The following is a 144,179-nucleotide window of genomic DNA, read 5'->3' as shown; positions in this document are numbered from 1 at the left end:
GTCATGGGAGACTCAAAAAGGTGTCTACGTTGTCCTAACAAAAAAATGGGGGTTCACGCTTTCGTTAGCGGTGTGTCCATGAAATTTTATCTAGTTTTTTTTCATTGGCCAACTTTGCTTTTTTACACCCACTTACAGCACAATAAATTAATTAATGCAGAAATTGGAACCTGGTCGCAACGCAAAGGAGAGGTCTAAAATTGTATGGAGCCCAGGATAAGTCATTGTACCCTGGCGGAAATAAAAGAAATATTTTTTTTTAACTATTTTCGATTATACAAATCTACGAATTTACTTTAAATCTTTCGAAATAATATTCATTTTCTCCAAAGAAATGAAACACTATGAGTAACAATGGCGGATTGATGACGTTTTCAATGCAGTGGTCGTTTTGACGTTTGCTGTCAATTGTCATGTCATAGTTGCTTTAAGGGAGCCATCTTGATACATCTCAAAACTTGGGTTTTAATTTTATTTATTTCTTTTTATTTAGTAAGAATTATTCACTTATTTAAATTTTAACAAATACCCTGTATTTTTAAAATTTTAATGATGTGGGGTACAAGAGTGGATCTGAAATGGACCATCTCCTTTCCATATCGTCGTCGTCGTCATCAACCCATATTCGGCTCACTGCTGAGCTCGAGTCTCCTCTCAGAATGAGAGGGGTTAGGCCAATAGTCCACCACGCTGGCCCAATGCGGATTGGCAGACTTCACACACGCAGAGAATTAAGATAATTCTCTGGTATGCAGGTTTCCTCACGATGTTTTCCTTCACCGATTGAGACGCGTGATATTTAATTTCTTAAAATGCACACAATTGAAAAGTTGGAGGTGCATGCTCCGGACCGGATTCGAACCCACACCCTCCGGAATCGGAGGCAGAGTTCATATCCACTGGGCTATCACGGCTGGGCTATCACGGCCTTTCCATATACCTACATATTTTTTCCTTAAACATATTTTATCGAAATTTAGGAAATGGTAGAAATGTAGATGCAGGGGGTTCACCGGAACCAGCTAGATTTCGAAAGTGGTCTATGAGAAAAAATAGTTTGGGAACCTCTGCTCTAGAAAAAGAAGAAGAAGAAGAATTACAAATTAATTTGCCTCAACACACGTGATGTGCTGTACCCGGTACGTGTATGGTCATGTCAGGAGGACTCAAGTCTAATGTAGTAATTACAATCAATACCGTTGTCCGTCCGCTATAGAGCGACGTTTATGAGAGTTTTGTATTACATGAGTGGCTATCAGATACCGCGTCGAGTGGGCCACAGAATTACGACTCTACGCGATATGTCATTTTTTATTCTTTCTACGTCACCAAGATAATAATCGATGCATAAACAGTACAACATTATCAGCCCTTACATTTCCATTATTGTTAAAGCAATACCCACAGATAAAAGAATAATAGGCAGACAGAGCGCACGGAACACAACGATGTCGTAGCCGTTCCAAATACAAAATTCAAACACGAATACATTCTCGAGTTAGCACAACACGAAGCGTCGCATTAGTAATTTTCAATATTATTCAAGAAAAATGGCGTCTTATGTTTTTAAATTACCTACTTATTAATTATTATATTAATTTACGTAATTATTGTTAGTGTTAAATTTTGAAATACAAATTATGGAAAAAGTTTGTATACTTATATTTCAAGTTTGTATTTAAGTCAAGGAGACGCGTGACGTTTTTTTCGGGTTTCACTGTCTTGTAAATACTCATTCTGGATCATCTTTATTATGTGGCAAATACCATATTGTTTAAATTGTAATAAAAGCTGTAAAGGAAAAAGTATCAAAATACTTGGACCTTGCTCACGTCGAATTAATACCATGTGGCAAAAAGCTTCGACCAACACCTTATGAAGCTTTCGTTAAACTGCTGGATCAAGGGTCGGATACAGAAGGCAGTTATTCTTGAGACGGCGCGTGTCGGTTTCAAAACACAGTTAGGTAAAAAATATTGATGTAATAAAAACTACATAACTACACAACTGAATAACTCTACCTGAAAAATTTTATTAAGCGACAAGTTAGAGGTTAGATTGACTGTTGCCGTGGCGTTGCAATAGATTAAGGGTACCTACGGACCCGAGAGTTTCCAATAAAAAGCGAGGGATATAGGTACCTACTTTCCTACCCCGGTCAACCCATTCTATCTTCTTTATCTCTTTCGGGGCTGAAGCTTGCATATGAAATTAGTAATTTATATTCGACTAGTGAGAATACGAGGATAAAACATTACCTATGTTTCTCGCTGATAATGTTGCTTTCCATTGGTGAAAGATTTTTTTTAAATATTTTGCCTATTCGTAATAAATAATCGAATCTTATCTCTTTTTAACAATAATTCAAACACCAAAATACTTAGATAGTAAAAAAATAGTAGAAAATCTACCGTGTCTGTACATTCCAAAGTCTGCGTCCCACCTAAGTGGTATCCGGAGTGGGCGTAAGTGGCGTGTTTGCGGCGTTTGTTCCGATCTGCGTCGTATCGATATCAATACTATTGATTATCGATTTATATCTCGAGTGATGCCTAACACGCACATCCCTATTAAGTATTTATGGTATATACGTGTATATGGAACCTAGTCTGTGATCTACTTAATTTTGATATTATAATCCTAATAATATTAAGTATAACATAACAACTAAACTTTCATAATACTATTTTTTTTTTAGTCTCTTATTATTCCTGCAATCTGTGAGACATTCAGCGGGATTTTAAGTATTTGAATTATGGCGTGTTTGGTGCGAAATCCAGTGATTTGCCCAAATTTAATAATGTAGTGTCTATTACATCTTGTGGTGCTCGTCTCTTGAGCCTTTTGAAAGTTGTACCAGGTTCCTTCATCATTAGGTTCCTTGCAAGTTGATTTGGATGTGTACGAATACGCTTTTGGTATGTTTTCATTGAGTGTGCTACTTCTGTCTTTATAGTTTTAATTTTTAGTTCACGATGCAGGCGATCAATTTTGATGTATCAAGGAGCATTGGTAATCATGCGCAGCATTTTTGACTGGAACCGTTAGCGGAACCACCGTGAGCTGTGCCATCTGGGTGCATTGTATGGTGAGATAATACTTATTGATTATATTGATTTGACCTCTGTCTTCGATTCGGAGGGTGTAAGTTCGAATCCGGTCCGGCGCATACACCTCCAACTTTTCAGTTGTATGTGCATTTTAAGAAATTAATTATCACGTATCTCCAACGATGAAGAAAAAAATCGTGAGGTCTAACCCCTTTCATTCTGAGATGAGACTCGAGCTCAGCAGTGAGACGTATACGGGTTGATAACGAAACACCACTGAACCACCTGAACCGATTTTAACGAATGAGGTGTCAAAAGATTCGTAATAAGAGCCCAGGTGACCTAGGTTATATAAATTTTATATGACGGAATTAAATAAAAAGTCTTGGCAAGCACATTACTAATATTCAACATTACATACCTATAGTTCCTCCCCCCCCATTCTGAGAGGAGACTCGAGCTCAGCAGTGAGCCGAATATGGGTTGATGACATATAGTTACTACTACATTACTAAAATATTTAATCTAGGTACCTATAGGTGTTTGGAGATAAATCGTAGGAATTAAGTACATATGTTTTCGTTTTATTTTAATTCAAAATAACAATCAATACCTACCTACCTATCAATAAAAGGCCAGGCCTAACAAATTCTTACAAGCAAATAGTAGGAAATTTACATCACACTTATCGTGCTTAAATTACGCATTCGTGATTTAAACAATTGGTAAATATCTTGAAAAAAGAACACTGATGAACATAATAGGCACCTACTTACAAATAGCTATAAAATTATCAACAATAAAAATCCATAGGAAACTAAACGATTCCTTCTAATAAAAACATCCCACTCGCAAAACCAGGAATCCGTTCCAAATTCAAGACATTAAAAAAAGAAAATTAATGTTGACATTTCCATTCACCCACTTTTTTATTGGCCGACCGCAATCTCTCAGGTCGCCTGATTGGTCTATTTAAATAGGGAAATAATGGTAGAAAGGGACGCCTTGCTAAGGGAGAAGGTCGTTACAAGCAAGTGAGAAAGGGACGGATAGACACTTCTCGGATACTTACAGCTGAAGCGACGTGTTAACGGTGAACGCCCGAGCAAGTTGGATGGCTTGTACGTGGTCATTAAAGTAGGTGTGTCTTATATTGGCCCCTAAATATCATAGAATATTTTATGTTTTTTTTCTGAGCGCGTTCAATCAAACAAACAAACAAACTTTTCAGATTTATAATATTAGTATAGAAGTATAGATACGGCCCCCCAGAGTGCAGGGGTCGCTTACGTGTAAAAGCAAAAAATAGTAAAATGTACCTAATTCACAATCTCACTTAATTCCAATGTTACAGTGACTTAACGTCTTAACTTATCTTGTCTCTTCAAAGATTAGGTACCTACTCGTAACTACGCATTATTGGTTTAAAAACAATCAGTTCGTAATATTTTAAAAAATAATAGGTAAGGAAAGAATTAGAAACCTTGTTATATTTCGATTTTGGACATTACTACCTATCTTATTTCTCGCTCTCTTCTCTCTCTCTCTTCTCGCTACTCCGTTCGCGTATATACCAAATTTCATCCAAATCGGTTCAGTGGTTTAGCCGTGAATATATTTGTAACAGGTAGACACAGAGACAGACAGACTTACTTTCATATTTATAATATTTCTAGTGTGGTAGTAGACGAGGTCTTAGACTTCCATGAGTTCACCGTGCGGGTAAAAATCATGTTTATTAATTACATCAGAAAATATACTTACTTCTCATCAAAAACATCGAAACGGTCCCCCTGAACAGTGCGTAGGTAGGTACTTGCAGACTGATTCGATTTTTATTATGAGAAGTAGGTAGGTATATATTTAACATTAGTATACGTTGTCTAATAATAATAATTAATGATTAAGGAAAATAAAGGTCTTAATTGTAGACTTTCAGAAAATTATTTTTGGATAATATTTAACCAACTACCTATAAGCACAGAATACAATATATTGCAGCTATGAGTATCTAAATTACGCTTTAATTCTTATTTTCATAAAATAAACATTTTACATGATTCTAATGATCAACATTGAAAAAAATCACGTAAAGTCTAAAAATAGATGTTTTTAAATGATACCTGCATTATTGTACGCAACATGAAAAATCATAGAAATTTAGTTTCTCTTAAAAATCAGTTGCAACGGCCAATACAAAATAGCAGCACAATTCGCTTAACATCGAAGCGATCAAATTGAATTCACGTAAACATCTTCAAGAAAAACTCAACGATCCCCACTACTTACGCTACTTTGCGAGCTTTTTAAAAAACGTCCGCCCTAAAACATCGCGATCCCTGTTACTCCTGTTTAAACCAAGCGGAAAGTGGACTCATGCTGTCTCTATCGGAGGCTTACGGCCCAAGCAGGCGGGCAATCTATCACTCAAACTTTATTCGTTTGAGGAACGCTTTGTGGTGAAGTCAGCGTTCGCGTTTGTCAAAAATTAATGCGTTCGATTTGAAAATGGAATCTAAAGTTAAAAGTTTTATGGACATAAAAACAATGCAGGACTGTGAAAAGACCAATTTAAGTTTGTCGACACCATTTTCAATAAATGACATTCTGACCAAAGAGAATGAGTCGAAGTGCGAATTTGAAAATCGAATGTTTTCGGGCGCGTTCGGCGGGAAGATTAACTTTTTAAATAAACAAGGAGGATTCAGCAAAGAGGATAGTTATGCGAACAAGGAGGTTCTGGAAAAGAGTATGAAGTATTACGACGATTGCAGTTATCGTGATTATGCCGACGATGGTGCTTTGGACATGTCGAGGAAAAACAGTTTTCCAGTCACGGAATTGTCAGGTGAGCGATTTTTATATTTATTTAATCTACGTGTCACTAAAATTCCTACGTCACTTTCATCTCGCAATATATTTCTGTCTTATTTGTTTTTCTCATGTTGTGGTGTACCACGGAATAAAGATGATCCAGAATGTGTCATTACAAGCAGCGCGTAGAATCCGGTGAAAAAAAAGTTCCTGTAGGAATACGGGGATAATATATAGCCTCAGACCAACTATTGTATAGGACCTGCCTCGCTAGATGTTACTTTTCTGTCAAAGTATATGATCAACGATCTAATAAGATTATAAAAGCTGTCTCTATAGAATCGATGTTAAATAGTCGTAATCGTGTTCGTCGGTTAAAGAGCTCCGTAAAAATACATTTTTGAGTAATGAATGGTGTAAAAAACGGACAAAAACTTCTAGTTTAGTATAAGATATATACCAAATTTAAGCTCGTTTTCTTCAGAAAATGACAGACAATTTTGTTTGCGACTGTGAGTGCGATACAGGTCCTTCTATAATTGGTCTGAGTATATAGCCTATAGCCTTCTTCGATAAATGAGCAATCTAACACTAAAAGAATTTTTCAAATCGGACCAGTAGTTCCTGAGATTAGCGCGATCAATTAAACAAACAAACAAACTCTTCAGCTTTATAATATTAGTAGATGTATGTATTTAATATTCTTTATTACCTCATATCTTCGAAACCGCTGAACGAATTTTCGTAATTTAAAATATTTTCAAATTGCTTTAAATACTTCTGGTTACAACTTGTTTTTATTTCTTTTCAGTTTTTATATTTTATGCAGTCGGGTTTTTTTATTTTTTTTACTATGCGATTAAATGAAATTAAGACAATTAGCCACCTTGTGTGTTTCGACGCGATAATGACATATCTATCTAATTTATCACACTTCACACTAATACCTACTATAAAGGCGAAAGTTTGTGTGTGTAAGTATGTTTGTTCCTCTTTTACGCTGCGGCTACTGAAGCGATTTGGCTGAAATTTAGAATTAAAATAGATTTTACTCTGGATTAACATATAGGCTACTTTTCATCCCTGAAAAATCTATGGTTCCCGCGGGATTTGTGAAAAACTGAATTCCACGCGGACGAAGTCGCGTGCGTAGACCCCAAGTACCTATAAAATCTTTGGGGTCAGCCCTATTAAATATTTCATGGTTTTTGTCAATTTAACTTCTTCGGAAGTAGGCCCTTGCTACGGGGGGCATGTTAGTTTGTCAGTCCCGGTTTATAGCTTTTATGTTATCTGATTAGCAGACAACATTCAACGACGATGGATGGACGAGGATTATAAGTTTTGGCTGGTGGGAGGCTTTGGCCGTGGCTAGTTACCACCCTACTGACAAAGACAAGCGTTTTGGCGCTCTGGTACGATGTCGTGTAGAAACCGAAAGGAACACTCCTTTCGGTTTCATTTTATTTCATTTCATTTCTCGGATTTCATCCTATTCCTAACAAGTTATCCAGCTTCCATCTTAAATTGCATCATAACTTACCATCAGGTGAGATTGTAGTCAATTGCTAAGTTGTAGAGAATTAAAAAAAAAAGAAAAAAACGAAAATTAATTTCCCTGTAGGTAGTCTACAATTTGACCAACTTCATAAATTGTACTTAATACGTTATAATAATTAATTTATTTGCTTTAATCATGGGTTATTGTTATGGTTAATATTTAAACATACATTTAATAATTAAACATACATTTCGATCCAAACATGTTTGCCGTTAAAGGCGTGCAAAATATTTATAATATGTTGTGTTAATAGAGCAATAAGATTATCTATACTAATATTATAAAGCTGAAGAGTTTGTTTGTTTGTTTATTTATTTGTTTGTTTGTTTGTTTGATTGAACGCGCTAATCTCAGGTACTACTGGTCCGATTTGAAAAATTCTTTCAGTGTTAGATAACCCATTAATCGAGGAAGGCTATAGGCTATATATTATCCCGGTATTCCTACGGGAGCGGGAACCACGCGGGTGAAACCGCGCGGCGTCAGCTAGTTATATATGTATATAAATTCTAAAATAAGATTATTATACTATCTTATGCTACAAAAGAGAAACAGAATAAAATAAAAAAAAACCAAAAAAAAAAATGTCATGTCATAATTTTTAAAATGTCAATGATTACAATTATTAGTCAACTTTTTAGTTAAAAATAGTCTTTACAATTAATAGATATTTGCATCTATTAATTTATTAAAAATATAATTTCTGAATTCAATAAATTTCTTATCTTTGACCTTTTCGGGTAAATGATTAAAAATTTTTACATAAGATAAGACATTGTTTTTATAAACACTCATTTTTTGTAACGGCACTTCTAATGGCGTTGTTGAATTTAACTCTACCATCGGTTCGGAAAGTATACTCTACCAAGAAGACCTAGTGGTCTAAGATTTATTTAATATATAGGTACCCTCATCTATTATTTATTGGTGTTACATAATACACATTAAACACCCTATTTTTCATACAAAATCCAAGATACCGTGACCTATAACTAACCCCTATGTCATTGACATCCACAATACTTGTACGAAGCGATTTGCTTCTTCGTTTCTTATTCGCATGGCTAGGGTATGGAACTCTCTCCCGAAGTCAGTATTTCCTAATTCCTAACCTGGGCATCTTTAAAAAGAGAGTGAATAGGCATCTTCTAGGCAAGCGCGTTCCACCTTAGACCACATCTGCGATTACATTGAGATCGTGGTCAAGAAGCGTGAGCTTATTTAATATATAAAAAAAAAAACTAGATCAAAGGAAACCTACTCGTAATACAGTTAAATTAAACATAAAAAAGCTTTCATTTGACATATTAGACGACTAAATAACTAATCTATACTAATATTATAAAGCTGAAGAGTTTGTTTGTTTGATTGAACGCGCTAATCTCGGGAACTACTGGTCCAATTTGAAAAATTCTTTCTGTGTTAGATAGCCCATTTATCGAGGAAGGCTATAGGCTATATATTATCCCTGTATTTCTACGGGAACGGGAACCACGCGGGTAATACTGCGCGGCGTCAGCTACTTAGGGTATATAAATAACATAAGTCAATTGTTTATATCTGGCACCCCACAGTTGTAGTGTGAAAGCAGGCAACCTATACTTTTTTAATTCTTTTAGGTACATTCTATTAACCTATACTAGGTAAAGCCTTTCTTGATGAATACTGTTTACCAACAAATAAATTAGACATGAAGGTAGAAAACGCATGTCATTTCATAACTCATTTATTTTAAATTAGGTATGGTTTGTTTATAAAGTTTTATATAAAATATATGGCCCATACCTAATTGTTCTAAGCTTATTAATTATTTTCATTAATTTAAGAACAAGTTAATTATAATTATTATTAGTTGTGAAATGACTAGTGATTTATACTGTCATTTCTAATTTGTTTGTTGGTAAACAGTACTCATCAAGAAAGGCTGTAGTATAGTGTGCGATTTTTTAAATTAACCAATGAGGGAAGGATATTAAATAAATTAAAAAAAATGTAATACGATCCGGCTGCAATTTATCTAGGCAACAGTATTGCACCGTTGCCTAGATAAATATATGTATATATGTATATATAATATATGTACCTATATTTTGTATCATTTATTTCTTACCCTAATTAAATAACTGAGGAGGGTATAAATTTCTTATGACGGATCTCGTACTTTAACAAGAAACTATATTAGTTTATACCTATTATTTATGCAAAGACCAAAACAGAAGGCATACAAATTTCTTCTTCATAACTGACTCTTACGACAGTTCCGAAGTAGATCCAACAAGAGCTGGCAAGAAAGATGTATTAGTTATTCCAAGGTCAAAAAAAGAATGCATTCCAAATTCAAATCACCGCAATTAGGCCACAATGGCGGTAATGCCGCGTTCACACTGGTGTCACCCCGCGCCATCGCACTTAATCACTTATTATGCCGCCTACCCCCTCATTATTATAAGTGATGACGCTTAAAAGCACTACCGAAGGCATTCAATCAAGTAATTGCTGGCTCGCCACGTGTCTATGAAATTACCTTGAGGGGTTAGTGTCTAAATTCTCTATTCAAATTTAAAATAGTGTTGGCTAATGGTAACACTGATTCAGTGTAATTAAATTGAATGTTCATTTTGATTAAAGACACCTACTATAACATTAAATTATACCCTAGTAATTTGTAATACTTTTCTCTTTTGGATTTTTATGAAGTAAAGTGTAAATCCAAATATCAGGTTTATTTTGATTTACAATAAGTAAATCTAGTTTTTAAAATGGCTATTCATGTAAAAATGATATTGTTAGACAATTGGTTTTTATGTGGTTTTTATTGACTTCTTAAATCAAAGCTAAAACTTGTTTTTTTTTTTAATTCTTATATATGTAGGTAATCTTTTAATTTTTTTTTTAATTTAGGTAAAATTTATTTTTAATTTGATTTTTTTCAATCTAAAATCTCCGGTATTACTTCAAAGATTTTCATGCGGTTTTGGAAACCTTATAGCTTACAGCTATATTAGACGCAGACTGGTACAGCAAATATAAGTCATCCACGATATCTGATGAAAAAAATGTATATTAAATAAAAGTGGATAGAATAAAGGGCATGCACTAGTTTCTAATAACAACAGGCATTATATGAAAACCATATAAAAGCGTTTCCAAGAAATTACTGAAATTGAGTAACACGAAACTTATAACAAAAGCTTGTGGCATCGCACGCAAAAATACTGTTAAATAAAATACAAGTTTCATATTCAAAGACGATGCCTAATGGGTGGCGACAATTTGCGTAATGGCGCCATTGTGAAGGCGGCTTTATACATCGATGGCGTGATACGATCATATTAATTGATGCCCGTCAATGTGAACTCGGCCTAATGAGTTTTGAATTTGGAATAGATTTTTCACCTTATGAATTTGATTTTTTTTTACATTTAAATTAAGAATAGTTTTTATTTTCAAATATCTTTTTTCCGACTTTTGAATTTGGAATATTATAGAATTAGAATTAGGCGCTCTGAGGTATTGAGTAAGCACAATTCGAGGAGTGATCCCCGCCACATTAAGGACTTGTTGAGGAACCATTTATTTTATAAGCCTGTTTTAGACTTCATTAGTAACACAATAGAAAAATTGTAAAATACAGTAGTAAATTTATATTTAGACGACGACTAAGGACTTTTATCCAAGGCCGTAAAATAAATAAAAAAAAGCAAAAGCGAGGAACGCATTCTTTTTACAGTTTTGAACTCGGAAAAGCATGCAGTTTACGATTCTGCATGATGCCAGGAGATCCATTGGTCCATTCTTTTGTTATACTCTTTGGTGTCGAGGATATGTACGAACAAATGTTTTGTAAATAAATAATTTTATAAAAAAATACAAGAAAGTAAAATACAAGCACTTAAAAAAAACTGTATCTATTTAACGAATGAAAAGCGTATTAACTTTTATATCAAACTAGCGGTCACCCGCATATTTGACGTGCATATAGGTAGATAACTATAAGTTTAATAAGCCCTATATGTATAAATATATGTTTAATATACTGTTAATAGGGATGATGACTAGGTTTGAATATATTGATTTTTATGATACATTCGGGTAAAGGTCAATGTTAACTAATTTATACACAAAAAACAAAGATTATCTGGATATTTGCAAAATAAATAAGATTATAAAATTTCAAAATCTATTAATTTTTTTTTATCGTAATTAGATGAAAATTCATACAGTTTTAGCTTCCTTACATTAAATGTGACATTTTTCAATAAATACACTATAAACATAAACGCACAAATAACAAAGATATTAGTAATTTTGTTTGAATGCCCATACAAACCTAACGATCAGCGAGCCAACGACGTCACTAAATCGTGCCATTTTGTATGGGGCGTTTTTAAGGGAAACGCAGCAGCGCCGCAAATCTGACCCTTTAAATCCCTGTAGCTCCGAAAGTAATGATCGCAGATACCCTGTTCCTTTTACAAAATTGCTTTACTATTAGTATACTCTTAATTTATACACAATTTAAAAAACTGTCATCATCCCTATTACTTATTATACTAAACTTAGTTTTAATTTAGTAAGCCTTGTATCGTTGTTACAGATGACTACGACTCCCGTTCCTCAACCACCGGCTCCCCAGTCAGAAGGAGTTCCCCCCACTCAGACCAGCCGTACAAGCCGTTCATCAGCTACGACAAATGCCCCACGCCTCCCCTCACAGACCAGACCAGACTGATGACGTCATACCCCCCGATAGAGTACGCGCAGAGCAATGGCAGGAAGAAACGGTCTAGAGCAGCTTTCTCTCACGCGCAAGTCTACGAATTGGAACGGCGATTTAGTCAACAGAGGTAAGTTTTTGTGATAAGTGTGCCCCGCGGTTTTCCTCGCGTAAATACGTATAGCCCATGTATAGATTTCTTCAATTAAAAGGCTAAATTCTTGTCATCAATTAATTCTTCCAGTAATGGACTGGAAGAATTTTTCAATTCGTCAATACAGGACCTCAGAATAATTAGGTACATAAGGACGTGCCTCGCGTGATAGCCCAGTGGATATGACCTCTGCCTCCGATTCCGGAGGGCGTAGGATCGATTCCGGTCCGGGGCACCCACCTCCGACTTTTCAGTTATGTGCATTTTAAGAAATTAAATATCACGTGTCCCAAACGGTGAAGGAAATACATCACGAGGAAACCTGAATACCTGAGAATTTTCTTAATTCTCTACGTGCAAGTCTGCCAATCAGCATTGGGCCAGCGTGGTAGACAATTGGCCTAACTTCTCTCAATCTGAGAAGAGACTTGTGCTCAGCAGTGAGCCGAATATGGGTTGATAATGATACTGCCTCGCTAGACGTTACCCCTCTGTCATATAAGATCAACGCGATATAAAGTCTTTAGTAGGGACTTCCAAACGTCACGATCCTGAGCCGCCGGCATCCAGCGAATCCCTGCGCCTCGCTTGCTATCGTCAGACCGCAGTGGCGTGCACCTCATAGATGCATTAACGCAATGCATACCCTGAGGATTCGTTACGTAGGTACCTGTTTTGGAGGAGGAATCTTCCATTTTGTGCAATTTGTACCTACAGTGCATACCCTAGTTAAGAGCCTTGTGCACGCCACTGTCAGACCGTCAGTCAGATGTCGATAAAAACCCGAAATCTAGGAAATAGCGGGTTTTTTTAAATTATTATAATTGTAACCTTTGAAGAAATAAGTGTTATGTAAGATGATAAGGTACCAAATACCACAAAAAACATATGTACCTACCAATACACCATAATATAGGGTCAAAAATACACATTATTATTATTCTAAACATTAACAAAAAAAAAGTTTCGTGACGCATTTTTTTTTTAACTCTTAGTGTTAATTTACATGTGCGGCAGCTGCTACCAACGCCAACAACTGCAGTCAACTGCCATTGGCTGTCGCCGAGACGTCGCTGACTGCAGTCGGCGATCGCCGTCAACTGCCGCCGAGAACGCCGACTGCAGTTGACTGCGGTCGTCGGTAGCAGTTGCCACTCGTGTAAATAGACCTTTAAACTTTTTACTTATTAAAAAAGAATATTTTGTTAACAGGTACTTATCAGGACCCGAAAGAGCCGACTTAGCAGCTAGCCTAAAGCTAACAGAGACCCAAGTGAAGATATGGTTCCAGAACAGACGGTACAAGACGAAACGGAAACAACTGCAAATGCAAGAGAGCGGCTTGCTAGCTGCCGCTGCCGCCGTCAACCACGCGAGAAAAGTCGCAGTCAAAGTACTAGTCAATAACAATGGACAACCCAACTTGGCAGATCTAAAACCTTACCAATCACCCATGTTAGGGAAACCTGTTAACCCAGCGTTATTTGCCCCACCAAACCTTCTAGAAGGTTCCCCAATTTTGAAACACTTTGCAGGTGTTTATGGTGTGGATTTTGGAAAAAATCCTGAATACAAAGCGTTATTGCAAGAGTCGTATAATCAGGCTGTTTTGCAGTCTTTGTATGGTCCCCATTTAGGGGTGAATTATCCCAATCTACCCCTACCCTATATGTACTATCCCGGTCATCCAGCGTTAGGAATACCTTTATCTTGTGAAGTTGATAACAGGATGCAGGATAATGATAGTTCGAAAGATTTTGAAGTCAAAAATGAGAAAATGGTTGACAAAAGCAAAAAACTGGTTGACTTAAATGAAAATAGTAGTGAAAGTATGGCGAGCAATATTGAAGTAGAGAATTAGTTTATTTATGATAATTTTGTTAAAGTAGTGAAATTTAGAGACATTTTATTAAAAAAAAGTATTGTAAAAATAAATTAGGGCAGTTCCACATTTGCACGGAATAATTAAAAAAGTGTAATTTAATTTATTCTAATTAGGTATACTGTCTGTTGACTTTGCAATTAAATAATATCATGTACAGAAAACCAAATATTTTACAGCTTATACCAAAGACTCCAAAGATAATTTTAGTTAGTTATAAATTTTCCAACTGAAACCAAAGTTAGGTTAAGTGTTAATACCTTATTTAAATTTTAGTTAACTATATAGTTAAATAAAAAGAAGAAGAAACAAAGATGTCTATATATTTGTAATTTGCTTTTACTTAACTGGGCGAGTACGAAAAACTACGCTTTAGCCTATTTTAATGAACACTGAATCTGTCAATTTTTGTCAGTGTATGACCCTGAATATGAATAGAAAAATGATCTGTAAGTAACTGAAACTCGAAATTTAATTAAAGCTACAAAAGGTCAATTTGTGTTTATAAAAGAAATTAAAAGTCATATGCAGGTAAAACATGTTTATCATCTAAGAATAGCTCTACACATAAATCTGTATGTTCTGTGATCTGGTGAAGTAATAGTCTTTTCGTTTTCACCAACATTTCCTAAATTAACTGACAATTTCGTTTTCACCAACCTTTAGGAAACACCTAACCGCTTATGAGACTCCTTAAGATTAGGAGCTATCGGAAAAATATCGATAAAAGTTCGATTTTGTGCAATCACTAAAACATACGTCATTCCTTGTAGGGAACCACTTAGCTTGGTGAAAACTTGAGATATGAGTCACATTCAGGGATTACCTACGCTAAGTGAGCCCTACATAGGGCATGATTTAATTATGGTAAGTAAGAACAGGCATGAAACTCTAGAGAACTTACAATATATCATAGATTTCCTATACTTTTCCTACCTACTGTATCTCCTGTTAAATATGAACATCGTCCATAAATAAAACGCTTACACGATTTTGATTTTGATTATTATGATTTTGATATTGATTTTGATTATTGGTTGATTTGATTATCATGATAAAGTGTGGATCGACCTTTCAATTATTTGATTATAGACAAATGTTTACTATAAATTTTGTACTTCAACTTTCTAAACTCCAAACTGACAGTTTCAGAAAATTTGAGTTTCAAAAAAAATGAAATTTTCAAAAAAGTTATAATTTTACAATATGTAAAACATTTATACACCTGTCAAATGTGTGTACAGCAATGTTCAATTGAAATGTTAATTAATATTTACATTGTAAATAATGTTTTGTTGTTTAATTAATTGTTAATGTAGTTTACAGCACTTTTGTAAATAAAGCAATATGTGGGTAGTTTACGACAGTTTAATAAAGGTGCAATACCGTTGATAATGCCTTGTTTTATTTTCCTACCTTTTAAATAGATACAAATATTCGCCAACCCACATTTAAGCAACGTGATGGGCATAATAGTAGCGGAGCCGAAGAGAGGATTTTTGCAGTTACTCGAGCGCGGCAGATGAACATAAGGGAATAAACCTTGCATTTTGTCCAGTATCTCCACCTAGTATATCACCAAGGCAACCAAAAAAAAAAATAACTTCAGAAATACTCAACCAGTATGTCTGATTAAGATAAGGTGAGTTGATAGCTAAAAGGTGAGCATTTCGAAAATCTGACGATTTGAGCCTAACGTAATGGAATGGGAGGGGGTACCAAAATTGGAAAATGAAAACCCTTATATTTCTGTTATTCAGTTACGAGCGCGGTTAATATTTTACTTACGTCATCAACCCATATTCGGCTCACTGCTGAGCTCGAGTCTCCTCTCAGAATGAGAGGGGTTAGGCCAATAGTCCACCACGCTGGCCCAATGCGGATTGGCAGACTTCACACACGCAGAGAATTAAGATAATTCTCTGGTATGCAGGTTTCCTCACGATGTTTTCCTTCACCGATTGAGACACGTGATATTTAATTTCTTAAAAATGCACACAACTGAAAAGTTGGAGGTGCATGCCCCGACCGGATTCGAACCCACACCCTCCGGAATCAGAGGCAGAGGTCATATCCACTGGGCTATCACGGCTCATATTTACTTATTTTGAATGAAATAATCTCCTGAATAATCGCTCATGTGTTCTAATGATTTCCGTAAACCAAAGTACCTAATAAAAACTGTCTTTAAAGTCTGTAGATTTTTTCCCCACCACTGAAAGTGAAAAAGTATATAACCATTTATTCTTTCTATCATCTAATCGATTCCAATAACGCTGTAGTAACTGCAAATTTAGCATCCCGGGCTCTCCTACTAAAAGCTCCATGTCCCCCTAAGAAGCCCCAGTCCTGTAATGGTACTGTTAAAATGGTGCCATTATCACCATCACCATCATCATCATCATTATCAACCCATATTCGGCTCACTGCTGAGCACGAGTCTCCTTCAGAATGAGAGGGGTTTAGCCACCACGTTGGCCCAAAATCGATTGGCCTTGGTGTCATCGAGAGCTTATTACAAGTTAGATACGAATAGTTCTACTAATATCTTACGTGATATTAGTTCCACTCAGTGGCGGATTTTTATTAAAATGTGCCTAATGTGTTCTATTAAAACCTCGGAAAATATCACAAAATCTATTGATTTTAATAGTAGGTAGGTAGAGAGGGCGGCTGGTAATTTAGGGCCAAGGGCGGCCAAGACTACAAATTCGGCACTGGTTACACTGAAACTAAATCTCTTGATTACATTAACATTATCACCGCCCGCATTCGAACAGCGATGTGGGAGTGACATTTGCTATCGATAGGTCACGTGATCAAGATCTGTCAATCCCATACATTTTTCTAGTTTTCGAAGCGTTTTCGATCGTAGAAAGAGAATCGACGTGCCACATTGGCTACAGGGGTTGTATTGGGGCCTGTAGTAGTTAAAATAGTCTAATAAACATTCTTTAGGTTGTATAGTGACTCACTTCTGTAAACGAAGTTAGTACTGAATGGGGCAATCATAAACAGAAAATTGTCAGCTTTATAGTCGAAGAGTCAAAGAGCAATTTTCGAGTTGACGCGAGCAAAGTGCGGGGGCACCTCGCGCCGACGGTCTTGGGAAATTCTTCAACCGGAAGTCGAAGCTTGGAATTTTCATAATGTCGCCCGTACGGGTGTATTCATATGATAATCTGTTATACGACGGTAATGTGGAAATGGAGTTTATTTTTTTCTTTTTTTAGGGTTCCTAACGTACGTAGTACAAAAACGGAACCCTTATAAACTAATGATTTTAAACTTATTTCGTGGTTGTTCATTATGAATATTATTTAAACGGGTACATACCACGATAAAAAGACGAGATTTTTAATGTTTGCCTAAACAGCCAAAAACGCGAGGTTGTTGAAAAAAGAAAAAGAACAAGAAAGAAGGTAGATCGATTCTGCCCCTAACAGCTGATTTCACTTCACATCTCGCAACTTCAGTCCCGTCGTGACCACGATCCATGCAACTGGGGCGAAATATCGACATTAAAAATCTTGTCTTTTTATCGTGGTATGTACCCGTTTAAATAATATTCATACGGAACCCTTATAAACCCCCTCGCGCACATTTTAAGGTCTGTCTGTTTTCTCCTAATGCACTGGACCAATCCAATTGAAATTTGGTACACATATCAATTCTTATGACCCATATACAGAGATGTATTGTGAATAGATAAAATTTTAATATGGGGGACACTTATGGGGTAAGTTGAAAAAAAAAACTTTTACTAAGATCATCGTGTGTTACATCAAATGAAAGGTCTTGATAAGAGGATTTCAAAAATATTTTTTTTGTAATTTTTATTCATTACAAGTTAGCCCTTGACTACAATCTCACCTGATGGTGAGTGATAATGTAATCTAATGATGGACGCGGGTTAAGTTGATAGGAGTTGGATGCAAAATCCACACTCTACACGACATCGTACTGGAACGTTAAATCGCTTGGCGGTACATCTTTGTCGGTAGGGCGGTAACTAGCCACGGCCGAAGTCACTCACTAGCTACTTTTGTTGGTATAGTGCCAGATTTTTCATTTGCATGCTAATATAGTAAATTTATTAGTTAGAAATATCACGTATCCTAAACGGTGAAGGAAAAACATCGTGAGGAAATCTGCATACCTGAGAATGTTCTTAATTATCTGCGTATGTGAAGTCTGTCAATCCGCATTTAGCCAGCGCGGTGGATATGTACGCATTGAATTAATGGATCACTGACTTGGCACCTCCTTCAAAGTGATCAATAGGTTGAAAATATTATAATGTTATTTTTCGCTTTTTAGTTTCTTGGGTAATGTTTTGAAGTTGGTTGTTTCTATAAAAAAAATATGATAATATTAAATTATATAGGATTAATATTAAATGCACCTCCAACTTTTCAGTTGTGTGCATTTTAAGAAATTAAATATCACGTGTCTCAAAAGGTGAAGGAAAAACATCGTGAGGAAACCTGCATTCCAGAGAATTTTCTTAATTCTCTGCGTGTGTGAAGTATGCCAATCCGCATTGGGCCAGCGTGGTGGACTATTGGCCCTCTCATTATGAGAGGAGACTAGAGCTCAGCAGTGAACCGAATATGGGTTGATAATGATGAAATGATATAGGTAGGTAAATTTAGAATATGATCATGTTTGTGACATAAGGATAAATGCATTTTCTTTCTGTAGATATATAATAAATAAAAAGAAGCTCTCTCCACATATACGAGCCGTTCTCAGCGCAGTCTAAGGCGGTGATTTTCCAACATTCTTCATTTCCCCGCCCAAGCGCCCAATTACCGACCAGGAGACTCCCTCAACTGCACACTTGCATCATTCAGTTGATAAGTTTTCTTCTAAAGAGACACTTCTATTGATAGGTTCTTAACGACTTAAATAAAGCAAATCAAAGCAATTCGATGTTCTTTATTGCTAGCAAATGTTGATAGACATAATACAGGGTGTCCCGTAAATATTACGATATACTTAATCACTCCCGTGACGTCATCGTTAGTACAAAAATCCAAATGGTCGGATAAAAAAACATATTAGCCATGTCATATTATGTGCAATATTCCCCTTTCCCTTCCAAAGGGAAAGACTATGTTAGTAGTTAACTACGGAGATATTGAGGCTATACCTATTCATGGTTGAGGGTTTATTTTATACATATAAACAACGGTGTCTAGATAAATACAAGTCCGTGGTCCTTCAATAAGTTGAGTCCCATCGTGTTGAGAAGGAATTAGTCGGTAATTGTAATTATCTCGGCCCGCGGTAAACAGTTCACTGTCCATTACCGGGCTCTTCCTCCGCCGCCCTAAGGCTGCCCTTTTCCGCGAACCGATTATCGATAAATTACAAATATTCAACAGAACTATTTTGCGAAAGCATTTATGCTACATAGGATTATGTTTCATGTAAATAGTAAAGCAATGAAAAATCAGTTTGATCGATAAACATATAGACAGCAATAATTTTTATAGGCTGCGTTTGTTAGGGTCTTGTAATTTTTGTGATCGTGCGTTTAAGGTTCAATTTTGGCGACTAGCTAATGCGTGTGATTGTGAGTCTAAAACGTATCAATTGACGTGGATAATGTATTTACTTGTAGTGTGATTTTTTATCTTATACGACGATTAGCTGACACCGCGCGGTTTTACCCGCGTCGTACTAGCTGACACCGCGCGGTTTTACCCGCGTGATTCCCGTTCCCCTAAAAATACGGGGATAATTTATAGCATATAGCCTTCCTCGATAAATGGGCTATCTAACACTGAAATCATTTTTTAAACTGGACCAATATTTCCTGAGATTAACGCGTTCAACCAAGCAAACAAACTCTTCAGCTTTATAGTATTAGTATTTACATTTCAGATAATGTCGATCATAATACACAATGTATTTAGTTAATGGTTATTTAAAGTTTAAACGTTTTTAAAATAATTTTAGTAGTGTTGACTGTATTAAAATTCACGCAAATAGTCCATTTATTATATTATAACCAGCGGAACCAATTATGCTTTACTTTGACATTTAGGTACGCAAGAAACCAAAGTTTTTATCCGCTTATAATAAGATTATTATTAGTAGGTATTCAATATTTTCATTTTATAAGAAATATCTATTCCACAGACACATCTCTATTACAGTTTTAAAAATATCGATAATACATGTTATACATGCGAGCCCATCCCTAGCCGCGCACTGCATTAGCATTTAGTGCATCGTATTACTCGCACGTGCGGCGGAAATGTCGTCAGGTAAACAAACACTCGTCACTGCACTACCGCTACCCGCTACCTACTTCAGTGGCAGTCTTAATATAGATACTTGCGGCTACATTACTATCTGGATATCTGCTTCTGTGATTGTATTGACCTACTTGATCGCTCGTACAGTCATCGACATAATACGTTAATGAATCGTGAAAATGAATAGGTAATCTTCATTATCAACCCATATTCGGCTAACTGCTGAGCTCGAGTTTCCTCTCAGTATGAGAGGGGTTCGGCTATAATAAAATAAAAAAAAGCCTTTTATTTCCAGTACAAACATACATATACAATTTTGTGAGAAATACCTACTTTTAAAAATTAATATGTAACTATTCTATGGTATTTATTTAAAAAAACTATATTTTGCTGGAACCCTAGGTTAGGCTATAATATAATAATAATAGTCCACCACGCTGGTCTAATGCGGATTGGCAGACTCCACACACGCAGAGAACTAAGAAAATTCTCTGGTATGCAGGTTTCCTTACGATGTTTTTCCTTCACCGTTTAAGACACGTGATGTTTAATTTTCTAAATTGCACACAACTGAAAAGTTGGAGCTGCATGCTTCTGACCGGATTCGAATCCAAACCCTCCGGAATCGGAGGCAGAGGTCATATCCACTGGGCTATCACGGCTCTCTATATCCACTGGGGCTAATAGTTCTAATTCTAAGAGCCGATCGAGGTACTAGAACTCGATCGATCCCCTACATCTCCATAAATGATCCATGATCAGCTCATGTGATAATATGATAATGATAATAGATCTAATAATAATAATAACTTTAATCTAAATATAATATTGTTTTTTGTACATTAGAATTCTGTATTAATTATAAATTATTTTATATTATTATACCTAGTTTGGACTACTTTATTGTTTTAGTCGGTTGCCAACGATTTTTGGTTTTGCCGCCCAAAAATCGTTTGTACTCGACTGGATTACTGGAGTAGTGCGAAGTAGTGGGTCTGCAATATGTTATCGCCGTTTAGTGTTGGAAATAGTAGTCTGTGACGAATATGACGTCGCTCGATCTCGTGTTGGCTTCAGTGTGCTCGTGGCGTTCGTCGTTCGAGCTGTCCACATCTCTTGTTGTGTTATTCTTTATGGGTTACTTGGGATAGTCGGGGAGAGTGACTTGAGTGGAAAAGGGGAGTGTTTGATATCAGTCAAAGGATCCTTTAACCCTACACACATCGTTCGCAAGTACGTGTCTCCACTCAAGGTCATTCTCTGCCATTCTAGGGTCTTATTTTGGTTACAGTTTGATTTGTTAATTAAGTTGTCCTGACAAGTGTTGTGAATCATAACCTTTGTTTGACATTAGTTTTCTTATATTAGTAATCACTTTTGAGTCCTATAACAATTAATTGCCGTAACTTATATATTTCTTTATATTTTATTATAAGATTTTATTGTAACCTGTGGTGTCCTGTTCTAAATAAATAAATAGATTGAGATGGCATTGCAGCATATAATCTTGGCGAAAAAGTGAAGTCTTTTTGGTGGCTTCATTATTATCATTTCTCCATTACATACCTTATTTAACCTACATACTCGTTTCTATACGAAAGGAGTTTTTAATGTACTCGTAAGTCTTAGCATCAAGTCTTGAGTGCTTTAGATAAGTGTAACTGACGTAGACCGAAGTCTTCGATGGCCCCTGTCACCAAACGTCCCCGACCCCGCAATCAGACCACCAACAGCCTCTCACGACCCGGCGCTTCATGTGAAGTGACCGCCGGCGAGGGGTCGGCAGAACACCCCCTACTATTTGCGCGACTCGACTCGACATAACTCGACATAACTCGACCTAGCACACGCGACCTGGCGACTGAGACCGAGCCTTAATAGCTCAAGCGTAAAGCGGACTCATCACCGAGGGATGGTGGTTCGATCCCCGCCCCGTTGGACTATTGTCGTAACCACTTCTAATACAGGCTTTCCCGACGAGTTTGATATAATGGAAATATTGGTTATACTTAAAAAATTATATGTAGAATAGAACAGAATACATTTTTACACACAAGTAATAAAAGAAACAAACAGAATATATAAAAAAGGTATCCACCTCAGCACGATACCACAGCTCCTATGGCGCTGGTTTTCAGGTGAAACCTTGTGTGCTCACGGACGTGTCTACGACTATGGTTAACTTGAAACAATATTTATTCAACTAAAGTTGTAACTATAAACTAACTGACTATACACATTTATGTATATTCTTTCGTCCCAACGCAATGAACAAGAAAGCAGTATTTCCGGTTAGCGCCACTATTGGTAGAAATTCTTTTATTCTCTTTACAAACTGTTGGTCGCATTCTAGGCATGCGGAGTCGTTTCATAATTTTTTTTTATTCTTTACAATCTCACCTGTGATGATGCAATCTAAGATGGAAGCGGGCTAACTTGTTAGCAGGAGGATGAAAATCCACATTCCTTTCGGTGTCTACACATCATCGTACCGGATCGCTAAATCTTTTCAGTACGTCTTTGCCGGTAGGGTAACTAGCCACGGCCAAAGCAAAAAAAAATGCAAGTACTCGTAAGTTTTCGCATCAAGTCTTGAGTGCGTTAGATAAGTGTAACTCACGTAGTTCTCGATGGCCCCTGTCGCCAAACGTCCCCGACACCGAAATCAGACCACCAACACAGGCGGCGCTCCACGTGAAGTGACCGCCGGGCGAGGGGTCCAAAGAACACCCCCTACTGTTTGCGCGCTTTGTTTTGTGTGACAATGTGGTGAGAATTTATATATCCGTACTATCGTTACTAATATTAAAAAGTAGTAAAGTTTGAGGATATCAATAAAACAATTTATTTATTTTGATAACACACTGATCATCATTATCAACCCATATTCGGCTCACTGCTGAGCTCGAGTCTCCTCTCAGAATGTGAAGAGTTAGGCCAATTGTCCACAATGCGGATTGGCAGATTTCACATACGCAGAGAATTAAGAAAATTCTCTGGTATGCAGGTTACCTCACGATGTTTTTCCTTCACCGTTTGAGACACGTGATATTTAATTTCTTAAAATGCACACAACTGAAAAGTTGGAGGTGCATGCCCCGGACCGGATTCGAAACCACACTCTCCAGAATCGGAGGCAGAGGTCACTGCTCAAATTTATTATTATTAATATTACTATTTATATTTTTATATAATATGTATCAAACTTACTTGTCAATATTTATTTTTATAAAAGTATAGTTACACATTTTTCTGCTTTTTTTAATTCCTTTTCTGTTTTGTTTAGCTGTGACGGCACTTGGGTCTCAGCTTAAAATCAGCGCCTTTCAGTATGCCTGTATATGTATGTATAGTGAATATAATGCTCGGCATATTATGCTGAGCTGTACATCCTTTGTTTTTGAGGTTACCGACATCTGTAACACTTAAGTCTTTCTTTCTTGTTCCCTCAATAGCTCATCTTTCTTTTTCCATATCTTAGCTTATTAAAGAATATAGTTTATGCAAACAAAATTTTCGTAAATCTAGGAAATCAATTTCATATATTGTAAAGAATAAACAGATAATATGAACATATATAAAAAGTTTTCGTTCTCAGAATTAAGTCGACAAAGACTCGAATCTAAAATCTTCTCCACTAGTAGGGGCGGATACTTACGTAAATATGGTATGATTTTTTCACCGTCGCGACTCCTTTTAAGCTGTTTTGGCTATTAGTTAAGTGGCGAAGCAAATCCGGCGCTAATTTGCTTTTTTTTGGCTTTTTTTGCCTTTTTTCTGGCGACCCTTTTTTTTAAAAACGGGTTAAAAGCTTCGCCGATGTGAAAGTTCACTTTATTAATAAAATCTAATATTTTAAACGATTTATGTTCGTGATGTTTGCTTCTGCCAAGTTCCTCCTTAGAGATGGGATATCGAGCTCAGGCCCACCAAGCTGCTCAAGCGTGTTGGTGGGTTCATTTCATGGTGATAATTGTTTAACTCATTACACTTTTCTAATGTTAATGATAATGATCGGGACCTTTGGCTTATTTTTGCTGAAAAATTTTTAGAATAAAAAAGCCCAATAATTCAAAGGATCCACCACCATGGATTCTGTAAGCTTCGTAAAATGAAAGCCTATGTTGCTGATAATCTAAGCGTTCCTTCCGTGACAGATTTATTAAAATCGGTTTAGTGATTTTGTGTTAAAAGTGAAACTAAATCACAGTTGCATAGAGATGAAGCTTTCAATGGCTCCACCTCGCGGGTGTCAGGTCTATCTTCTTTTTTTTTTACTATATAAAAATAAGTCGGGTTTTCCTTCCTAACGCTATAACTCCAGAACGCACGAACCGATTTCCACGGTTTTGCATTCGTTGGAAAGGTCTCAGGCTCCGTGAGGTTTATAGCAAAGAAAATTCAGGAAAAATTTCAACGTAAGGTAGAGGTAGGGTAGGGTACGGGTAGGGTAGGGGTAGGGTAGGGGTAGGGTAGGGGTAGGGTAGGGGTAGGGTAGGGGTAGGGTAGGGTAGGGGTAGGGTAGGGGTAGGGTAGGGTAGGGTAGGGGTAGGGTAGGGGTAGGGTAGGGGTAGGGTAGGGGTAGGGTAGGGGTAGGGTAGGGTAGGGGTAGGGTAGGGGTAGGGTAGGGGTAGGGTAGGGGTAGAGTAGGCTACGGGTACGGGTAGGGTAGGGGTAGGGTAGGGTAGGGTAGGGTAGGGTAGGGTAGGGGTAGGGTGGGGGTAGGGTAGGGTAGAGGTATTTGAAAGTTTACATCGAGCTTCACGCGAACGAAGTCGCGGGCATCCGCTAGTTAGTATATAAGTAAATAACCTCAATGATCCGATCGGATCGGATCGGTTTGGATCGAGAGGTGGGGAATCGATCCCCGTCTACTAGACTATTATCGTATCCACTCCTAACACAGTCTTTTCCGACTAATTAGTAGGAGAGGAATGGAAATATTGCTCACATTAAAAAAATATATTGAAGAGAGAAAATTCCCCTATCAGAGCCTGGTACTTATAACGTTAACGTGTTAAGGGTTAAGAAATAACCCAGCAACCGTAATAATAAGTTTGGATTAGTGATATCTGAACAACATGACGTACCTCCGGCGTCTAATCCTTCCAATAAGTGAGTCTGACACATGTCAATCATTAATCGTGATCATTAAACAATCATTGTAATCACTAGAATGAATCACAAGAACAAGCGCCTGTCATAGTCAGATCTACCTCATTTTATAAAAGCTTTAAGTTTGTAAGCTCATTCTCATACGCAAATACGAGAAGCATGATAGGCAACTATGGAGTTTTTATTTTGGACCAGCTGTCTTGTTCACTAATATGGTTTATAATAAGTAACTGTTAAATTAAACATCGTGAATCAGCTGAGAAATGTCATCTATTTACTGTATGATATCCACGATGAGCTGTCAGTAGGCACTGGTTGTCATTTGTTACATTGTATCTCAATTAAAATCAAAAGTAAAGGTATATGAACTGCCTCATTGGTCCTGTGGTTAGCTGGTTCAGATACGGACAATGAGGTTGAGGGTGTGAATCCCGGGTCAGGCCAACAAAAAATATACGTTATTGGGATTTTTCTTACAAGAAAAATATTAATAGCAGCCTGGAGTTAGGAAGTTGGTGGTATTAGTACACCCCCGTGCCTCGCAGAGCACGTAAAGCCGTCGGTTCTGCTCCTGACCTCTCACCGGTCGTGTCGGTCTGCCGTCCCATCGGACTATGAGAGAGAAGGAAAATAGAGTGCACCAGTGCTTGCACACACTTGTACATTATAATATCTCCTGCGTACATGGTTAATCTCGAAATGGGATTGGCCGTAGCCGAAAAAAAAAATTATAGGTAAGTATATGACGATAACATACTTAGTACGTCAAAGTTTGTGAATTAGCTTACTGACTTTAGCAGGTAGCAGGTTTTCAGTCGAGGAGCCTGTAGTCAAGTCGATTCTCTTTCTACTTTTCTTCTCTTTTTCTCTTTATTCCAAAATAAGGTAGATCTGACCATCACAGGTCTTTAGTCCACAATCACACGCAATAACAATCGCAACAGGATTGCCGCTGCACTCGCTTCCCATCAGCATCGTTTACGATCGCACATTTGGTACAGAGCATAGAATAACAAACCAATAGAAGTGGCACTATTGTAAACTATAGAACAACCGCTTGCCTGAATACATAAAAAAAATAGCTGTAAATAAATTTATGAAGACATTATTTGATTTATTAATGAAAAAGTTGTACTATAGCGTCAATGATTACATGAGTGAAAAATTGAAATAGGGACATTGACCATAAAAGTGACATTTATATTGACATTTATATTAACATTAATTAATTCGAACTTTGTTTTATTCGTAAATTTGTAATTTGTAAATTAATTTGTAAGATCTGTTAACTTTTGCACGCCAACTATGGCAGTATATGTTTTTAAATATAATATATATATATAAATGTACCATATTCTGGCGAATTAAAAATTAATTGATTGATTGATTGAACCTACTTAACTCCAGAGTATGAACACTATACAGTGTTAGACACACAATTACTTTATATAATACATACTCCAGTCGGTGAATTAAAAAAAAAATTTACGTATGTTAGGTACCAAATGACAAACACATTTTACGTATTCCATAAAGCTCATTGTTAACAATCATAATGTCAACTGGGCAATGTGACATTAGATTGATAATGGTGAGTTATCAGTCACGGGATAACATTTTTTACCTATAATTTCAATTTTGATAAGTTATCATAAAATTAATAGTGAATATGAAATCACGTGACAAAGAAATTACTAACAATAGCTGGTTCGTAAATAGTAGGTATGTCTTCACGTCAAAGTTAGTGAATAGTCCGGCTGATGTATTCGAACATAGATCAAATGTAATTAAAAATTACAATACCTACTCGTACATTGTAAATTTTGTACAGGCCATTTCTATTGTGTTGTTATTAATTTGCTATGGTACTGTTACGTGTGGTTCACATCCAAATGCAATACTTTTTGATCGACGTCGTAATTGAGTAATCAGTAAACAATATACCTACTTACTACATTTTTTTTTGCTTTGTATTCTTTGTCAGGCAAAGATCGGTGATCGTACAGCCTTTTCGATTTAATTGAATTCCTAATACCCACCTACTTTTTAGTTTTTATTATTATTATTTTTCTTTTTTAATTTCTTCAAATGTACATAGCTAGAAAGAGTCGCATGCCCTAATATATGTATAGGGTTAAGAATTTATATAAGTATTTATATGTAGTAGGTATATACCTATAAAGGTATAGGTATATAAATTTATACTAATATTATAAAGCTGAAGAGTTTGTTTGATTGAACGCGCTAATCTCAGGAACTACTGGTCCGATTTGAAAAATTCTTTCAGTGTTGTTGTGTTGTTTCAGGCTATATATTGGGAACGGGAACCACGCGGTTGAAACCGCGCGGCATCAGCTAGTCTTTAATAATTTACATCGTCTTGAAATTCTATAAGTTATATGCACGTACTGTTCTAAGGAAAAAGGTTAATTTTGTGGCAAAAACTTGCCAATTCAAATCTCTTTACTTTAATGTAATCTAAGTTCTATATTCTATATAATTTGGCATCCTCCTAAATGTCATGTCTTTTGTCGGCAAAGTCGATAACGACACACATTTGTAATATTGAGTTTGGCTCCCATTTTCACCATGTATGTTTTAACAGGATAGATTATTACCTAAATTCACTTTAGTAATATAGTACTTAGAAGAAGTTTGGAGCTTTCATGATATAAAAACATATATGTTTATAAAGAATACATGAAAACAATACGCCCTTTTTTGTCGGTAGTGAAATAATAAAACAATACTTCCTATACTCCTCATATTAAGAACGTGCATAAATAGATTATTACCTATTAAATGAATTTGAAACACGGCTAAAACTCACGTGATATTACGTCGGAGTATGCCCGACTAGTTTCGAACCCATACGGGGCCTAATGTCATCTTCATTAGACTCGTCTTCTTTCAAGAAGACGAGTCTAATGAAGATGACATTAATGAACCGTCGGAGAGTGTAACGGAACCTTCACTCCCCACCACTCAACCCCTCTCCGCGCGCGCAATGCGTGCAGCAGCGCGTCGCGCAGCCGCTTCGCAGTTTGAATCGTACCGCGATGCAAGAACTAGCTCATGACTAAGGGCCCCGTATGGGTTCGAAACTAGTCGGGCATACTCCGACGTAATATCACGTGAGTTTTAGCCGTGTTTCATAATCATTTAATATGAATAACACTCACAATAGTTTAAATTCTAAAATAGATTATTACCTAATGTAGGAAATAGTAGTCAGGGACGGATATGACGTCGCTCGATCTCGTGTTGGCTCGTGCCGACGCTAGGTGGCGCGACTTGTTTCGTAAAGAGGAGGGATTTAGAGAGGGGTAGCGATCTGTTGGCGGAAACGACTTGCGATATAAAGCTCTCGTCATCCAGTCGGCTTCAGTGTGCTCGTGGCGTTTGAGCCGTTCACATTAGTTGTTGTGTAATTCTTTATGGGTTACTTGGGATAGGCGGGGAGAGTGACTTGAGTGGAAAAGGGGAGTGTTGGGTAACCGTATAGGACGTCTTTAACCCTACACACAACATTCACAAGTGCGTGACTCCACTCAAGGTCCTTGAATTGTTAATTATGTTTTAATTATTAATTAAGTTGTCCTGACAAATGTTGTGAATCATACCTTAACCTTGACCTTTGTCCGACATTGGTTTTCTTATTTTTGTAATTCACTTCTGACTCGACTAAAACTAAATTGACTTTAGTAAATTAATAATAGCAGCTTGGAGCTTTCATGTATCAAAACATTTATGTTTTTAGAGAATACACGAAAACAATACACCTTTTTTTGACTGTTGTGCAATAATAAAACAACACTTCCTATGCTGCTATTAAGAAACGCCCGAGAGCAGAAAAACACGTAATTATAGATATAAAACCTCTTTCGTCGTAAAAGCACCAGATAAAAAGGTTTGAAGGCACTTCCTCCGTGTAATACCTCATAAAATGGTTCCGTATGGCCATTAACACTATTTTTACTCTATTTTCTCAATTTCATTGAGCTCGTCGTCCTCAATGGGTATCCATTTATAATTTAAAACCCGAAAATCTACGAAAATAACGTCCATTTTGTTTACATTACTTTTTTTAGTGTAACACGTAAACTGTGTGCCGATTTTTCTAATACTATAACCATTTATGTGGGTGATAAAGATCAAAATGGCGTGACACGGTGAATGTAATAGCTAGGAAGCTGTATGATGGATACGATTTATAGACAAGCGATTGACGTCTTTAACGCGGTTCTAATTAATTTATTGGCGCTTATAAGGCGGAAGTAGAAAGGTATGGAGTCGCGGACATTTTAAATTTAATATATATTACTATATTATATTGATTTAGTATTTTGTATTGATTCTTTATGTACTAGCTTTTGTATAAAAAGAAAGAAAGAAAATTTGTTGATTTGACTCACACACGCACGCACAAACACACACTCACACGCAAACACACACACACACACACACACACACACACACACACACACTCACAATACCACAATATTGTCTCTCTCTACTTTATCTCTTTATAATTTTATACTATTTTTAGCAGACTCAGGATTGGTTTACAAAAATAAGAAAACCAACGTTGAACAAAGGTTATGATTTACAACATTTGTCAGGACAACTTAATTAACAAATCAAACTGTAAGCGATAAACCCTAGAATGGTAGAGAATGGCCTTGAGTGGAGTCACGAACTTGTGATCGTTGTATGCAGGATTAAAGACGTCTTTGACAGTTAACTAACACTCTACTTATCCACTCAAGTCACTCTTCCTTTTTTTTCCCCACCTATCCCAAGTAACCCATAAAGAATTACTCAACAAGAAATGTGGACAGCTCGAACGCCATGAGCCATGAGCTCCCCCCACCTTCTTTTTCATTTACAGGCGCCATTTTGAAAATTTATATAGCCTATGTCACTATCACAGTTCTAACGAACTAAATGACACTTCATAAGTCAAAATCCGTCTAGCCGTTTAGACTGTACGCCGTGAAATGGACATACATATATACCTACAAACATACACACATACGTACGCTCGAAAAACGTAACCCTTCTTCTTACGCAGTCGGGTAAATATTGTCTACAATGTGTTCAAAGTGTAAGAAGTCGGTTAAAAACTATAAATTTTACTCGTACATGTGTGCGCTGAGTGGAGTAGCTAAATTCGAATCAAATTTTGTAGGCACGTAACATACCTATCCAACAGTAGAAAATCTTTGATTAATATAGATTAGACAGCTCCACAGTTGCCCATGTCCCGTGGCGCGGCACTATTTACAAGGCGCATCCGGCGAACGACTATTACTTAATAGCGCAACGCGCATTAGCTTATACACCGCTTCTCAAAGTGTACAATTGTTATTCTATTACAGTGTACCATTGATGAGTTCCTTAATGGTAGGTACTTGGAGGGCTTTGGATCAGCTTCCACCTTCACACAGGAAGTAAAACTATAAGAAATTGTAATGTTGTAATCATACTTTTTTTAAAAGAGCAACTGTTGAGTTTCTTGCTCGTTCTTCTCAGCAGAACCTGCCTTCCGAACCGGTGGTAGAATAGTCAACTGACGTTTCAAAAGTGCTTGTAAGCTGAGCCTACTTGAAATAAATGAATTTTAAATTTCAAGTAAATGCAAGTATAGCTAACTTTTCTCACTGATTTTCTTAGTGGAAAGATGAGCCTGTAATAAGTAAACCGTCGTCATTTTATGGAAGCTGATTAGTCAGCACATCCTCCAGCATAGCATACTAGACAGCTATGGAATTTGGACCGTACGAGATCCAGAGTCCCAATTGTGTTTAATTATACAATGTAAAGCATTGAAGATTTGCTTTTATTATATTATTATTATTGAATATTATAATATTGGAATGTACCTACTACAAAATTGAGACGGTGTAAATTTTAAATAGTATCTAAATTATTATTCAAATTAATTACATTACAAGTACCTAGTGAATAACTTACATGCCAAATATGCAAGATACATTAACCATTTGCATCACCTGTTTATATCTACACAAGTATCTAAATAACCCTTCTTGCAGTTAGGTAAAAATAACAAAAAATAACAGATCACAATGCTACTGAAAACATACACATAAATATTGGATAGAAGCAGGCGTTACTTTGCGGAAGTTCATCATGATTATATAATGATTTATTTATTTTGCTATCATCCGCGAAAAGTCGACGAACCCATGCGACGACGTCACCCACGTTGCACGTTGTAGAGTCAACATCTCCTGAGGATGCTCCGGTTTCGGAGTGAAACGTACGTAGAGAGTATTTTGTCGGGCCTGGGTGACGTTGTCGCATGGGTTCGTCGACTTTTCGCAGATGATAGCAAAATAAATAAATCATTATATAATACCTCAGACCAATTATAGAAGGACCTGTATCGCACTCATAGTCACGTACAAAATTGTCTGTCATTTTCTGAGGAAAACGAGCTTAGATTTGGTATATATCTTATACTAAACTAGAAGATTTTGCCCGTTTTTTAGACAATTCAATTACACAAAAAGGTATTTTACGAAGCTCTTTAACCGACGAACACGATTACAACTATTTAACATCGACACTATAGAGACAGTTTTATAATCGCATTAGATCGTTGATCATATACTTTGACAGAAAAGTAACGTCAAGCGAGGCAGGTCCTATACAATAATTTGTCTGAGATATAATACACATAAATGTAGGTCTTCAATTTAAAGATGACATCTAGTAATAATTTTATTACTATATTCTTACCACAAAGTTTGGGAACCGCTGGCACATGAGTCGCGCCGATTTTTTCCTCAGCCCTGTAACACGACACTAGAATTGAGTTTAAATAAACACAAGCGCGGTGACACCGGGCTGAAAGAGTTTATCACATTTGCCATTAGCCATCCGCCATTAACCATTAACTTTAATCATTAGTCCATCATCCTTTAGATGTAAAGCGAAATAAAAAAATTATTGTTGTGCAATGAAAAGAGCCGTGATAGCCCAGTGGATATGACCTCTACCGATTCCGGAGGGTGTGGGTTCGAATCCGGTCCGGGGCATGCAGCTCCAACCTTTCAGTTGTGTGCATTTTAAGAAATAATTTGGCTGGTGGGAGGCTTCGGCCGTGGCTAGTTACCACCCTACCGGCAAAGACGTACCGCCAAGCGATTTAGCGTTCCGGTACGATGCCGTGTAGAAACCGAGAGGGGATTTTCATCCTCCTCCTAACAAGTTAGCCCGCTTCCATCTTAGACTGCATCATCACTTACCATCAGGTGAGATTGTAGTCAAGGGCTAACTTGTAAAGAATAAAAAAAATATATATATCATTCTAGTGGTTCTGCTATTCATTTTATAAAAGACCGGAGTCACGCGCTAACTTAGGTAGTATACCTACCTACTCGTATGTTTAACGTAGGATTATGAATAAAAAAACATAGTCTAGACGGGGCAATAAAGATCAGCAAATACAAACAACATTTAAACAGATAAACTGCGAGTAAGCGCATTAAAGTGTTGTATTGCAAAATAAAGTGGGACCCAAATCAACAAACTTGATAGAAATATAGTCTGAGAGGCAGCGCTTTTTTCAAATTGGCTGTAGTATTTTTTAATTGGTTACTGTTGGCCGATTCACTATTTTCGTCTTTATTATTAACCTATTAAAATGAACATCAAAACAATAATTATACAAAATGTCATTTACCTACTGTGTGATATCCACCACCAGTAATTTTTACAGATTACAGATTGTATGTAAAATGTTTTGCAGTTCGTATATTTTTTTTTATTTTTTATTCTATACAAGTTAGCCCTTGAGTACAATCTCACATGATGGTAAGTGATGATGCAATCTAAGATGGAAACGGGCTAACTTGTAAGGAGTAGGATGAAAATGTTAGCCCTTGAGTACAATCTCACATGATGGTAAGTGATGATGCAGTCTAAGAAGAAAACGGGATGAAAATGTTAGCCCTTGAGTACAATCTCATATGATGGTAAGTGATAATGCAGTCTAAGAAGAAAACGGGCTTGTAAGGAGTAGGATGAAAATCCACACCCCTTTTGGTTTCTACCCGACATCGTACTGGAACGCTAAATCGCTTGGCGGTGCGTCTTTCTCGGTAGGGTGGTAACTAGCCACGGCCGAAGACCAGCCAGATCTGCTACGAAACCTACAAACCAACTAAGAAAATCTCAATCGGTCCAGCCGAGGATCGAACCCAGGACCCAGGAGGATCCGTCTTATAAAGCTTTTTTATATGTCTAGTAATTTAGCAAGATATGTTTATATAAATAATAATCAACGATCAATGTTCATCTGCTCAACCTACACCGGCGGTAAGCTCCTAGACTATAACGGGTGATGGATGGTGCACACAGATTTGCCTCCCCCGAACAATCACTTGACTCCGCGGCTATTAAGGGCTGAGGCATGTCACTCGTGAAATTCTGCCTCCCCGCAGATTAGTTACATCATTTGATTTTAGCGTAGCGTAGAAAATCTCCAGGGTTTGAATATTCAACCAAATCTATCTATACTATAATACTCCATGGTTTGAATATTCAACCAAATCTATATAAATCTGTAGAGAGGTCAATTCTGTACATGAAATATATTTCCAAAATAACTATCAGGGGGTGATTAGTAATCAATACTGATGCCACAAACGCAGTCAGTAAAATTTTCGTCTGTCTGTATGTTCGTTATAGAAACAAAAACTACTCGACGGATTTTAATGAAACTTGGTACAATTGTTCTTCATACTCCTTGGCAGGTTATAGTATACTTTATCACGCACGATCAATAGGAGCATCGGCCTTATTATGTATCTCAGTGTACCATTCAAACAATGAGTCACTACTTCGATATTCGTTGTATTTTCGTTTTTGTGATCATCTTATACAGTTATTTCTACGAAATTACCTTGACTAAGCCATTTATCAATCGTCTAACATGAATATTTCAACAAAATAGCGTAAATTTCAGTTTTCTGTTAAAATAACGTTACTACTTGCTAATACCACTACTAGACTAGTATTACTTTACGTAAAATGACGATTATTGTGTCATTTCGTTGAAAACACAATATTAGATGATTGCAAAAACAAAGTACGTTGTACCTAAAACGATGTAGTGACTGATTACTTGAATGGTACACCGAGTTACATAATAACCCTGCAGAGCAGTGAAAGGAAATGTTGGGAAAACGGGAGAAGATACTCCATTTTTACAGAGATACATAAGATAAGATAGATAGTAAGGGCTGGATTAAGAGTGTGCAATATGTAATTTGGGTTACAAATGGTTCTGGATCTCAGATTCTGGAAAAGTTAGGCGCCTGATATTTGGGTCAATGATATTTCAAAGTGTTAGCTTCGTTATGACTATACAAAATACACAATTTGTAAAACTTTTCTCGATAGTTTATTTTTTGAAAAATACATGTTTTGCTCACATTTTGCGTTCAATCTCAGGAAAAGCAAACTTATTTTCTTGAATTTTTGTTTTGTATAGAAAATTAGGTATATATCTTGAACATGGCCATTTTGTTTTTCGTTATGTTGTTTAATTTACTTGCAATTAGGTAAAAATGGTTTTGGCGCTCACGTCATAAAATTTGCGTCGCGCGTCAATCGCTCCGTGCTTTTCACTCACGTGAAAGTCATAATTCGGCGTCTCGCTTGCGCTCCGAATTTTATTCATATCGTACGGACGCGCTGCGCGCTCTTAAAGAGGTCTAAGGGGGGACGAAGTCGCAGGCGTCTGCTAGTGTTGTAATAAAAATGTATTGATGATCATCCATACCCACGCCTGGGTGACGTTAAATATCGGGCACCTCGACTTCTACGACTCGGACGCTAGTTTAGTAAACTAAAAGATAACATAATGATTTACATAAGTACCTTAACTGAAGAGTCGAAAGCTTCTGTGCTTTATCACTGACCGTTAAAAGTGTCGTAATTGATTGTGAGAACTTGCGGGGTGGAACTTTGAATTGCTTGGTTAATGAATTTAATGAGTATAGTTTGAAGACTTCTCAGGCACAGTAGGTAGGAGGGCGTAGGTTCGAATCCGATCCGGGGCACGCACCTCCAACTTTTCAGTTATGTGCATTTTTAGAAATTAAATATCGCGTGTCTCAAACGGTGAAGGAAAATCATTGTGAGGAAAACCTGTATTCCTGAGAATTTTCTTAATTCTTATTTTCTACGAGTGTAAAATCTGTCAATAACAATTGAGCCAGCTCGGTGAACTATTGGCCTAACCCCTCTCATTCTGAGAGGAGACTCGTGTCCAGCAATGAGCCGAATAGGTATGGGTTGTTAATGGTGATGCATTACTACAACATCGTGAGGTAACCTGCATACCTGAGAATTTTCTTATTTCTCTAAAATTGTGAAGTCTGCCAATTTGCATTGCGCCAGCGTGGTGGACTATTGGCCTAACCCCTCTCATTCTAAGAGGAGACTCATGCTCAGCAGTGAGCCGAATATAGGTTGGTAATGATGATGAATTACTACTTATTGCCTCGTTGGTGCATTGGTTAACGTGACTTCGAATTACGAAGTCCTGTCTTCACAACCTGAATCAGACAATAACACAGCTGACTTCACTTCTCATCTCGCAACTTCAGTCCCGTCGTGACCACGATCCATGCAACTGGGTCGAAATATCGACAATAAAAATCTCGTCGTTTTATCGTGGTATGTACCCGTTTAAATAACATTTATAAACAACCACGAAATAAGTTTAAAATCATTGTAAGAATTTGTCAGCAAATCTCAACTCAGAGTTAAGAAGGTGGTGTTACATCCTCTTGCCTCAGTAAGTAGCTATACGTTAACTTCCTATTTAAATATTTTTAGAAAAAAATAACACAACTCATGCCCCAGGAATCGAACCTTGGTCCATGCAATCTAATCAATAGACTGGTCCATTAAGAGCCATCAATATCACTCAGTGGCTAATGATTATGCTTTACTGTTCTTCAAGTAGCGTACAAAGTGTCTTTGACAGAGTCTCCCACGACATTAGAGTTGCTTCAAGTGGCGTAACCCACACGCATTAATTATACCTACATTTACAAGACGGAGGTCCTGGGTTCGATCCCCGGCTAGGCCGATTGAGGTTTTCTTAATTGGTTCAGGTCTGGCTGGTGGAAGGCTTTTTTTATTAATATTTAATAACCTCAATCTAACTAATTTTAATAAGTCTAATCAAGTTAGCCCTTAACTACAATCACACCTGATTGTAAGTGATGATGCAATCTAAGATGGAAGCGGGTTAACTTGTTAGGAGGAGGATGAAAATCCTACCCCTTTCGGTTTTTACACGACATCGTACCGGAACGCTAAACCACTTGGCGGTCTTTGTAGGGTTACTAGGCTTGGCCGAAGCCCAGCCAAACCTGGACCAATTAAGAAAACCCAGCCCAGACAGGGATCGAACCCAGGACCTCCGTCTTGTATATCCACCGCGCATACCACTGCGTCACAGAGGCCGTCAAAACGTACCTATACTTAAGCTTCGACCAACACCTTAAGAAACTTTCGCTTAACTGTTGGATCAAGAGTCGGATACAAAAGGCAGTGATTCTTGAGACGGCGCGTATTGTGAGGAGGTTCCTCACTCTGGAGCCCTGACCACCGGTTGTTTGGGCACTCAAATGTCCCGCAGCGGGAGGGTGAATTTTTTTTATAAATTTTTATAATGTTTTGTATTTTATACTTGTATTGTTAAAAATTAAAAAAAAGAAGTAATAAATAAATGATAAATAGGTGTGAAATGACTAGTGATTTATACCCTCATTTTTAATTTGTAAGTTGGTAAACAGTACTCATCAAGAAAGGCTGTAGTATAGGTAAATGGCTCATAGGCAGTGCATTTTTGCATCTATGTAGCGATGGGGATTAAAGAATAGAAAGGGTGTGGCCCAATTCCAGCCGTTAGTGAAGACTTTGTTGCACAAAGCAATCGAAGAGATTTGCTAAGCTCTATTAATAAAACAATAACACAATACGATAAATTATAACCCAGTTACGTCGTTTCGCACGCAAACATATAGACACTCGGCTCTTATTGTCCATCTCTAATTTGCTTCCATTAACAAGAGCGATCGGCCAATTTTCCATTTCCTATCAATAAACGATTTGAGTCTAGAATTATGGTGTCTACACACTCGCTTGCGTAACGCAGTGGTTTTAATACAAGCGGCAAAGTATTAGGACATAAAGTCTGAAACTTCTTTGGTATTACATTTTTGTTTCAGTAATAGGTACATATTTTCTTAAAATGCACATAACTGAAAAGTTAGAGGTGCATGTCCCGGACCGGATTCAAACCCACACCCTCCGGAACGTGTCCCCTCCCATGTGTCTCAAACGATGAAGGAAAACATCGTGAGGAAACCTGCATACCAGAGAGTTTTCTTAATTCTCTCGGTGTGTGAAGTCTGCCAATCCTCAGCGCGGTGGTGGGTTGGATGTGGTGGTGGTGGCCTAACCCCTCTCATTTTAAGAGAAAACTCGTGTTCAGCAGTGAGCCGAATAATTGATAATGAGATAAAGAGTAAAACATTATCAGAAAAAAGGCAGGAGTACCCAAGCAAGATGTTTCTCCGGACGAAGTCTGTCACAGATAGCCCAACTATAGCTTGGCAATTCGTTCGTAACACTCACGATGGTCTGCGGAGGCCGGGAGGCGGGTAGCAATGACAGATTAACCCACAACTGTTGCACCCAACTTTCAGCCCCGCGCGCATGACTTCACAACCGCGCAGTCCTTCTCTCCCCGTCATCCGCATATCATGAGAGCGTCATCAACGAAATTGCCAAGCTATAAAGAAAGTATAACGCAGAACGCAGCGGTGGCACGTCAGTGTGAAAGGCCAGTAGACCCAAAGCACTCCAACATCTCGAGTCCCGGTGCGTTTTGGCATTACCCGTGTTACGCAAATAGGTAAGAGCTATAAAATCGGCCTCTCTAATAGCAATGAACCGATTCCGACCACTTGTGCTCGCGAGATAAAACCGATTCTAATGTTATTGGTTCGCTGGTGTAGCGATCTTAATTGTCGTTATTTATTTATTTATATTTAATTTGTTTTGCTTTTAAAGCCGTATAAAATTCAAGGGTTGGTAGCTTCTCGGTCAAAACACTGGACTCATCACGAAGAGACGATGGGTTTGAGCTCCACCCGCTAGAATATTGTCATAATCGCTCCTAACCCCTTATGAGGCGAAGGCAAATCACACTATCACTTCACACTAATATTATAAAGGCGAGGGTCTGTGTGTGGGTGTAAGTATGTTTGTTCCTCCTTTACGCTGCGGCTACTGAAGTAATTTGGCTGAAATTTGGAAAAGAAATAGATTTTACTCGGGATGAACACATAGGCTACTTTTCATTCCAGAATAATCTGGATTTGTGAAAAACTGAACTGACGAAGTCGCGGGCGTCCGCTGGTATTTGCTACGTATTTTAAGTATGGCGGGAATTTATACTCAGCTAATAAATTACAATGATATAGATAAAAAAAACTGAATGTTCACGTAAAATACGCATTCGGTAAGTGTGTCGGTGCGTCGCTCTTGAGATGTAAACAGACAAGAACAAGCAGTAGCTGATAGCCGGGAATGGGTTACTGCCACTTGTGGGTTGCGGGTTACTGCTGTAGTGAGGGGCTTGTTTGTATTCCAACGATATTATCGATATCGAGCTTCAATAGCTTCATGGTAAAGGGGCCGGATTAAGGGCGTTATACCCGCTGAATGTTTTTTTATTCTCTGCAAGTTAGCCCTTGACTACAAGATGATATTTAAGATAGATGCGAGCTAACATGTTTGGAGTAAGATGAAATCCACACTCCTTTCGGTTTTTATACGACATCGTATCGGAACGCTAAATCGCTTGGCGGTACGTCTTTATCGGTAGAGTGGTAACTAGCCACGGCCGAAGTCTCCCACCAGCCAGACCTGTACCAATTAAGAAAACCTCAATCGGCCCAGCCGGGTATCGCACCCAGGAACTCTGTCTTGTAAATCCACCGCACATACCACTGCGCCACGAAGGCTGTCTAAAATATATCATATTCTAAAATATAGTGAAAAGCAAAGCAATCAAAGTTTTAAAGCCATTTAATCGATTTGCTTACAACAACGACATTATATGCGACAACGACATTATATTGTACCTATTGATTTTCAACAAATAAATGAATAAATGAAATGAACACATATCTATCTATCGACACACAGCCCATCACTACGCGCTGTCAAACAGTACACACTCTCAATCCTAAGTATCGTGAAGAGCACTTCACCTGTTATTTATGTGCTCCTGGTATCTGCGTGACGAGGCGCAGGCTCCGGTGGCGAAATAGATGCTCCGGTTATCGATAACGACCCACTTGTGGGTACATCACTGATTTGTTTATGACAAGTTTGGTTGCATGTTTTTTCGCGTGTCATCATGATCCTTATAACGTAATATTTTATTTAGGATAAAATTCTCAGGAGGCACATATTTTATCATCAGAATAAATATGATCGAATCAGAAATCAGGATATCCGCAGACGAACCAAAGTCACTGACATATAGCTCAGCGAGTCGCGAAGCTGAAATGGCATTGAACAGGCCACATAGTTCGATGAACGTTGGGGTCCCAAGGTGCAAGGTGCTCGAGACCGTTGTGCTTGGAGGTCCATGCAAGAGGTCTATGTCCAGAAGTGGACGTACATCGGCTGATAATGATGACTTTCTATCGGTCGTACCATAAGTAAGAAAAAAAAATCAATAATTAAACGACTAACAAACAAATCTTTCCTCTTTATAATATTAGTTTAGATAAAACCTTAACCTTTTTAATTGAACAACAATGTATTCCGTCTACACGCGAGGTACCTACGTGGAACCATTAACCCGAATGCAGACTCTAAATATGCCTCTAAAAGACCACTCGAGATTCGCTTGCCCAATTCAGTGGTACTTCTCTCTGGTACAGCCGTCCACAGAAGGCATTCGCTTTAAAAAACGGAGTATTTTTAATATGACCAATATTTTCATTCCTCTCCAATTACAAGGAAAACAAGGGTAGGAGTGGTTACGACAATAATTCAGCGGGCAGGAATCAAAATCGAAATTAATTTATTTAGTAGACTTACTTTACAAGTACTTTCGAAACGTCAAGTTCCACCATTTTAAAGACTTTTTTCGAAGAAGTCTTTTCTGCTAAGAAGAGCCGATTAAAACTTCTTTTATTTTTACTTCCTGTGTGAATAAATGAGCCTAGTCTGTTTACCGAGGAACTATTTATTTAGTAGAGAACTTCGACTGCCTAGATAATAATGTCTTTTTACCGGACTACAATGTAATGCATTTTGTACCGATGCATTTCTCGATTTACATTTGAACTAGCTGACGCCGCGCGGTTTTACCCGCATGGTTCCCGTTCACGTAGGAATACGGGGCAAATATATAGCCTATAGCCTTCCTCGATAAATGGGCTATCTAACACTAAAAGTATTTTTCAAATCGGACCAGAATTTCCTGAGATTAGCGCTTTCAATCAAACAAACAAACTCTTCAGCTTAATAATATTGGTATAGATTATTTTCTTGTTTCGTCTCTTTTAAACCCCTTCTACATAGAGTTATCGTTATTTTTTTTAATATGGATTCGAAGAGCTTTAGTCGGCGATAGTCCTCCGATTCTTTTGGCAAGGAACGATGGGCGCTCGTTTTTCCTGCGCACTTGCATTGTCGTTATCGTAAATCATGCGCTCTCGGCTTCGTTACGACCATCTTGTTGTGGTTAAATGCTGAGAGCTTGCTCCCAGTCGATATTGAATAGTCTATTAGGTAAATAGTTCAGTTAAAATCTGTTTGCATTAAATAAAAATGAATCGCCAAACGTGTTGCTATGCGCAAAACTCAAAAATGATTCGACCATTTTGACTGCTTCTTGCTTTGCCTTGCTTGTGTTGTGCGAAACAGCTCTGTAAGGGCGTCTTCTCTGAGAGTCGGACCTCAGCTTAGGGGGCCGTATTCGAAGAGTGTTTTGACCTGAGTGTATCAGGCGACCCCGTAAGACTAAGACTCCGCTGTGATAACAAAAAATATTCAAAAACGCGGAATAAAATAAATATTTAAGGGACTCCCATACAACAAAAAGGAATTTATTGCTCGTTTTGTAGATAATAGTGTTACGGGACCCTTAGTTCTAAGCCACAGCCATTTTTAGTTACATTGAACAACAGACAACCTCCCGCCATCTTTGAAGTCGGTCAATAAAATAAACCACCAAAGGGTAACCGCAAACATAAATATAAACTCACCAAAAAAAAAAAGAAAACGCCTTTCACAAAGGAGCCAGTGAAATTGCCTTTTATAAAAGCAGTGGAAATGGCTCACATAAAGACTCTCGGACGTGACGGAGTGAATCAATTTAGAGTCAAACGGGAAAGATGGCTAATCAAAAGAGATTCAATAGGCGGAAACCGAGGAATTACGAGGAAAAGAGGGGTCGGGAGGGGAGGGACGGAAAAAAGTGGAAATAATTCCTTAATCCCGTAATTGGAGCGCGCTACCGAACCGGAAAACAAATTTCCCATTATTGGAAGATAGGGATGTGCACCCGTTTATATTCGATTTTAAGTTAATGATTTAATGTTGGTAGAGGTACTAAAAGTTTTCTAATTTTATATATTAAGTACGTATATACATAAATTTTAATTTTTTATTTTTTTTTTATTCTTTACAAGTTAGCCCTTGACTACAATCTCACCTGGCGGTACGTCTTTGCCGGTAGGGTGGTAACTAGCCACGGCCGAAGCCTCCCACCAGCCAGACCTGGACAAATTAAGAAAATCTCAATCTGCCCAGCCGGGGATCGAACCCAGGACCTCCGTCTTGTAAATCCACCGCGCATACCACTGCGCCACGGAGGCCGTCAAATTGGTTTATTTTATCTCTCATTTATTTAATAGTCCTTTTTTTAATTTTTAACAATGTTAATATAAATTAAGAGTACAAAACGCTACTTATTAAAAATTTATAAAAAAATCAAACCTCCCTTTTGCGGGACATTTGAATGCCCAAGCAACCGGTGGTCAGGGCTCCAGATTGAGGAACCTCCTCACAATACGCGCCGTCTTAAGAATCACTGCCTTCTGTATCCGATCCTTGTTCCAACAGTTAAGTGAAAGCTTCTCGAGATGTTGGTCGAAGCTTTTCGCTATAAGAATTATTATCGGTTTATTAATTATTATTATTAAAAATATGTTGACTAATATTTTGAATTAATTGTCAAATATTTTCAAATATTGTAATTGTTTAAACTTAAAATAATAAATTTATAATAAACTATCTCTGTCTCGCGGTTCCTGTGTAATATTATCAGAATACAGTATATGTCATTATAATAATACATCTCAGTACGTAAGAAAAAAAATAATAAAATTCAAAGAATGTCATAAATATTTATCTTTTAATTAGATACCACCAGATCATTATAATTTTCAAGTTCCTACCAAAGTTTTAAAAAGGGTTTAATTTTTTATTTGAATGCGAGTTTCAATTTGAAATGACTTTAAGTATTACTTAAATAAATTAATGTCTATGATCTTTCTTTGAACATCGATTTATTAAAACACACAGTCACAACCCTAGACAAGAATCGCTTGCGAACAGAAAGTGTAGGTAGATAATTATGATTAGAACGGAGTCATTAGAGGTCGATTGTGCCTCACCCCCCGTCGCCCGCACCCCGCTCACACCTGACCGACGATTATTGCCTATCGGGTGGCGCTTTCTGTGTACAGGCCGATTTTTTTAATGACACCAAAAAATGATGCAATGACTCCAGTCGTTCAGGATTTTCGTTTAAATAGGAAAAAAAACATAACTAGTACTGAAATAGGCCCCGACACATTTTAAAAATAGCTAGGAAATCTATACTAATATAAAGCTGAAAAGTTTGTTTGTTTGTTTAATTGAACGCGCTAAGCTCAGCTCAAAAATTTTTTTCAATGTTAGATAGCCCATTTATCGAGAAAGGCTATATATTATCCCCGTATTCAGCTAGTATCTTATAGCTATAAAAATATAATAGAAAAGCTGCATTGTCACGGAGTATTTTTTATTTGATTGCATCATCACTTACCATCAGGTGAGACGGTAAGTGATGATGGTAAGTCAAGGGTTTATTTATAATTAATAAAAAAAGTAATATAGACTTGCTCCGTCGCCCGCTCTAAGACTTCTTATAAGATCCATATCGCGTCCAAGTACGTACCACATCCAAGGCGCGTTTGGAACCCTCGTATCTTTAGTTTTAAGTTTTCGACTATTATTACCACCATTAAATTAAATTAAATTATGACATAATCTTGACCTTTCAAAAGTGTTTGTAAACTATGCCTAATTGAAATAAATTAATTTTGACTTTGACATAGTCTGATTTACTGAAGAAAAATAGTCGCTTGTGTTTTTATTAATTAAAAAATAATTAATTAATAAAAAAACAATTACAACTGGTTTGAGTCCTTTACTCATAGGGTCATAATAATTCAAATTCACAAATACCTACGAGGTAGTTTATTACGTTGTGAATCGGAGCATCCTGTACATGACTCGGTGAGAGTCGGACAGTTTCTAGCTCAGCTTTTTATTGGTCGGTGCTCTGCGGGCGCTTCGACGTGACCGCAAGGATAAGGGTGCCTTTGGACATGAAATATACAACCCATACTAATAATATGATTATTGAAATGACGGCCTCCGTGTGCGCGGTGAATTTTCAAGATGGAGGTCCTGGGTTCGATCCCCAGCTGGGCCGATTGAGGTTTTTTTAATTGTTCCACGTCTGGCTGGTGGGAGGCTTCGGCTCAGTGGCGCGCACTTCATAGATGCAAAAAGGATCTACCTACCATAGAATACATAGTTGGACAAGGATTTTTTTACTTATATATACCCTTGTTATAAACTTTATGCACGCCATTGCTACGGCTGTGGCTAATTACAACCCTACCGACAAAGACGTACCGCCAAGCGATTTAGCGCTCCGGTACTATGCCGTGCAGAAACCGAAAGGGGTGTGGATTTTCATCCTCCTCCTAACAAGTTATCCCGCTTCTTAGATTGCATCATCACATACCATCAGGTGAGACTGTAGTCAAGGGCTAATTTGTAATGAATAAAAGAAATATCGGTGGAGATCAAATTATAATTTTATTTGATCTCGACCTACTTGTTTGGGTAATCTTATGTTGAGATTAATCAATCCGGCAGGAGATATTATAGTGTACAAGTGTGTGCGCAAGCACAGGTGCACTCTCTATTTCCAACTCCAGGCTGCTATTAAGATTTTTCTTGTAAAATACATGTGGTAGTATTTATAATAATAAGGGTTCGTTTTTGTACTACGTACGTTCTGAACCCTGTCGAATGCACCCTTAAAAGAATTAGTATTGTTCTGTAACCTTGTGCATCAACTGCGTGCATCAATTTTATTTTTATTTCTGACATTAATATTATTACAACTACACCTTTTTTTTCAATTGCTTACTGTTTTACGAGTATGAACAACTCTTTCCTCTTTATAATATTACTAGCGGACGCCCGCGACTTCGTCCGCGTAAATTTCGATGTCAACTTTACTACTACCCCTACCCTACCCTACCCCTACCCTACCACTACATCTACCCTACCCCTACCCCCCACCCTACCCCTACCCTACCCCAAACCTACTCCTACCCTACCCCTAACTTACCTACACCCTACCCCCATCCTACCCCTACCCTCCCCGTACCCTATCCTTTCCTACCCCTATCACACCCGTACCCCTATCTCACGCCTATCCTACCCCTACCCTACCACTTCCCTATCCTACCCGTACCTCTACCCTACCACTACCCTACCTCTACCCCTACCCTAAACCCGGCCCTAAACCTACCCTACCCCTACGCTTCCCTACCCGTACCCTACCCTACCCTGTAACTTCTCTATCTTACTCCTACCCTTAGCAAAATCGGTCCAGTCCTTCGAGAGTAGTGGTATGACCAAGAGAAATAGAGACTTCTATGCTAATAATATAAAGAGGTAAAGTTCGTGTGGACTACTGGACCGATTTGGAAAATTGTTTTACCAATAGAAAGCTACGTTATTTGCGAGTGTCATAGGCTATGTTTGATCCCCATATTCACATAGGAACGGGAACTACGTAAATGAAAGCGCCGGGCGTCATATTGCGGAATTTCTGCGTCTTTTAGAAATTTTGTTTATCTCCGAAACTATTTAAGTAATTAACATACTGTAAAGGGCAAATCTTATCTCCATAATATCCTTGTGATTATTAAATAATTTATTTTAATAAGGATTAAAGTTTAGTTGTATAAATAATGACGTAAACCTAAGTATATGAAATTAATAATTTTTAAAACACAAAAGGTACTATATCTGCTAATATATAGAAGATAGATATATGGTGTCGCGGACTTTTTTGTAGAACTTTTAAAGATACATAAAGTCATACATTAATTTCAATTTTACACAATAGTTAAGGCAGCGCATGCGAATAAGTCTATTTAAGAGGATTTTCAGTCCGACCTGTATGACAAAAACTGTGATAACTCGGCTAATATATATGATACCAATATAAAATATAGCCTATAGCACTCCCCGATAATGTAGCATTCTACTGGTGAAAGAATTTTTGAAATCGGACCAGTAGTTCCGAAGATTACCCCATTTAAAAAATGTGACAAACTTACAAACTTACAAACTTTACCTCTTTATAATATTATATAGTAAATATAGTAATAGTAAAATAGTATAGATAATAAATTAATCAAATTTCTCCCCGTTATAATATTAGTACAGAAGAAAGAGCCGTGATAGCCCAGTGGATATGACCTCTGCCTCCGATTCCGAAGTGTGTGGGTTTGAATCCGGTCGAGGGCATGCACCTCCAACTTTTCAGTTGTGTGCATTTTAAGAAATAAAATATCACGTGTCACAAACGGTGAAGGAAAAACATTGTGAAAACCTGCAAACCAGAGAATTTTCTTAATTCTCTGCGTATGTGAAATCTGCCATTCCACATTGGGCCAGCTTGGTGGACTATTTGCTTAACCCCTCTCATTCTGAGAGGAGACTCGAGCTCAGCAGTGAGCCGAATATCGGTTGATAATGATGATGATAAAAGAAAGAAAAGCTCAGTACTTGATAGCCCGACACAGGACTCGAACCCAGGTTTTCTAATGACCCGAAACCGACGAGGCATTCTAATCCACTAATTCTGTCAAATATTTTCAAATAAAATCGACAGTTACACATTTTGTTTGTACAACTATAGCGGCGCAGTGTCCGCGTCTGTCAATCAATCAATCAATCATCGGGACCACACAATAGCGGGTAGCAATAATAAACAAACTTTTAATAACTGTTCAAGATGATCAAGCTAATTGGTTTTGTAGACATATAGTCTGTAGTAACTGCCACGTTGTTCTATATTTAAACTATACTCGATGTACATTGTTTACCAACAAACAAATTAAAAACTAGGGTAGGTGCCTATAAAATTAACCGCTCGATTCACACCAAAAAAACTTGTTCTTATATTAATGAAAGTTTTGATTAATAAGCTTAGAACAATAAATTACAGTTAATATATATTAAATAACATTTTTATAACACATTTGCTCGTAAACGGACTCTTGTTTCACCAATTTCAATATCGTAATGTATCATTACGCACTTGTGTGTAAAACGCGCCGCTTATCAAAACTCTACGTCTAAAAACGAACGGTACTTTTTTAAATCAGCAAAGAGTTTTTATGTCAGAAAAGTAAAATTAATTTTGAGACATAAAATATAATAAATAAACATTTGATTCCTTAATTTAAGGCAATAAGTTACAACCATTTATATCTGCTTATATAATCTAATAACTCTACAACGTTGTAGAGTCAACATCTCCTGAGGATGCTCCGGTTTCGGGGTGAAACGTACGTAGAGAGTATTTTGTCGGACCTGGGTGACGTTGTCGCATGGGTTCGTCGACTTTTCGCGGATGTTAGCAAAATAAATAAATCATTATATAATCATGATGAACTTCTGCAAAGTAACGCCTGCTTCTATCCAATTTATATCTGCAACAAAAACACAAAAATATTAATTTACTAAGTATATTAGTAATACTGGTAGTTATATTTTGTGCCTTTGCCAAAAAAAAAAGTTTGTGATAAAGTAAAATTTATCCCGCGCACTTTTTCTTTTCGTCGTATTGTTTTTGTTTGAAAATGTCAAGTACTGATGGATTTGTTAATTCGACACCGCCAGAAGTCCCAAAGCCAAATTCATTTTCTGAAAGGATATGTTTCACGTGTGCGCTTTTACAGGTAAGCCTTTGCTTACCTGATACCCTCGCCTACGGCTCGGTCTAGCAATGTCTCCTCAGCTGTAATTTTCAACTTACCGCACTATACTTATATAATGTACTATTATAATATTACTATGCTACTAGGAAATATTTGATTGTTTGTTTGTATGCATTGAATAGGCTCTGAAACTGCTGAACCGATTTAAAATAGGTATGTGTTTATCTCTCATACGTAGTGATCAAAATGATCTGAATCACACACAGAATGTACTCGGTAGCGTGTATGTTTACAGTGAGCCGAGTTTTGAAAGTGAAATATTATTTGTTTTGTTTTTCATCCGTTTTATATTCCCCCATCCGACATCACCACATTGTTCTCAGAGGTTGTTAGCGCGCGTTGACACGACGCCAGTATACTAGCGCCTTAGAAAAATTTTATCACGAGTAGAATTCGCTGAAACATCCCAATCCACTGACCTCCGGGCTAAGAACTGTGGAAAGAGTCAAGCAGTTAAAGCGACAATGGTCTTCCTGTCCGGTAAAGTCAAATTGATCATACCAAATTTGCTTATAGTGGGTAAGTCGACTATAAGCAGATTGGTGAAATTTGGAAAAAAAACAAGAATAATTAAATTAAGGGGAATCCTCAAATCAAACCAAATTCGTTCATTTCAAGTAGTTTGCAAGGTTTAAAAGTTATCCACGGAGGAAAGTCGGCACGAACCACTTTTAGAAATAATATTGAATGGATATAAGTATGTGAATTAGTAAAATTATTGTATAGAAATAGCGATTACTGATTATGTTCGTGATATGTGTACTATAATATATTTTGCAATAAAACAAATTTGTTTTGCTACTGTGACGTCGAAGTCGTCGCATTAAATTGACAACATTCAATTATTTACAGGTATAAGTCAAAATTACCAGTAATTAATTAATTAATTAACTAACATACGCCGATATGCGTAATGACTTGACCGCTAGCTAAAGGTGTCCTTTGTTCATGGCGGCGTCTATGCGTGTTTGAATCAAAAATGAGATCCGCAGAAGTACTAAAGTCACCAAAATACACATCAATACAGTCACATTAACAGAACGAGTTAAGCAGGAGTGATAATGATATGTACATAATTTGAAGAACCGGTAAACGGGGTCCCAAGGTCCTGAAATGGCGAGCCAACACCGGCCCTAATTGTCACGTGTATTGTCATTATTGTAACACCAAACCAGCAACTCTCTCCGTGTAAACGCGTCTCGAAACATCAGCTATTAAATATCATTGCGCATGCGCGGGACTATAGTGTAAACGCGTCAGACGTTGATATGCAGATGTTTGCTTTGGACAATTAAAAGTTCGGAATTTGAATTTGGAACGCATCGGTGTAATGTTGGCGGTGGGAATAATTTATTGTTTGCGTAGGAAGACTATTGTGGTTTGCTCATTTACTTCAGCTAATTAATTTGATGCAATTATGCATAGGTACTTACTCACAATTTTAAATAATTTATACATATAGCATTTGAACATTCAAATGGTAACAATTCTGTCCCGTTTTATTTTAGTCCAAAAATTTTATTATAGGAATATGACACTAGCGCCTCAAAAATAAAGAGAGAATTGTCATAATTTAATTGAGTCGCATAGTAAACAAAAAGTAAAGTAAAGTAAGCCTTTAGCCTTAAGTGAAAAGTAGCCTATGTGTTAATCCAATGTAAAATCTATTTCCATTCTAAATTTCAGCCAAATCGCTTCAGTAGGCGCAGCGTAAAAAAGGAACAAACATACTTACACACTTAGTGTGACTAGCTGAAGCCACGCGGTTTCACCCGCGTGTCTACCGTTTCTTTAGGAATACGGGGATAATATATATCATATAGCCTTCCTCGTTAAATGGGCTATCTAACAATAAAAGAATTTTTCAAATCGGACCAGTAGTTGATGAGATCAGCGCGTTCAATCAAACAAACAAACTCTTCAGCTTTATAATATTAGTATATACCTATATTTCAGACATTTTAGTACGGAATCCTAAAAATGGATATTCGTCTATTAAAGATAACTACGACCCACCAACGTTTAATAAATCGTAAATAACTGTAAAAAATACTCTTTGTTATCTTAAACAGTAATTTGAAGACCATTCACAGCACAATTTATTTTTTCAAGTCCACACGTGGGTGTGTTTATTTGTGCTGAGTTGTGTTCGTGTCACTAAACAGGTTTTATTGGTTTACAACCAGCGCATTAGTGTTGCCAGATTATGTGTCTTGGGGTTATAAAGTAAACTAGCAAACGCCGGCGACTGCGCCTGCGTGGAAACTCCGTTTGAAGTCGTATATTGAAGATCACATTTTCATAATAAAGATTTTATACTATAGACATGTAATATATTATGGTCTAGACCAGACCTGGCTGCAACCACGACCACTCTGCCAAGAGTGCACGATTATGAAGAAGACCAGACCAATTTTTACTCATAGACCACTTTCTAATTTAACTGGTTCCAGTAAACTTCCTGCTAAATTTCTATCTAAAACTCGACAAATAAGTTGATTAGATTCACTTATGGAAATTTTCGTTGCAGCTAAATCAACAGCAATATAACAGTTAAAAAAAAATGAGAAATGATTACCTACCTACTTAGTTAATTAATTAATTGATTATGGTGTGTAAAAAGTAAAATTGTCCAGGGAAAAACTTATTTCGGCTAAATTTAATTTTTATATTCACAGCACAAGCAATCAATTCACAAATTATTTTATTCAGAAAACTCCCCATTCACTATAAAACGAGATAAATCTCGTGGACCCCCATTTTTATGTCACGTTAGTCACGTAAACGTAGACCCCCGCCGAATCTTCCGTAGACCCCTGGGGGTCCACCTGGTTCATCTGGACCACTTTGGGAATCGATGGTCTAAACTAAAAAAAATGCTACCGTTACCGTTATTTATGGTAGAAGCATGGGAAACTTCGAACTTCAGACAACGTTAACTTAACTACATATTTGGACTTTTTATTTTGTGGAATCTGTATGAAACAAATATTTTTCACTATTAGATGTTACGTGCCTACAAAATCACCGCAATCCGAATTTAGCTACTTATTTAGCCATTATACAGGGTGATTCGGTCTTTAGTGCGGATATTTTTTTTCGTGGTTCTGTATCATTAATAGAATATAAATCTACAAACAGTTCGATACATTTAATGTAATTTTTTTTTTAATTTATGTCTCTAAAATAACAAAATAATGTACATATTATTACTAAACAAGATATATTCAGCTTAAAAGTGATCTGGTGACGTCCTTTAGGTATCAAACGAAAATAAAATAAACGCACAATAGGGTGACCCTAAAATTCTGTTCAAAAGTAAATAACTTTAGCTAACGATAATTTTGTTATTTTTGAGTTAAAAAAAAAAAGAAAAAATACGTGATCATTAAATTTTGTTTATGTACAAAATATAAAAATATCCGCACTAAAAAAATTTTCTTCCTGTATATTTGTGTATATACAGTTTTTGAACACAACTATATACGATGTTTAGTTAATATTTATTTAAATACCTTTAGTTTGTTTGCTATGCCACTCAATGAAATGAAGACAATTAGCCGCTTTTATTCGCCTCAGTTTTGACGCGCTAATGGCATATCTCTATTAAAAAATCATTGGTGCTTACACTTAAAGGACACCCTAGATTTTTACTGTGACCCTAGTGTACGGAGTTTTCAAAACTAAAAATGCCAGAAGCGAGTTTCATGTATTTAATAATCCGTGTTTGCGTTTAATATTTATAAAAAATAAATAAACAAACTTGCGTTTGCGTATTCATTTGTAGGGACTCAACGCAATAACTTGCAAATGGTACAGATAATTACCGAAGCATACTACCAGACAAAACCTGATGCCAGACCAGATCTATAAAAAATGGTATATTTCAAGAAAATGAGGACACTTGGCAACACTATACATTCATTTCGTTAATTCAGTTCGTTCGTTGCGGCAGATAATAATTGCTCGGGTGTAATAAAAACTTTTTGTAAACATAATCTGTACTGCGGAATACACTCTTTTTTTATTTTGAGTTTCCACGAGCTTTTAGGCAGTGGCGTATTTACGAATTTGCCTCCAGTAGGCTTTAATAATTAGACACATAGTACCTACATGTAAAGTAGGTATATTTATATATATCTATACGTTTATAATAAATCTGTAGAGAGGTCAATTCTTTACATGAAATATATTTCCAGAATAACTATCAGGGGATGATTAGTGATCGATACTGATGCCAAAACTGCAATCAGTAAAATTTTCGTTTGTCTGTATGTTTGTTATAGAAACAAAAACTACTCAACTGATTTTAACGAAACTTGGTACAATTATTCTTCATACTTCTGGGCAGGTTGTAGTATAATTTTCATCACGCTACGATCAATAGGATCAGAACAGTGAAGGGAAATGTTGGGAAGTAACTCCAGTTTTACAGCGAATACTTACGGTAAAAAAATTTTTTTTTTTTTTAAATTAATTATCACGTCTCAAACGGTGAAGGAAAACATCGTGAGGAAACCTGCATACCAGAGAATTTTCTTAATTCTCTGCGTGTGTGAAGTCTGCCAATCCGCATTGGGCCAGCGTGGTGGACTATTGGCCTAACCCTTCTCATTCGGAGAGGAGACTCGAGCTCAGCAGTGAGCCGAAATGGGTTGATAACGTACTTACGGTAAGGGATGGATTAAAGAATTCTAAGGGCGAACAAAGTCGCGGGCGTCTGCTAGTACATATCTAGTATTTATATACAAAGGGTTTAGTAATTTTTTTTTTCATCCATAAATTTCATCCAAAACAGTTCAGTGGTAGGGTACAGACTGACGGACTTTTACATTTATAATATTAGTATGGATTAGATTTGTTAGTAATTAGTAAAAGTTTGTAAGGTAATTCTTCACCACACTTCGTGAAATCATTTGAAAAATTATGAATCAAAAACTAGGCCGTCGTAAAACAACACACAGGAAGCATAGACAAGAAAGAAACAAGAGGCGCGTCTAATTTTACAACAACGACTCAATCTAGCCGATGGCAATTAGAAACACAATCGCGCATTACTCATAAGCCGTTTAGAAATCAATTAGACGGAGCTCAGAGGAACCGCGGGAACACGTGCGGTGCAGAATAAAAATAAATCTGTCCATAGACACGACGGGCTTCTTGAAACGGGGAGTGCGTTTGCACTATAACTTTTACTTGCCTGACTTTCGGAACGAAATTCTCCGCCTTACAGTAGAGTGAACTGGCAGAATTCGTCACGTAACGCAAAATCTTCAAACAAATTACCAGGATAACAGAGAGTATTGAGAAGTTGATTTAAACACTCACTGCAATGTTTTTTTAATTTTTACGAACAAACGTTAAACACCTAAAATTTCAAAGTACTAGGATAAAAGAAACTCCTAGGAGGTGTAATTTTTAAGGTATATGTTGAATAAATTTATGTAGGTATTTTCAAGTAAGCCTGGCTCGCATCATATAGGTACCTGCTGTTGATCGTCATTCATCACTTAACATCAGCGGTTCATCATTATCATCATAATCAGTCATTATGCATGCACTGCTGAACATAGGCCACTTTTTTGACGTTTGCACCCAATCGATGCCAGTCACCTTCCGAAGTTCGTTGCTCCACCTAGTCGGGGGCGGTTATCGCAATCAAACTTTAAAAAAACATGATACATTTTTAAAATACGAATGAAGTTATTTGTCTGTTTACTTCTCATAAACGCACTTCAAAGATTATTGAATAATAAATAGTAGAGTCCAGTAACTCGCCCGTTCAAACGCAACCTGCGTACTTCCGAAGCTTGTAAACAGGTAAGGGAAGCAAGTAAGCAACGGGTTCACGCTACTGGAATTTAAATGCGCCCTGCAATGAATGGATTCACTATTAGAATAATCTTTGAGACTTATAAATTTATAATTTAGGTAAATTTTCACTATACTTAAACAACTTGTATGGAAGCTAGTATATTTAGTATTTTCAGTAGTGTGTAGTAGTAGTAGTAGTAGTAGTAGTATATTTAGTAATTTCAGATTCAGCGGAAACTCTTTGTGGAAATCGTATGCTGAAAGTATTTACACTACAGAAAAAAATATTTAAAAGATAATTATCTATAGTTAATTTTGTAATACAAGTATTTATCGTAAAATGAATGAAAATGAATGAAAAGAGATTTCGTCTAAAAAGTGGTTTTAAGCGCCAGCAAAAATTCGAAGCTCCTTCTTCGAATTTTTGAAGTAAATTTGAAAAGAGCACATCAAAATGTACAGGTAAGTATTATCAAAACTCGCTGAAAGTAAATTATACTTTATACTAGCATTATAAAGCTGAAGATTTGTTTGTTTGTTTGATTGAATGCGCTAATCTCAAGAACTACTGGTCCGATTTGCAAAATTCTTTAAGTATTAGATAGCCCATTTATCGAGGAAGGCTAAAGGCTATTTACTATCCCCATATTCCTACGGAAACGGGAACCTCGTGAGTGAAACCGCGCGGCGTCAGATAGTTTGACGGTCTCCGTGGCGCAGTGGTATGTGCGGTGGATTTACAAAACGGAGGTCCTGGGTTCGATCCCCGGCTGGGCAGATTGAGATTTTCTTAATTGGTCCAGGTTTGGCTGGTGGAAGGCTTCGGCCGTGGCTAGTTACCACCACCAGTAAAGACGTACCGCCAATCGATTTAGCGTTCCGGTACAATGCCGTGTACAAACCGAAAGGGGTGTGGATTTTCATCCTCCACCTAACAAGTTAGCCCGTTTCCATCTTAGACTGCATCATCACTTACCATCAAGTGAGATTGTAGTCAAGGGCTAACTTGTAAAGAATAAAAAAAAGTCTAAATAAAAACTGAATTACTAACTAAATATTTCCATACCCACTTAAACCCATCCCACCCTTTCAACCTCTGACCGAGTTTAACAATTCTGTAAACTACCCGCGTATTAACCGTCCCCGCGTAGTGTTACGTTTTATTAGTTTACAACACATAATTAACAAGTTTCCGAGAACGCGCGTCACATAGCTATTAATTTTATTTTAAAACTTTTTTGTCGTTACGGCTAAGACAATGTTTATATTACTCGCATACACGTGTAGTGTGGGCGCCGCGGGATGTAGCACTGGGACACTAAACGAAGGAAAGAGACGAAGATAGAGAAGAGAGAAGGATATCACATATTTTTATGGACTTATTCTTTTTAAATTCGCACACTAGTCTTGATTGCTGTGATGCGTATTCAGGATGCCTTCAGGAAAAGCGTCGCCAAGATGGTAGCCCGTCCACGACCATCGAGCAACAAAAACTAGAAAAACGCGAGCTGTCAATGTCATAGTCAATCAATGAATGAGAGATGTCATTCTCAATTATTATTATTAAAATTTAGTAATTAGCTTAGTTTGAATTTAACTTCAAATCCTTATCAAAACTGTCGCCTGCGCCTGTCAGTTAGACACAGATAATGCAATGAATTTTATGTCAAAAGGATACGAATACGAATATTACCCATCTGCAACAAAATAATTTAACTGGTTAGGCAAATTTAGATTTCTTTGAAAATTTACCTCATACACTTTAATTGTCCTAATTTATATCAGCTGAAAATTGACCTTATATTAGGATAATGTATCATTGGAGATTAGGAAAATGTATCATTCGTATAATATGAGCTTGAGTGTGTATGGTGACCATAGACAATGCAATGACTTGTCTAAATGCATGACGTAATTACTTAGACCATTAATGGTCTAAGCGTAATTAAGATGTTAGAATCTGTGCATCATCCAGATATGACTTATTTAAAAAGAAATGTATATGACAGTCGTTTTTTATATTTTTATACGATGTATCTCGCGCAAACCGTGTTACATGGCCACGGTTTAATATTGGTGTCTGGTTTAGAAAGAGGCGGGTTCGTGTAATAGGTGTTTAAGATTTTTCTGAGCTCCGGTGTCTGGGTAATTTTCAAAACTAATAAAAACATGAATCTTTATTATATTTGTTATACATACTACTATTATAAAACTTTAATGTTAGTGATATTTTTGAAAGTCATAATTTTAATAAAGTTACCTAGCTAGCTAGCTAGATCGTTTAGTTAGTATTATAATAAATAGTACTCAGGTGTGCTTTTTGAGAGCCGTAATAGCCCAGTGGACATGACTTCTGCCTCCAATTACGGAGGGCGTAGGTCATAATCCGGTCCGAAGGAGGAGACCGGTGGACTCCACCACACTTGGCCAATTCAAATTGGAAGACTTCACTCACGTGCAGAATTAAGTTAATTCTTCCACAGTTTCCTCCACAGTTTAGACAGTTAGACACGGGTCGTGACGTGATATTTAATTTCATAAAATGCACACAACTGAAAAGTTGGAAGTGCATGCCCCGGACCGGATTCGAAGGCAGAGGTAATATCCACTGGGCTATCAAAGCTAGTTATAGGTACATTAATTAATAATAATTAATCACTAAATGCAGTTGTTTCCATTCAACCTGGATACGAGCCAAATCTTTGATTCTTACGAACAGAGTAGAGCAATACAGAGACAATTTCCATTGTTACATTCATTCATTTATTATTTAGGACTAGCTGACGCCACGCGCTTTCACCCGCGTGGTTCCCGTTCCCGTAGGAATATTATGATATAATATATAGCCTATAACCTTCCTTGATAAATGGGCTATTTAACACTGAAAGAATTTTTCAAATGGGACCAGTAGTTTCTGTGATTAGCGCATTCAATCAAACAAACAAACTCTTCAGCTTTATAATATTAGTATAGATACATGGTAATGTCATCATTACCAGCGTTATCAGCCGATGGACGTCCACTGCTGGACATGGCACTCTTGTAAGGACTTTCAAACACCGCGGTCTTAAGCCGCCTGCAACCATCATCCATCATCGATCTTGCAGTGGACGTCCATCGGTTAATATAAGGATGACTATGATGAATATAAGACGAAGGTCAATACTGGGTTGTAAACGCAGGCGTGTCTGTTAGACACCTAGTTGTCAGTTATCACCATTTGTGACAACTCTTTAGGAAGCTAGGCCGCGCTATAAGAAGCGTAACGTAGTGTCCTTAGTATTGGAGCGATATAAATGGTCAGTAAGTAAAATATGGGAGAGGAAGCGTGTCTGTCAGTTGCCTCTAGTATTGTTACAGTCATCACTGCGGGTTCTGTACACACCTAGCCTGCGGTATTGAAAGCGTAACGTAGTGTTCTTAGTAGTGGAGCGGTATAAATGGTCAGTAAGTAAAATACGGGAGAGGAAGCGTGTCTGTCAGACACCTAGTTGCAACTAGTATTGTTCCAGTTATCACTGCGGGTTCTGTACACACCTAGCCTGCGCTTTATGAAGCATAACGTAGTGTTCTTAGTAGTGGAGCGGTATAAATGGCCGGTAAGGTAAACACGGGAGCGGAAACGTGTCTGTCAGACACCTAGTTGCCACTAGTATTGTTCCAGTTATCACTGCGGGCTCTGTACACACCTAGCCTGCGGTATTGGAAGCGTAACGTAGTGTTCTTAGTAGTGGAGCGGTATAAATGGTCGTTAAGGTAAACACGGGAGCGGAAGGGTGTCTGTCAGACACCTAGTATTGTTCCAGTTATTACTGAGGGCTCTGTACACACCTAGCCTGCGGTATTGGAAGCGTAACGTAGTGTTCTTAGTAGTGGAGCGGTATAAATGGTCGGTAAGGTAAACACGGGAGCAGAAGCGTGTCTGTCAGACACCTAGTATTGTTCCAGTTATTACTGAGGGCTCTGTACACACCTAGCCTGCGCTTTATGAAGCGTAACGCAGTGTCCTTGATATTGGAGCGGTATAAATGGTCGTTAAGGTAAACACGGGAGCGGAAGGGTGTCTGTCAGACACCTAGTTGCCCCTAGTATTGTTCCAATTGTCGCTGCGGGCTCTGTACACACCTAGCCTGCGGTATTGGAAGCGTAACGTAGTGTTCTTAGTAGTGGAGCGGTATAAATGGTCGGTAAGGTAAACACGGGAGCGGAAACGCCCGCGTGTCTGTCAGACACCTAGTTGCCACTAGTATTGTTTTAGTTATTATTGCGAAATGTCCGTCTTATGTTTTATTAGAGCCGTAATATCCCAGTGGAGTATGACCTACGCCTTCGATTCGGAGGGTGTAGGATCGAATCTGGTCCGGGGCATGCACCTCCAACTTGTGTGCATTTTTAGAAATGAAAAACATCGTGAGGAAACCTATATACTTGAGAATTTTCTTAATTCTCTACGTCTGCGTATTGGGTCAGCGTGGTGGACTATTAGCCTAACCCCACTCTTTCTGAGACAAGACTAGTGCTCAACAGTGAGCTGTTGAGCACTAGTCTTGTTTATTTATTATCTTGTTTATTATTAGATTAATATATTATCTATACTATTATTTTAAAAAGGAAAGATTTGATTGTTTGTTTGTGTGTTTGTATGTAATGAATAGGCTGCGAAACTACTGAACTGATTTGAAAAATTCTTTCACTGTTGGGAAGCTACACTATCCCTGAGTGCTATAGGCTATATTATATTTTCAAAAAAATTAGACATCCTTCCTAAAACTCCAATAATGTAACCCAAGGTGTAAAAAATACCTAAAATATCTTTCTCTTTATTTGTATTTTGGTATGATTTCTCATCATATCAAGCCATGAATATGGAAAATTTTTCAGGCAGTGCTCTTTCATGTTGCTTTTATTAAAATAGCTTATATTAATACGACACCGGCTTAGCACCGTCTTCGAACTGATCAGCAGGTAGAACATAATAATATTATTTTTCACTTTTTAGATTAGTGGGTACGTCTTTAGGTTTTGAGGTCAGTTGTATTTTTTTTTTATTCTTTACACGTTAGCTCTTGTCTACAATCTCACCTGATGGTAAGTGATGATGCAATCTGAGATGGAAGCGGATTTGTAGATCCACCGCGCATACCACTGCGCCACTGAGTTCCGATTTAGATTTTAAATCCTACAAATCCTCCTTTAATGTTGGGAACATCACTACCAAATGCGCCAGAAAGGTGGTCAATTAAAGAAGTCTTTGATAAACTTACTCGACGTTCAACGTAGAGATAGTTAAAGCGACTTCTAAGCGCAACTACAAATAGTACGCTAGTGTTGTTGGCCAACGCTTTGATATACAATTTTCGAGTGATTTCAGCTTTGTAGTCGTCGTAATAGTCGCTAGTGTTTGATGCGAGAGATTCGCAAAGCGCGCTATTTCTATTGGTGTTAGGGCTGCCACTACTTTGTCTTCGTCTATAGTGTACCTAAACTAATAGTATAAATTAACCTTAGATATGTAAGGAGCCGTGATAGCCCAGTGGATATCCTCTGCCTCCGATTCCGGAGGGCGTAGGTTCATGCACCTCGAAATTTTCAGTTATGTGCATTTTAAGAAATTATCATGTGTCTTAAATGGTGATGGAAAAACTTCGTGAAGAAACCTGCATATCTGAGAATTTTCTCAATTCTCTGTGTCTGCCAATCCATTGTCTGTGTCATTGGGCCAGTGTGGACTATTGGCCTAACCCCTCTTATTCTAAGAGAAGACTCGTGCTCAGCAGGGAGCCGAATATGGGTTGATAATGATGATGTACAGCTCTTTATACTTTAACATAGATTTGTAAAGAGAATTAATGCACAGAATCATAATAAATCCAGGCCCTCTCGGAATCGAGAAACTAAGCCTTAAATTAAACATATAAATATGTTAAACAATTCGCTTAATTATGACGAGTTTCAATAACAATTTTAGGTAGTCTCTTTTCACACAGAACTTCACAAAATTTCTAATACCTCAGATAAATAATAAGTGTCTGCTTGAATTTCAAATTGATTGCGTTTTACCAAATGCATATTTTTTACGTGTACCGTACCGTGTGTCTATCTGCCGGTTTGTTCCAGCTAGTCTCTGAAACGGATTTTGGTGGGACTTTCACTGATAGCAGATATATGTTTTAATATTATTTTAGATGTGGCAACCCTATTAATATGTGTAATTGTGTACATTGTGCTATACCGGTGTATCCGCGAGCGGTACATTGTGTAACTAGTGTCATTACGTACTAGCAGGAAGTCTTTGTGCCACTCACTATTTACACTAATGTGCGAAAATAAAACTCTAAACGAAATGTAAATCTATGTTTACAATAGAACGAGTCTGTGATAGAAAGACTCATGGACGTAGCGATTACGGGCGGGGGGGGGGGGGGGGGGCAGCTGCCCCCCTAACCTAGACGAGCGGTAGGTCTATAGGGTTTCAGAGGTCAATTGGGCTTCATATAAAATTTTAAGATATTCAAAGATTTCAGTAACTTTGTTTCTTCGATACGAAAAAGTGACATTATGTGGATGTTTCTTGAAACTGAGGCTGAAACCAATACTCGATATATCTTTACATGGCTTAAAATAATACATTATCGGGCTAGCACCCGACCCGAATTGATCAGTAGGTAATTAACAGCAAAGCAGCAGGTAGGTACATAATATGATGTTATTTTTCGCTTTTTAGTCGGTACGTTTTTGAAGTCGGTTTAATTTTTTGTATTTAATTTTTTTATGTATTAATTAGTAATATTGACCTCATTTACGCGAATGTCTCATAATCATCAATATAATTATTCAAACCTACTCATCATCCTCATTCCAAACGCACCTTAGTCCCAGAAGAGTTCCCAGGACATCTCTGTTAAGAAGCATCTGCACCAGAGAGGTCAACAAAGTCACAAGGGAGTATCTAAATCGCTGTTCTCCCAAGCGTTACCACTTCACCACAATGGTGAAGTGAATTTTCATATAATAATATTTTTAGTTGATTATATACTATGTAACTACCTGACGCCGCGCGATATCACTCGCGTGGTTTCCGTTTCCGTAGGAATACGGGGATAATATATAGCCTTCCTCGATAAATGGGTTATCTAACACTGAAAGAATTTTTCAAATCGGACCAGTAGTTCCTGAGATTAGCGAGTTCAAACAAACAAACTAACTAACTTTTCAGCTTTAAAATATTAGTGTAGATAACTAGTAAATATTAACCTTACTTACTCGAATGTCACACATCAATATAAAACATTATCCACATTAAATTCGAAAACTCAAAACTGAAATTTCCGGCCCAGACCTTTCGTCCCCGACCCCCACTTTACATAAATCTAAAAAATACTTGATAATTTTTATTTAATAATGAATAAATTACTGTATCCATAGCGGTTTGCTATAACTTTCCCCAAAAAATAAGTTTCACAACGATAATTGACAATATTATAGTTGTTTTATGAGATTTTTTGAAGACACGAACATAAATAGTGTTGCCAACTAAGTGAGTTATTTGCTTTAATCGATATTTAACCGAATAATGATAATCGATCTTTATCTAAGTGATTTTGTTGAATACAACTAAATCACCTGGAAAAACAATACAGATTGTAATAGACTATAATGTTTTTGATTATAATATCTGCCTCACTCTTTAAAAACCACTGCATAGTCGACATTATAAAACGTTTCTTGATATCAAAGTACCTATTATATTTTTCTCAATAACCAACCACTATAAACTCAACTGATTTTTTTAGTTAAATCGATTTTTAAATGGATAATAATAATAATCGAGCATAACATTACCAACTACACCATTTAAATATTATCTATACTAATATTATAAAGCTGAAGAGTTCCAAACGGGCCTTTGTAAGAGAAGAGTTCCCAAGACATCTCTGTTGAGACACAGCATCTGATCCAGAGAGGTCAACAAAGTCACAAGGGAGTATCTAAATCGCTGTTCCCCGAAGTTACCAGTTAATGGTGGAGCTAAGGGCAGAGCTACTGAGCTCTGGCATTCGTCTGTTTGTTTGAACGTGTGTGGGCTTCCCAGAAGCGCTGCTGGGAGGGAAGCGAGTGTGATTTTTATTTAATTAAGTGATACCTTTGCTTTTTTTTCTTTTGCTACTTCTTTAGCGTAGATGATCTTAAACCTAGAAATTCTTTGTTTGTCATTCTGTAAAGTTACAGCGATGTGACATCGCTCATATCTGTGGCGACTTCGTTGTTAGTGATATTTTATATTTGGCATCTCATAGAAATTCTAATAAAACTTGTTAGCGATGATAATTTTATAATAAAGATAGGTTCCGTGCCTACAAAATCACCGCAAAATGTTATCCGAATTTAGCGACTCCTCTGTCATATGATCAATTTTGTCTTTAATTCTATTATATATTTATGTATAGATATATAGTTTTTACACTTCCTGAACACACAACTCGACATTGTAGACGATATTTAGGTATTACTTGTTTAAATTATATTATATTAGTTACCACCCTACCGGCAAAGACGTACCGACAAGCGATTTAGCGTTCCGGTACGATGCCGTGTAGAAACTGAAAGGGGTGTGGATTTTCATCCTCCTCCTAACGAGTTACCCCGCTTCCATCTTAGACTGCATCATCACTTACCATCAGGTGAGATTGTAGTCAAGGGCTAACTTGTAAAGAATAAAACAAAAATAAAAAAAATAACGTTCGCTGTTAAATAAGCGACTTAATGAAATTAAGACAATTATACACATTTGTTCGCCTCAGTTAATGATGAGCTAGTGCCCTATTTCTAGTATAAAATATCATTGATCATAGGCGAATATTACATCGACGAGTATAAAATAGCGGAATCACACACCCAGCACCGGACCGAGGTAAATTTTAGAATGGAGCGAGATCCAATTATGGCGCCTTTCGCGCACGTAAATTCATCACATAAATTTCTTTTCGATCTTGTCTTTACCATTTCGGCGCCCCCTAGGATTTGGCGCCTGGAGCGACCGCTCCTTTCGCCGTATGGACGGTCCGGCCCTGCACACACCCCAGGATAAATAGTAATATTTTAGAAATACGAGAAAGTATGGGTGACTCGTAGGTCCTGTGGTTAGCCTATGTGGCTTCGAATCCCAAGTCCTGAGTTCGAATCCTGGGCTGGCCTATGAGATTTTAATTGAAAATAACTTATAAGAAAGAATTCTTATAAGTTATTTTATTAATTAAAATTCTCAGGCTGGAGTTAGAGTAATTACAGTTGGTTTAATTACCCGTACCTCGGAAAGCAAGTTAAGTCGTCGGTCCCGGTTACTATCATTAACATATGATAGAAACATTGTCACCCGCCAACCAGCATTGGAGCAGCGTAGTGGGACTAAGCTCCATATTCCCTCTCCTATAAGAAAGGATGACGTTGAGAAGAATTAAGCCGTGATAGCCCAGTGGATATGACCTCTGCCTCTGATTCCGGAGGGTGTAAGTTTGAATTTTTTTTTTTTTTTTTTTTTATTACTTACAAGTTAGCCCTTGACTACACTTGAATCCGGTTTGGGGCATGTATCTCCAACTTTTCAATTATGTGCATTTTGAGAAATTAAATATCACGTGTCTCAAACGGTAAAGGAAAAACATTGTAAGGAAATCTGCATTCCTGAGAATTTTCTAAATTTTCTACGTGTGTAAAGTCTGCCAATCCGCATTGGGCCACCGTGGTGGACTATTTGGGTTTACCCCTCTTATTCTGAGAAGAGACTCGTGCTCAGCAGTGAGCCGAATACGGGTTGATAATGATGATGAGCCGTGATAGCCCAGTGGATATGACCTCTGCCTCCGATTCCGGAGGGCATGGGTTCGAATCCGGTCCGGGGCATGCACCTCCAACTTTTCAGTTGTGTGCATTTTAAGAAATTAAATATCACGTGTCTCAAACGGTGAAGGAAAAACATCGTGAGGAAACCTGCATACCTGAGAATTTTCTTAATTCTCTACGTGTGTGAAGTCTGCCTGACTCGTGCTCAGCAGTGAGCCGAATACGGGTTGATAATGATGATGATGATATAAGAAGAGAAGTGGTAGTGTGCTGTTAAAATAGGTTAATAATGTTATGCATTCATCTTCAATCTAATCAATCGAATTGAATTCAAAATTTCAGAAAGAAAGATCATTTTCAAGATAAAGTTCCACCCATACGAAATCTCTTTAACTATTCCAATAAAACCCAAAAGAAAACCAACTCGAACGCAAATAAAAAGTAATAAAACTAAATTATTTATTTAAGTGGTTTACAGTTCGACCACACGTAAAACCTGACCTCCAGAATATATTCAGTGCGCGCTACTTAATACATTTATATTGATTTTATTGTATTTTGTGGGTGTTTAATTGTTCGATTGGGAAGCAATGTAAACAGAGTGTAAACAATTCACGGCGATTCAGTTGTTTTTGTTACGGACTTAGCTTTATGTCTATCACTCGAACGAGGGACTGCAGCAGCCGCATATACCTCATTATAGGAAGAATAAATATTGTTAGTATATCCACGTTGACGTGGATTGCTGAAAAACGCTCCATACACGCTCCATAATCTATATATATAAAAATGAATTGCTGTTCGTTAGTCTCGCTAAAACTCGGGAACGGCTGAACGGATTTATCTTATCTTGGTCTTCAAATGTTCGTGGAGGTATAGGGAAGGTTTAAAAGGTGAGAAAAATTAGAATAATTGCCGGGAAAACCATAAAAACAACCCTTTTCTATTTCCCATACAAACGTTTAAGAGTCAAGGGGTAGGGTATGGTAGGGGTAGAGTAGTGTAGAGTAGGGATAGGGTAGAAGTGCACATAAGTCAAAGCGAAGCTTGACCGGGTCCACTAGTATAAAATAAATAATTGTTATTGCGTGACGACACACCGACTAAAAACTTATATGGACGTAAAAACAAAATTACAGACATATTTGTTTATACTTCTCATAATAAAAAATGTCACATTGAATGTAAGGAATATAAAATTTTTCCGAATTTCCTAAAATATATTCATTTTATTATGATTTTTTTTTTAATTTTCGAACCTTATTTATTGAATAAATATACCTATACAATACAATAATACCTATATAATATATTTTTTTTTTAATGTTTATTACCTCATAACTTCGTAATTTCCAAACCAATTTTGAAAATTACTTTTTTGTTTGGAAGGCGGTGCCACACAGTCATGCATTAAAACAAGCCGTTTAAATCATAAAGGTTTAGGATTTTCAGAGGGTTCTTTCCCGTGGTTCTTTCAGAAACGCCACTGGCTTGGTACCGCAATCAAAGTGATCAGAAGGTAGCACCTACGATTCAGCTTTTTAGTTTATTTTTGTGATTATGAAGTCGGTTGATTTTTTTTGTGTAAAAGATTTTATATAATTACTAATTAGTTTAATTGACTTCATTGACTTCATTTCCCCGAATGACTCGTAAAAATCAATATATTCAAAAATAGTCAAATTGGCTACCGTACTTACCTAATGTTAGGAGTATGGGCTGACAGATTAACCATTCGTAAAATGAGGTATGTCTGACTATCGCATGTTCTATAATTCGGGCTCGATTTCGACACGGCTTGAAGCGTCGAATGTGGTAATAAATAGATTTGAAAATGTATTTAGTTTTATCTACTCTCATGTCTGTCTTGGTCAGAGGCTTGCATAAGTGGTTTCGGTTATCGAAGTCCTAGGTTCGAATCCTGGTCGGGCTATAAGATAAATGAGATATCATGAGATAATGAGATAATTTGAGATATTGACTTTTTCTTTCTCCTAAGACTCATTCCCAATTCACCTGCATACTTACCTGACAATTTTCTTAATTCTCTGCGTGTGTGAAGTCCACATTGGGCCATCGTGGTGGACTATTGGTCTTACCCCTCTCATTGTCAGAGGAGACTCGAGCTCAGCAGTGAGCCGAATATAGGTTGATAATGATGATGATGATCTGAAAATGATCTCTAGCATAATCTAAGCAAACCGCACACGATTAACGCAATTGTAAACATAGATAAATTTATCAATAGTCCAGTAAATAAGACGGACAGACCGACACGCGAACTGTTTTACACGGAATACGTATAACGATTTACAAATCACTGTAAACTAACCCCGATTGTTTAGAAATTTCCAATTCTATTTTACATAATCAAATACTCGTACCATATCGAATATGTATATCGACGGCAAAAAGCACAATTGTAGTCATCAAAAACTAAAGTGTTCGACAGAGCCAAAAACCGTTTTCAGTTTATTTCGAAAAATCATAACTAGCATGTTTATTAACGTATACTCATGATTTTTGGATATTAGACTTGTTATTTTTTTATAAATCTCAATATAACAATTATTTGTCAAAATTTTGTTGACTACCACATTTTTTTTTAATTTTTACAGAATGTTAAAACGCTGTAATTGCACTATAGCCTTAGACCATTAATGGTCTAAGGCTATAGCTGATTCAAATGCATTTTTCAAGGAAAACAAAAACGTTGTAAGCAGCAATACCTGAACGTGGCTTTTTATTGGTAAAAAAATTCAAAATCGGTTGATTAGACCCAAAGTTTTATATACAACCTCACAATCTTTACCTCTTTAGTATAATATTAGTATATACTAGCAGAACCTCATGGTTTTACCTGCGTAGGTCCTATTTCCGTGGGAATACGAGAGTAGAATATCCCTGTCTGACGGTGAAAGAATTTTTGAAATCGGTCAAGTAATTTTCAAGTTCGTTACATACAAAAATATAAATTTTTATTTTCTCTCAAAATACTAATATTGATTAAAGTAGGCTGACAAAGGTTCAGGGATATTTCTAATCAATCTGATCTATAAGTATTGCTCAATTTGGCCAATCAATTTATTGTTCGACCGACGAACACGACATTTACCGCCTTTCGCTAACTCAAATAGTTTGTTAAGGGATAAATAAAGAAATCCAATTTATAGTCCACTAAATTAAAGTAAAGCCCGCTTTTCTTCGTGGAAAAGCGTTTGCGGGAAATTGCAGGAATTTCATTTCTGCTTGCAGTGACATCTTCTGGTATATTCAAAAATAAATGTTTGCTATTGTGATAAATAGATGGCCCTTCCACACGAAATAAGTTATATTTTTATTTACCTTAAATACCTTTTTAAGTAAATTAAAGTATGTTAATGATACGATTTTTAATAGTTTTGTGACATTTCATAAAAATATTTCAAGAAATAAGATTCGTTAATTTATTTTGTAAGTATCCGAACATGACACATGGGACTGTCATTTGACATTGACAGTGACGTGACGTCTAAGATTAATGGATGGAAATCCAAAATGACGTTTCCCGACAGTATCGCTTTGTTATCGTGTAGATTATTTTCCAAAGTTTTTACGAGGAGAAATTTATTGTGCGCCAGAGCAGGAAATCTTCATATGGATAGTAAAGATGAAGCGAGATCAACCATGGAAATCGTCAACATACCACCAATCGTCACCACGTACCGGCACGCGTTGCGTACTTTTGACGAAAAACACAAAAAGGACATTTCGACCAACTTGACCAAGTTGAAAAGTTTGATGGACTCCTTGAAAGCTGACGATCTAGGCTTCGACCAGAAGCTAAACGACCCAGCGACGTGGAGAAGGCCAAGTAAAGCACCCTGTACGTACATCGAAGTTTTCCAGAATAGTTTAGTCAACATGAGTATATTTGTACTGAAACCGGGGTTCAAGATGCCTTTGCACGACCATCCGCATATGCACGGACTTTTAAAAGTGATTACAGGTGAAGTTAGAATAAGAAGTTTTACAGAGTACCCTTTGAAAGAGGCTGTTAGTGTTATTGACTTTGCGGCGCGTGCCAAGCACGAAGCCGCGCGTATCGCTCAGGGCTTCCATAAACGGAGAAGATTTTTCGCTGAAATAACTCAAGACCATGTATGTAAAGATAGTTCTCAAACGTGTGTGCTAACACCAACTGTCTCTAACTACCACGAGATAGAAGCTTTAGGTGTGCCCGCTGCTTTTTTTGATATACTCTCTCCGCCTTATGATACTCTTATAGAGGGCATCGGTCCGAGACGATGTCGATATTATTATGTAGCAAATGAAGTGAGCACTAATGTAGTTGAGTTACAAGAGAGTAGTGTACCGGAATGTTTTTATTGTGATCAGGCGCCATATTTAGGGCCGTTGCTTGTATAGCTAATAAGTTAGAGAGCATAGGGATTTGTATGGCATAGTGAAAGTGAAAATCCTTGTAATAAAATATTTATTCATGGCCATGTTGTTCAAACATTGTGTATCTACTCATATTATGGTGAATCAGACAAAATTAGGAACGTAGTGAACCATTATGGTCTTGACTCTAGTCATCTTCCATACTTTGGTGCATCCAATAATAAATATGTCTGAAAATTGTCTGAAACCAATCATAAGTATACAAAAAATATTGTAAAACTCAGGCAGTATGGTCAATAATCTCAGCTTGTCCTTGTTATGGACAAATTATCTTTAATTTGTTCACAACGCTGAATTAAAAATGTCATAAAACTTAGTAAACTAGAAAAGTAGAGTTATCAGTAAATTGCCAGGTGGTTAGGGTAGGCCTGGGTCAGGGATGGGCATTCCCCTTTTCTATCAATAAAAATGAAAGTTTAGCTTGACCAAGGTTCACTAGGTTCATAATTTAGACTGATTCTCCATTAATATCAGATACACAAAATTTGAGCAGTATTATGAATAAATATTTTAGTCTTGTGCCCAAGGACAATTATGGGATATTTTGAAGAACCACAGTGAATTTTATCACAACAATTTCTTCAATTCCATCACTGTATTCACTATGTGTAGGAGTTACCAAGTAGATGAATAAAAGTTCCTGCTTGCATTTCGACTTTACAAAACTAAAAATCAACTTAATGTCAGCAACCTTGGCATGTTTATTTGTCAAACTGGCAATCTTCCTTAACTTTACTCACAGACTAGAGAATGATACAGAGTGAGTCGTTACAAGCAGTGCAGTGAAGCCAGTGAAACCCATAAATAAACAAAAGTTACATGTGCATCTTCTTGACTTCCACATAATGTTGCTATCTACCATAATCAAAGTTTTTTCATAATTTGTATTTCACTAACAACAATAAGTAAATTAATATCATAATTGGCATAAAAAAATACTCCATCTTATTTTTTAGTTTTTTGTAAACAATTTTAAACATAATTTTTTTTAATAATATTGAGAATTACTAATGTGACTCTTTATGTTGTACTGATTTGAGTCATATTATTTTTTAAATTTGTGTTTGGAATGGCTGCATAATGGCCGTGTTCCGTACACTCTATCTGCCTATTATTCTTTAATCTGTGACCATAAACCATTAAAACTGTTACACTTGAAATAATGTCTCTTGAAGTTTCCTCAAAAGTATGTCAAAAGTGTAAGGTGGGAACTTTTTTAAAGGTCACTCAATTGATCTCTAAGTAATTTATATAAACATTTAGTGCAAATGATTTCGTGCCTTTTACAATATTGTAATCCAACAAGATTGTCAGACATCTTGATAAATTGTTTGTTTCCTCAACTGATTATTATGTTATCAGTTAAGTAGACATGTTACTTAAATAATAATTGGAAGTTAGAAATAATTAAAATATTCTTAAGCTTTGGTATTTTTGGTAACTAGGTATTTATTTTATTTAAGAAATAATTTATTCATAAAATTAATGAAAATTATTGTCTTTGCTAGAAGTAGATTTCAATAAATTCTCTAACCATAACTTTTAAGATCCTATAGTTTTGTATTTAATACATGCACAAAAATTTCATAAGTTGAATTGCGTAAACATAAATAGGTAACTCATTAACATTTTAAAATGTAATACATTGCAGTATATTTTCTAGATCTCTGATACATATATATACTCAGCACAATTATCTGCTATCTTTAATATGACGCGAGTATATTAAAGTGGGCGGATAATTGTGCCTCTGAGTATATTTGCAATGGGAAATACTTGTGATTTTTTTAATATTTTATTAGTTTCAGACACAACAAAACTAAAAATAAATAAAAAAAGCAATATCCTGATATAATTATTATTTTATACAAAATATCTGACATATTTTAAGCATTTATATCACTGCCATTTTAGCGTGATATATGAATGTGAACTATAACATCATAAATGTTAAAAGACACTTTCCTATTGGTTGCCTAAATTTGATACAAGCAACCAATAGGAAAGGGTAGAATTGAAACAGAGTAAATAAAAAATGTTGTTGTGAGTATGGATATATTATATCAATAAAAACAACAAAGAAAAAATCTGGCCTTGATTCAAATCATATGCATATTATTTTTTAGACTGTTGTGTCTAAATAAACATACTTGAAAATTGAAATAATGGCAAGCTTTTAAATTAATTTTTAATTAGTATTTTAATTATTATAAGAATTTATTTACTATGTAATAATTCAGGTCTCTTATGTCACAGTAGAATTACATTCCATGTAAATGTATTATTAATTGGTCGTAATTTATATTATCTCTCAAGTACTGCACTTTTTTTTTACAATTTTTTTTTAATTGATTTGTTTTGTGTTTAAAAACTTGTACACTTTTCAAGGTTTGTAAATTAGTATACAGCATTGAAAAAACTGATTCAATATAGAAAAAAATTAAATATGCGAAAAAGTAATATAACTTTGTTACACTAGGGAATTTTTCAAAACTATTCAAATTAGTTTTAGGTGGTGTTTGGTTTATCTACCATTTGCGTTTTATCCATTAATTACGGGACATCCTGTATAGTATATTGCTATGAATATCGCTTTCCATTTCATCACAATGGGACGAATGAGACAGCTGTGTTTCTTTTTCTGCCGTTATTATTTGAGAATATGACTCAATTATTTACTTCAATAACAGGATAATCGTGAATAATATCGTTAAAAAATATTACGTCAGTGAAATATTTTTTTTAAAGAATATTTATCATTTCTTTTTTATTGTGATCAATAATGCTGTTCCCTAGACTTAGGTATAACAATAATCCAGCGGCCGGATATCGAACCGATAACCTCTAGGTGTTGAGAGCGCCCCTTTTACCGCGGAAACATCGCGGCGGTCGAATTTTTATAATTCACTAGCAGACGCCCGCGACTTCGTCCGCTTGAAACTCGATGTAAACTTTCAACTACCCCTATCCTACCCTACCCTACCCCCTACTCTAGCCTACCATACCCCTACCCCGTTTTCTAATTATTATTAATATGAACTTTATACAATAACAATAAAGCTCAAATTGACTACGTTTTAGTTAGAAAACATTTGTATGGGAAAAAGAAAAAGGCTATTTTTATGGTTTTTCCGGCAATTATTCGAATTTTTCTCGCCGTAAAAACCATCCTAGAACTTCAACGAACATTTAAAAAAAAGAATTGGCCAAATTGGTCCAGGCGTTGTTGAGTTATGCGCTTACCAACGCATTTTGCGATTTTTTATATTATAGATTATTCATAATGAACTTCGCCAATTAACACTCGCTTTTATTCAACATCATATACCTAATAAAAAGAGATATATAATTTGTGTTTAATTAGGTAATTAATTAATGAAGTTACACAAGTATTTTGTGCTGAAGATTGTACCTTTTAAGATATATTGCATTTAGATATAAGATTTGTTTTACAAGACATAGTATTCATGTTTCTTTTTTGTTAATAAAATCTTAATATTTGTTACTATACGTGATTTTAATTTTAATCTTCACCACTATGCTTCTTTTTGAATCATCATTACCTACCCATATTCGGCTCACTGTTGCGCACGAGTCTCCTCTCAATGTAATGGTAATCTTCATATTTTTATCCTTTAGTGCCGTGATAGCCCAGTGGATATGACCTCTGCCTCCGATTCCGGAGGGTGTGGGTTCGAATCCGGTCCGGGGCATGCACCTCCAACTTTTCAGTTGTGTGCATTTTAAGAAATTAAATATCACGTGTCTCAATCGGTAAAGGAAAACATCGTGAGGAAACCTGCATACCAGAGAATTATCTTCATTCTCTGCGTGTGTGAAGTCTGCCAATCCGCAGTGGGCCAGCGTGGTGGACTACTGGCCTAATCCCTCTCTTTCTGAGAGGAGACTCGAGCTCAGCAGTGAGCCGAATATGGGTTGATGACGACGAGCAACCTGAGAATTTTCTTAATTCTCTAGGTGTGTGAAGCCCGCCAACCTGCATTGGGCCAGCGTGGTGGACTATCAGCCTAAACCTCTAGTTCTGAGAGGAGACTCGTGCTCAACAGTGAGCGGAATATGGGTTGTTGATGATGATATTTGGTTTCTACGCTGCATCCGGAACCGAAACGCTATCGCTTGGCGGTGCTCTTTGCCGTTAAGGTTGTAACTAGCCACGGCCGAAGCCTACCACCAGCCAGACCTGGACCAATTAAGAAAACCTCAAACGGCCCAGCCGGGGATCGAACCCATGACCTCCGTTCCGTAAGTCCACTGCGCCACAGAGGCCGTCAAAACTCGGGAATCGAACCCTAGACCGCACGACCTGAAGCCTCAATGACTAACCATTGGACAAACGAGACAAACGTTAGTTATTGTACTTAACATATCAGTTTTCTGTGGGATATGTATAATAGGGATAATGACGGTTTTTTAAATTGTATATAAATTAAGAGTATACTAATAGTAAAGCAATTTTGTAAAAGTAACAAGGTATCTGCGATCATTACTTTCGGAGCTACAGAGATTTAAAGGGTCAGATTTGCGGCGCTGCCGCGGATCCCTGAAAACCGCCCCATACAAAATAGTACGATTTAATGACTTACTAGGTCCATAATGATCGTTAGATTTGTATGGGCGGTCAAACAAAATTACTAATATCTTTGTTATTTGTGCGTTTATGTTTATAGTTACTACATTGACAAATGTCACATTTAATGTAAGGAACCAAAAACTGTATGAATTTTCATCTAATTACGATACAAGATTATCAATAGATTTTGAAATTTTATAATCTTATTTATTTTGCAAATATCCAGACAATCTTTGCTTTTTATGTATAAATTAGTTGACATTGACCTTATTTACCCGAATGTATCATAAAAATCAATATAATCAAACCTAGTCATCATCCCCATTCATTATAGCATTGTTGCAAGTTTTCATGGTCGATAGTGATAATTCTATATCAGATGACTTTATTTCCCTGATTAAATATAGTGTAATAAATAAAAGACTATATATGTTAATAACTAATGATTTATTGAAATATAATTTCTATTAATAATAATTATTCAGCATAAATAAAGATTTGAACACACATTTTTAACAATTGCACAATACAAATAAGATAGATAAGATTATAATAATATTTATAGTGACAAAATTGTAATTTAAAAAAATATAGTAAATTTAAAAATAGATTTTAGAATTCAAGGCATAATTCAGCACCTGTGACTGTTGAAAAATACAATTAAGAAATAATTATCTAGTTGGTTCAATGGCCGAATTTTTTAATATGAATCTTAAGGTCTATGGTCTAGGATTATAGTCCCGAATTGGAAAACTTTTTTAAATTCTTTACAAGTTAGCCCTTGACTACAATCTCACCTGATGGTAAGTGATGAAATCTAAGATGAAAGCGGGCTAACTTGTTAGGAGGATGAAAATCTACACCCCTTTCGGTTTCTACACGACATCATAAAGGTATGGTAAATCGCTTGGCGTTAAGTCTTTGCCTTGTACCAGACCTGGACCAAATAAGAAAACCTCTAACTAACCATTGGACAAACGAGACAAACCTTAGTTATTGTATAGTAAATAAATTAAGTTTATATGACTATAACATAAGAATTTGAAGTAGGTACCAAAAACTAAGGTTGCTCAAAAATATTTAATTATATATATTTATTTATATACTCTCATAAAAAAAATCCAATTAGTCCACCTGGAAAGTAGGTACTTGAGGACTATTTCGATTTTTTTTTTGATGAAAAGTATATTTCATGCATTAAATATGTTATAAAATATTTACTAATAAATAAATGAATGATATATGATATAATAATTATGTTTTCGTTTTGTTTTAAAATAACAAAAATTTAAATAGGTACAGATAAAAAAAACAATATTTATCGCATTCCTTAGATTAGACACGCCTTAACGCAGACCGATAAAAGTGACAGACCTGTCAAATAGCAAAACTATCGTGATTTTGATAAAGTGCTTCCAACACGTCGTTTGATAGTATAAGAGCTGGTAGACTTTCCGAATTTTTCAAATAGGAAGTAATTTTAAAAACCTTTGGCTTATATATGCATATTTAGATATATTAGATTAGACATAGTCTAGATAGAATGAACTCTAATTAGATAGAGGTTTATATTGATCATTTGAAAGTTCCTGTGGCCTTCTGACCTTCCGTATTCAACATCAGACTATCATAGAATCATATTAGACTATCATAAAAATATCTTTAAAGCCTTAGATTTCACAAATGCATATTCAAAAATGTCTTCCAGCTCTTGGACTACATTACACATACCATTATCAAATATAAAAAGCATTCACATCGATCAATCAGACCATTATCACGTTAATTTCAAATTCACCCCATACAGTAGTGACCTATCTCGAAAATTTATAAAATCCATCATTTAATTTTCACATACAGTAAAATCAAGAGTTAACCCAATTAAGTGTCAAGTATCTCTTTTAATAGTCATCTCCACATTTAATATAGCACGTACTATCGAATTAATAATATAAATGAGATTTTATAATAAAAATAAGTTTTTTTTTTATTTCTCAGAAGTGAAACTCCAATCGCACGTCATTTTATTTTTAATATTTTTTTATCCATCCTAACAATGCTCGACTACGATCACACTTGATGCTAAGTGACGTTGCTCCGCGCCATGAAACAAGTCCCCCCACAGCGGCGCTGTCTTTAGTGTAAGGCGCTGTCAATTTTAGTTCAGGACTTCTTTCGTGATGCGGAGTTTAGTAACGTACTAACTTTGTAAACATACTATATTAATCCCTGGTTTTAGTCTTCTTAACAAGAAATAGATGATCTTGCCATAGTAAAGCAACACACACACAACCAATTTATTCTTCAATATGTTGTATTTATTAAAAAAACAAAATTAACTTTATCGAATTAAGTATTACTTACTTGTCAAATGCTGTATGGAATATAATTTTTGAAATTTCTATATCACACTTTTTGTAGTCTTTTTTTATTATAAAAACTAAAATTTGAATAGTTATTAACTAAATTAGGTTTGTTCTACATAAATAATACTTAGACAGTTATATATAGTATTTTATATGATAATTGATACAAACTGTTTAGTGCTTACCTCAATCATACTATGCACGCAGCTGGTGTAAAGCATTTTTTATATTACATATTGTAAGTTGGTACATTACTGAGTACAAACATTACTGAGTACAGTTAAATGAATTATAGATAAATCTATCAAAATTTTGGTACTACATACAATGATTAGAATATGTTAGCAATTTTATAATTATGTATGTCTTACTTAGCTGCCCAGTTACACAAACATGCCCTATAATTTTATATTATAAAACGTACTAAATTAATTTGGAAATATATTTCCCAAAATATAATATAAAGAAAATTAAACCGTATGCCGTGGACTCAATTTTAGTCATTTTTTATTAGGTGCTTAGTTAAGAAATCGAATATAAAACTAATTTACATTACTACATAATACATATACTATAATACTATTATATATTTCCACCAAGTGTAATAAATATAAATATTCAAAATTGTATTCTTTTTATTTTTTATTAATATATATTAATTATATATATATATATTAATTAATAAATATTAATTTTTACCAATTCCTACTAAAGTTATGTTAGCACATTCTCTTCTTCTTTCGGTTTTAGATTATGCGGACGCGAGCTATCTAAATGTAACTGAGGACCAACTCAATAAACTTGAGCGACTTCAAAATCTTGCTATTCGGTTCATATTTAGCCTACGCAAATATGACCATATTTCTGAATTCCGTCAGAAGCTCAAGTGGCTCCCTATTCGTCGTCGCCGGGATCTACATGTACTTTCACTTTTGTACTGTGTGTTGTTTAATCCAAAATCTCCTGTGTATCTGAAGGAGAAATTTACGTTTCAGGGAGTGCAGTCTGAACTGAGACAGTGTCGATTACTAACTCTATGTTTACCCGTGCATAAGACGAAATTTTATAAACATTCTTTCGTTGTGCAAGCCGTTAAGTTATGGAATGCTCTCCCTTTAAACATACGGCAATCAAAGACACTGGACATTTTTAAAAATGCCGTAAAGTCTCATTACCTGGTGCAGTAAAGACGATCTGTATATATTATTTCTTTTCAATATAAGGTATTTATTAGTATATTTTGATATGTATTTTACTCATTATTGTAGGTATTTGTGTAATATTGTTTATGTATTAGGATGTAAATTATTTGTATGTAAGTGTATTACTAATACTATGGTTATTTTTGTTTTATGCCACCTGCTGATGTCCTTAAGTTTTCCTAAACCGAAGGTTGCCTGGAAGAAATCGCTACTTAGCGATAAGGCCGCCTTTTGTATGCTGATCTCTTCCTAATTTGTTTTTTATTTCACTTGTTTTTGTCTTTGTGGTGTGCAAATAAAGTATATTTATCTTATCTTTATCTTATTAATTGTATTTTTTTTTTATATTTTTGTACAACACAAATAAAAACATAATTCTTAACTAAAATTTAAAAAGTAATTAAAAATAATCTATTTTTTACACTTATTCAGTTGGTCCATATATAAAAATTTTAATAATACAATACAAGGCAGTGCTGATCATGGTAAATTTCTACGATTTAATTATTATTTTAATTATATAAATAAAAACCCATATTTATTTTGTTACAAACATTTACAAATTACGTTAGTACAAGTTAAAACTACATGATATTGTATTTTACTATTTTCTTCTATTTAAAATTAAAAAAAAAATTATATTAAAAAAAAATCGTTGAATCTTTTTAGTTAAATTATTATAAAATAGCTTGCAGTGGCGCACACCATAATTGCTGATAAATAGTGCTGAAACATGTGAAGCCCTTTAAAAAGTTCTGCCCGTGTAGGTTTCTATGCGTGATCGATTCAGAAATGAGGAGATCCGCAGACGAACCAAAGTCACTGACATAGCTCAGCAAGTCGCGAAGCTGAAATAGCAATGGGCAGGCCACATAGTTCGAAGAGCCGATGGACGTTGGGGTCCCAAGGTGCTGGAATGGCGACCCCGCATCGGAAAGCGGAGTGTTGGTCGAGCCCCCACTAGGTGGACCGAGGATATTAAGCGAATTACAGGAAACCGCTGGATGCTGGTACTCGAGACCGTTATGCTTGGAGGTCCATGCAAGAAGCCTATGTCCAGCAGTGGACGTCCATCGGTTGATGATAATGATGGTGATGATGATGAGGATTTTACTTTAATTTAAATCACAATGCAAGTGAAACTATGGGCGCCATCACATTGGCCTTAGCTTCTACGTCGCGACCGCTTGTAATGCGATATGCGGTAGAATGAAAAAATTAAATGTGATGGATTAGTTTCATTTTAAAAATCGTAAAATCCTACATTTTATTCATCACCTTCCTACTTACTTAGTGAGTAACACTGTGTACGCCATTGCCTTTGTGTTAGTGGGATATTTTTTAGTAAAACTATGATAAGTCAATAATTTATTTTTTCTAGTTTTTGTAGAGTTTCTAGAGAGCTTTATTTTCTATTGATTTATGTTCAGCAGTCGTAGTTTAAGATCCATTTGTTTTTATCCCTGATACAAAAATAGGGATTTTTTAGTGTTATGTGTATGTTTGTGATATTATAACTCATAAACATTTTTTTTAGATAATCCAGTTTTTAGCGACAGTAGAAAATTCTCCAATGTCATTGATTCCGAAAATATAGTCAAAAGTTTGTAGTTTGTATTTTTAAAATTAAAAAAAAAAATAAAAAAATGTGTATTTAAAACAGATTTGCTTTTTAAAAAAAATACGTACTTTATTTGATCGACTAGCAAAGCGTTGTACAGTTTTAATCTCTATAGACTAGTTTTGAACATTTACGTTGCTTGAATTAAACACAACCGAAAATCGAACCTAGTACGTTTCGGCACAAAATCAGGTTAGCAGTATGCTGAATTTGTATGTCGATATAGTTCTTCTATATCAGAAAGTCGGTTTGCTTTTGGACTTAGTAGTAAGTGGACAGTAAAAACGCCTTAGCGTATGTGTAAAGTAACGTCAGCATAACAAAAACGAGATTGTTAAAATATTGAGTGATACAGGAGGACGCGTGTGGCATTGCTACCCATTTCTTAAATTTACTCATAAACATATTTTTAGCATACTCAGAAGTGGTTTAAAAACAATAAGAAAACTAATGTCTAACAAAGGATGATTCATAAAATTGACAGGACAACTTAATTAACAAATCAAACTGTAACCAAAATAAGACCTTAGAATGGCAGAGAATCAAATTGAGTGGAGTCACACACTTGTGAACGTTGTGTGTAGGGTTAAAGACGTCTTTTTTTATTATAAAGAATATTTGCCATATTTTTTTTCTCAATAAGACCAATATTCCCATTCCCCTCCAATTAGTCGAAAAGATTAGACTGTGTTAGGAGTGGGTACGACAATAGACTAACGTGGCGGGGATCGAACCACCACCCCTCCGTGATAAGTCCGACCGCTCTTACCGTTGAGCTATTGAGGCTATAGATAGTTAACAAACAATCTCATTTTCAACTCAAGTCACTCTCCCCGCCTATCCCAAGTAACCCAAAAAGAATTACACAACAAGAAATGTGGACGGCTCGAACGCCACAAGCATACTGAAGCCGACCGTACGATGAGCGCCTTATAGCGCAAGTCGTTTCTGCCAACTGATCGCTACCCCTCTCTAAATCCCTCTTTACGAAACTAGTCGCGCCACCTAGTGTCAGCACAAGCCAACACGAGGTCGAGCGACGTCATATCCGTCCCAGATTATATCCTACAATATGATAATTTATAAATATATTTCTGTTTTGCTAACGCTACTTCAGTTTCACACATAGAATTGTCCAAAAATAGAAGATCATCAAATTTTTGGGAAAAATTACATTTAACAAAAGTTATTTGCTTGTCCAATATAACTTTCTTTCACAGATAAGCTAAAAGCTAGTGCATAAGAAATTTTCAAAAATGAATTAATTTTGCAAATCACTCACTCACTATTTTCTAATTATATTTTATACAATTTATATATTATTCATTAATTATTGCAGTAAAATAGACTTCGTAGTTTTTTCAACGTTTATTTATATTAAAATCCGTTGGGGTCTTTATTCAAGAGCTTGTTCGCACGAAAGCTTATCTCACTACATAGTCATTCAAGACAGTTGAAACACAAAAGTATTTTACTTTAGTGTACTATACTAATAAAGTATAATATATAATTATGTAATAATATATTCAATTATACTTTATTTTTAACACAAGCTTTACTATGCTATCTCACAGTGCAATTTGTTCAAAAGTTTCACACTAGCGTTTCTTTAATTGCATTTCATCAAACCAGGTGAAGACGATCAAATCAAAACTTGTTAGTCAAACATGTTTTATCAGCAACAAACGTTTGTCAAACATATCTTATTAAAAACGTCAAGTCCGACAATCAAGAATGTCAAACATATTTGGAGCGTTCATCAATCATTGCTTAATTGAAAGTATTTGTAACGTTCGTCAAACTTTTCTTAATTGAAAGTCAAGTCTGACAAGCAACTTGTCAAAAATGTTTGAATGATTCAAGCGTTCATCAAATACTGCATAACACAAATGTCAAGGTAGACAAGCAAGTTTGTCAAAGTATTTGAAGCGTTCGTCACGTTTCTTAATTGAAAGTCAAGTCTGACAAGGAAGTTTGTCAAACATGAATAAATGGAGTTTATTAAATAATACTGCATAACACAAATGTCAAGGTAGACAAGCAAGTTTGTCAAACATATTTGAATCAATCATTGCTGAATTAAAAGTCAAGCCTGACAAGCAAGTTTGTCAAACTCGTTTAAATAATTAAGTATTTATAAAATACTGCTTACCACAAATGTCAAGTTAGACAAACAAGTTTATCAAAGATATTTGAAGCGTTCGTCAAACATTTGTGTTAATTGAAAGTCAAGTCTGACAAGCAAGTTTGTCAAAAATGTTTGAATGATTCAAGCGTTTACCAAATACTGCTTAACACAAATGTCAGGTCAGACGATCAATTTGAAAGTATGAACGCTAGTATGGAAAAAAAGTACAATATTTGATTAGAAGATCTCAAAGAGATTATATGAATTTATTGTACACTAAAATGGTTCATTTGATTCGATTTGGACGGTGACATTACAATAAACTAGATGAAACAACGAATTTATTTTGCCATTTTCCGCGAAAAATTGCCAAATCCAACATTAATCTTACAAAACAATAGGGATGATGACAGTTTTTTAAATTGTATATAAATTAAGAGTATACTAATAGTAAAGCAATTTTGTAAAAGGAACAGAGTATCTGCGATCATTACTTTCGGAGCTACAGGGATTTAAAGGGTCAGATTTGCGGCGCTGCCGCGGATCCCTGAAAAACGCCCCATACAAAATGGCTCGAACTAATGACGTCATACGCAATGTAATGATCGTTAGATTTGTATGCGCGTTCAAACAAAATTACTAATATCTTTGTTATTTGTGCGTTTATGCTTATAGTTCACATACTAAAAAATGTCACATTTAATGTAAGGAAGCTAAAACTGTGTGAATTTTCATCTAATTACGATAAAATATTTTTAATAAATTTTGAAATTTTATAATCTCATTTATTTTGCAAATATCCAGACAATCTTTGCTTTTTATGTATAAATTAGTAAACATTGACCTTATTTACCCGAATGTATCATAAAAATCAATATATTCAAACCTAGTCATCATCCCCATTGATTGTTTTGCTATTCTCCACGAAAAATCGACATATCCAAGCGACAACTTGACCCATTTATGAGAGTGAGAGTGCCGGAGACGACGACTTCATCCACAACTCCACAACAACGACGACTTCAAGCACAAAAACAACAGCGACGACTATTTCAACCAAAACCCCAACAACAACGACTTCAACCTAAACCCCAACAACGACTACTTACTTCAACCAGTAAAGCAATAACGACGACATCAAAAGAAGCACAACGACGAAGTCAACCATAACCCCAACAACAGGTACTTTAACCACTAAACCAACAACGTCTACGGCATCAACCACATCCCCAAAGACGAGTTCAACCACAAAACCAACAACGACGACTATTTTAACCATAACTCCAACAACAACAACAAAACCAATAATAACAAGCAAGCAAATAAAACAGCAAGGAAAGTCCTTGCTTTTTAACTAAATTATCACCATCTCCTGAGGATGCTCCGGTTTCAAACTAACGTACATTGAGGATTTTCTGGGTGACATTGTCGCTTGGATTCGTTAGATTTTCGCGAAATATTGTAAAAAATCAATTATTCCCTATTCATAATGAACTTTCGTAAAGTAACCTCTGTTTTTCGCGAAAAACTTTAAAGATATCAACTGGCATTTTGCCTTTGCTTTGTTATGTGTAGAAAATTTAATTTTACTCACACCCTACTTATATGGCTATATTTTCATTACAATTGATTCATTTATATGTATTTTTCCCGTGGGAATATGGGGACAAATATAGCCCGTGACACTCACAACTGACGTGGTTTTCTATTGGTAAAAGAATTTTCGAAATCGATTCAATAGATCCAGAAATTACTCCATAACATTAGTAAAGATATAAATATTTCTTTATTATATAATATTTGTTATTACATCTGTATTGTTATTCAGATACTGTTGGCCTATCTCCGACGCCGCCCGCCATGTCGTAAACAGCTTGTGCTACCTCCGCTGCCAATTTGTCTGCAGACTGTAATAGACAACAATCAAATCAATAAATAAATTAAAAAAAAAAAATCTTAACCACAGTAATTTTAAAACTGTGACATATCATAAGATACTAAAAGTAAATATATTATTTACGATTTTTTTCATGGTCATGGAAAAAATACTGTATGCCACTGCACGCAAAAAGCCATTGTAGCACTCGTGAATCTGTCTATTGTGCATGCAATGCGGCGAAGCCGAATTAAATTTTTTGTTATACAATGGCTCTCATTAAATGACATTGACATAAATAACCCTTTTAATTCGAACCAAAAATTCCTGAATTTAGCGCATTTAAACATTGAAAGAAAAAAAAAAACTCTTCAGTTAAGTACGCTCGTCCATCCGCGGCTTACAATGACGCACTGATCTATGTCATACTCACATGCTGCGAGTCCGCTTCTGCGTACACTCGCACGACGTCCTCTGTGCCGGACGGTCGCACGAACGCGCGCCCGCTGTCGTACGCGGACGAGAGCTCGTCCATCCGCGGCTTACAATGACGCATTGATCTATGTCATACTCACATGCTGCGAGTCCGCTTCTGCGTACACTCGCACGACGTCCTCTGTGCCGGACGGTCGCACGAACGCTCGCCCGCTGTCGTACGCGGACGAGAGCTCGTCCATCCGCGGCTTACAATGACGCATTGATCTATGTCATACTCACATGCTGCGAGTCCGCTTCTGCGTACACTCGCACGACGTCCTCTGTGCCGGACGGTCGCACGAACGCGCGCCCGCTGTCGTACGCGGACGAGAGCTCGTCCATCCGCGGCTTACAATGACGCATTGATCTATGTCATACTCACATGCTGCGAGTCCGCTTCTGCGTACACTCGCACGACGTCCTCTGTGCCGGACGGTCGCACGAACGCGCGCCCGCTGTCGTACGCAGACGAGAGCTCGTCCATCCGCGGCTTACAATGACGCATTGATCTATGTCATACTCACATGCTGCGAGTCCGCTTCTGCGTACACTCGCACGACGTCCTCTGTGCCGGACGGTCGCACGAACGCGCGCCCGCTGTCGTACGCGGACGAGAGCTCGTCCATCCGCGGCTTACAATGACGCATTGATCTATGTCATACTCACATGCTGCGAGTCCGCTTCTGCGTACACTCGCACGACGTCCTCTGTGCCGGACGGTCGCACGAACGCGCGCCCGCTGTCGTACGCAGACGAGAGCTCGTCCATCCGCGGCTTACAATGACGCATTGATCTATGTCATACTCACATGCTGCGAGTCCGCTTCTGCGTACACTCGCACGACGTCCTCTGTGCCGGACGGTCGCACGAACGCGCGCCCGCTGTCGTACGCGGACGAGAGCTCGTCCATCCGCGGCTTACAATGACGCATTGATCTATGTCATACTCACATGCTGCGAGTCCGCTTCTGCGTACACTCGCACGACGTCCTCTGTGCCGGACGGTCGCACGAACGCGCGCCCGCTGTCGTACGTGGACGAGAGCTCGTCCATCCGCGGCTTACAATGACGCATTGATCTATGTCATACTCACATGCTGCGAGTCCGCTTCTGCGTACACTCGCACGACGTCCTCTGTGCCGGACGGTCGCACGAACGCGCGCCCGCTGTCGTACGCGGACGAGAGCTCGTCCATCCGCGGCTTACAATGACGCATTGATCTATGTCATACTCACATGCTGCGAGTCCGCTTCTGCGTACACTCGCACGACGTCCTCTGTGCCGGACGGTCGCACGAACGCGCGCCCGCTGTCGTACGCGGACGAGAGCTCGTCTATCCGCGCCTGCAGGCCCGCGGGCGACGTGCACTGTCTCTCCGCGTCCGCCGTCGATATCGCGTTACGGTCCTGAAGAAGAGTTACCGTCGAAGTTAATAATACATTCAATTGTTCTGGCTTCAAAACTGACAGAACATATCAGAGCAGATTTAATTTTAATTTTGGATTCCCAAAATCTTGGACACTTGTTCCTGAGATTTTTCCAGGTACCTCAACGGTGACCTTCAGCTATCTAGATGGCTGGTCCTAGTACACGCTGTACCAATGCTATTATCACGTCCTCGGACACAATATGACATTACCAACCAACTCGTTTATGAACCTTGTATTCCTGGAAGGTTGATTAAATGTGCCTGGGAATTAACAGCATTCCCGAGAATCTTTGACACATATTTCTGGAGTTTTAGTTCCTGGAATTTCGGGATACATCTTACCAACATTTTGGACACTGACCTCCATTGTAACCTTAAACCCTGTTCACAGATGTTTCTTACTTCTGCGGTGACCTTGAGTTGCCTGCACGGCAAGTCTTTGTAAATATTGCACCAATGCCGTGCGTCATCTCCTCGGGCACAAAGCACCGTCTCCACTAGGAAGAGGTCCGATAAGACATTACCAGCCTTCTTGTTCATTTAAGAACCTTGGATACGGGTGTCCCAGGAATGTTGATTAAATGTTCCTGGGATTTAACAGCATTCCCGGGAATGTTTAACACATATTTCTGGAGTTTTAGACCCATATTAATGAAATCTCGAGACACTTCTTCCCAACATTTTAAACACTTTCCCGATGCTGACCTTTACGGCAACCTTAAGCCCTGTTCACGGATGTTTCTTACCTCCACGGTGACCTTGAGCTGCCTGCACGGCATGTCTTTGCACATGTTGTACCAATGCCGTGCATCATATCCTCGGGCACAAAGCACCGTCTCCACTAGGAAGAGGTCCGATAAGACATTACCAGCCTTCTCGTTCATTTAAGAACCTTGGATACAAGTGTTCCAGGAATGTTGATCAAATGTTCCTGGGATTTAACAGCATTCCCAGGAATACTTCACACATATTTCTGGAGTTTTAGACCCATATTCCTGGAGTTTTTTTTTTTTTTTTTGAAATATAGTTTCCTTTAAAAATCTCCTTTTGTGCCCAGTATCTGCTCCAGGTTATGTTTATTCTCCTGTTTATTTCCATCTCGTTGTTGATTGTGTCAAATGACACTTGCTTCCCCAGATAAATATACTTATCTACATATTCTATCATTTTATTATTTACTTTTATAGGCTTTAATTGGCTGTTGGACATGATTTTAGTTTTGTCTGGGTTCATATTTAGACCTACTTTTTTGCTTTCCACATCTAAGACTTGTAGCATTTTTTCTAGGGATGGTGCAGTTTCGCTAAAAAGGGCTATGTCATCTGCAAACCTCAGATGCGTTAGGCGACGGTTTTTTATCTGTATACCCTTACTTCCCCATTCTATGTTTTGAAAGACACCTTCAAGCACTGCTATAAATAGTTTTGGTGAAAGCGGGTCACCTTGTCTTAGGCCTCGTCTAATGGGGATCATTTCACCTTTCCTTTCTAGCTTTATTCTGCTTACACTTTTGGAATACAGGTCTTTAATAATTTGAATATATCTGTTATCCACTTTGTTGTTCTCCAGTGTATGCCATATAGATGTGTGTATTATACTGTCGAATGCTTTAGAATAATCCACAAAAGCTATATAAAGTGGTCTATTAAATTCCTTGTATTTTTCTATAAGTTGTTCTATAACATGAATGTGGTCAACTGTGGAAAAACCTGCTCGGAATCCTGCCTGTTCAATCGGTTGGTTCATATCAATTGTTGGTGTTATTCGACTAAGTATAATTGATGAAAATAGCTTGTAGATGGTCGGTATCAAACTAATTGGTCTATAGTTACCGATGTCAAGGGGGTTCCCTTTTTTGTATAGTAGAACAATGTTTGAGCTACCCCACTGTATAGGTATGGAGCCTTGTTCTATCACTTTGTTAAATAATCTTGTTAAGATGTTAGTTAGTATTGGTGCTCCAATCTTTATGGCCTCATTTGTTATATGATCAGGTCCTGGGCATTTGTCAGGTTTTAGTTTACATATATATTTAAGCACTTCTTGTTCATCAATGGCTTGTACTATACCTTCTGAGTTTTCGGAGGTCTTGATGATTGGACCTACCCTTTCCTCTGCTATGTCATCATGATATCCATAAAGGTTTTTATAGAATTCCGTGGCACTGTCAATTATTTCTTACTAAAACTATATTTCAAAACACAAAAAAATAGTAATGGACACCTGTATTTTACCATGCCTAACATATGCCAGCCAAACATGGGTGTTTGATAACAAAACCAAAGGCAAAGTAAGGTCATGTCAGAGGGCAATGGAACGCAGTATGCTGAAATTGAAAAAAATCCATAAAGTCAGACATAAAATGATCAGAGAAAGAACCAGAGTCACAGACGCCTTAAAACATGCCTTGAAACAGAAATGGCAATGGGCAGGACATATATCGCGGTTGAAAGACGCCAGGTGGACACTTAGGGTCACTGAATGGCAGGGTCCACTAGGCAAAAGGAGAGTTGGCAGACCTCAGAAGCGCTGGACAGACGACATTGCTCAAGTGGCTGGTGGGGATTGGTTGAGGTCAGGACGGGACAGACGAAAGTGGAAATTGCTGGAGGAGGCCTATACCCAATACAATGGGATTCATGCAAACGTAATATAAAAAAAAAAAAAAAAAAAAATTGTATTACTAATTTGTATGAAAAAATAAAGACTTTATTATTATTATTATTATTATTATTCCTGGAGTTTTAGACCCATATTCCTGGAATCTCAGGACACATCTTCCCAACATTTTGAACACTTTCCCGTTGCTGACTTCCACGGCAACCTTAAGCCCTGTTAACAGAATGTTTCTTACCTCTACGGTGACCTTGAGCTGCCTGCACGGCAAGTCTTTGTACGTGTTGTACCAATGCCGTGCATCATGTCCTCGGGCGCACAGCACTGTCTCCACCATGAAGAGGTCCGATATGGCATCACCGACTGTCTCGTTTGTCATGTCTATGAAGTTGAGCAACAACTCCGCAGCTTTGCGCTCTTCTGCATCGCTGCAATCAAGATAAAACTAATATTTAATGAAAGTATTATTTAAATAGCTTAGTTGACACATTTTTTTAAAAAGGCTGTTGAATTGTTCATTACCGTTGTACTAGATAAAAAAAAAACATTATTTGGAGACATTAATACATAATAATTTTAATTTGTAAATATTTTTTTTACAATATAAGCCAAAACGGTCTATATTTTAACTGTTTCATGACGTCACGTTAACATTAAACCTTTACCAAACTGAGTGTTAGACAAAATAATTATAAGTTAATAATTAGTTTGACGTTTATTGCTTTTGTGACATCAAGTAACATCGTGACGTCACAAAATTGATTAAATACATAATTTTAAAATTAATATTTCTATGAAATTTCAAAATTTTATAGAAATCTTAATTTTACGCAGATATTTTTTCATTTATATTAAATTTTTTACTGGTTATTAAGGACGGGATAAAATAAAATAAAGCTTATAATAGTTCCATAATTCAGTTTAAACACTGTTTACAAAAGAGGCAAGTAGCCTATTGTTTTAAAAAAGAAAGTCAGTGTTTTGTTTAAAACTATTGTTAGTACCCGTCTAGTGCGATCTTCCGGATGACACTCTTGGCGGTGTCACTGTACACCACAGTGCCATGACCGTTGGCCTCGAAGTACACGCCTACGTCGTAGGAGAGCGCTGCGTGGTGCAGGTGCTTCACGCCCGTCTTTACGCACGTCACTGGGATTTTCTGGAAACAACATCATATTTTTTATTTATTTTTACAGATGTAACGTCACGCCGGTATGCAACGGATACATAAATTAAAAAAATATTTAATATCACAGCAGAAACAGAATTTTTGAGCATAAAGTTCCAACATTTAATAGAGCTAAGTAGGCAGTTTTATTTTTATTTTTTATTTATTTTATTACTTTAAATAACTGTTGTTTGCGCCCGTGATGTCACCTTTAAAGGCTTCCACTGAAAACCAGCGCTGCAGCTAGCTGCAGCTTTAAGCTGAGTGGGAGACCTTTATTTGGTCAGTGCGCTTTTACTTTCAATTTTCTTCTTCGTTGTAAAATATAAAAGCTTAGTTTTAAGTTTACTGACCAAATAAAAATATTTTTCTTTCTTTTCTTCTTTCTTTCAAAGGAAGTGTCGAAAAACAGAGAGAGAGCGATCGAGACCGATTGAGAGAGAGTAAAACAGGGCGAACGTGGCATGAAGCAACTAGCCGTGGAGTGAGAGTAAGCAAGCAAGTGAGAAAGATTGAGAGAAAAAGTGAGACAGAGCGAACGTCGTATCACGCACAGTGCTATGGAGTGAGTGGGAGAGAGCTACAGTGAGAAAGATTGAACGAGAGAGAGAAATCGCACGAGAGAAAGAAATAAATTGAAAAAATTAAATTTATATTTTTCAACACCTTTTATATTTTAATGACAATGAAATTCCTAACCTATCTTCCTTTTTCCCTTCCTCTTAGTCTCGGAAATGTAAAGTTTTAGATTTGTATAAATACAAACAAGATTTATAAATTAGTTCGCCAAAGAAGTTTCACTTCTCACATGTGTACACAGTACGCACGCATTTTTCATTTACCATTTTTTTTTTATAATATGACCACTACCCATCATTCCCCTCCAACTAGTCGGGACTGTGCTAGGAGTGGGTACAATAGACCAACGGGGTGAAAATCGAACCACCACCACTCGGTGATGAGTCCAACCGCTCTTACCATTGAGATTGTTAAAATAAACCCCCCACCAGCCAATCTAGGAGATTATTAAAATCTTAGTGGAAAATCGGATAATTACCTCCGATTTCCCACTTTTAACAATCTCCTAGGTTGGCTGGTGAGAGGCTTATTTTAACAATCTCAATGGTAAGAGCGGTTGGACTCAGCACCGAGAGGTGGTGGTTCGATCCCTGCCCCGTTGGTCTATTGTACCCACTCCTAGCACAGTCTTTCCTGACTAGTTGGAGGGAAATGGGAATATTGGTCATATTATAAAAAAATATGGCAAATATTCTTTTTAAACTAAAAAAAAAATCTCGTAAGGCTCGTAAACGACAAAATTGCTTGGAAATGAAATGTATTACATGACAGGTTACTTATATACCTATTGTTAAATGGTGATAAACTAAAAAAGGATAAACCTGGCTGAGTTTGTTGTGGGCTCTTCTCGGACCAAGGCGCGTTTGGAACCCTCGTAACATTAATTTTAAGTTTTCGAATGATTATTATCACCATTATCTTAAGTTTAATATTATTACCTGACGTTTCGAAAGAGCTTGTAAACTAAGCCTATTTTAAATAAATGAGTTTTAAATTTGACTTTGACTTTGACAAGCTTTGGCAAAGACGTACCGCCAAACGATTTAGCGTTCCGGTACGATGCTGTGTAGAAAAAAATAACAATTTTAAATTCAATTATTTCAATTAGGCTTAGTTTACAAGCACTTTTGAAATATCAGGATTACGTCATAATATAATTTAATGGTGGTAATAATAATCGAAAACTTAAAATTAAAGTTACGAGGGTTCCAAACGCGCCTTGATCCGAGAAGAAACCGAAAGAAACCGAAAATGTGTAAATGGTTCTCACCAGATCGTCAGTAATATATCTGGTGGAGGCCCCGTTCGCGTATGCGGTCTGTACGAGGCCTATACGAAGGTCTCGAGCCCCGCAGGCCTTCAGCTGGTCCATTATGAAGCTCGCCAATAACGTCGCTATGCGGTCACCGTCCAGTAGGTGCATGTTCTTACTGGTGAAAAAAGACAATCTTATTACAATTATTCTATTTTAGGAAGACTGTAGATGTAGTAGCCCTTGACTACAATCTCACCTGATGGTAAGTGATGATGCAATCTAAAATAGAAGCAGGCTATATTGTTAGGAGGAGGATGAATATCCACAACCCATACGGTTTCTACACGACATCGTATCGGTTTCGCTAAATCGCTTGGCGTTACGTCTTTGTCGGTAGCGTGGTAACTAGCCACGGCCGAAGCCTCCCACCAGCCAGACCTGGACCAATTAAGAAAACCTTAATTGGCCCAGCCGGCGATCGAACCCAGAATCTCCCGTCTTGTAAATCCACCGCACATACCACTGCGTCCTGGGTTCGATCCCCGGCCTAGTCTGGCTGGGGGGAGGCTTCCGCCGTGGCTAGTTACCAACCTACCGACAAAGACGTACCGCCAAGCGATTAAGCGAAACCGAAAGGAATGTGGCTTTTCATCCTCCTCCTAACAAGTTACCCCGCTTCCATCTTAGATTGCATCATCACTTACCATCAGGTGAGATTGTAATCAAGGGCTAATTTGTAAAGATTAAAAAAAAACATCGAACTCTATATTTACCAGTCTTCATCCATATAGAAGTACACGAGCCGGTCGCCGTCACCATCTAGAGACGCCACGCGCTGCAAAGGAGTCAGCTCCATGCCCACCGGCGGCTTCTGTGACACCTTTACAAAGTCTGCACCGCACTGCAAAGCAACATACAAAAAAAAACCCGAATAAGAAACACTTTTCATTAAACAGATGGGTGAAAGTCGTTTCTAATATGGGATGATAACAGTTTTTTAAATTGTATATAAATTAAGAGTATGCTAATAGTAAAGCAATTTTGTAAAAGTAACAGGGTATCTGCGATCATTACTTTCGGAGCTACAGGGATTTAAAGGGTCAGATTTGCCAGCGCCGCGGATCCCTGAAAAACGCCCCATACAGAATGATACGAACTAATTAGTGACGTCGTAGGTAATGTAATGGTCGTTAGATTTGTATGTGAGTTCAAACAAAATTACAAATATCTTTGTTATTTGAGCGTTTATGTTTATCTATACTAATATAATAAAGCTGAAGAGTTTGTTTGTTTGTTTGTTTGTTTGATTGAACGCGCTAATCTCTGGAACTACTGGTTCGATTTGAAAAGGTTTTTCAGTGTTAGATAGCCCATTTATCGAGGAAGGCTATAGGCTATATATTATCCCTGTATTCCTACGGGAACGGGAACCACGCGGGTGAAACCGCGCGGCGTCAGCTAGTTCATATATTAAAAAATGTCAGTCACATTTAATGTAAGGGAGCTAAAACTGTATGAATTTTCATCTAATTACGATAATAGATTTTTAATAGATTTTGAAATTTTATAATCTTATTTATTTTGCAACTATCCAGACAATCTTTGCCTTTTATGTATCAATATATTCAAACCTAGTCATCATCCCCATTGAAGGTGATTAAAGTTTACTTTGTAATATTGAATGATTTACCGCGTAATTTATAGATCGTGGACTTGAATGAATGAACAGTTCTTTTTATATTCCCATCTCGTAATCTACTCAATATAAAACGTCAAACCATATCACAAAGCAATTCATTCCTACATTACCACACAGGTAAAACGTGCTACAATGATTTTATTTTTATATTTAAACTAGCTGACGCCGCGCGGTTTCATCCGCGTGGTTCTCGTTCCCGTAGGAGTACGGGGATAATATATAGCCTATAGCCTTCCTCGATAAATGGGCTATCTAACACTGAAAGAATTTTTCAAATCGGACCAGTAGTTCCTGAGTCTAGCGCGTTCAAACAAACAAACTCTTTAGCTTCATAATATTAGTATAGATAGTTCCATGGCTACAAAAATTTTACAGCCTCCGTGGCGCAGTGGTATGCGCGGTGGATTTAATGACGGAGGTCCTGGGTTCGATCCCCGGTTGGGCCGATTGAGGTTTTCTTAATTGGTCCAGGTCTGTTGGTGGGAAGCTTCGGCCGTGGCTAGTTACCACCCTTACTTAGACTTGAACCAATTAACATAACTTCAAACAGTGGGGGTTTGGTCAGTGACCCGGTTAGAGCACCCCCTCTAGGAGCGAAAGTTTCTCTTCCTCTAAAATTTCAATACTTGCACGCACACACGCACGCATATACGCACGCACGCACTCTTACGCACAAACACATATACTTACACACATTAACTTGATTAAAAAAAAAAACTCACATTCAAATTCAACTTCCCCCCATTCCCACCAAGGTTGAACAGCACCAGGTCCAGTTCTCCGTCCAGACTCTTCCTGATGATGTTGAGTTTCTTCCCCCCCACTCCGTTGGCTCCGTCCACGTGTAAGGTTGTACTGTAGGCGCCGTAGACAGGTAGCTTCTGACGAATGTTCTTGAAGGCACCGACTATTTTCTCGTAGTAACCTGGTGAAACAGATTAGTTATTATACAAGGTGATTTTTTTAGAATTTTATCGTGAGTGTTATTCATATCTATTGTTTATAAAACACGGCTAAAACTCACGTGATATTAGGTCGGAGTATGCCCGACTAGTTTCGAACCTATACCCTTAGTCATTAGCTGGTTCTTACATCGCCGCACGATTCAAACTGCGAAGCGGGTGCGCGACGCGCTGCTGCTCGCATTGCGCGCTGGGAGATTCCGTTACACTCTCCGACGGTTCATTAATGTCATCTTCATTAAACTCGTCTTCTTGTAAGCAAACCTAACTAACGCTATCTTGTTCCTATGGTATGGGTTCGAAACTAGTCGGGCATACTCCGATCTAATATCACGTGAGTTTTAGCCGTGTTTCATAATCAATTAATATACAAGGTGACATTATCCATACTAATATTAAATGTGAAAGTGTGTGTATGTTTGTTTGTCCGTCTTTCACGGCAAAACGGAGCGACGAATTGACGTGATTTTTTAAGTGGAGATAGTTGAAAGGATGGAGAGTCACATAGGCTACTTTTTGTCTTTTTCTGACCACTCACTTTCCTAAAATGGGGGGTGGAAGTTTGTTGGCGCATTCCGCAATTTCCAAGGCAGAAAGCTAATAATTGGTATGCAGACTGTGACTAACAAAAATACTGTGCATCATTTTTTTTTAAATCCACCCCTAACCTTTAAAAGAGGGAGTGAAATTTTATATGGGACTTCTCGCAGTTATCGTTACACAGAGGTAGGATAGAGGTAGGGTAGGCGTAAAATAGAGGTAGGGTAGGGGTAGGGTAGGGGCAGGGTGGGAGTGGGGAAAAAGCGTACATTACATACCTTCCTCGGTGGGTGTCCCATATGTGTTATCATTCCTGCACTTGACGCAGAAGTGTAGAATGGGCGTGGTCACTATGCCGAACTCCTTGGGCGTGCCCTTCAGAGCTATCACGCCGTGGACAGCCGCCGCCGCGAGCCGCGGGCTTGTATATCTGGTCACAGAACGAGAGTTAGTGCGGGGGCGGTGCGGCGGTTGGACAGTCTGTTAATAAAGTAATGCTGTGACCATCGATCTCCTATTAAAAAGTGGATGCACAATCAGCGACCAAAAGCATCCCCACTCAATGAGTGCCAAACACAACTTCTTGGCACTCAATTCAAGTTTGTCGCATTTGCAAATTCAACCTTAAACTCTATACTTAAGGTTGAATTTGCTCTGAGTTTGGGATTTTATTGAATATTGGAATATATTTATAGTCCTAGACTATGGGCCTTATTAGAAGGCTCAAAGTCACTCAGCGGGCGATGGAGCGAGCTATGCTTGGGGTTTCTCTGCGTGATCGAATCAGGAATGAGGAGATCCGCAGACGAACCAAAGTCACTGACATAGCTCAGCGAGTCGCGAAGCTGAAGTGGCAATGGGCGGGCCACATAGTTCGAAGAGCCGATGGACGTTGGGGTCCCAAGGTGCTGGAATGGCGACCCCGCCCCGGAAAGCGCAGTGTCTGGCGATCCTCCACTAGGTGGACCGAGGATATCAAGCGGGTTGCAGGGAGCCGCTGGATGCTGGCGGCTCGAGATCGTTGTGCTTGGAGGTCCATGCAAGAGGCCTATGTCCAGCGGTGGACGTCTATCGGCTGATAAGGTAAGGGTAAGGTATTTATAGTCCTTTAGGTATAATTTTCTTTACCAATAATTCTAAAACTGTCAAAGCAAAATTGTCCAGTTTTTAAGTAAAATTTTCTACATGCTTGAGCGTCCTTTTATACTTATAGGTCAGGTTGTAACGCATAAACAACTGAGCGGTGCCGCTCCAACGTCGCAGCGCATTCACCCCTCCCCGCCTCGTCTCGGTGGTTGCAAGTTCTGTGCGGCGCAAGAGCGCAGGACGATAAAAAAATTTGGGAACCTCTGTTCTAAATATGACATACCTCGTGTCCATTCCGATGTACACGCTTGCCTTCAGAGCCATGTCGGCGTTGACTTGCTTTATTATCTCCCCTGTTGTTGATTCCAAGTCATTGTCACTGCAAGCAGATAAAATAATCTATACTAACATTATAAAGCTGAAGATTTTGTTTGTTTGTTTGTTTGTTTGATTGATTGAACGCGCTAATCTCAGGAACTACTGGTCCGATTTGTTAAATTCTTTCAGTGTTAGATAGCCCATTTATCGAGGAAGGCTATAGGCTATATATAATCCCCATATTCTTACGGGAACGGGAACCACGCGAGTGAAACCGCGCGGCGTCAGCTAGTTATTTTTAAACTAAATTCAAGCTCGGAATCACTCAGCATTCGACGGAACTACTAGTCAGGGATCTGTAGAACATTATTTACAACTGATTACTATCAAGATAATTTTTCGTGAGTAGCTAACTCAGAGTCACTCAGCATCAGAGTCAGTCGACGGAACTATACTAATAGTCAGGGATCCGTGGAACATTTTTTACAACTGATTACTATCAAGATAATTTTTCGTGAGTAGCTTCATCGATGAGACGATCAACTTTTTATTTACGAAATTCTTGATTTTGGTAGCTATAGTCTGGCAAGTTCGTTGATGACACTCATGATATGCAGGCGACGGGGGGAAAGACTGGCCAAGTGTGAAATCGTGCGCGCAGGGAAGTGAGGTGCATCAGTCGTGGGTTTTTTTTTCATTCATCGCTACACGCCCCAGGCCCGCGCGGACCATCGGGAGTGTTACGAACGAAGTTGCCAAGCTATAGTAGTAATAGTCTCTGCGCTAAACCGTGGACAGACGGACGGACAGACAGACGGACATGACAAAACTATAAGGATTCCTTGTGGACTACGGAACTCTAAAAATGAGGATTTAAATAGCTACTCATTTCACACCTAATAACAATAATTCTGATTAACTTGTTGAAAAATGTTTAATGTAAAAAAGCCAAAACTGTATGAATTTTCAACTAACTACAAAAAAAGATTTTTAATAGATTTTGAAATTGTTTCTTATTTCTTTTACAAACATCCAGACAATCTTTATTTTTTACATATTAACTTTATTTACCCGAATATCTAATAAAAATAAAGTTATTCAAATCTAGTCATCATCCTCGTTACATCTAGTTAATATTATATTATGAATACATTTTTCTGCCTCAGAATAAGTGTGTAGCGTATTTATAGTATTGTTTTTTATATGCTACTAGCAGACGCCCGCGACTTCGTCCGCGTGAAACTATGTAAACTTTAACTACCCCTACCCTACCCCTGCCCTACTCTACCCCTAACTTACCCTACCCTACCCTTACCCTACCCTACCACTTTAATTTTTTTTTTCTGGTATAAGAACCTTCTGACAATAACAAACACAACCATAAAAAAAAATAGTGAAATCGGTCCAGCCGTTCACGCGTGATGGCGTGATCAAGGGATATTATGGGTTCATGTATAAATTATGTTAATATCGAATCTTGATACCTGACGTTAGCCAATCTCGTGGCGATCTCCTCCCAGCTCTGCTCCAGCATCTCGCCATCGGGGTCGATGAGCTTGACTCCATTGTCGGGCTCCAAGTTGTGGGACGCGGTTATCATCAAACCTATGGTACGACCTGTGTACCAATAAAGTCTCTGTCTTATATATTCATCATATCCTTACCCTTATCCCACTTAAGTAGGGTCGGAAAAATATGTTAATCTTTTCCATTCGTCTCTATTACTCGTCAACTCATCATCCAGTCTCTGTCTTATATATGTATATAATAAAATATCCCACTAATATTATAAAGGCGAAAGTTTGTTTATAAGTATGTTTGTTTGTTCCTCTTTTACGCTGCGGATACTGAAGCGATTTGGCTGAAATTTGTAATGGAAATAGACTTTAATTATTCATTGGGACTTTTCATCCGGGAAAAATTCATGGTTCCCGCGGGATTTGTGATAAACTGATTTCTACGCAGACGAAGTCGCGGGCGTCCGCTAGTATAACATTGATTGAAAATTTTTAAAATCCCACGAATGTCATGAAATTATTAATTACACACTCATTTGAGACCCCACTTAAGTATATTTGCAGACTTTCAGTTACTCTTCCGCACTTTCACCCCCACAACTTTAAAACGGCTCAACCGATTTTTAACCGACTTCCAAAAAGGAGGAGGTTCTATGTTTGGCTGTATGTATGTTTTTTTTTTCATCAAATATGTCTAAGGACGCTCGAGAGTTATGGTGCCACATACAGACTGACAGACAGACAGACACGTCAAACTTATAACACCCCTCTAACTTTTGAATTAAAAAGTGCTTGTAAACTGAGCCTACTTGAAATAAATGATTTTTGATTTTGATTTTGATTTTACACCAGTTTATTGAAAGAACATATAAGTACTTTTTGATTTGTTTCAATTTAAGTAATTTGAGTTTGTATGTGTTTGTACTTTTAATAAAATTAAGAATAGAACATGAAAATAAATTAATTGTGTGATGTTGGTATGATGGTTGCTAACTTTTGAAGTAGGTTAGTACAAATACTAACCATTCTTGCATCGGGATCGAAGAACCGCGAGTAGTCCCATCCGGTAAACGACATGCTCCAAAAGATTGGCTCTGAAAATAGACAAGTTTTATCAAACGGCTTCAAAAAAGGAGGAGGTTCTCAAATCAACGTGTATTTTTTTTTTTAATGTTTGTTAAAGTCCTTTTCATGAAAGAAGTCCTCCAGTGGCTTAACGGCGCTCATCATGTCATTTGGTAATAGCGGTCATATTATCATTTGTTTAAGACGCTTGTCAACTTTGGTTATAGTTTTAGCCGCGAGACTTATTTCATGAAAAGGACTCTACCTCATGGCTTCGTCATTTATTAACCAATTTTGAAAATTATTTTTTAGTTTGAAAGAGCTTCCAGATTGGCCCCAATTCATTTTCATGAAAATCGATTTAGTAATTTTGTGTTAAAATCAAAATAACTAAAATGAGTCTTTGAAGTCGGTTCCATTTTTAACTATGTTCCAAAATAATTGTGTGATGTTGGTATGATGGTTGCTAAACAATATGAATATTCATTAAATAGCGTGGTGGGTTATGGTCGTATAATTCCTTTCTTTTACGTGACATTTAGACTTTAATCAGATATTAAATAGAAGAAGGTGATACTTTGCGGGATAAGATATGCACAGATTAACTTATTATTATGAAAAAGAATAATTTTATTTCTTTACAAAGTAGGTAAATTACACAAAATTAATTCCAAATGAAAATATTTAACTACTAGCTGACGCCGCGCGGTTTTACCCGCATGATTCCCGTTTCCGTAGGAATACGGGGATAATATATAGCCTATAGCCTTCCTCGATAATTGGGCTATCTAACACTGAAAGATTTTTTCTAATTGGACCAGTAGTTCCTGATTTTACCGCGTTCAATCAATCAAACTTTGCTAGAGCATTTGCAAATTATTTTCTTTAAATTATTAAAAATTATTTTAATATATAAATTATTTTTTTAACTGGATTCAAATCTATGTCATCTGGAATCGGAAACAGAGATCATATCCACTGGGCTATCACAGCTCTGAATAGGGTTGTCATAGGCTAATTACAATGTGTTGTGCCATCCCTAATTCTCAGAACTACACTGCAAATTAGTTTTTGTTATCAATCTGATAAACACAACAAGTTATAATCAATATCACATTTACTCAACTGATAGTGAAAGCAATTGGATTATGTGATTACAAGAATTACTAAACCAAACCGGTATACATTTACGCAAGCAATATAATTAATAAACCTGTCATAATATCATGCAGAAATCATTGTTATTTACACAATACATAAATACTTAAGCTAGATATTAGAGATTTTTTTATTATTTAAAATGGACACCTGTGATTTTTCTGGTTTAAAAAGTAATATAAGTGTTAATCCAGAGTATAACCTATCGCTATTCTAAATTTCAGCCAAATCCGTCCAGTAGTTTTTGTGTAAAAAGATAATAAATGGTTATACAAACTTTCACATAATCTATAATTTTAAGGTCACATGATTTTCTCTAGTAATCATTTTCCTTATGTCCAATATTTATGTGACTATTTGTTGCTACAGTATGCTTTTTGCTTTTTTGTATGCTTTTTTTTAATTAAAACTACAAACACATACAAACTCAAATTACTTAAATTGAAACAAATCAAAAAGTACTTATATGTTCTTTCAATAAACTGGTGTAAAATCAAAATCAAAAATCATTTAATAAAAGTAGGCTCAGTTTACAAGCACTTTTGACAGATCAGTTGACTATTTGTAAAGATTCTACCACCGGTTCGGAAGGCAGGTTCTGCTTAGAAGAAACTGGCAAGAAACTCAACAGTCTAAAAAAAAAAACAAATTTTTTTTTTTTTTTTTTTTTTTTTTTTTATTTATTTTGTACCAATAATAGTAACACACAAAAGTAAAAAAGAAAAACAGTGAACAAGGAAACACTTATCTCTATAAGAGATCTCTGCCAGTGACCCTTGGCAGTGGGAGAGATTTTAAACAAAAGAAATGGATAGGTACAACAGAAAAAAAAGAGAGAAAACATATTATACTTAATACATAAATAATAAAAGTAAATAATATTAAATACATTAAAAATAACACTAATAAATAAATTGAAATAAATATATAAATTATAACAGTACATATCAATACTATATAAAAATAATAACTAAATAAATACATATATACATACATACATATAATATATCTATGATGATAAAGAAAGATAGTGTTCACGAAGTCGATGTTTGAAGGTATCAACTGATGGGTTTTTTTTGAAAATGGTATCAGGTAGTGAGTTCCACAGACGCGCTGCGATAACTGAAAAAGATTTAGCACAAAAAACAGTGTTATAGGGAGGCACAGATAGAGATTTTAATTTTACACACGAACGCACCGGTCTGAGACGGCGTGGGGATTCGCGGAAGAGCTCCCGCAAGTAGGAAGGAGAAGAGGTGTTTAAGATTTTGAACAGCGTCGTGAGTATATGGATATTCCGGCGATGACGAATAGGGAGCCACTTCAGTTTATTACGGAAATAAGAAATACGGTCGAATTTGCGCAATCCGTATATAAATCGGATGCACAAATTCTGAAGTCGATCGAGTTTGTCGAGTAGCTCCTCTGTCGCATCTAAATAACAAACGTCAGCGTAGTCAAGAATAGGAAGGAGAAGGGATTGGGCAAGTAAGATTTTAGTACGTAAAGGAAGAAAATTTTGGAAACGCTTAAGGGAATGAAGCGAAAAATGGATCCGCCTACTAACCTCATTTATGTGGCCAGACCACGATAAGTTACAGTCAATTTTCAGCCCAAGATTTTTTGCTGTATTTGACAAGGGTATTGGTGTGCCGTCATATACTATAGGAGATAAATTTTTAAAATGAATACGACTCCGTAATTGTCGACCTCCTACAATCATGGCCTGCGACTTTCCAGGATTTACAAGTAGGCCATGTGCATCAGCCCATTTCTTGACATTTTCCAAATCCACATTAACAATATCCACTGCCGAAACAAGAAATTTTCTACTTTTAATCACATTACTTTCTATCTATCAATCCAATAGCGAAAAAATTTCAATTCAAACCAATTTTTGAGATTAATGTGTTCAGCTAAACAAACAAAAATTTGTGTATAGATAGTATAAAATATTATATTTTAGAAGACTGAAAACATACTATTTTTATAACTGTCTGATCTATAACAATCAATAACTAAGTGTTTGATAAGGAATCTATTACATGTCTATAAAGCAGAGTGCTTGGCTGCTTGCCCAAATATTTTGGAACCATTTTGGACAGTTGCTGCCTTTGTATGCATACCCAGGCAACTTTTATTGAAACTATTTTTGGTTTTGAATACTATTTTCATAAATTATAGAACAGTTTTGGATTCATAACTATATTGATGACAATAATAAAAAATAAATAAAAATAGCCTTTATTCTCTGATTACTGAATACATATGATATACCTAATACTATTACCTAATTTATACACCAGAGCAATCAGGTTGTCTTTCGACATAGGCCTCCTCCAGACTCCAGGCTAGAGATCGAGTAGAGTGGAAAGGTCTGGAGAATATTGATGACAAAGTTGGAAGCAATTATTAGCTCTGCTTTCTTCTGCAAAAATTGCTAGTGGGTGTTATAATATATGGGTGGTATAAAGTAATAATTACCACTGGCCAAGATTGGATGGAACTCACAAAAGAAAGGGACAAATGGAGGAGGCTTATACCCGAAGGGGCCCATTATTAACTAGTACATAATATAATTAATTATTTAATATATAGATTAATTGGAATAGTTTTAAGATACTGATTACTACTATCTAAATGGGAATTAAAAAAAAGCTTTATTATTATTATTATTATTATAAAGTAATAATATTAATAATATGCTCTCAAACCAATATATTTTCATATTAGCCGCAGCCAATCCCACAGTGAGATTAACCGAGTAGACAGGAGATTTTATAGTGCACAAGTGTGTGCACAAACACAAGTGCACTCTCTTTACCCTCACTCTCATAGTCTGATGGGACGGCAGACCGACACAACCAGTGAAAGATCAGGCACAGGACTTCAAATTGACCAGCTAACTGCAGAAGCAATGACAAGGGATGATTTACATACTAATATAATGAAGATGTAAACTTTGTGGGTTTGTCAGTTTAGGGATTATTTTAGGATCTTCAAAATCTATTTCAAAATGTTTGAACCAACAGAAAGCCACATTATTTGTGAATGTCATAGTCTATATTTTATCCCTGTATTCCCACGAATGGGAGTTTTGGCTGGTGGAACCGCAGGGTGTCTGCTAAAGCTGTCTTTTTCTGCTGCTACTATATAAAACTTTTTTCTAAAAGAGCAACTGCTGAGTTACTGGCAAACCAGTGGTAGAGATGACATAACTTTTTAAAAATTTTATAGAAGAAAAATATTGTATAGAAGTAAACACTTGCAATAATTTTATTTCAATATGTTCAAATGACTCTATATCTTGTAAGTAAGTATCTAATAAATACTTAAATACTAGGTTAATAAGTACATGCTCAAATACACACTAATTTCTGTATGTTTTAAGGGGGATAAAATCAACCAAGTTTCAACCAAATACCATTTTATTAATCAAAAATGTATATTTAAACATTTTCAAATCTAATTAACTAATTACAAAATGCATGTTAGTTCACGTAGAATGATTAGTACAGGTTAATATCAACATTCCACAATTAATTCCAAGGTCAGAGTTGCATTTGTAATTACGTAGACGGTATTTTACGACAATGCAACACGATACATGATTGTTGTGTACTTTTTTGTGTGTAAAAAGCTTGAATGGATGTGTATAACCGCTTATTGTTTAACGAGGTGTCATCGACCATAATCTCGGCTACTTCCCGTTATAAATTGTCATACGCTTACTAGTAAATGAGTCACAATTTGCGACAATAGTTTCTTATAAGGACGTACATCCTTCAATAGTGCTTACGTGACAAGCAGAAAAAACTTGAAAGTGAAATGACTAGTTTCGTAATATCATCACTTAGACATAGGTTTAGAATTGGGGAAAACCATTTATTGACTTTTTTATTGTATAAATTGCACTGGACTTACTTGGTTCGGAACCCAGCTGTGCCATATTCAATGAATACGTCCGTAGTTTTTGGATGCATCTCCCTGGCGAACGCGTATACGACTCGAAGGCTACTCGGCGGCATTCTGTTCGGCGAAATTATTTTATAAGGCCGATAATTCAGATACAATCACTTTGAATCAACAAACCAGATTTCCACATTCCCGCTATGACAGCGGCGAGTTATTACTATTTTTGTCATGTTCAAATGTCAAAGTGTCAGTCAGTCGATAAAAAGTTAACCGCCCATTTGTAAAAGTAATTTAACTATTACACGTTTAACAACAATTTTATGATCTATGAATTTTGTCGCATAATATTTACTTTTTTTTTGTTTTGATGTAAGGTTTGCATAGTAATAATGCTATTACATACTAGATGGCGCACCACGCTCTCATATTTCAAACCTTGAAATGAACCCCTTTTATATTTTAAAAGTTCAATTACTTTGACAACAGAGGGCATAAGGTAGGTAAGATTAATGTAACTTCGATTTTCTATGTTTTGATTGAAAAACGGTGGGAAAACGTGAAAAGCTTTGGAGTCCCTTGAATCTTTCCTTTTTTTACACGTTGACCAATAAAGTTTTTCATAGGTAATTATTATCTATAAGAAATCTAATGGGTGAATTGATGAGGCATGTACTTTCGGATTTTATTTCTTGTCATTATTAGTAAAATATAGGAATAAGTAGGTAGATACCAGTTAGTCACGACCTCATCAAGGCTACTGGCTAATTTAATACTAAGTCCTCGCCGAGGGCTCGTTCCGTCTGAAAAAGAAATCTGAAGGTCAGAGGATCTCAAAGTGGATGATAGCGTCCACCAAATTATTGAAGAAGAAGAAGAAATGCACACAATATAAAACAAATTGAAAATTAACAAAGAATAATTTAAAACTAAAAAAATATAGTGTTGTTCTAACAATGTTAAATTAATTAATGACGTGACGTATTTTTCTTAAATGGAAATTTAACTTCAATAGATAAATGAATAATGGTCATTGGTCCAGTACTGGTAGTGGGCTATTTAAATGGGCTCCTATTGGTGAAAAGCAAAAAAAAATCTATTTTTGGAGCTTAATAAATGAAGCGTTTTGGATAAAGAAATATTCTCATAGATTGTAGATTGTGGGCAACAATTTTACGAGTTCCTAAATACATAAAGGTGATAACATTCATATTTACATTTATTATCGTAAAATGGAGATTTTGTTGACAGTGATATTATTGAACAAGAGGTTGATTGGTGACTTAAGTTCAGTTCTTTGTTGTGCAACGTTCTTAATGTCACGCTGTTTTGCCGTCTTGGTGATTTGTGCAACAACTCACTCATCATACAAAAGTAGTGTAATTTTTCATAAAATATTTAGTGGGTATGGAGAACATGTCAGACAGAAGATGTTGTTGTGTTGTTAGTGAGTGTTAATACATTATGAATGATATTTAAACGGGTACATACCACGATAAAACGACGAGATTTTTATTGTCGATATTTCGACCCAGTTGCATGGATCGTGGTCACGACGGGACTGAAGTTGCGAGATGAGAAGTGAAGTCAGCTGTTAGGGGCAAAATCGATCTACCCTCTTTCTTGTTCTTTTTCTTTTTTCAACGACCTCGCGTTTTTGGCTGTTTAGGCAAACCACACTCACGACATCGCTTTTGTTATTATGCGTATCGCGGCGCCCTCTTGGTTTGCACAATTCTACCACCGGGTTCCACTCGCTGGCTAGTTTGAAACCATCTTCCCGATTGAAATTTTTGTATTTTCGAATTTCAATGGCTTCTCGAACTACTCGGGGTATATAGTGGCGGTCCGTGGAAATAATGCGTGGATTATGGATCTCAATCCAATGTTTTTGCCCCTAACAGCTGACTTCACTTCTCATCTCGCAACTTCAGTCCCGTCGTGACCACGATCCATGTAACTGGGTCGAAATATCGACAATAAAAATCTCGTCGTTTTATCGTGGTATGTACCCGTTTAAATATCATTCATAATGAACAACCACGAAATAAGTTTAAAATCATTAGTGTTAATACATACATTCTAATAAGATCTTTTAAACCAACCAACGTCACAAGTCCTCGATGTTTTTCCTCGCGTCTCTACCTAAGGTGCAGGATGCGTTGCACCCGGGCGCCGCGATCCTAGGGGAGCCCGAGCACCACTATTTCATTTTTTTTATAAATGAACAAAGTTGTGTTCTGTTATTTTTGTATACTATTCTATCCATAAAATTCATTTTACTCGTGTACTTACGTTGGGCGTTACTAACTTGCACCTGTCTTCCCAAACTAAAACTGTCGAATGTTACAAAAAATCCTACATTTTTGAACTCTAACTCTGATCTAATAGGTACTAGAGGGCGTTAGGGTGATGACAGCACCCGGGCGCTACGTGATCTAGAGACGCCTCTGGTGGTACAAGCTACCCGTCGCGTTCAAAAGTGGGCAAAATAAAGTTGGGAACCTATGGGATAAGTAATATAGTTCGCGTCGGCCATTACAACAGTGATATTAACCACAATTTGTAACTGAAGTACGACCTGTTATTAGCCGATACAAACGATAGATACAACTAATTACATACAGAAACACTGTTGTCTGTTTGTATGTTAATTATGTTAACATGACTTCACTTGGAACTCGATTTGCAAGTTGGCTTGTTACTAATGATTTTAACTAACTTATTCAATTGGGTAGGTACGTAGGTCAAAAGTTCAAAATTCAAAATTCATTTATTTCCAGAAAGCTCAGTTTACAAGCACTTTTGGTACGTCAGTTGACTATTTGTAACTAAGATTTGTAAAGATTCTACCACCGGTTCGGAAGGCAGATTCTGCTGAAGAAACCGGCAAGAAACTTAAGAGTTGCTCTTTTTAAAAAAATCATACAATATTATAATATACTTACACTTGATGACAACATTACAATTTCTTATAGTTTTACTTCCTGTGTGAAAGCTGATCGACCTCCAACGACCTCCAAGCAACTTTATCATTAAGGAACTCATCGATGGTGTAGTAACCTCGATTAAGCAAATGTTTTTTAACACATTGCTTAAAGCTATGCATTGGCAGGTCCATCACAGTCTAGGGGATCTTGTTATAGAAGAGTAGGTACACCCAAATCTACAAAAGATTATTTTACTCTTTGAAGGTACTTAGGTACTTTTGCCCTACTTATTTATTTAGGTAATTGGGCACCCTAAGTACCAATAGGAAAACGGATTTGGAACCTGGGGATGGTGAGTACCATTATCATTATCAACCCATAATTGGCTCACAGCTGAGCTCGAGTCGAGAATGAGAGAGGTCAAAAGAGGAAATTTCCACATATCAATGTTAGTTGTGGTCAACAACGAACGTTGTTAAAATAAATATCGACTACAATGTCGAGTTGTGTTCCGGAAGTGTAAAAACTATTTAAAGATAAATACCTAAATAATGGAATTAAAGACAAAATTGTGCATGTGTGCGCTCAGTTTTGTAGCCTATTCGGATCACTTTTTGCGGTAATTTTTGTAGGGACGTAACCGATCTATAGTATAAAATTATCATTGTCTATAGTTATAAAATTATCATTGTCGGTAGTACCTACCTATAAATTAATAATTGGTTATGTGTAGGGTAAGGATCAGGACACAGTTATATATTTCCGATGTGTGGGTTTACCCTCGTCCCTCTCAAGAAACAACAGACAATTTTGTTGCTCTATTTGGGTGTGATGGATCTTCATATATTATTCCTTTAAGATCCATACCCAGTGGCGTGCATTTCATACATGCTTTATAGCACTGCATACCCTGAGAGATGTTTTTCTCCCAGTTTGTTTAATCCTTCTTGATTGTGCATGCCCTGATCGACAACATGCACGCCAACCATACCTAAATCATCAATTACAGTTTCCAGCACAACATTGTATCAGTAAGAGAGTTGACATAAATAATAATCAATTCTCCATCACGAGGTTTTCAAGCTTAGATTACGCTCGACTTAGGGGCGGTTATTTCAGTTCCACTAATTAGTAATTAGTTGGCGGCAGTCAGTGGAGCGTGCTAACTGGCGCTAATGTTCTGCGACTGATTTATTCTCTGTTTAGAATGAACTAAGTGATGGTGATCAAAAAGGTAATAAAAAAATTGATGTTCTTACCTAATTTGAGGTTTGTTAAAATTTTTGGAATAAGTACTAAGTACATAAAGTCACTGACATAGCTCAACGTGTCGCGAAGCTGAAGTGGCAATGGGCGGGGCACATAGTTCGAAGAGCTGATGGCCGTTGGGGTCCCAAGGTGCTGGAATGGCGGCCACGCACAAGCGTAGTGTTGGTCGACCCCCCACCAGGTGGACTGACGACATCATGCGAGTCGCAGGGATTCGCTGGATGCAGGTGGCTCAGTATCGTGATGTTTGGAAGTCCCTACAAAAGGCCTATGTCCTGCAGTGGACTTCCATCGGCTGACATGATGATGATGATGATGACATACATACATATTTCAAAAATTTTACCTCTGCATCCAATTCCGGAGGATGCGGATTCTAATCCGGTCCGGGGCATGCACCTCCAACTTTTCAGTTGTGTGCATTAAGTATATTAAATTAAATATCACGTGTCTCAAACGGTGAAGGAAAATCATCGAGGAGAATTACATACATACTGGAGAATTTTCTTCAATCTCTGCGTGTGTGAAGTCTACCAATCCGCATTGGGTTGAGAATGATGAATGATGATGATTTATTTTCTGTTTTAATTGAACTAGAAGTGATAGTGACCAAAAAGGTAATGAAAAATTTCTAATTAGAAGTTTATAAAAAACTTTGAAATAACTATTAGGTATTAGGTAAATAGGTAGGTAGATACCTAAGTACCTAGCTATTTGTGAGTAAATAAACATTGTTTAAGTCTTCGAAATCCGGGTAGATAGGAATTTATGTTTGGAAAACGGCAAGCCGTTTTTCTGGCCCACGGATACTAAGTACCTACTTGGTTAACTTCTGATTTTATAGCAAAGCAACTGGAGCTTTTTTTTATTCTTTACAATTTAGCCCTTGACTACAATCTCAACTGATGGTAAATGATGATGCGATCTAAGATAGAAGCGGGCTAACTAGTTAAGAGGAGGATGAAATCCACACCCATTTTGGTTTCTACACGACATCGTACCGGACGCTAAATCGCTTGGCGGTATGTGTTTGCCGCCAGCCTGACCTGGACTAAATAAAATCGGCCCAGCTGAGGATCGAACCCGGGACCTCTGTTTTGTAAATCCACCACGCATAGTGCTTTCGTATAATATCATATTGTGGTTCCTCCCGTATCCTTCAACCGCAAATGAAAAGCCACATCCATTGAACCAACGAACCAGCCCATCTTTATCTTGCCTACCGTTAATCCATTAGTAGGTGGATCAAAAACAGTTAAAATTTGATCATATGGGTAGGTAGTTACGCTATCGGAATTACATCGAGCGATATTAAGTTATTACCATACGTATAGTTCCGCCATTACGTTATCTAGCAACCGTTTGGAAACATCAAATTGTAATGGCATCCATATTCATAATGGGTAATGGAAATTCGCTCTACCTACATCTATGTTAATAGGTGCCTCTATGGTTTGGTTGATTCAGCAATAGATCTTAAATAGTATTTTTAACCGACTTCAAAAAGGAGGAGGTTCTCAATTCGGTCGGTATTTTTTTTTTTTTTTATGTATGTACACCGATTACTCAAAGACGCGTGGACCGATTTCAAAAATTCTTTTTTTGTTTGAAACGGTATAGTCCCCATTTGGTCCCATTGCCATCATGACAAGATCTGATGATGGAATCCTGGAGAAATTGAGGGGAACTTTCGAAAATTATATGCCGGCTTAGCACCGCCTTCATACTGATCAGCAGGTAGAACATATTATGATGATATTTTCGCTTTTTAGTTTAGTGGGTACGTTTTTAGGTTTTGAAGTCGGTTGTATTTTTTTTATTAAAATTTTTATGTGGAATAAGCAAAATATCAACATTTATTTTTGAAAAACAATATTAGGGATGATGACAGTTTTTTAAAATGTATATAAATTAAGAGTATGCTAATAGTAAAGCAATTTTGTAAAAGTAACAGGGTATCTGCGATCATTACTTTCGGAGCTACAGGGATTTAAAGGGTCAGATTTGCGGCGCTGCCGCGGATCCCTGAAAAACGCTCCATACAAAATGGTACGATCTTATGACGTCGTAGGCAATTAATGATCGTTAGATTGTATGGGCGTTTAAACAAAATTACTAATATCTTTGTTATTTCTGCGTTTATGTTTATAGTTCATATATTCAAAAATGTCACATTTAATGTAAGGAAGCTAAAACTGTATGTATTTTCATCTAATTACGATAAAATATTTTTAATAGATTTTGAAATTTTATAATCTTATTTATTTTGCAAATATCCAGACAATCTTTGCTTTTTATGTATAAATTAGTTACCATTGACCTTATTTACCCGAATGTATCATAAAAATCAATATATTCAAACCTAGTCATCATCCCCATTGTTTAAGTACCTTTCTCTTGTTGCATTCAAGAATTTTTGTCCGAAATAAGAGTGTCGTGGGCTTTGTCACGTCAAATGCTATTTTTTTGCTTTGACTACAATCTCATCTGATGGTAAGTGATGACGCAAAGATGGAATCATGGAAACGGGCTAACTTGTAACGAGGTTGAAAATCTCTATCTACCACTAACGACAAGTGCTGAAACATACTGGATACTCCCACCTACTCATATACCACCCGCAGCTTTCCCACGCTGAAACCTCTCGCTCTAATGAAAGCCTCCGTTCCTAACTCGAGGTACAGTCGACCGCAGCTGCACATTACTTTTGTTACCTAACCAAAGGTACAAGTAAATCAAGTCAAGTTAAGACAACATTCATTTATTTAAATTAGGCTTAAGCCGGATTTATATTTGTCTGACTTATCGTGTTGTGACGCATCAGAACAGAGGGCCTAGTTACTATCGCGTTAACGTAAACGCGAATTTCTATTAAATTGAAACAGCGCCATCTAGTGGACAACTGCGCAACTGTTTCAGTTCCATATAAATTCGCATTTACCTCAACGCGATAGTAACAGTATGAAAATATTGAACACTCCCACTAGGCACACAGAACAGAGGGCCTAGTGACTATCGCGTTAACGTAAACGCGAATTTCTAAGGAATTGCAACAGCGCCATCTAATGGCACTACTGCACAACTGTTTCAGTTCCATATAAATTCGCGTTTACGTCAACGCGATAGTAACAGTATGAAAATATTGAACACTCCCACTAGGCACACAGAGGGCCTAGTGGCAGTTTGATACTGTTACTATCGCGTTAACGTAAATGCGAATTTCTAATGAACTGAAACAACGCCATCTAGTGGACAACTGCACAACTGTTTCCGTTCCATATAAATTCGCGTTTACGTCGACGCAATATTGAAAACTCCCACTAGGCATATTGAATCAGTTTTATACATTTTGTGTGCGGCACATCAGAAGCTATCACGACATGTCAAACACATAAGTGTAAAGGTTGCCTTATAAAATATGATACCGATTCTGTCAGACAAATGTAAATCCGGCTTTAGTTTACTTGAAGTACTTCTGAAACGTCAGGTAATGTTATTATTTATGATAGTGGTAATTAGTCGAAAGCTTCAAATTAAAGATACGAGGGTTCCAAATGCGACTTGGTCCGAGAAGAGCCCACAACAAACTCAGTCAGGGTTTTTTCGTTTATCACCATTTAACAATATTTAAGGAGCCAGTCTTATAGTGTAATTCTTTTCAAGCATTTTTATTGTATAATTACATGATAATTTCCACTATAATACGATTGTTTCACTACTTACCGAGAGTTATGTACTGCTATAAAAGTAATAGGTAAAATCGCTAGAGCCACGTCCCACAATTCAGTTTTTCGGGAAAATACCAAACACCTTTTTCTGAAATATTTCTTATCGGCTTCGGCTGTTAGCAAAACGGCTGACATATTCTATGTGCAAAGGATCAGCATGTCTGTCTGGACATGTACCTATTTATTAGTCCCTATAGTATATACATATAAATTTATTATATAGGGACTCAAAACGCCGATTTTCAATGATTTCTAAAAAAACCAGTTATACTGAATACCTTCCATCCTAAGTAGGTAGGTACCAAATAATTACTTAAAACCTACTAGCGGGAAGTGAAGAAAATGGTGGATTTTTAAATATTCTCTTTCAAATAAAAAATAATAAAATACAATAGATATTTTTTTAGCTAACTTTTTGCCTTTATAGAACCCCTGTTTTGACATTGGGTTAAAATCATAGAATCTACACCTATAGGTTTTAATACTTAAACAAATTTTCAGCAAAGGATTTTGGTCGTGTCCAACTGTACCTACAGTACGGGACTATCATCTTAATGCTCGCATCCCATCACGAGCACAATGGCGTCGCGGTGGTCTCTACCGCTACCCACTACCCGCTTTTACCCGCTATCTGCTACCCGCTATTAGTTACCTACCCGCTACTCGTTATCCACTATTTATTACATCACTAACTAACACTGACTTATTAACATAAGTGTACCCACTCCTTCCCTACCATACCCCTAATCTACCCCCACCATACCCCTACCGTACCCTATAACATATCCCTTCTCCTAAGCTAATATGGGCACCCTAGCAACACTCCACATACGGACGACTTCCTCACCCCAGACTTCAACTTCCTTGTTCTAAGACAAAGTTTTACAGCAAGTCCTTTACTTCTGAGGCTGTTAATTATTTCGAAGTTCACCCAAGGATTGGAACCTAAGACCTCAGGATTCGTAGGTGCATACTATATTGATTGTCATTTCACAATATTTACCTAAAACACTTTGGAGTCAACTTGCATAAAGTTGACTCCAAAGTGCCTATTTGATTAGAGATAGTTTAGTTATGACTATGACAGAAGAAATGCTATAATCTCGACCCTAAATTCCAATTACCTAAATTACAATTAATTTCAAACCCAAGCATCATCAGACATTAAGTCTCCACCAAGAAATTAATCCAAGTGTCAATCCTCTTAAACTATAAACCAAAACCAAAAAAAATAAATTAAAGAATTAATAAAACACTACAATCGAAACACCAATAAAAGTGTCTAATTAATCTGTATAAAATGAGGGTATATCTAAATTAATTTATACCGAGCCTCGGCCGTCTAAACGCATGTAGGACGTAGAAATTATAAAGCTAAGCCGAATGGCACCAATAAAATTAGTACAATCCTATAACTCAATGATAAGCCATGCTAACAGAGCGACCATTAAAATCACCTTTCAGCTTATATGAAGAGCAATAAATGAATAAAAACAATTACTGCCCATTATACTAACCTTTATTTGCGGTTCGGATGACTTTCAAATGTCAATTGCTAGAGGAATATGGCTCTAGTTGTGAGGGTATACGGTTCGCATTTAAATGATAAAAGTTTTTCAATAACATTGTATCGTGGATATGGAATGTGGTTAGATGTTAGAGATGTAGCGGACGCACAAGCGGTAGCGGGGTTAGTGATTTGCTTACATATTGTAGGAGCACTAAGCTTGTCCTATAATCCATTGAGCTTGTTAAATTGAATCACTGCTTTAGAATCCTTAATAGCTGTTTATCCTCGATACCTACTTGAACTTACTTGACAATACATAATTTGTAGGTACTTAAATTTCTGCGACTTTTTCGAATAAACTGAGTTGAACTTTTACTTTTATATCCCTTTTTTGTGTTTGCCAATTTAGAGAGCAATTGGGATGATGACAGTTTTTCACCTCCAACTTTTCAGTTGTGTGTATTTTAAGAAATTAAATATCACTTGTCTCAAACGGTGAAGGATCATCATCGTGAGGAAACCTGCACACCGGAGGAGGAGAGGAGACTCGAGCTCAGCAGTGAGCCGAATATGGGTTGATAATGATGATGTTAGAAATTAGGAGTATGTTAATAAATAAGTTACTTTCGGAGCTACAGGGATTAAAAGGGTCTGATTTGCGGCACTGCCACGAATCTCTAAAAAACGCCCCATAAATAATGGTACGATTTAATGACGTCGTAGGTCATAGTGATCGTTAGATTTGTACGGGCGTTCAAACAAAATTACTAATATCCTTGTTATTTGTGCGTTTATGTTTACAAGTAGTTCATATATTGAAAAATGTTACATTTAATGTAAGAAAGCTATAACTGTATGAATTTTCATATATTACGATAAAAGATTTTTAATAGATTTTGTTATTTTTTAATCTTATTTATTTTGCAAATATCCAGACAATCTTTGCTTTTCATGTATAGTCAACATTAGTGTCATAAAAATCCTATTCAAACCTAGAATAAAATTCATGCGTAAGAAGGCAGTTTCACTCCTACAGCGTCTTCGCGATAGCCACAACAGCATCCTGGGGTCAATACAGGAGAGGCTGAGCTGCCTAATAGTGTCACGCTTGGTAGCGGTGGCCACAGGCCATATTTGTAAGTAGATTAATATAAAGATGATCCGAAATTGTATGGAGCCCAGGATCAGTCATTGTACAAAATATTTTTTTAACTATTTTTGATTATACAAATCTACAAATTAACTTTAATTATTTCGAAATAATATTTATTCTCTCCCAAGAAATGCAACACTACTAAAGGCAATAATGGTGGATTTCAATGAAGTAGTCGATTTGATGTTTGCTGTCAATTGTCATGTCATAGTTGCTTTAGGGGCGCCATCTTGATACAACTTAAAAACTTGGGTTTTAATTTTATTTATTTCTTTTTAATCAGTTAGATTTAATCACTTATTTAGATTTTAATAAAATCCTTGTATTTTTTAAAGTTTAATGATACGTGGTACAAGAGTGGACCTAAAATGGACCATCTCCTTTATATGTTTAGATTCACTAAAAATACTAACACAGTTTGATAGTTTTAAGACAAATAATCTTACTAACTCTTCTAGATTAATTATTAATTAGGTTTATGGTGTAAACCGAAATGAAAAAATATTTATTAACTAGCGGACACCCGCGACTTCATCCGCGTGGAAATCAATGTAAACTCTCAAGCCCTATTTCACAACTTATCATATAACCTTCTTCGTATTATGGTCTTAAACCGTGCAAAGTTTCATTTGAATTCATTCAGTAGTTTCAACATGAAGCCCGAATAACAAAAAAACACGGACAGAAAGACAAACAAAAAACGACCAGTTTTATTATAAGTATAGATTTAAAGTCGCTTACGCTCACCCGCTATCGCTCATGCACTGCGCGCGGCTGTCGGCAAGATGAAAGCGCGCGGCGCGTTTGAGTCTCGCAATTAGGGCGCAGTAATGAGCGGACGACACAGCCTCCGCGGAGGTACCCACACTAACGCCGGAATGTAAATATCAAAAGCACTTTTTGATTCGGTTTCGAATTAAATCTATGGTCAGAGTTATTGTTGGATGCTCACGATTTCGTCTGGTGCTAGGTACCTACCGTTTATATTTTAGGCTTAGGTAGTCAATTTAAGTAGAAAGATATAGATTTGACGGCCTCCGTGGCGCAATGGTATGCGCGGTGGATTTACAAGACGGAGGTCCTGGGTTCGATCCCTGGCTGGGCAGATTGAGATTTTCTTAATTTGTCCAGGTCTGGCTGGTGGGAGACTTCGGCCGTGGGTAGTTACCACTCTACCGGCAAACCGCCAAGCGATTTAGCGTTCCGGTACGATGCCGCGTAGAAACCGAAAGGGGTGGATTTTCATCCTCCTCCTAACAAATTAGCTTGCTTCCATCTTAGACTGCATCATCACTTACCATCAGGTGAGATTGTAGTCAAGGGCTAACTTGTAGAGAATATAAAAAGAAAATAGATAGTTTTAATATAATTTTAAAATAAACTTGTAGGTATAGGTATAAAAAACCAACGTATTTGTTTTTTTTTATACTTAAACATACAATAACTTTAATTTTTAATAGTATTTTTTTTAATAGAATCACGTCTTTTTGAATATACCTAATAAGGAGTAATATACCTAGGTAGGAGTTATATTTTCACAGCTTCAAGGGACTGTAGACTTGCGTACCTCATCATTTCATCATCATTGACAACCCATATTTGGCTCATTGTTGAGCACGAGGCTGATTTAAGAGTGCGAGGGGTTAGGCTAATTAGTCCACCACGCTGGCCTAATGCGAATTGGCAGACTTCACACACGCAGAGAATCCAGAAAATTCTCAGGTATGCAGGTTTCCTCACGATGTTTTCCATCACCGTTTGAGACACGTGATAATTAATTTCTGAAACTGCACCTAACTGAAAAGCCCCGGATCAGATTCGAACCTACACCCTTTGAATCGAAGGCAGAGGTCATGTCCACTGGGCTATCACGCGTCTAGACTTGTGGGTACATGGTTTTAATTTCAACTCGATACCTCAGTTCCAGAGAAAGGTTCTTGACCGACTTTACAGACAGGCTTAGTGATCCTATATGGATTCTGTATTTTTCCTTTTGAGGTAAACTATATACTGAGGTTATAGAACCCTAAAAATTAACAAAGTTTTGATTTTCGTATAATAAACACTTCACAACAAAGTGAACTATACCTGAATAAAACAAGAAATGTCCATTACTCGAAAAATTACCAACATTTTGAATTCTTTAGTGCTTTTTATTGCCAAAATTACTCAACTGATTCTTAAGGATACGCTGGCCAAGTGTTTACGCTTTTTTAAAGTAAGCAAAGGTCTAGAACCCTTGTTACCTATCATTTGGTCAAGTCATGACTAATGAAACTACCACCGACTTCGAAAACAGATTTTATTAAGGTAACGAAACCCAGCAGTTACTTTTATGATATAACGCCCGCTTCAGTCTCTTGCAAAATCAGTTCTTAGCGGACGTCTACTAACTGCAAACTACCTCCCTGCCAAATTTCAACTTTGTACGCCAAGAGGTTTTCGAGATTTCGTGATGAAAAAAATTTCACTTATCGACCGCCCCTCAATATTTTAATATGAAAAAATAATTAGGTACCTAATAATTCCATAAGTAGGTAGTAGGCAGCCGCAGGAATTACAAATACCATGTTGGTCCAGTAGTTAGACTATGATGTTTCGGATCATAGGCTATAAGGTCCTTGGTTCAAATCCCTGGGTCCAATATACTGAGTAATTCGTTCTTCTAAGAAATTTTCAGTTAAAATTCTTAGCGCGGAGTAGGGAAATTGGTGGTGTTACACCCTGTTTCGGAAAGCGCGTCGTCGGTCTCGATCACTATCGTTAACATGATGGTGAAAAAAAGCAGGGAGTACCTGGTCATATGGGCTGGCTGTTGAAATAACTGTTGAGTTTATTGCCGGTTTTTCTCAGCAGAACCTACTTTCCACGTAGATGGTAGAGTTTTTACAAATAGTCAACCTTGACGTTTCAAAAGTGCTTGTAAACTAAGCCTACTTGAAATAAATTAATTTTAATTTTGATTTTTAGGCAGATAATGATGATTACAACTTGCTAAAATCTGCTTTAGACTTCATAAACCAGCGCTACCTTAACATGATACAAACAGTGAATCACCTACTTAACATATTTTTTTCGCCACTCTTTTTTATGCCACGTAAGTAGACATTAAAATTTAGGCCATCAATGCTAATTTTCACAGTAAAACTTAATAAAATATAACCCAAACTGCCCAAAAGTGAAGTCTTTATCCAAAAGTCAACACATGGAGTATCAAATAAATATATTTTAATGGAACTACCTTTTAGCGCCTCTGTATTTGGGCCCGATTTCGAACCCTTTTAAAATTCAACAACAAACTTATTATAAAGCATAACTACCTCCCTAAAACATAAGCAATAGAGTTTATTTTATATTGTCGTAACAGTAAACGGAATTCGGTTTCTCAGTCATCTGTCATCAACGGGTGTCATATTATGGGTCTTTTAAGGTGCACAATGAATTCCGGTACCTTTTTAATCAACCTATTCTTTTGTATTCAGAACGAAATCGTGGTCATGTAAAGAACCTTTTTCCATTGCTCGTTTTATTCACATTCACAGATTTCATCGATGTCTGTAAATACGCAATGGATGTTTCCAATTTACTTTAAATTCAGACTCAATAGGCGGTATTTAAGATCTTTTTTTGGGAAGTTATTTGTAGACCATCAATAACGTCGTGGACATGTTAAAGATCCTTCATGAGGTGTAAATTGACAACCAAATAGATTGTAATTGATGGATGTTGGTATGTCGCGTAGTCTGTGAATGGCTTAATTTCAATGTCGTGCAATCTGTGACCACCTTAAATATGAGGCTTATAGATATCTACATATAATAAACTTAATCAAATCAAATAGGTACGAGTAGGTAGGGGTTGGTTTGGGAAAATCGTAGGAATCACAAGTAGGTATAGCTTTTGTTTTATTTTCATTGATTTGCTGCATTCTAAAGTTTTATTCCTTAAAGTAGAAAGCATTTTATTTAATATCTACACTTCAGTAGGTACAGGTCCGATACAGAAGGCGCTTATTGTGAGGAGTTTCCCTTTCTGGAGCCCTGACCACCGGTTGCTTGATTTTTTTTTATAAATTTTTAATACTTACCTAGTGTTTTATATTATAGTTTATTAACATTGTTTAAAATAAAAAATAAATAAAGAAAAACAATACCTACCCGTAGTCATCGATATAAATAGTTAGATGGGAACCTCCATATTAAAGAACGTTCAATTTTATGTCATTACCCAAAGACATGCATACACATCTTATCTTAGTAGTTACGTAACAAGCGCATGCTGTGAGTGGACGTGGACTTAATCAAATATTTACTGTTTTTCTTATTTTAATCCATTTTAATTATTCCTTCGTGTTCATTTTGGAAGTGTAAAAATACAAGCCACAATATCAATAAAGAGAAATGTGTTGCGAACGATGACGTACTCAATGTGCAAAACCAATGACAATTCCGAGACGCGTTGAGGCCCATCTAACGATATACGATCGATGGCTGTAGTGCACTGCACGATATACCTATAGGTCGTCGTCGTTATCAGCCCATATACGGTTCACTGCTGAGCTCGAGTCTGCTCTCAGAATGAGAGGGGTTAGGCCAATAGTCCACCACGCTGGCCCAATGCGGATTGGCAGACTTCACACACGTAGAGAATTAATAAAATTCTCAGGTGTGCAGGTTTCCTCACGATGTTTTCCTTCACCGTTTGAGACACATGATATTTAATTTCTTAAAATGCACACTACTGAAAAGTTGGTGGTGCATGCCCCGGACCGGATTCAAACCCACACCCTCCGGAATCGGAGGCAGAGGTCATATCCACTGGACTATCACGGCTCTCACCTATAGGTACCATTCGATAACCATCGGAGTAATTGATGGAATAGATCATCCATCACAGAGCTGTCTGTAAGTACCTACTAAGTTAAAATCAAAATCAAAAATAATTTATTTCAAGTAGGCTCAGTTTACAAGCACTTTTGACACGTCAGTTGACTATTTGTAAAGATTCTACCACCGGTTCGGAAGGCAGGTTCTGCTGAGAAGATACCGGCAAGAAACTCAACAGTTGCTCTTTTGAAAAAGTCATACAGTATTATAATTTACAATTGATAACAATTACTGTTTACATTTCTTATAGTTTTACTTTCTGTGTGAAGGTGGAAGCTGATCCAACGGCCTCCAAGCATCTTTATCATTAAAGAACTCATCAATGTTGTAGTACCCTCGACTAAGTAAATGTTTTTTAACACATTGCTTAAAGCTATGCATTGGCAGGTCCATCACACTATATACTATACGTACCTCTCGTACTGTGGTCACAGATAATTAAACGACCTCATATTTAAAAAATTTAATAAATATACTTAAACAATACACACCACTATCTAGCCCCAAAGTAAGCATACAGAGTAGCTTGTGTTATGGGTGCTAAGATAGTTAATATTATAATATTAATATACAATTATATACTACATATAAATACTTATATATTGTATAAATACACACAGACACTGGAAAACACTCATGCTCATCACACAAATATTTTTCCAGTTGTGGGAATCGAACCCACGGCCGTGGATGCAGAAAGCAGGGTCACTACCCACTGCGCCACTCGGCCGTCAATATATTGTCAAGTAGGGTGACATTCAGAGAGGACAAGATTTATAACCAGAGTTAACACATTTTGTTTCAATATGGCTTCGAAAAATACCGGTAAATACTTACCTTTAAATTTCTCTGAATAAATTACAGTGACAACCCTTAGTAGAAAAGCCTTATTTCAACTAAGGGTTGTCACGAAGCCAATAGCGACGGAAGTCATTATTCCTTATGACATCTTGAAAATTACATTTTATACTTGGGCAAACGAGGATTTTGACCTTTAACCTTATTTGCCTGGTAGAAACATACGGTGAAAATTTTTCAGCGCATGGCTAGATATAACTGGCTACCACAAGCTCTTGTTTTATAAAGAGGATTGTCCCACATCAGCCGGCAGGCCTGGTCGTACAGGTACGTAACATCTGCGTGCCACAATACCAGTGATTAGCCGTGGCGGATCGCGCTTTGTCGCACCGGTACAACTCACTGGCACTTTTACCGTAGCATGTTCCGAACTTGCTTGTAAATCCATGCTAATTAACGGCTAAGCTGTTAAACCGATTTCTATGCATTTTGGGTAAAAATAAATTGGACCTTGGGGCAGAAGGTATGTAGCTAGGTAGGTACATAGACTAAATACTTTTCTTGCGAACATATTTTTAGGGTTCCTAAAATAGTAGATTGTTATATAAGGGGCTAAAAAGACCTATATGCGAGGTATTTTTAGGGCAGGAGCCGTAAGGCGAAGACCGCTAAATAGAAACCGAGTTTATAATAGGCTTAGGCCCGCGTGTGTTACACTATACTTTTCACTATAAAATAAAATAATTCAGTACAGTATTTAATGTTAAAATTCTGTTTACAGATGCAGCTCGCAACTCTATAAAAATCAAATAAAAAATAATTAGTCATTCCATAGACGAGAACGCATTTCGTTCTAATTTTAAAAAAATTATCAAAGAATCAGGGCCTTACATATAGGTACAGGGTGTCCCGTAATTAATAAATAAAACTCAAATAGTAGATACACCACCTTATTATCTAGAACTAATTTTTCCGTTCCGTTTTCACAAATCCCGAGGGAATCATGGATTTTTCCGGGATGAAAAGTAGCCTATGTGTTAATGTAAAAGTGTTAAGAGTAAAATCTATTTTCATTCCAAATTTCAGCCAAATCGATTTAGTTGCCGCAGCGTAAAAGAGGAACAAACATAGGTACTTACACACTTACACAAAAATTTTCATAGGTAGGTACTTACACACTTGCACTTACCTATAATACCTATTAGTGTGATTACGGGACATCCTGTATGTACCTACTCGTACCCAACATAAAGTGTTTAGTAAGAATTTTATATAGGACTTAGATATTGAGAAAGGCGCCTATTTGTTTACTACATACAAATAATTTAAACTATCGTGAGTGTTATTCCGACGTAATATCACGTGAGTTTTAGCCGTGTTTCATAATCATTTAATACATACAAATACATATTATATTGTATAAACACACCGAAACACCTAAGAACCCACAAATAATCACAAATATTTTCCAGTTGTGGGAATCAAACCCACGGCCAGGCCAAGGATGCAGAAAACAAGGCGCCACGCAGCCGTCCAAATTTGCCTACATGTCGGGGTCTATGCCTACCTAAATATCAAATATTAGTTTAGATAGCGCTAAGCTTTAGATAGACTAGCGCTCAAACCTGCCCCTGTAGCCAAGTGGTACGTCGTCTACGATCGCAAACGCTTCGAAAACTAGAAAAATGTATGGGAATGACAGATATTGATCATGTGACCTCATTGGCGTATCTAGGACTATTTCCTGGGGTGGGCCTGGTCCCCGACATGACAAGAATCGAGATTCTTTATTATATGTACCTACCTACTATGTATTTGATAATTAAAATGATTTTTAACCGACTTCCAAAAAGGAGGAGGCTCTACGTTCGGCTGTATGTATGTTTATTTTTGAGTAAAACTATCAGTATTTCGGAGTCCATAATAGAATTTCAAAATGGTAGCCCAGAATCCTATGTGGGCACTGGAACATACTAGGGTAGGCACGGCCTATCCGGCCCCACCTCTATATACCTATACGCCTATGTGTGACCTGTCGATAGCAAATGTCATTCCCATACATTTTTCTAGTTCTTGAAGCGTTTGCGATCGTAGAAAGAGAACCGACCGCCACTTGGCTACAGGGCTGGCTTCTCTCTGTCTCCGAGCCAGAGGCCACCCGCATGCGAGGCTGCTTATTACGATTTATGCGTTGAGCCGTTTGGGCCAAATTGAGATGTGTTATAATGACCACACACGGAATATGAATGCGGTTGCGGCTCTTCCCGTTGATGCAGAGACATTCACTACTTTACCTACATATAGAAAAACTACATTACCTAGAAAAACTTCCATACCTACTAATAGAATCACTAGTTATTATACTTACATAATAGAAAAACTTCAATACTTATAGAAAAACCTGCCTATGCACTGTGGATTTTTTATAATAATAATTTCATGTGTCAGGTAGCTTGTTAAGTAAGTAATTACCAGCTACATTACATACAAGTTTCTATAGGTACGAATAGTTTGTTTATTTGAACGCACTATCTTCGCAGGAACTAATATTTGGATTGTGAAAAATATATTTGTAGGACAGGAGAGAAGGGGGATTAATAGATGGGGAAACAAAGGGTAAGCGGTCTTCCATGTAGAAGTAAGTAGTCTAGGTATAAAAGTCTATCTTTTCAACAGCATCTTCAAAATTAAATATGTATTTCAATATAACAGCCGTTAGGTTAGGTTAGGTTAATTCGTTAGGTAGATAGTGCGATAAAGTGTAGCACTCATGTGTAGCACAAGTGTAGTTACCATGGTAACCATTAACTACCTTCTTATATAGAAGCTTTACTATTTCCAAAAACCAAAACCCTAAGCTAAATTACGCCAAGCTAATGCATAAGTCCATTTCGTGCAATCTAGCAAATAATATTACCAACTTGATATGATATTAGGTACCTACTTACCTAAGTACCTATTAGATAATTTTATTTTTTTGATATTTTAAAATTAATGAGATTATATTACATATGTTATTGTAATAAAATCACTCACCAAATATTCTATCAGGTAGGTATCGAATATGCCTACCATAACCAAACGGTCTATTCCGTGCTCTAGCACCATAGACATCGAAAGACTAATTCGTCCGTATTTCACTTCCGGTAGCCGTAGCTCTGGTAATGGTAATTCCCCTAAACACAGGGTGGCGGGCGGCGGGTCATTTGTATCGGAAGTGGGAAAGTTATTTGTAAGGTGCGAGCTTTTTAATTCTGCGGTTATAATTTTTGGTAATCACCTACTACGTCAGTGAGTAATTACCTACCTACATATTAGAATATTTTGTAGTTCTTTTTTTTAAATATTTGTTGTTATTCAGAGACTTGATAGCCCAGTGGATATAACCTCTGCCTTCGATTTGAAGGGCGTAAGGTTCGAATCCGGTCCGGGGCATGCACCTCAAAATTTTCAGTTATGTGCATTTTATGAATATCACGTGTTTTAAACGATGAAGGTGACATCGTGAGGAAACCTGCATACCTGAGAATTTTCCTAATTCTCTACGTGTTGGGTCAGCGTGGTGGATTAGCCTAACCCCTCGCATTCTCAGAGGAGACTCGTGCTGATGATGATGATGATGATGATGACGATGATGATGATGATGATAATTTGTTTATTATTTAAATGCGATTTTCAGATATTTGTGCAATAAATTACCTATTTTCATTTCATTTCTTTTTTTTTTTTTTTATTTATTTTGTACCAATAATAGTAACACACAAAAGTAAAAAAGAAAAACAGTGGACAAGGAAACACTTATCTCTATAAGAGATCTCTGCCAGTGACCCTTGGCAGTGGGAGAGATTTTAAACAAAAGAAATGGATAGGTACAACAGAAAAAAAGTGAGAAAACATATTATACTTAATACATAAATAATAAAAGTAAATAATATTAAATACATTAAAAATAACACTAATAAATAAATTGAAATAAATATATAAATTATAACAGTACATATCAATACTATATATAAATAATAACTAAATAAATACATACATATATACATATTCCTCTGTTTTAGTTCTCTTCTCTGTTCTATTATTTCATTCATTTTCCTCTGTTTTAGATTTATTTAGAAATGAAATTAATGCTGGTTTTCAAAATTATAATTAGGTAGGTAGTTACTTGTTATAGATATTTTTAAAAATATAAATTTACCTATACTTCCCTAGATATTTTTAAAATATCAATTTAATTTCCTTAAACCACATCTAGCTTCAAGGAGCCGTGGTATGACCTCTACCTCCGATTCTGGGGGGTGTAGGTTCGAATCCGGTCCGAGTCATGCACCTCCAACTTTTCAGTTGTGTTGCATTTTAAATTAAATAAATAAATAAGTCTGCCAATCCGCATTGCCATGGCCTAACCCCACTCATTCTGAGAGGAGACTCGAGCTCAGCAGTGAGCCGAATATGGGTTGATAACCACATCTAGCTTAGCTTTAAAAAGTAACTAAAGCTTCGCTGATGCAGTCACCATTTAAATTTATTTCCGTAAACTATTTCCACCGCACCCTCTAATTATGGGGTGTCATGTAATGGGTTTACATTTTGATGTTTTCGAATGACACAGATGTGTTTCGTAAATATAGATGTTTGTAATTTGTAAGGTGTGGATGATAGGACCCTGTCTAATATTATTTTTTTGTGGGGCAGGCAGATTTTTTACGCGATTCCGCTATTTTATATTCATTCATCGGCGAACTTATTGCCTTTATTATTCGAAATTTAACTTTATGTTTGAGGATGCCAAAATTAACCTAAAAATAAAGTTACCATTTTTTTTAGTCTTTAAAAGTTAGCCCTTGACTACAATCTCACCTGATGGCAAGTGATGATGCAATCTAAGATGGAATCGGGCTAACTTGTTAGGAGGATGTAAATCCACACCCCTTTCGGTTTCTACACGACGTCGTACCGGAACGCTAAATCGCTTGGCGGTACGTCTTTATCGGTAGGGTGGTAACTAGCCAAGGCCAAAGCATAACCAGCCACACCTGGACCAATTAAGAAAACCTCAATCTGTCCAGCTGGGGATTGAACCCAGGACCTCCGTCTTGTAAGTCCACTGCGCCACGGAGGCCGTCAAAACGAACACCGAACACTGTTCACCGTTGCCATGGAAACGAACGATGTCACACCGATGTAACTATACAGAATGCAGTAAGCAAGTAGCCAACAGCCAGACCAGTCTTAAAACAATTTAATAATAGATACCTATTATATGCCTATAGGTATGTAGTTACCTACCTACTTGGTCGCCGACTATGGGCCTTAGTAGAAGGCTCAAAGTCACTCAGCGGGCGATGGAGCGAGCTACGCTTGGAGTTTCTCTGCGTGATCGAAGCAGGAATGAGGAGATCCGCAGACGAACCAAAGTCACTGACATAGCTCAGCGAGTCGCGAAGCTGAAGTGGCAATGGGTAGGCCACATAGTTCGAAGAGCCATTGAACGTTGGCGTCCAAAGGTGCTGGAAAGGCGACCCCGCACCGGAAAGCGCAGTGTTGGTCGACCCCCCACAAGGTGGACCGAGGATATCAAGCGGGTTCCAGGGAGCCGCATTGCAGGATGATAGCGGCTCGAGACCGTTGTGCTTGGAGGTCCATGCAAGAGGCCTATGTCCAGCAGTGAACGTCTATCGGCTGATAAGGTAGGTATGTAGGAACTTATGGATTATCTATTAGATACATTTTCCAATAGATAAAAATAATTAATGGGACTTCCCCATTAATTATTTTTATGAAAATGATACAGAAATCAATTTTAATACCTATTTCATATGACAATTATACTTCGATACAATTTAGAAACACAATAGACATTAGACATGTATTTCAGACATGAAATGACTTAATAGCTATAACGGAAATTTACATGATTGGCCAATCATGGCGCGGGAAAAAGCAATATGGCGCCAGTTCCGGTAATAATGTAAAAGCTAATAACACGGACTATCAAATCGCTAATAGGTTATGTCAATTGATTTTTTGATTGAATATTTATCTGTACACTTATTGAATTATGATACTACCAGTGGCGAAGAATTGGAATGGAATGAAATTTAAATGTTTGTTAGAGGCGTTGTTTGTTAATTTGTCGATGTTTTTTAGAGGCGCTCCGCACGCCTCGATACCGTCCAAACGTCACCTTAATGGCTCCACGGAAGATCAGCGCGTTATCCTTACGGACACTGCAATATGCTGAGTGGTGACCCTTTTAAGGTCACATCATGCAAGTTGCAATGTATTTAATTTATTGTTTTTTTTTCTCTCTTTTCTTTGTATGATGTGTATTCTGAATAAAATTTTCTTTCTTTCTTTCTTTCTAAATGAAGGTAAGCCATCCCAAAGAGAAGGAAATTTATTTAGCGTGATACAAACTTCAGTTTCCTATACCTATATCTAGATACAGTAAAACATTGAATATGCATGGATTTTTAAAGATAACCCGGCGGGAATCGACTTGATGAACTCTTTCTTCGCCGCTGGAGACTACATACCTAATAGGTAGGTACTTTTCTAGTAGAAACTTCGGTTTTTCTTTTTTGTTCTTTTTGTAATTTAGTACTTCCAGTAGCAGAATATTTTAAGTGCCGACATTATTTACACCTACCTTTATTTAACTACATACCTACAAGAGGAGATCGCTTTTAGCGATAAGACCGTCTTTGCACATTTCACTTTTGTTTTGTTACTTTGTGTATCTTATCTTGTGTGTGCAAGAAAGATATCTATCTTTACTACCTACATATCTCTCCACGGGTCAATTTAATAGGATACTTTTTATTAAATTACCTAAGTACTTATTTCCACTGAAATTCACAAATATATAGGTAGGTACTTCTCGAAGGTAGGTATATATTTTTGAAAGACCAATGCGAGAATTTTGACATTTTAATTAATATTGTAAACCTTCTTGATTTTGACATTTTAATTATTTTTTTTATTATTGTAAATTTTTGGTAAATTATTTTAGATTGTAAGTTAATCTTTTACTTTAAGTTTTTAACCGGACTCTGCAGTGTTGTGAATGCCTGTAAAAGATGGCTGCAGTAGTTCAAGAATTTTGTAACTCACTTATATATAATGTTTTCTGCTGTCATTGTTGGCGTTACAAATAAATAAATAAATAAAATAAAATAATTCCGTACGGTAATTCAATGTTTTATTTTAATCAAAAGTTAAATGTACGAACTTGGAAAAATTTATGTTAATACAGATGCTTTTACCCGGTAACTTAATTTCCGACTGCTGTGAAGATCAATAATGAGTAGGTATGTGAGGTAAACGTAGGAGTTATTAGTTTAAAAAACTTCTTCCGTAAGTGAATCAACTCGTTCTTTTCTCCACTTATAAAATTTTTGCAGGTATTTAATTTGTAGGTTCGTTTTGTTCCATCTTTAAATTAGGGTCACTATTTTCAATAGATGAAGACATAACAATTAATGTTGCGGAATATGTAAATTACGGTCACAAATTTACAATGAATTTCTTAAAAAATCAAATATGGATTATTCACAGCAAATTGTTTTTAAATTCTCGCTGTTTAATTTTATTTTTCTTTACTAATATATTTTTTCCCCAAAGAAAAGGCAAAGGTTACACCGTACAACCTTGTCTTCAAATCTCGCTCTTTAAATTCGTAACTCAATAAAAATCAAATAAAAAAAATTACCTCATTCCACAGACAAGAACGCTGCATTTTATTCCAATTTCAAGTTTTATTTTTATCAAACAATCAGGACCTTACCTCTGGCTCAATTTCTCGACGCGCGGAGCCATATAACCAAAAGAAGAAGAAGAAGGGCTTTACCTACGATGATTCTATTTACGAATAAAACCTCCTTCGTTATAAAGTAGGCTAGTACTTGGCTAGTACTCGTAACAGACAAAAATTAAAAAAAACAAAATTAGTTTAGCCCCTAGAGACTGAAATGCTTGTTTAGCCCCGCTGTGGAGTGGTAATATGACAATGTTTTTGAGCAAGAGTAGTGAAAACTTATTGTAAAACTATTATCAATCTAACTACTTGCCAGCTGTTTTAGTTTCCATAACAATGGAAAAACAGATTTATTTTCTTTACACATAAGATACAATGTGTCTACATCAATTAACAGTTTATATTGTTTTGATGTAAATTCAAATTGACATTCGGTCGGCCATTTTGAAGTCGTTATTTACATTTGGGTAACGGCTACGCTCCGCTGGCTCTACGTGCCGAGTGGCGTGGAAAACTAATCACATTAATTGGTGTTTGTGTTTGTTTTGATCCATTCGTTAGGTATGTAGGTAGGTACTTACCTGTGATTTTTTTTTTTTATTCTTTACAAGTTAGCCCTTGACTACAATCTCGCAAGTGATGATGCAGTCTAAGATGGAAGCGGGCTAACTTGTTAGGAGGAGGATGAAAATCCACACCCCTTTCGGTTTCTACACGGCATCGTACCGGAACGCTAAATCGCTTGGCGGTACGTCTTTGCCCGTAGGGTGGTAACTAGCCACGGCCGAAGCCTCCCACCAGCCAGACCTGGACAAATTAAGAAAATCTCAATATGCCCAGCCGGGGATCGAACCCAGGACCTCCGTTTTGTAAATCCACCGCGCATACCACTGCGCCACAGAGGCCGTCAAAAATATCTATCTACCTAGGTTTGTAATCTCAGAGGACACAGAAAAAATGGGATGATGATAATATCAAAAGTGGCAGGTTCTTATAGTTGTTTTTATTATTTATTTGAAAGAATAGGATTTATTTTACAAAATTGAACATGTAACCACATAGATAAAGTAATACATTAAGTATTTCACATTTTGAATATATCATATTTTGTTAGGCTGGCACGCCTTTTCAAAATATTTGAGTAATTAGGTAGGTAAAACCTACGATATTTAGGTAAGTACTTATACATAACTTATAATACTATTTAATCTACAATAAACTCAGAGATCCGTGATAGATCAGTGGATAGAAACCTCTGCTTTCGATTCGGAAGGCGTAATTTCGAATCCGATCCGGGACATGCACCTCCAACTTTTCAGTTAGGTATGGCATTTTAAGAATTTAAATATCAACTGGCTCAAACGGTGAAGGGAAAACATCGTGAGGAAACCTGCATACTTGAGTATTTTCTTGATTCTCTGTGTGAAGTCCGCATTGGGCCAGCATAGTGGACTATTGGCCTAACCCCTCTCATTTCTTCACTTCTGAAGTGCTAAAAATATAATAACAACAAAATACATCGTGAAAACAAAATATCTATCAATCTATACCTACTAATATAATAAAGCTGAAGAGTTTGTTTATTAGTTTGTTTAATTGAACGCGCTAATCTCAGGAACTACTGGTCCGATTTGAAAAATTCTTTCACTGTTAGATAGCCCATTTATCGAGGAAGGCTATAGGCTATATATTATCTCCATATTCCTACGGGAACGGGATCGCTTCGTGAAGTGGCAGGTGTGATTTGAAATAATGTGGTTCGAAATTTAAAAAGATCAGAAAGGAAAAAGTTTGAAAGAGGCTTCGAGAATTTGGAAGGAGATTGACAGAAAATACCTACCCAAATTGTAAATAGGTACCTACCTATCTAAGTACTAGAATAGGTAGGTACCTACCACTATAATGTGCCTTCCTACTACTGAAATAACTCTTCTATCAAGTTTCATGTTAGTTAAAATAAATATTAACTAAGTTGAGTTGGCTGAGGTTGTTGTGGGCTCTTCTCGGACCGAGGCGCATTTGGAACCCTCGTAACTTTAATATTAAGTTTTCGACTATTATTACCACCATTAGGTTAAATTAAAATATGAGATAATCCTGACATTTTAAGTGCTTGTAAACTAAACCTAATTGAAATAAATGAATTTTGTTTTTTTTTGATCTGGATAAATGCAATCATTATGCTAGCCACTCACCATCTGATAAGCGGTAGCTACAGGCACGTGGACTTATCGAATGGTGACTGGCTAGCATTCCAAACCGTTAAGAGTTAGACAAGTATTTACCAAAGGGTGTAGCTAGGTAGTCGACCGTTGGGCTTTAAAAGCATCTGTCATCACCACAAAACGCTGAAAAGATCTAAAGATTGCTATTAAAATTGCTCATTTATACCTCAGTAGGTAGGTATATTATTTATGTAAGTAGGCAGATATATACTTAATTAATAATTTAATCGAAACCGCCAGCATCAGCGAAGTCGCGCAACAATCATTCGTTAATAACAGCCGCTAATGGCTGACAGCTATAAATATTTCTAACAGAGCTGACAAGCGCTGGATTTGGGCAATTAACCGATGAACTATAAATGAAGTAAACCAGCACCCTCGGTGACACGCGGCCCTCTGAATAATTGAGAGCCGTACTTAGACCGGCGTCTTTATCCCGGTAATTAAACGGCGAGCCCTCCCCGCGCGCCGCACGGCTAAATTAATCACACTACGAATCTCGCCCCCCAATCCTGGGCCCGATTAAAAAGTTTTATTGGACACCCGAGTGTTCAGCCCTCGCCACACCCGTCGCATTATCGTACACCAATCGGTAAGATTAGAACGCGAAATGATGGCTTTCTATTGGTCGGTACAAATGAAGCTCCGCCCCAAATCGCCGCCCGGCTCAGGGCTGTCACACCGCACGTCAGTTGACCGACGCGCGTCGAACCGTCAACCGTATCTCGTGTAGCGTGTAATAACAGCCTCCGTGTGACTGTGTTATGTGAACTAAAATGGAGGAGGAGTCGATGTCCGGGCACAGCTGTTCCGAGGACGACATCAGCGTCGGGCGTCCTTCGCCGGCACCCTCGCGATCGCCTTCTCCTCAGGACTATTTCAGGCCGTTGAAACGGTTGAAGATGGCTTCCGAGCCCGTGGAAGAGAGGAGAGGAGAAGGCGTCAAGAGCTTTTCCATACTGGACATTCTATCACACAGCCCCCGGACTCCTCCGCGGATCGTAAGACCCTGGGATGCGTCAGGGTTCGAGCGTTTGCAGCGATTGCAGCGCTTAGCCGGTGCTGCGTTATTGGACGGCGAGCGCTGGAGACTGGCGGCTCTAGGATTGTTGAGGCCGAGGGAGATGCCAGCGGAGTGCTGTGATTCAGCGTCTGAAAGGTCTTCGTCCGCCTCGGATTGCTGCTCGGAGCCGCGGCGGGTGTCGCAGGGAGGATCTACGGCGCCGCACACACCGCTAGATGCTCTGTTCCACATGACCAGCAAAACCTTCGAGGCGAATAATGCTGACAGTGGAGGTAAGTCATTGTTTTAGTGATTTGTTTCCGTTTTATGAATTGCAGCGTTTTTCTAGAACCCCATTTGTTAGTAGAGACGGAGTTTAATAGAATTCATGTTTGATTTGATGGACAAACGTCATGTTGTGTATGTAAATTTTCAGTTCTTCTGAATATTCTACATGTTTTTACATTAATTTGTTTGAAACAGAATAATTAAAAATTATTAATTGTTTGTTAGGTAGGTAAATTATTTTATGAAAATATTCCAATTAGGAAATTTGCATTGATTTATTTAAATTACCTCATAGCCGTTTAATAGCCAACTTTTATTTGTATCAAAATACAAATTGAATAAGTATTTAGATTAGGTATTTAGACTTACCTACTTTACTCGTGTAAAGTAGGTAAGTCCATATCTAAAACGTCTAAACCCCGAAACCGTACCTTTGCCCCGAATTAAAGGTAAAAAAAACAATTTATACTATAACACACGTAACTAAATAATAAGTATGTGCTGCCCATACCTGCATAGAAACTTCCTACTAACTTAAGGCAACGTTTAGGCACAAAATTCCTGTATTCAATGTATAAAATTCATTCTCCTTCATGAGCTATTGAAGAACTCGTGATTTAAGCACTAGTTGCACATAAGTCTTTTCCTACTAGATCTAACAAAAGCGTTTGACACTATTTTGCGCAATATTTCTTTACATTGACCCACAAGCAGTTTTGTGTCAGAATATTTTTTAACCGACTTCCAAAAAGGAGGAGGTTCTACGTTCGGCTGTATGTATGTTTTTTTTTTTTTTTTTTATGTATGTCCAGCGATAATTCCGTCAATTATGGACCGATTTTGAAAATTCTTTTTTTGTTTTGAAGGGTTTACTTCCAGGGTGGTCCCATTTTTTTTATGTCAGGATCTGATGATGGCATCCTGGAGAAATTGAGGGGAACTTTCGAAAGTTGTAGAGACGGCTAGTGCGTTTGTTAGTGTTTCCATAAGGTATTTTAAACCACTACATGTTTATGAAGGTTTGGAGTTGGTCTGATGATGGAGCCGAAATACAGACGATGGAACTCGTCAACGATTTACAGCAGTCACCTTTTGTTTGGGCTTGATTAATTTGTATTGCTGAGTACTTTCCACCTATATGGGTTGTGACTGTATTAAGGGTCTGGTGATGAAGACGATATACAGTGAAGAGAACTCCTCGACGGTTCACTGTAGCTGCCTTGTGTTTGGACTTGATAAATTTGTATTGATGAGAACTTTCCAACTAGATGGATTGTGACTGTATTAAGGGTCTGATGATGAAGACGAGGGACAGTGAAGAGAACTCCTCGACGGTTCACTGTAGCTGCCTTGTGTTTGGACTTGATAAATTTGTATTGATGAGAACTTTCCAACTAGATGGATTGTGACTGTATTAAGGGTCTGATGATGAAGACGAGGGACAGTGAAGAGAACTCCTCGACGGTTCACTATAGCTACCTTGTGTTTGGACTTGATAAATTTGTATTGATGAGAACTTTCCAACTAGATGGATTGTGACTGTATTAAGGGTCTGATGATGAAGACGAGGGACAGTGAAGAGAACTCCTCGACGGTTCACTGTAGCTACCTTGTGTTTGGACTTGATAAATTTGTATTGATGAGAATTTTCCACCTAGATGGATTGTGACTGTATTAAGGGTTTGATGATGAAGATGAGGGACATTCAAGACAATTGGTTATATTTATATTAGGTGAGGATAAAGGGGGAGTAAAATTTTGTATACGAGTTAAGGAGTATTTTTAAAATTGGGATTGTAGGACTTAGATACCTGTCATAAGAAAATAACGTTTTAGCTAATTGTTTGCGTTTTGTTTACACGCAGTAGGTATGCTAACACTAAAAATAAAAAAATAAAAATTTTAATAAAAAAATTCAACCGACTTCCAACTCAAAAATTAACTTAAACTAAAAAGCAAAAAATAACATCTTGCCTATGTGCTACCTTCTGATCAGTTTGAAGGCGGTGCCAATCCAGTGTCGTGTTTTAATTAAAGCTGTTACTGAAAGAAGCACATAAATTGTGTAGTTGTTTAATTAAAACATCACTGGCTTGGCACCGCCTCCAAACTGATCAGAAGGTAGCACATAGGCAAGATGTTATTTTTTGCTTTTTAGTTTAAGTTAATTTTTGAGTTGGAAGTCGGTTGAATTTTTTTATTAAAATTTTTATAAACAAGTTACGTATACCTAATAATGAATCAATATTTATATGTCAGTGCGTGTCCTTCAGCAAACGAGGAAAACGAACTGTCCTCCAGCAGTGAAACGATCACTAATGCTTTTCAGTATAAAGGTCTTAGCTAAATTATAAACACAACAAACAAAAGCTCTGTCCGGTATTAGGCCGTGGAATGTACAATCTTAGTTAGGCTCTATTAAATATTCCGTGCCTTAGGCAACACCTAGCTATCTAACCGTTCAATAATTTTAAATATTTATTCATAAGCTTGATTAATTCAAGCATATAATTATATATACCTAATGATAATACATACAGATAGGTACAATCAAAGCCTGTAATTTCCGTTTGGAAAATTGCCACCAACGCTAACAAGTAGAGCAATTTATTGTTTGCTGACAACCCACAACCCACCAGGTAATACGAATTTGATGACTCCAATCAAATACCTAATGCACTGCGTCAGCTAATGTCGCTGAATTGTTTGCTGTGGGTGCATTGTTTCACTTGCAAATCACTGCGTTGTGACTTGTGACACGGGACTTACCTACTTCGACATGTTTGCGAGTTGATAAATCTATCTATGCCTCAATAAAATATCAACTTGTGTGCAAAATTCCATCTGCTTGCTGCTATATGCTTAAATCTGCCGATTCTCATGCCTCTGGATATCTACCATCATTGACGTTAAACAATAGTATTCTGAGATGTTAATAAAAGGTTTCTGATTGATTGATTTATTTATTTGAATTACCAATAAAATCATAATAATTATGGAAAAAGAGTTTAGTGGATATTTTGTACACTAAAGTAGCGCAAAATATACAAATCATCATCTTTTTATTCACATCTTCTAACTTATCTATGAACCTTTAAAATTTAATTTAGGTTAGGTATTTAGGTACCTACTTACTTTTTTGGCTGTGCGTTTTGTACATCTTTACCTACATAAACAATATCTAAGCTACTTATCTGTCTGGAAAACCTATCTCCCATAATAATTCAATGTCTACGTACTTTGATATTAAATATTCGGTTTACTTGAGTTGCTTTTTATTTCCTTGCTTTTCATTTCCTATGAGTGACTCCCCTTTGGCTGGTTATATTAATCATTTATCTAAATGATGTATTTATTTTAATAACCTAATTAAATCTATTTTCCATATCCATCTTTGGGCAATCTTATTACATATACCTTACTTACCTACGTCATCTAATACTGCTGAATTGTTATATGTTGTGGGTGTATTATCTAACTTGCAAATTACAACTGGAACTAGTGAATGTCTCGACATATTCGCCTATTAGATCTACTCCTACTCTATGCCTCGATAAAGTAACATAAATACTTTAGTCAAACACAATTTTTAGTTATTCCTTAGAAGTAAACGCACTCGTGGCTCGACACCAGGAATAAGTATAAGGATATTTATTTTGCCCTCTCATTTACACACTCTGTAACCCTCCCATTGTCATTGTCTTTCTTGTTTTACGCATCCAGACTCCCCCCCTGGAACCCTCGTAACTTTAATTATAAGTTTTCGAAAAATTATTATCACCATTATCTTAAGTTTAACATTATTACCTGACGTTTCGAAAGAGCTTGTAAACTAAGCCTATTTGAAAAAAATTAATTTTGACTTTGACTTTGACTTTGACTTTGACTAGAGTGCACAGGCAAAACTGCGCATTCTATGGCCGGGTATGTAGGACTCACTGACTGACCAAAATACCCACTAAAACCCAACGGAGCCAACTGCGTCCTATTGGGATGAGAAAGGATCCTGAAAACAGGCACTTTCTGATCCCGTCGCGATTGTCATTGCACTCATTGGTGTCTACAAGGGCCCTTAATAAAAAAAAATAAAATTAAAAAAAAAAAAATCATTTATTTCAGGCATAGACCCATATTAAGAAAAACAATAAAAAATATTAATACTCAAATAGTTCAATTTTCGAATTGCAATTTTTTATAAGGTAGTTATGTTACCTATTACTTATAACTAGCACACTTTACCCTTGTCTGTGTGCTAGTTGAGTAACTTATCTATTTGTGAAGATTTTTTGGTTGCCCTAAGCGTACCCACTAATAGTAGCCGAAGAGGGGATTTTTGCAGTTACTCGAGCGCGGTGGATGAATATAAGGGAGTATACCTTGCATGTTGTTCAGTACTTCCACCAAGTATGAGCCCTTAATATTGATGGCTTCGTTACGTTTAAGGCAAATAAAAAAAAACTAACTTCAAAAATACTCAACTAGCACGTCAGATTAAGATAGCTAAAATGTGTGCATTTCGAAAATCTGATAATTTGAGCGTAACGTAAAGGAATGGGAGGGTTCCAAAATTACAAAATAAAATCCTTAGATATATTTTTGTTATTGAGCCACGAGCGCGGGTAATTTTTTACTTGTTTTGAGTGAAATAATCTCCTGAATAATCGCTCATGTTTTCTGATAATTTCGGTAGGTAAGCCAAAGAAATAAAAATTGTCTTTAAAGTCTGTAGTTTTTTTTCCCCACCGCTGAAAGCAAAAAATACATTTTACCATTTATTCTTTCTATCATCTAATCTACCAAATCTAATCGATTCCAATGACGCTTTAGTAACTGCAAATTTAGCATCCCGGGCTCCCCTACTAAAATACTGTGGGCTCATATTTGAAGGAAGTACTCTACGGCATGAAAGACTTAAGTTTATGGGACGCGCTCAAGTAAACCAAAATCCCGTTTATGACTTCGCCAACTAGAATGTAGATAGATAGATAGATACCTTGCAAATTCATCTGGTTTTCACCTATAAGTATAATTGGCTAATAAACTTGATTATTATGGACTTCTGCAAAGTGAAATCAACTCCAATTAAATAGATAAGTATCATTAACATACCATGGAATTACACGATATTACGAACATTAACCATTGATCGATTTAAAAAAAAGAGAAGAAAAACACATTTCAAAATAAGAACGCGAACCCCCATTCAATGAAGACAATGTTGCCATTGTAAAGAACCGCCGATTACCCCGCGATAACACTCATTGGTGATCGAAGCGATGTTAACATTGGTAATATTACGAAATAGGTGATTATGTCATGATTACAGTGCGGCGCTTGTAATTGAAACATCCCTGAATGGCGCATCTGCCTTCGCCGCTCTCTGTCATTATTTCTGTGCGTGTTTTTTTGTTTAATTGTCATCGATTTCGTCGATTGTGACGTACGTTTTAAATGTGGTTGTGTATCTACGTAATAATCGGTTTTTAGGTTTGCGTCATGACACTTAGTTTTTAAATTGATACTTCGCTTAATCGTGTAGGTAATATCTATGTTGCAAAATGTTGCATTGTTTAAGTGTTTTTAATAGGTGAATTACAATTAATTATAAAGTCAAGTTTATTTTTTAAGTGGATTAAAAGATTAAAGAAAGATCGTTTTAAAACGTTACAAACATTTGTTTTTAATAAAACAAACCTAGATACCTATCTAATAAGAATAAAATAATATTTTACTCGGGTATTAAACCAAATCTAAAGACGTAGTTGTTGTGAACCTAATGTACCTACCTAAAATAATGTATAAATTGAAAACATCTTCATACAATCTCTAAATCAAGTTTAATTCTATTTTCCTAAAAAAAAAACTATAGCAAAAAAAGTATTTGACAAAATATAGGTAATATATGCAAGAACACTAGGCGTAGCTAATCATTTATCTATCTATAATAAACATCTATATATCTGACTATCATTCCTAACCTACCTATACTTTGTATCTATGGACATTAAACTCGAGGGTTCCCACCATCCTCAACGGCAAATGTATTTTAAATTAACTCCCCAATATCACAATGGGCAGACATTTATAAAAATTAACCACTTAATAACACAACTGAACAAATCAATGAGCCCTTAAAGACCCCAAAAGTTACACGCAGTCATTCAACCGACCCTTTATAAAAAAAAATATTAGCGTAATTTACACGGCCTTTGCCAAAAAAAGTGCAAAAAAAGCTATTGTTGACGGTACAAAGGAAGACATCAGCGTCCATTAACAACGGGTATTCAAAATTCGAACAGACGTCAAGAGGAAAGGCGGGAATTGTCTATGCTCCATATGCTACGAGATTAACATATCGCTTGCAGTCATTTGTCATTGGCAGCAGTAGAGCGCTTGATTGAGGAAGTCATTTCTTGTCTATGAACGGAAATAATATTTTTTCACCATCCCCCGTGCGTTGCATTAGAGATTATTGTTGGTTGATAATGTTTATTATCTACTGCAGCGTTAGTTAGACCTATATGAATATGTATGGGAGGATACGTATGCAGGAAGTTTTTTTCTATTTTTATATTGTTGCATTGATATTTACGTTCGCTACGTTCGTTCGCTAGCCACAGCCACGCCACTATGTTAAAATTGAACGGTAAACTTGATCGGTCTGTAGCTGGCTTAATAAGAATACAGACTTATGCTATGTAACTAGGTAGGTACATTGTATTGACTTGACATGACTAAAAACACAATCTTTCGTTATTATTTTAACATGATTTATTTAAACTACTCGTATCTACTGGTCATATATTAACAAATTACCGTTTGTAATGTCATGATTGACCGTTAATTGACGCTTGACCGTTTGACGGTAAAACTGATCGTGTGTAGCCAGTGTAAAACTAACCGTCGAACATGTTTGGTCGTGGAGAGCTCCCATAACACCAAGGCCACACAACACGGGCATTCATGTCAGCATCGCGCAGTTAGCGACAAGTGAGATGCAATCGCTGTAATGATTCGTAATATTTCGTGTGAGGCCGCCATTAGCTGATTTGCCGACAATTTAGTTAGATGACTGCCCATTTTATTGACGCTGCTCGTTCAATGGTCGAAATTCGACCAATTTTCAGTGATTTTTATTAAAATGGATAGGTATTTCATAAATATTCTCAAAATAATAAATTGAAATTTAGAATTTAGAAATAATATCTTTATTATCACAAGTGCGTTATCACACATAACCTGACTTAAAAATAAATTATGAGTTCTTAATATTATTTTTTTCTAGTATGCAGGTTTCCTCACGATGTTTTTCCTTCACTATTTGAGACACGTGATATTTATTACACGTGATTTATTAAAATGCACACAAATGAAAAATTTTCTTAATTCTCTGCGTGTGTGAAGTAGGCGTGTGTGGGCTAGCGTGGTGGACTATTGGCCTAACCCCTCTCATTCTGAGAGGAGACTCGAGCTCAGCAGTTAGCCTTACGTTAATCCTAAATATGTATTTATGTAGGTACTAGAACCGTTAGAAAATACATTAGCAGACGCCCCGCGGTTTCACGCGTGTAGTTCTTAGTTCATAGAGTAAGCTAGGTAGGATATGTCCTTCTAGGTATACTTTAAGTTTTACTTTCACGGTTGATACTTAATTTTTTAACTATCGAACAAACACACACAATTACCCAAAAACAAAGGGCAAGCCGCATCCAAACTCCGAGCAGAAAATAACAGGTTTCTGCCCGCAATGGGTTTATTTACAAAAACTGCCTTCCCGCCCGAGGGGGGCAAATGTAGGGTTATTATGTAATGACCCGCCACTAATATCATACATAGGATACCACAGCGTGCACACTAATTGATTTAGGGCTTGTATTGTTCTGCTCGAGAATTTATATTTGGGAAGTGGGTACCCAACGATATTTTACACTAGACATGTTACGTGCCAACAAAATCACCGCAAAAAGTGATTTTTTTTTATTCTTTACAAGTTAGCCTTTGACTACAATCTAACCTGATGGTAAGTGATGATGCAGTCTAAGATGGAAGCGGGCTTACTTGTTAGAAGGAGGATGAAAATCCACACTCCTTTCGGTTTCTACACGACATCGTACCGGAACGCTAAATCGCTTGGCGGTACGTCTTTCTCGGTAGGGTGGTAACTAGCTACGGCCTAAGCCTCCCACCAGCCAGACCTGGACCAATTAAGAAAACCTCTATCGAATTTAGCTACCACACGGCGCACACATGTACAATTTTGTGTTTACTTACTTCCTACCTATGTACCTATTGTATATATATAATTTTTACACTTCCTGAAAACAACTCTACATTGTAGACAATATTTAGATATTATTTGATCAAATAACTTTCGTTGTTTACTATGCAACTAAATGAAATTAAGACAATTTAGCCACCTTTGTTCGCCTCAGTTTTGACTCATTAGTGACATATCTAATAGTATAAAATCTTTGCCTATAAAACCTACAGTTAGCATTTATTATACGCAAGCACAAAAAGGAGTGTTATGAGCTTGGCCCGCTTAACATATCTTCAAAATACATCCCGCTAGTGGTAGGTAGCCTGCGACAAAGTCCGCCCTTAGACATCCTTAATCTTTCTATCGCAAATGTTTTTTTTTATGTATGTCCAGCGATAATTCTGTCATTTATGGACCGATTTCAAAAATTCTTTTTTTGTTACATTCTTTGTTTGTACATCTTACCTATGTGCTATCTTCTGATCAGTTTGAAGGCGGTGCCAATCCAGTGTTGTGTTTTAATTAGGTAAAGCTGTTTCTGTAAGAACCACAGAATTTTTGTAGTTTAAACGGGTTTAATTAAAACATCACTGGCATGGCACCGCCTTCAAACTGATCAGAAGGTAGCACATAGATAAGATGGTATTTTTTTTGCTTTTTAGTTTAATAAAAAGATAAAAAGTTAATTTTTTTATTAAAATTTTTATCTTTCTATATAAAATTTTCGAGATTTCGTAATGTAGTAGGTTCGCTTATATAAATTTAGATAAAAACCGACTAAACAACATTGTGGACAAAAATGATCACATGTTTACTCTTATGGACTAGCTTTAACATCTCCTATATAGGATCAAGAACTGCGTACAAAAAATATAAATAAAAACACGCACCATGTTCGGTCGAATGCGTTATATCATCACTATCACAGATGCAAGATAGCACTCGATGAAGGAGCAACGAATTGTGTAATTAAATTAATGGAACACGACACCTGCCTCGCTCTAATGCCCCATGAGAGAGTAAGCAGGGTGTATGCAATTTAGAATTAAAACAAATTAAGATAATTCGATGTTTTGTAGGACTTACACAAAGCGTGTTGAGTCTTCTAGTTATGCACTAGGATTGAAATAACCTTTTTAGTACCCACATAAATAATTACAAATAAAATTTGATATATTTATGAGAAATGCATTAGTGAGTTTGTTTGTTTATTGTAAATATTTACGACTTGAATGCAGTTATGGATATAGGATAAATTTTTGTTCTAGTAAAGATTTTCCATGTGATTTTAAGCTCGCAGGTTTTGTTCGATTCCAGCTCAACATAAAGACATTTCTTTTTATTTTTTTTTTTACTTATGTATTAAAGAAAAGTAGATTACAAGAATAAATTAATTATGACGTTTATTGACTATAGGTATATTTGTATGAATATGTATGAATAAATAACTCGTAGGTAATCTACAAACGATTGATTAAAATTATTTTTCCAAATTAAACTGCACACCCCATCGATTTTCAATATAATACAACCGTACAAAATCAATTAGTCAGCGATTTCCGAATTCAAACGCACCCTGTGCGTGCAGAGACTGAACGAAAAAGTAGACGGACAGAATGCGAACAGAGCTTTACGTTTAAGGTTTAAAGTTCACAAGCTAATAAGTAAAATACTACGGTTTATTTTTGATCTGTAAGTCTTTTTAATTGATTTTCTTTAAATATCAGTTAATGTAGGTAACAAGTTTTAACAAAATACATGAGCTAGTGGCCCCTAGGTCGTGGAGGTACTGTATTAATGCCACCATACTCAATAAATTACACGTCATGTAAAACGTACTAAAGTCCGACAGACTCCGTTGACTTTATATTATATATTTCTGTACTTTTCAAAAATTTATACTGAAACATAATGCCTGAGTATCTACGTTGATATAAAACTAAAATCCTGATTCTTCGTCGCAGAAAAGTTCGGCAGGTAACTGAAGGTCAAATACTTTTGATGATGCTAAATTGGCTAAGATTGTTAAACAAATTATAGAAGCTATTATGTTGACATCACATGTTGTTTTTACAATGGCTTATTAATTATAGAGTCAATATCTCCTAAAATATAATAGATACGTAAAACTATAAATTTTTGGAGGATTTGTCTATTTTTCTTGTAGAATAATTAATTAAATCAATAAATTCGTTATAAAACACAACTTTACATACGAGTAAATATTAGTTACTTAAATATACCTAAAACAATTTTAAATTTATCTTTGCACAAAATTAATTTGATCAAATTGAATTCTCCAAATCCGTTACCGTCTACGAATAAATGCTAAGATTGTCATTTGTTTGTGTTCCGTCTATTTTACCCAATCCACGCGCGCACCTACGTTTATTCTACGAGTTATAATAGCGGGAGCTTTTTGCCGCCAACTTTTTTTTCTTTTTTTTTTTTCGTTTTCTGTAATAATGGGGGCAATACAAACGCGCCGGCCCCGACACCTCGGACCCCACAGGCTGTTTGTGGGGTAATAAAATATAATAACACGGACGGGTGCTGGGTTACTGTGGGGTAATGAACGAAATGGGTTAATAGCTCCCATGGGGGATGTCAAGTCAAAGGACTTAGGTTCAGTCATTTGGGGTATGATAATAATTGAAGGTATCGGAGCACCAATACGTCAACAGTTAAGGGACAATCAACAACGAAAGGTTGCAGGTTCGATCCCCGTCCGTTGATTAGTATCATTTCCAATACCTAGCAAAATCTTTACCACTAATTAGAGAAGAAGGTAAATAATTTCATCGTACCGCCAAGCAATTTAGCTTAACCGAAAGGGGTGTGGATTTTATTCCTCCTTCTATCAACTTAGCCCGCTTCCATCTTAGAATGCGTCATCACTTACCATCAGGTGATATTATAATCAAGGCCTAGCTTGTAAAGAATATAAAAAAAAAAATTAAAAATATATACCCACTTATCACTAGCTGACGCCGTTTCACTCACGTGGTTCCCGGTCCAGTAGGAATACTGCGATAATATTATATAGCCTTCCTTGATAAATGGGCTATGTAACAATAAAAGAATTTTTCAAATCGGAGCAGTATTTCCTGAGATTAACGCGTTCAAACAAACAAACAAACTCTTCAGCTTTATAATATTAAGTACCTATAGATAAAGGCACTGCCTGCCCTGTTATATGTTTTCTGTGCCGGACCCTGAGACAGGAAAGCTAATCATTACGAAACTTTATGAGGAAGAGGAGGTATTTACCTACTAAACATGAAAATTAAGTCAAAAATGCGGACAAAGTCGTATTCCGCCGCTGGTTTGATAAACAAAGGATCCATTAAAGTTTCACACCTTTCAAATAACACTCGATATTGATTCAGATAAGTTAATCGATGGACAATCGATTCGCTTTTTTTAATCGATTCGGTCGAATTTTGAGCGATCGTGCGCTTTTACAGTCCGCAGGAGCTTTTCGTTAAAGGTGTTAGTTTTACGATGTTTTTTATACCTTTTCTTGGACCTCCAAATCATTAATGACCCCTTCTTTTTTTTTAATTTAGCAATTGTAGGTATGCCATCGGTCAAGTGTATATTATAGTCATGTACTTAGTGAATAACAATATTTATATTTCAAGCTTTGTTTTTTTACAATTTAGTACCTACCTACTTCTTTACTTAATATATAAAAGCTCCATATCTTATTTTTTGAATGCTGTATACACTCTACATACGATACATAGGTACATACCGGTGTCCACGATCATTGTGTAGGTACCTACCATTTATTTATAACAGCCCCCTTAGTCAAGTGGCATCGATTCTCTTTCTACATCGATTCTCTTTCTACGATCGCTACCGCTTTGAAAACTAGAAAGATGTATGGGAATGACATTTGCTATCGGCAGGTTACGTGACCAACATCTGTCACTCCCATACATTTTTCAAGTTTTTGAAGCGTTAGCTATCGTAGAAAGAAAATCGACATGCTACTTGGCTAGGAGGGCAGGTCCTGTGTGCTACGAGAACATTATTTCCGGTTCGGCGCTATTGGTCGACAATACCTATGTCATTTTGTCTTTACGACATTTGTCTTGGCGCGCATCTTATATGCTTACTTGTTAAGTTATTTATTTACTTATTGATAAGAAAATTATATAAATAAAGTCCCAAACTTAATATTCAAGTTACGAAGGTTCCAGACCAATATTGTCGGAGAAGAACCAACAACAAATAGGGTTTCATCGAATTGCAAAATACCTTTTTGTAAGTCGGTTAACAATAAAACTGTAACACATCAAAATTTCACAACAGACACGAAATAGTCCACAATTAATGACAATTAATCCTTTAGCAACAATAACTATTGTGTGTTGAAGAATACACGGAAATTATTCGAAAATAAAACCCTATAATATTAATTCCCTATAACAATGACTAAAATTGGTTATTATCATGGATATAATTAGTTTTAATTAAAGGAGTTTTTATTAAAATTTTACACAAATCCATCAAAGGGCCTTCTTCGCTTTCCAAAAATTACCGCCTTTTCAAAAAGCATCACGACTTGTTTATTTCGCCATTATTGATACGCGCAAATCGTTTTTCATTCATTATATTATTAAAAATACAATATGGGACACGGATAGCTAGGGTTGGCACCTGCTTGAAAATAACCCCGACCTATTTAGGTATCATCTTATAAATGTTATTTCTCTTCCTTCCTATTTATCTGCGTGTCTTCATAGAAATATACTCCTTTCCTATAATCTTCAATAATTTTAACACTGTTTATAAAAATATTCCTACCTATACTTACCAATGACCTACTTCTTAAAATATTAAAAAAATGGATGTCCCGTTTTAAGACGTTTTGCCTAAATATTTCTGTTGGCCAGGGCTATAGATTATGCGTATTGTGAGGGGATTCTTTTCTCCACACAATACCTAGGTACGCATACCTAATCTCATGTCAGACGATACCTAGCCACTGCTTTCTGAATCCGATCCTTGATCCAACGACAAAGTTAAAGCTTCTTGGCTTGGAAAGATGTTGGCCTAAGCAGCCTAGGGCCTATTTTGTAGTTTTCTTATTTTTTTCTATTTCATTTTTTTATATAATAAGTATATTCAAATAAGTGAGATTCAAGAACAACAATTTGTAATAAACTAAGTTAAGACCACAACGATTTTCACTTGTTGACAGCCTTACCGTCTGGGGTTTCAGGAATTCACTCATTGTACTTTTGTTCGCTATCAATTATATCCCTTCTTGTTATGTCTATAAGTACGAAATTCGCATGCACGTATTAAGGCAGATGGCACTTCGTATCAAGTGTTTTCTTATTGGGACGTTATTGTTTACCAAAATGGCCACCAATCAGACGGGAGTGAGGTTCGAATCAACAAAAGATGATAACAATTGTCTTCTTCAAGTTCTGAAGTCGTGAAAAATTATCTTTTATACGCATTGATGTCTTAAATGCAGGAGCGATATGAAAACTTATGGCATTCCTTCCAATTGAATTGTATGTTATTTTTTTTTATGAGAACTTACTCTGTTCTTGTTACTTTTTTCTGGCAGACGCCTCGCAGTTTCACCCACTTAGTTCCCGTTTCCACGGGAATACGGGAATAAAATACAGCCTATGACATTCGCAAATAACGTGGCTTTCTATTGGTAAAAAAAATTTAGCAAACCCATTTAGAAAATCCAAAGATTACCCCCTACAACCGCACAAACTTTACCTCTAGATACCTACTCATAGCCCCGCGGATGGGTGAAACCCTCGTGATTCCCGTTTCCGTAATTATACGGGGATAAAATATACCCTATGTTACTGTCCAATAATGTAGCTTTCCATTGGTGGCGAAATTTTAAAATTCGGATTTAAAAATTTAATCGCCTAGCCTAGTAGTAGACAGGGCTGCTACTGTGAAAAAAGGTAAAAAAAAAAATATTTTCCCATCTGTCTAGTCCGCCATTGTTCCGCATTCAAACCGACCAATCAGGCAGCGGAACGTTCCAGGTTAGGTAATGTAAACAGAATGTAATTAAGTGGCCTGCCCGGCCGTGTTTACCTTCGCTTATCTCTTATCAGGCAAGACTAATGGAGGCCGCGACGGTGGCAGATTATTACCTACTTTATAGCATTGATATACCTAAATATAAATTGATTTGAATATAGAATAAAAGCAGGTATTACGTGGCGGAAGTTCATCATGTAATTCATGTACATAGTGAATACCTAATATCTACTTAGTAGATTTATTTTGCTACTAGTGGTCACCCGCGACTTCGTCCGCGTGGAATTCAGTTTTTCACAAATCCCGCGGGAACCATGTATTTTTCCGGGATGAAAAGTAGCCTATGTGTTAATCCAGAGCAAAATCTATTTCCATTCCAAATTTCAGCCAAATCGCTTCAGTAGCCGCAGCGTAAAAGAGGAACAAACATATTTACACACTTTCACACGCACAAACTTTCGCCTTTATAATATTAGTGTGATTAGGCCTTCTAAAAAGGTCAACCTTCGTTCCAACTCAACGAAAGTGATAGGAATGGGATTACTACGTCGCTATTGGTTGACATTTTGTCTATTTCTATTCAAAAGATATTATGTAATTTGCTTATGTTACGAATATGGAAACTCTATTTAGAGTGATGCAGGAGGAAGAGTGTGGTATAAAAACCCT

At 36.8% G+C, this 144,179-nt stretch overlaps 4 protein-coding genes across 6 annotated transcripts in view; 3 read left to right on the top strand and 1 right to left on the bottom strand.

The window, feature by feature from the left end:
* Positions 1-5,503: 5,503 nt before the first annotated feature.
* On the top strand, positions 5,504-15,567 carry LOC112053316 (homeobox protein bagpipe-like). The gene is made up of 3 exons (XM_024092708.2): positions 5,504-5,898; positions 12,023-12,272; positions 13,509-15,567. Exons 1-3 carry the CDS (start codon positions 5,559-5,561, stop codon positions 14,155-14,157), a joined length of 1,239 nt encoding a protein of 412 aa, XP_023948476.1. The 5' UTR covers positions 5,504-5,558; the 3' UTR covers positions 14,158-15,567.
* Positions 15,568-67,189: 51,622 nt separating this feature from the next.
* On the top strand, positions 67,190-71,609 carry LOC112053317 (2-aminoethanethiol dioxygenase). The gene has a single exon (XM_024092709.2). The coding sequence runs from the start codon at positions 67,196-67,198 to the stop codon at positions 68,063-68,065; it is 870 nt and encodes a 289-aa protein (XP_023948477.1). The 5' UTR covers positions 67,190-67,195; the 3' UTR covers positions 68,066-71,609.
* A 1,511-nt stretch (positions 71,610-73,120) lies between these two features.
* Positions 73,121-101,885, bottom strand: LOC112053315 (phosphoacetylglucosamine mutase). 2 transcript variants are annotated; one of them, XM_052889015.1, is made up of 13 exons: positions 101,678-101,885; positions 96,554-96,624; positions 95,498-95,630; positions 93,979-94,074; positions 92,888-93,039; positions 91,830-92,032; positions 90,182-90,309; positions 89,424-89,583; positions 87,411-87,565; positions 86,645-86,834; positions 83,657-83,767; positions 83,455-83,547; positions 73,121-81,916 (listed from the first exon to the last, which is right to left on the bottom strand). In XM_052889015.1, exons 1-13 carry the CDS (start codon positions 101,779-101,781, stop codon positions 81,830-81,832), a joined length of 1,683 nt encoding a protein of 560 aa, XP_052744975.1. In that variant the 5' UTR covers positions 101,782-101,885; the 3' UTR covers positions 73,121-81,829. The 2 variants fall into 2 exon arrangements, 1 of the variants encoding a protein (XP_052744975.1); XR_008252092.1 differs by having other exon boundaries at positions 82,319-83,767; positions 101,678-101,882.
* A 26,747-nt stretch (positions 101,886-128,632) lies between these two features.
* Positions 128,633-144,179, top strand: part of LOC112053314 (homeobox protein BarH-like 1b) — a 105,296-nt gene continuing 89,749 nt past the window's right edge. For both annotated transcript variants that reach the window (XM_052889016.1, XM_024092706.2), the window contains exon 1: positions 128,633-129,222. In XM_052889016.1, the coding sequence (XP_052744976.1) occupies positions 128,703-129,222 (520 nt within the window). In that variant the 5' untranslated portion in view covers positions 128,633-128,702. The remainder of the gene's footprint in view (positions 129,223-144,179) is intronic.

The sequence above is a fragment of the Bicyclus anynana genome, chromosome 24 (assembly GCF_947172395.1).
Source record: "Bicyclus anynana chromosome 24, ilBicAnyn1.1, whole genome shotgun sequence".
In the NCBI taxonomy this organism is placed as follows: Eukaryota; Metazoa; Arthropoda; class Insecta; order Lepidoptera; family Nymphalidae; genus Bicyclus; species Bicyclus anynana.
The sequence above is the reverse complement of the archived record's forward strand: the minus strand, read 5'-3'. Positions and strand labels throughout refer to the sequence as shown.

What these genes read in the sequence shown, in the direction of transcription:
- LOC112053316 (XM_024092708.2), top strand. Translation starts at nt 5,559, where the DNA reads ATGGAATCTAAAGTTAAAAGTTTTATGGACATAAAAACAATGCAGGAC. An exon ending in TCCAGTCACGGAATTGTCAG is followed by an intron (nt 5,899 to 12,022) that starts GTGAGCGATTTT and finishes TCGTTGTTACAG; the next exon opens with ATGACTACGACTCCCGTTCC. An exon ending in CGGCGATTTAGTCAACAGAG is followed by an intron (nt 12,273 to 13,508) that starts GTAAGTTTTTGT and finishes TTTTGTTAACAG; the next exon opens with GTACTTATCAGGACCCGAAA.
- LOC112053317 (XM_024092709.2), top strand. Translation starts at nt 67,196, where the DNA reads ATGACGTTTCCCGACAGTATCGCTTTGTTATCGTGTAGATTATTTTCC.
- LOC112053315 (XM_052889015.1), bottom strand. Translation starts at nt 101,781, where the DNA reads ATGCCGCCGAGTAGCCTTCGAGTCGTATACGCGTTCGCCAGGGAGATG. An exon ending in TCGATCCCGATGCAAGAATG is followed by an intron (nt 95,631 to 96,553) that starts GTTAGTATTTGT and finishes ATTGGTACACAG; the next exon opens with GTCGTACCATAGGTTTGATG. An exon ending in GGGGGAAGTTGAATTTGAAT is followed by an intron (nt 90,310 to 91,829) that starts GTGAGTTTTTTT and finishes GTTGCTTTGCAG; the next exon opens with TGCGGTGCAGACTTTGTAAA.